This window comes from Centroberyx gerrardi, chromosome 7 (assembly GCF_048128805.1).
Source record: "Centroberyx gerrardi isolate f3 chromosome 7, fCenGer3.hap1.cur.20231027, whole genome shotgun sequence".
Taxonomy (NCBI): domain Eukaryota; kingdom Metazoa; phylum Chordata; class Actinopteri; order Beryciformes; family Berycidae; genus Centroberyx; species Centroberyx gerrardi.
In genome coordinates this window covers 14,441,072-14,585,250 of record NC_136003.1, presented here as the reverse complement: position 1 = coordinate 14,585,250, position 144,179 = coordinate 14,441,072, and the positions used below count along the sequence as shown (strand labels likewise).

The following is a 144,179-nucleotide window of genomic DNA, read 5'->3' as shown; positions in this document are numbered from 1 at the left end:
CCCTGATTGAAAACTGTAGAAGTTGGAGTGGGGAATTTGAGAGAGGCAAAGTGAAGGTTCATGTTGGGATGTTTGTCTGTCTCTCCTTTTGTCCTTTTATAGGACATTTTAGAATAGGACAAAATCTATAATTATAGAACAAATAAAGAGCATTGCAGAAAATACAACAAATAATACAAATGTGATAAATGTGCATTATTTGCTGTTCAGAAATATGTACCGGCTCATATACTAAGATATTATACACTTGGCTTTCCCCAAGAACATCTCAGTTCAGCTTTAATGTCAGGACAGAGGGGAAGGGGCCTCTGAGGTGAAGCTGTTGCTGTCAGATGAGACCAGGAAGCATGGATGTGGGAGGAGGAAGAGGTCCGGCCATGACAGGGCTAGCTTGGTGACCACTCTGAACATGACCTCAAGAATTTCTGTGCTGTAGACGCCCTGTTGAGAGATTCTCTAAATTGAGAATCACACCTCTTTATCGGTCTCATCTTATTTCCTCCTCAACACTTTGTGTTTCCTTCACATCTCCCTCATTCTCTGACATTAGCTGATCTTTGGTGCCAGGTGATGTCACCTTCTAGTGTACAAAAGGTGGTGACATCACCCGGCACCAAAGCCAATTGGCAATTTCAGTAGCATGCTTTTTTACCATTCGATGCCAGATTTGGTTTTAACTCTCTTTAACTCTTTATCTGAGTGTTGGGAAGTTTTACACATCTCTTATTAGAATGTGTCTACATATAGAATATAAAAGCTGAAATTTTATTTTGCACCTTCTTATGCTGGACCCCAGTAAGCCACACTGCGGGCACCCCACAATTACAGCACTTTGGCTGAACTCCATCTCTAAATTTCCCACATTCATAACTTCTGCTAATTGCAGAGCCATGTCTCCCTCTTGTGGACGATGTCAGTAATACAGGGGATCAGTAAGACTACAACTGATGCTAGAATGTGCCGCTCCAGAGTAAATAATGCTTCATATGAAGCACTTTAAAAATAATTGACTTGCAAGGTTGTGTAATCCGTAGTTTCATTTTAATCAATGAGGTGAAAGTATGACAGACTTTACTCTCAAAATCTGACATTTTATTTTTCCATCCAATGTTAGACTACCAACATAGTCTGAAGAGAAATGATTATAGTATAAACAAATAATATAGAATACAGTAAATGAAATATGCAAACATAATGAACATGAATTAACCAAACTAGTTATATGGCTTCAAACATAAAAATCCACATGCAGGTCATAAAATAGGATAGGATCCTGGGGTCTTCATCATTTAGTCTGAAAGGAAAAATAGGAAATCTGTCAGGTATCTGTCATCTGCTGCCACTTTTGTTTAAGTCATGTGCACAAGGTTAAGACAAATGCAACACTTTTAATGTACGCATATATAAAATAGAAAGATATACTAAAATATCAATGAGGGAGAGAGATATACTGTATATACTGTATGTGTGTGTGTCTGAGAGAGAGCGGGACATCATACAGGACATCACACAAACATTGTATTTGCTGCAAAACCAACTTAAACATTCCAAATTCCATATTCTCACCTTAATGAGGGTCATCAAGATGCTATAGAGGATGGAGACGAGGAAAAGCAGGAGGAAGGTGAAAGTCATGTACCAGTTCCCCTCGCCCAAGTCTTGATTGATAACATCATGATTGTTCTCATCAATGAAACAGCCTTCCTCCATGATCTCTATGAAACGGATTGAAATGAGATTTGTGAGTTGACTATTATCAACATTGAAATGATGACACTACAAGCCAAAAAGGATGTCCACATCTTTGTAAGACTGCTAAAAGGTAGAAAGTAACAAACTAATCCATGCAGTCTCTTCCATTATGAATTATTATTTATGCAACATTTCAGACTTATAGACTTATCACATTGAGTGACAAAGGTGTGATGCATAAAGCATAACATGCCAGTGAATGGAGCAGGTGTATAACAATACTCATCCAACAGTGCAAAACGATGATTAATCCAGGAGGCTGCCATCTTTATGGCCCTGGTCCATTAATTTGCACAGGAGCTTTCTGACTGTCTCAGTCTTTAATATGCAAGAAAACAAACTGAAAACAAAAGGTTATCGGGCATTAGAGCCCCTACACTGTGGAACAGTCTGCCCGAGGAAATTGGTGTAACAAAGTCAGTGTCTTCTTTAAAATCATTTCTCAAGACACACTTTTACACACCGGCCTTCATGCAATTGTTGTTACCCTTATTGTTTGTTCTATGTTTTGTTTCTCTCACTCTCTGTAAAGCACTTTGTAAACTCTGTTTTTTGAAAAGTGCTATGTAAATATAGTTTATTATTATTATCATCAAACTGGCACCTGGTTTGGATATATTCAGGGCCAAGGTGATGGTTGCGTGCATCACCCTGCAGGTGTAGACCGCCCCAGGTAGCCAGTCGACTGGGGACAGACGAAGTCGGCTTTGGATGCTGAATTTCCCCTTTGGGCCTCTGTGGGGTTCACTGGTGTTGTAGTCCAACAGGTGTGGGGCGTCATCATGAAGCCAGGTGATGTTGATGGATGCAGGGCTGAAGCCATACACCAGGCACACAAGCTCACCAGCACCCTGCAGCAAGGTGGCTGCAGGTTGGGAGGGGGTCACTGAGGCTGGGGAATATAGTCACACATGTTGTTATGAATTGGTACTGAGGTAGGTCATGGAGAAGGAATAATGGTGAAATATCAACTAGGCATATTGGAGATTATTTTTTTATCAACATGTCAGCAGGCTGATACAGTGGTGGCCGACTTTCAACAATAAGTGATTAATTATTAAAGAGTGATAGTGGGGGAGTTATTTGAGCAAAGTGATGATTGAAAAATACAAATGATGTAGGCTTTGTTCACAGTTATCGAACTCAGTAGAAACAATTGGTAACAAATAGAGCAAATAGTATATCACCCACGTCTGCTACAAGTCATCTTGATATATTACATATGTACAATTATTATGAATATGACCAGATGCTTAATGTACTGGCAAAACTGCATGAAGAGTTATCTGTATCATTTGCAGATATGGCGTTGTTGTGATTTAACAAAATACAGAAAAACAACTCAGATAATTCTGGCAGGAAACAAGCATTGTTTTGGAGGGAGGTCGCAGATAAGAGAGAGTACCTATCCATTCATTCACAGTCTTGATCTACATATACTTTTGTACAATTTTAGAAGGTAATATCACTCTAACATGTGATGGACAACACCAAGATGGACAAGATATTGATTCTCTGCTTACCAAACACATCCTCTATGGTGCGTTTGAGTGGCTTTTCAGATGACTCGTGTTCGACGACACAAGAATAGGTGGATTCCTGGTCCCGCTCAGTTTGGGACGTGTTCAATCTGCTGCTCATTGAATAAGTGTTGCTGCCTGTGTATTTCCAAGCAGGGCTGTTGGTATAGTGAGATAATGGCAGCCTGTGGCCATCCTTCTCCCAGTACACTATGATGTTAGACGGGGAGAACCCAGAGACTAGGCAAACAAGTGTGATGATGTTTGACCCTGACAGTTCAGAGTCGGTTGGCTGTATTATCTTCACAGTTGGTGGATTTAGGTCTTGAGAAACACAAAAAGAGGGGAACAGTTAACAAGGGTTTGTATTTTGGCTTTTTCAATTCAATCATTTTATCACAGTAGGCAAAAGCATTCCTTTTACCATGGAGAGCATTATTATTAATTTGTGATGCAATCTCGCCTTCTTATATTGAACTTGCCAGAAATTCTGAATCAGTATTAAGCAATCACAAAGGAGTCAAGTTTATGATTGTCATGTGTGATGCTACCTTTGCATTTGCTTATATGCTCCTTGTAGCCCTGGCTGGAACATCGGTGCTTTCCCTCACAAGACACTTGTGTATATGCATGCCAAGCCTTTGCTGATACATTCAGGAAGCTCTGCATAGTGTCTGTCCCATTGCTGTGACTCAGTGGTGCTTCTGTGAGCACATTCAGAGAAGATGTGGTGCCACCCACTTTCCAGGTGATGGAGAAATCCTCAAGATTTGGACCAACCAGAAGACAGGTGATAGTCACCAATCCATCTTTGTGCAGCTCCTGGGGAGGTGGGCCCTGAACATGAACACCAACTGTCTGAGATGATGCTGGAGTCACTGAAAAATACAGGAAATGGTGTTTAAGTTTTTTCCCTTTACAGTGTCTGAAAAAAAAACAGCTGAAGGTTCCAGGAATAAACATTTTGATGTACTCCACCTCAAACTAAAAGGACTATTCGTAAAATATGGTCTCATGTTATTAATGGATGTTTCATAAATTGTGTAAAATGTGAAATAATTTTCTTATTTTGCAGGTGGCTGAAATTGTTTCTTTCATTTTTGTTGAATTTTACCTGAACAGAGGCTGATGTTCTTTCTGACTGTTTTGTGTAAAGACTTGTCAGACACTTCACAAGTAAAGACCGCCCCAGTTTTCCACTCTGTTTGAGGGACGTTCAGATGACTGGTTACTGACACACGTCCATCTGCACCCATTCTGATGTCATTAGTTGATGCAGATCTATGCTGAGACCCAGAAAGCCATTTAATTTGAGGGTTAACGCCCAATCCAGAGCATATGAGTTTCTGTTGTCCTGATTCTTCACTGGGGTCTAGAAGGAGCTCCATTGATGGGTCGCCTAAATATCCCACCACAAAAAAACATATATGGTTAAATCATAACTAAAAGAGAGTGATAAAAAGGGAATTGACAACAACAGACTAAATATTATTGAGGGAGAGAAGAATAGTTGGCCACCCACCAAAAATATTCCCAGTTGGGTTTGACTGCCAACTGTTGGAGAAGCCTTGGGTCACTTTGCAGGTGAAAGTGTTGTCTTTACTCCAGTGACTTGAAGGGACAGAGAAGCGTCTAGTGATTGATTGGAAGCCTTGGGCTTCAGGAAGATCAACATACTGATTGTCAGAGATGTCAACATTTTTGGCCTGAAATGTGACGTAGAGGTCACTGGAGGAGAGTTGTGTGATGTCGCACTCCAGCACAGCACTCTCTCCCTTCAGCAAATCTGGGAGAGATCTCCTGATCTGCATTGATGGAGCTGCAGCTGCAGGCCCTGGACGACACACACAGGAAATGATGCAGCATTTCTTTTTGTTTTCAGGTCTTCAATTGTCACATGACACCTGATTTTCATTTTGTATATCTCTCTTACCTGTAACACTCACAGTCTCCTCAGTGGATGAGAAGCAGCGATGTTCAGCTCTACATGTTATGTGGTTGATTTTCCTCCAGTCACTTGGAGGAACTGTTAGGTTGCTGATGATATGAGTTGTGTTTCTGACCTCGTTCACTGTGTCACTGTTTGGTACTTGCTTATCCATCAGCCAGGTCACCTTGGCATCATAGACAGTGCGGACCAAACATGTTGCTGTGACCTTAGACTCTGCCATCATTACTGTCTTGAAGCTGGGGATCTCCAGAAGAATGGAAGGAGGTGAGCTTGAATGAGCTGACAACGGAAAGTACAAGGAAAAAGAATGTCTTAAATTATGACACCAGAGACAATCCTGAATAAATTACTTTACTCACATTGATTTAAGCTGTTTGTTACAATATATTAAGGCCATATTTGACATTAAACTTTCAGTTCAATCTGAATAACCTGTTTGACTGGGAAAAGTGGGGGCATTTTTTTCTTATTTCGCAGTTGGTTTAGGTTGTTACTCTTGTTATGTTTTCATTTTACCTGAACAGAGGCTGATGTTTTTTCTGAGTGTTTTGTGTAAAGACTTGTCAGACACTTCACAAGTAAAGACCGTCCCGGTTTTCCACTCTGTTTGAGGGACGTTCAGATGACTGGTTACTGCCACACGTCCATCTGCACCCATCCTGATGTCATTAGTTGATGTAGATCTATGCTGAGACCCAGAAAGCCATTTAATTTGAGGGTTTAAGCCCAATCCAGAGCATATGAGTTTCTGTGGTCCTGATTCTTCACTGGGAGCTAGAAGGAGCTCCATTGATGGGTCGCCTAAATATCCAACCAGAAAAAAATATATAGTTAAATCATAACTAAAAGAGAGTGATAAAAAGGGAATTGACAACAACAGACTAAATATTATTGAGGGAGAGAAGAATAGTTGGCCACCCACCAAAAATATTCCCAGTTGGGTTTGACTGCCAACTGTTGGAGAAGCCTTGGGTCACTTTGCAGGTGAAAGTGTTGTCTTTACTCCAGTGACTTGAAGGGACAGAGAAGCGTCTAGTGATTGATTGGAAGCCTTGGGCTTTAGGAAGATCAACATACTGTTTGTCAGAGATGTCAACATTGTTGGCCTGAAATGTGACGTAGAGGTCACTGGAGGAGAGTTGTGTGATGTCGCACTCCAGCACAGCACTCTCTCCCTTCAGCAAATCTGGGAGAGATCTCCTGATCTGCATTGATGGAGCTGCAGCTGCAGGCCCTGGACGACACACACAGGAAATGATGCAGCATTTCTTTTTGTTTTCAGGTCTTCAATTGTCACATGACACCTGATTTTCATTTTGTATATCTCTCTTACCTGTAACACTCACAGTCTCCTCAGTGGATGAGAAGCAGCGATGTTCAGCTTTACATGTTATGTGGTTGATTTTCCTCCAGTCACTTGGAGGAACTGTTAGGTTGCTTATGATAGGAGTTGTGTTTCTGACCTCGTTCACTGTGTCACTGTTTGGTACTTGCTTATCCATCAGCCAGGTCACCTTGGCAGCATAGACAGTGTGGACCAAACATGTTGCTGTGACCTTAGTCTGTGCCATCATTACTGTCTTGAAGCTGGGGATCTCCAGAAGAATGGAAGGAGGTGAGCTTGAATGAACTGCCAGAAAAAAGGTGTTTGGCCAAAACATGTTAATCTATAAAACCAAAGATTACTAAATAACAACTAACAAATGTTGGACAAACTCGTCAATGTACTAGTATTTCGCTGTTGACTTCCTTTCCTTTTCACTGTGTAAGTTTTGTTGGTAAATACAGAGCAACTTAATATGTTGAACACATTCTATCAGAAACCACAGGGATACGTCACTAATCATTTTGCTTTTCATTTTGCCTTTAGACAAAGAACAAAGAAAAATTGCAATATGAATATATGTGTGTAGGTGATGCAACAATTTCATAGTGTGCTGTTAGACAAAGGAAGCCAAACTTACTTGCACAAATACTGATTGATCTTGTGAATTCAACTTTGTTGTGGCTGGACTTGCATGTAAAATTTGAGCCGTTTGCCCACTTGTTCATATCCAGCTCAATCTGACTGCTCAGACTGAAGGTTTTCTCCACTCCATCCACACTTTGCAGCTTCTTTTGGATTGGCACGGTGTTTAGAGCCTGGTTGTCCATTTGCCACTCCACACTCAGCTGGTCTGGAAAAAAGCCACTTAGGGTGCAGATGAGTCTGACTGGTGAGGCCCCGAACTCGCCTTCCCAGACAGGGTAGAGTGTGATGTTTGGAGGTACGACCCTCTGCACTGAGACAGAGCACAGTTTATTTTTTTAACAGTCAGTTCAGTCTAAACGTTTGATGGATTGTGTACATTTTCAAAATCCTGAGCTGGTTTTGATCTCTAAGCAAGTTATACATACCTTTAGATTTTGGTCAACTAACCATCTCTACAGTCTCAATCCTAAGTGTAATATCCTTGTACTTTGGCTAGATGGCAGAGTTGTACTTTTACACTGGCTGGTGCTTAAAGTCAGGTGGAGATGGAGCTGGAGGTCTGTTGCACAGATGTTGCAGCAGGACAGGGCAGAGCGATCAGGGCAGGCAGCAAGCGGAAGCATTGAGTAACACCCAGGTCCCAAAAAAGCACCCGAAATACAGAAGTGAAACATGACACTGAGCAACGGTGCATCACAGACACCAGGTGTGAAGTCTGGTCACGCCAGTAAGGGAAATGTACTGACAATTTAAATATCTCACAACTGTTTACATACGAGTTATCTACCCGATTTTGTTACATGACTTCTCATGACTTCTCAAAGTTTTAGTTCTCTGGTCTATTATTACCACCACATTGTAATATCTTTGTATTTGCATATTGACTTGAACACGGTCTGTTGATTCCAGGTGCTGGAGAGCTGATGAACAAAACTGATGCAGGTAATACAGTCAAATATCCAAACAAAAGTAAAACATTTAAAAAAAAATAAACATTATGTACTGTTGAGTGATATTTATAGATCATTTAAAAGTAAAACTGGAAATAATTAAATAAATAAAAATAAAATACAAATAAAATAACTATCTCACTAGTGGAAGAGAGAAAAAAGTTTGCGGATCAAACACAATTGCTTAAATGGTTATTTTCAGTTAAATGTTTATTTTCAACAAGGACATAACTCTATATAATTAAAATGAGAAAAAATGCAATAGTGAATAGTTACAGGACACTATGAATACAGTAAGGATTAATATGTGAAAATATGAGAATATGTTTTTAAACAGACAGGTCATCACTTTTTTTTTTCATTTGACCTGAAAAGAAGAAAAACAGAAGAAAAAAAAAGTATCAGCACTATTATATCAAAAACAATCAAATCACTACTACTACTTATGACATTTCATTAATACATTTCTTAAATTGTTGGTTATAATGCAGTATTAGTCATATGTGCATCATAAGCACATTACAATTACATCACAGCTGCATTAGAAAATGTCATAATACACTATAATAAATCATGAATCTGGTACGAGGTGGGAATGAGGAACATAGTAAGTAATATATTTACTACTGGGACCTCTATATTTATTTTTTGCAACATATCATCACCTCATAAGTTCATTAAAATTACATCACAATGGCATCAGAAAATGTCACAATACACTATAATTCATTATTAATTTGGTAGGACCAGATTATGAGTTATGAGTAATGTATTTACCACTGAAACCGATATATTTATTTTGTTTGTAAGACATCAAATGTATTAGGAGGTGTGGAATTCTTGTAAGTGTTGTAATGGAAACATCACATCATCGAAAGTAAAGTGAAATCAACTACATCATTATTCATTTTTCAATGAGTTGTAAAATAATTGTTGCATGATATAATATACTGTACCAGACAAAGTTTTGGATCAGGTTTCAATTAATTCCAACATTTGCTGTGTTGATTTGAGAAATTCTATTAGCTCAATTGGCAAAGGAAAAAAAAAATCTTTTGAATGATACCAAAGAAATGCATATAACATTGATGGTAGGGCTTTTGGTGCAGTTGTGTCACAAATCTGTAAGCAACGATGGTTGGTGCCATCATGAAGGTCCAATGGAGAATTAGCTTTGTTCAAATTACAGTTGAATATAAAATGACTAGGCAAGAAAAAAGAGATGTGAAAAAGATTGAGGTGGTGTCAGTGTAGGTCCATTTAGTGGTAGGTGTCAGTGGTAAATACATTACTTATAACGGTCATATAACCAAGTCAAAACATATAATTTGAATGTATGGAATGGTCATTCCCATTCAAGTCTACACTCCTGAATGGCCATTTGGCCGGTACACTTACACACAGACATTATGCACTTAAAATGTCTGCCATAGCATGTTTGATAATGTCATGGAAGTCGCTGTTGATTTGGTGCATGAGACTCAGAAAGCCAATATTATTTGGATTAACATTCCAGTGGCAATAGTGATGAACATTCTAACCTTCTGAGTCTCATGTTCTGTCCACACATGGGACAATGTTCATTTACATGATAACATTATCAAAATTCCATGGAAGCCATGTTAGGTAACCAAAGAACATTATGATCATCATGATACCATGATGACCATGATGGAAGTGTCCTTTCTATCCATTCAAGTTCTGTGAGTCAAACTATATTCATAAGGCATAATGACATGTTCTGATGCAGTTATGATGGAATTATAACATTCTCATGATGAGCATAGGATGACTTCTAATGTTTTATAACCAATAATTCAAGTAAAGTTACTGATATTACTTCAATTGCAGCTACCCTTTAATGACCTTATGGTCATCATTGTCTAACATCATTGTTGTTTGAATAATAATTAAACAAAGCTTTTCTTTATCCAGTTATCCAGTCTAATTGTTTTGGAGTATACAGAGTTAAATGAAAATGAAACACATTATACCTATGCTGCATGGAACCCTAACTTTTAAAACCATTACTACCTTGATAGCAGTGGTTCCAATGCTGTACAGCAGAGTGATGAGGAAGAGGATGATGAAGGTAAGGGCTGTGTTGTCCATGCTATCTTGGTCTGTCTCCATGGCATGACCGCATTGGTTGTCAGTCAGAAACGGAACCTCACACTCACAAACTGCATATAGAGATGAAAGTGGTGTTACATTGGCAGTCACACCTATGGTTCTCTACTGGACTGGAAATTGAAATGTTTCATTGGGACTGTCCTATAAAGACTACACAATCTCTTATGACCCTATAGATCTGCTAACAAGACAGTTTTGGTATGAGAATGATGTTGTGATGCTATGGAAACAGCTTTGGTAGAAGCTTGATACTTGGTAGTTGCTTCTGACACACTGTGTACACCCACAAACTGTCTTACCTTTGAAATGAAATAATTAAATGATTAAACACAACATGTTTTGGTCTGAGACCTTGACATGGAGCTTAAAATGGTGTGTGGGTGTTTTTCTGCTGTGTTCTTCTATGCACCTGGCAGTCATTGAGAATAACACTCAGGCTTGCAAAAGACACAACACCCTTTATAAGTATCAATGATGATTCTCTATGAATCCTTCAATCAATATTTTATGGTAAGAAGTGGCTAGACAGCTTTACCTCTAGATATTCATTGGCACAGTTATCATCTATTGGGTATAGTATTGGATATTATTATTATTATCATTATTATTATTATTATTATCATTATTATTATTATTATTAATTAAATCCTTTTTGATATTAAGCTCATCTTTTGTAAAATGGTGGCAACACTAGCCGTTACAATGATCCTGAATTGCTTTTGAAAGACCCCATGTTATGCTGTGGCATGCATGTGGCTTGGCTTGTGAATTGGTATAGTAAATCCTTAATGTGCAATGATAATTTGAGAGATCACAGCAGCTGAGTTAGATCTGAAACAGACTCTTTTGTGGGAAGAGCAAGACCCAGTAGATTGAACACAAGCACACACAGACAAGGCACAGGAACAATGCTAATGCACCAACTACACATAAAAATGAACAAATATGATTTTGTTGATATTTTTAGGGGCATTTTGTATTCTTACAGTCAGTGATCGGTGTGGTGTGTTTTGAAGTGAATGACATTTTACTGTAGAAAAAGTGTTACATTGTTATCACTATACTTTCAGTCATAAATATAATGATATCTACAACCTTGTGTTACCACAGTCTGGAATGCCCAACTTTTTGTCCTATGGTACTGTGACCGTTAACCTTTTTTAAACTTGTATTTCAACTAAACATGTGGCACTCAATGCTCGTTAAATAGGGATATCAACTGCATCAACAGAGTTATGAAGTACATTTTTTATTTTGATTTTGAATCTGCATTTAAAAGACAAACAGCATGTCATATCACAAGCAACAAACATAACAAACAGGGCATAAGACACAGCGACACAACACAACATCTACTAGGCCTTGCAACTTGGGATGTTCATGTTGAGGTTGACCATGTTGGGTTTGTCACATGTTCTCTCCACCACGGACCGGACAATGACTCGAGTTGTGTCCATCATAGACTCATGGTAAACTACACAGCTATACACCGCTTCATTGCTTTTCCACTGGTCATGGCTGAACGTTAGCTGGCCATAAACAGAGTAGAATCCATTATTTTCTATATGGTTTGTGGTACTGAACGCATACATTTTGGAATCTACTGCCATATCATCAACAAGCCAAGACACCACAACCTCCTTCGGGTAGAAGTCTTTCACATAGCAAGTCAGGGTCACCGTATCGTTACTAGTTTGTTCTACTGGCGGCAGCAGAAAAACTGACGGACGCTTAGGCGCTCCTCCTGCAAGCATGAGAGAACAATTAGGCCCTCTTGCCACAGATAATAACACCTCTTATTCTGCATTTCTTCTATAAAATACATTCTACAAAATACATTCATAAAGACATCTCATAAACTTGAATGATCACATGAATGGAAATTTGTTAAAGGCACTCAAACTCAAGACTTTTAATGCATAATTGCTCAATAAAGAAAATGTGCTTACCATTCTTCCTTTCAAAGAGCTTCTTCTTTGGTACCAACAAATCTGGATGCTCAACAACACAGTAGTATTGTATCCCCTTCCTCCACTCCTCATACGTGACATCAGCCACAATGCTGAAGCGTCTCCTATCTGCAGAGATTTTAGTCTTGTTCTTGTTCTCAAGTATGTTGTTTCCCTGTTGGTCCTGCCACTTAACAGACTCAATGGATCCACTTATCGCAACAACTTGACATACAAGTTCTGCTTTTTTGTTGATAAACATCTCCTCTAGTGAGAGGGGTAAGATCTCTATCTTTTCTATTGGGTCTGGTAATATGGGACCTGTTGACAGAGGAATTAAAGCATTCACTAAACTGTCATGGCTGCAAAACCATTGGAACTGCAATTACAGTTACAAAAATAATAATATTTTACTCACATGTTGAGTCGATCACAGTTTCGTTCACATTTGTGTCACCTTGCTTAAACACACATGTATATATGTTAGTGTCCCCAGGAAAACCACTGTCCTCTACCTTGAGATAGCTTGCTGCACTGAACAAAGTTCCGTTGGCATTTTTTCCACTTTCAAAAGAAGGTGTGTTGATGATCTTAGATGTTTTGTCGTTGATTTCCTCTCCATTTCTCTCCCATTTGATCTCATGATTTTGTGGTGAAAAATCAATGGCAAAACAGGAGGCCTCATTAGAGGAGACCAACACATTAAGTTGAGTTGGCGGCTTAGAAGGCGGCTCATCTGAAAAACAAACATATACACAAATATATGTATGCAGAAGCAGGGAATGATATATATGCAGAAGCAGAGGTGAACAATGTGCCACAATTCAGATTAAAACTAGATTCATGTTACTTTTTATACAGCTTTATGGAACTTTAGCATGTGCACATATGGAGTACACGCCTCAGATTAGCACTTGTTAGTCAAGTGTACAGTGATTGTCAAAAGGAAAAACAGCTTGCCATTGTAAATGACAAACAATTTAATGAGTAGAGATTTAATGCTTGCTTCTGCATATACACTGACTGTACAGGCAAGTTAACATGCAGGTTCAAACCAGCCTTTGACTGAACATTTTTTGAACAGTGAATGTTCATTGAAATAGAGTGAAAGTGCAGGCAGACATGGAAAGGAAACAACATGGATTATGAAAGTATATGAAAGGAAGCAGAACATATTGCCATAATCTGTATAAGCAGAGTGCAGAGGACAGAGATGAGGAGGAAATAAAATTGACTGAGCCAACAACTCAGTTTGCATGGGCAAGCTTCAGCCTCTCCATTCTGCAAAATCCACCTTACTGTACACCTGCTCACTCAGCACATTATGATTTTTAACAGTACAATATTCATACATATGTAAGGATATTTGATTTTGTAGTAATCGCACTGACAATATATTAGAATTATTATGCTGTCCTTTGTGTCCAATTTGCTGCTATTTTAATGTCTTACAATGAACTAGTCAGGAAACGTTTTAGTTATTTCTAAAGCACTTCAGTTATTGCTTCCTTTTCTGTGCAATACATGCATGTATAACTAAACTAAGACATCACTTAAAATTACACTTGGTTCCTCAGGGGCATCAATTCACTAAACCCTGAGGTGTGGCAAATTCCCTGCATCTAACATCTGTAAGCAGAATTTACAAAACCAATTTAGCGATTACATTTCTGGGATTAAATTTCTTTGGTGAGGTACACTGCAGTGTTTCAAAATCTAAAACATTATATGAAAATGCTCTGTATTTGTCACTGTATTCTACTCTATAGCAATTGACCAAATTTGTCCGACATTAGCCCAGTTTTCAATATTGCTGTTAGTACAGTTTTGTATAATCAACCTTTTTTTTAGAAAAATAAAACTGTTATACACTTTACGAATAAAAATGAAAATATATATATTATTAGGACTGATTTAGCTTACTTGAAATCGCTGTGAATAAAAATACAGACATTTCTATGCTGCATAGATTTGCAAACCAATATACTAAACAAGTAAATTAGTTTGATTAAATAAATACATATAATATTTTATATGAATCTTACCTTGTTTTACGAAGATGACATGTTTGTCTCCTGCCACATGTGTCACATTACAAGTAAAATGTTTCTTTCCGTCCCAGTCTGCTCTCCTGACACGGGTCTGGCTGACTCCTGTATACAAGTTGTTTCTCTCAACTGCAGGGTACTGAACAAAGTCGGTCAGGGCAGCTCCATTGGCATCGGCCCAAGCGAAGGTCACTGAGGCAGGAGTGAAGCCGGTGGCGAGGCAGCCGAGAGTGAGCATGTCTCCAGTCCCAGAACCACATTGTGCCAGAGGAAACACTGAGGGGCGAGTTGATGTGGCTGAGAGAGGGAAACAAAGTGTATCATCAAGATATTGAAATAAAAATGTAATTCCACATAAAAGACAGTCCTCTTATACACTGGAGATAACAAAGAGAAGCCAATTGCAGCTTAATGTTAAACTATCCCATTTATTTGGAGGTTGGTAGTTGAGGAAAGGAACATATTAACCTCCCTCAATTATATTATTTGTGCTAGTTTTTGGTTATCAGTCAATATATTGTAGGTAAATTCAATTCAGAGATTCAACAGTATTCTTAAAATAACCACAGACAATATTTGAAATTGGTGGAAGGTTTGAATTAAATAAACACCCGTCAGCTTTGCTAATAGCGTCCATGACAGATACGGAACAGTACGGACATTAAATTATTATGAAAACCTATTACTTTTGTTTCACTGATTCACTGATTATTTAAGTTGAGTATTCTTACCTGATGAAACAGTTACTGCTGTTCCCTTGCCCCAGTAGTCAAAAGCACCGTAGCACAGTGCTAAATCTACTTACTGGTTAGTATAAAAAGGCTAAATCTACTCAATAGCTAGTATGTAAGCATAGGTACAGCAAGTCTATACCTTTGCATTTAATTAACAGCTTTATAATATAATATCCACTTCAACAAAATCGCCATAAATTACAATTTTCTACATAATATCTTGTCCTACTGAGAACATTTTTCTTTATCTTTTTTTTTTTGTTTTGCTTTTTACACTTTACATTTGAATAACGGATATTTTAACTCACACTTGACAAGCTGAGAAATTCTAACTTATCTTCTGTTACAAAAACATAACATTGTACAGTCTGAACCATAACCTAATGTAGATTTTAAATGGTACAAATGGTTTAAACTCTTACCTGATGACACAGTTACCATAGTGCCTTTTCCCCAGTAGTCAAAAGCCCAGTAGTCACAGTTATGAGAATCAATTCACACTGCTCACAAAAACTATCACCCCTATTATCTCACATCATACAGTTTGATCAGGCAAATTGAAAGTTAAAATCAAACTAACATATACTATATCTACCGATAGACCTATATTCCAACTGAATGAAGTCAACTCTACTTCTCACTTTGGACAGATTATTTGACAGATTACAAATTACTGTTAGTTGATTTATCACAAGCCAACAGTTGTGACTACCTGAAAGTAATAAAATATCTACTGATGCGATAAGAATTAGAAATGATAATGTTACATACCTGAGGAGACGGTGACCATGGTGCCTTTTCCCCAGTAGTCAAAACCGTAGTCACAGTCTAACAAATTAATATCTACTGCATACAAAAACCTATACCCACAGACCTACATTTTTGGTGGTGGGGATTTCATGGCATTCTACCATCTTACAAATACATTTTCTTTGGCTTTTACCAGTTTGGAAGATGAAATGACACACGACTTTTACCTCCAAACTTTAAACCGATTCCAGTGATTATAACAGATAAATCAGTTATGTTGGCTCTTGTCCTCCTGTTTAGACCTATTTCAACATGTTCTACATCTCATTGAAGTACCCGATGTCACAATTGAATCTTCTACAAAAACATGTTATTGATGTTTTTAAATTTAAATCTATACAATTGGAAAAAAATCTGATAACTTACCGGATGAAACTGTAACCATTGTGCCTTTCCCCCAGTAGTCAAAAGCATTGTAACACAGTGTAAAATTCTGACATATGCAACATACAAAAACGAGCACCTAAAAGATGCCGTTGATTGACACCACTTAGGTCCAAATACTCTACTATTAAATAATGAAATTATTACAGTTTAAATATTAAAACAAAATAAAGCTCCTTTTACCTGTTGTAACAGTCACCGTTGTCCCTTTACCCCAGTAGTCAAAGTAGCCATAGTAGTCACAGTGATTGGTTTGAATAGTACTTCAGTGCAAAAATATTTTTATATTTGAATCATCTAATCAAAGCTATACAATACACTATATTTCTAAGATTTGCTCTCATCTCCATCTCCGTCTACAGTTGTTTGCTGTAGATTGCAACCCAGTTGACGGAAAATGTGCAATATGTGGACATTAAATCAAATATAAATTGGAATAATATTGAGTTTTCTTGTCAAAATCTTTTCATTATTACTTACCAGAAGTTACGGTGACTGTTGTCCCTTTTCCCCAGTAGTCAAAGTAGTCACAGTGATATATTGTGACCTGCTTCTAATACAAATACCAAAATTAGTTTAAACAGAGAAAGGCATCTAAGTTCACTGACAAAGCATTTCCTAACATTCTGTTTATTACCCACATCCCTTGAGATATCCATTTCCTGTAACCTGGGTTACATAAAATTATGCTTGTTTGCCCAGAGTTGGTGAAAACTTCCTCTTTTGCTGCTGTATGCTCACACAACCAAAACCTCTGCATAAAAGATAAATTGGATTGATAAATGTTTATTAGTATTAATACATGTGACTGATCCCTGATCAAATATAACAATACATTTATTGCAGTTGCAATTTTGTTACATTTTCAATACAATTTCCAATGCCAACATGCTCAATTAATGTTTCATTGCCACTCTAGGCTAAACAATAAAGAAACATGTTAAATATGCTGCAAAAGACAGCAGTATCACAGAAATAAAATAGTGCTCTTCTGCCATAAACTGGAAATTTTGGCTCAGAGCGTTGCTTAGTATACATGATATCTTGACAGCTGAGAATGAGTACATAAAGAAATATATGAGTAAAAGACTAAAGTTAACTTTGAAATAGGCAGTTCCATGTCTCCCATCTTCTGTGTAAAAATGCATATTGCATCCTTCTCTAACTGCACTATGATTTAGTACAATACTCAGACAAAGCCTGGAAAGATGACCCCAAACTGATGATAACTTTTATCTGGTCTTTCTGACGTATTTCTGCAAACATCAATAAACCATACTGACATGTAAAAGTGTGAAAGAAATTGGGGAAAAACACAAGCTCAGGCCACCTTTTAGCTATAAACTACATGATATAGAGTTGAGACGTTTGGTTCTAGAAGCGCTTTTGATGCAGATTCTCCAGCCACCACACTGTTTTTCCCACGCCGCAGCCGAGAGCATCATGAGGCAAATTCTGGTCAGGCAGTCAGGCAGTCAGTCAGGTAACGCTTAGTGAGATGATGCGCTTCGTCAGATGGCCTCTAGAGGGCATCTTTGACTGTGAGATGCAGTGTTTCCCTAGCCTGGTAAGACCATCCTGATCACGTGACCTCACATTCTGTTTCGCTCCACGGATCAGTCTGGACTTCCCGCCACCCACGTCGATTTCTTTTACAATTACAATGTAACCGGGCCAATCAGGGACTGCGTCGTAGTTGATGACGTAACCGGGCCAATCAGGGACTGCATCGTAGTTGATGACGTGAAATACAGGCCGCCGCTGGCAAAACAGTAATGGCGTCTCCCGAAGCAACGAGCGTTAACGTTAACGTTAGTAGAGTAAACACAGCCATAAGTGCAGTTATTGCAGAAATAGACTCAATAACAACAATTAAACAAGAACAAGAGTATGCACTAGCGGAGTTTCTCGGCGGAAAAGATGTTTTCGCTGTTCTTCCGACTGATCCGGATTTGAATTTGGATTCGCTGATTGGCTGAAGGAGTTTGTCTGTCAAGGGTTAGGGTTACTCCCACCCACTGAAATCGATGTGGGCGGCTGGAAGTCCAGAGTGATCCGTGGAGCGAAACAGAATGTGAGGTCACGTGATCAGGATGGTCTTACCAGGCTAGTGTTTCCCATACAGAGGCACAAAATCAAAAGTTGGTCAGTGCAGAAATTAATCTAAATCAATCTCTAATGCCTGATGTGCGCATCACGTCATGTCTGTCATGTGGAGATGTACAGACAGCAGACCAGCAGCATTGAACTCAATCCACAGAGTCTCCATGTGTGAAAACAAAAGTGAAACTTAACATTCCACAGTTAGTAACGGGGATTTGTAGACAGTATCTCGTCTTCGCTGCCCTACAAACTAGGTGATGTCATCTTATGGCATTTAAGTAGCGTTAGTGGAATTAGGTCATTGAACCGCATCGCAGTGCTTCAGTGCATCGATTGGAAACACACACGCCGTGGGTCTGTACGAGATCTGTGCTTGTTTCTTTTGCTTCTGTGTTTCAAACGGCACCAAACACTACAATATCCATGACCCTTATAGGCCGTTACTCTGATGATAGCACAACAAACTTGCAACTCCAATTTAGTAAGCACACAGACATAGAATTGTAGAACGTATTCATGTTTTTTGCAGAATGTAAAGAAACGGTCAGTATAGCATCATGTTGCTGTAGAGATGACAGCTGCGCACCAGCGAGCTAGCCAGCAGTTCTCTGATACCTGCTTTGATAAGTCGTTGATTAAACGTACCTAATGAGTGCCTGCTCTCGTCGACTGAGACGATGGAAAGAAGTAGAATGAAGTGCAATTGTGCACTCCTTTTTTTTTTTTTTTTTGCTTTTGCCTTTATTGTGATAGTTTTACAGTAGAGATAGACAGGAAAGATTTGGAGAGAGAGAGAGAGAGGGGGATGACGTGACAAAGGTCCTGTGCCGGACCCGAACCCAGGATGTCGCAGCCACACGGTATGCGCCGCCTTAGACCACTAAGCCACCAGGACACCCCCACTATTGTGCACTCCTGACCGATAGTTGCAACCGGGTACAAAACAGTGGACCATGTTCTTCTTGTCTTAACGTTGTAACCCTTTACAGTCCATGGTTATAACATGGTCTATCTTGTATGACTAGCTCTAGATACAGCGCCGGCGGCACGGGGGGGCATTGGGGGGCAATGCCTGTCCAAATGGGCTTTTGTGCCCCCCCAAAATTGAAGCCTAGAAGGTACTAAAATAAAACACACAAGATTTCTGAGCATTTATACTTTATATTTACATTTATATTTATATTTATTACATTTACGCTATTCTACTCATTATTTCGGGTGCTGCCCTGATAATATAGATAGGAGGATGCGGTCAATCTCATATTATTCCATTGCGCATGCGTTTGAGATCAGAGCTGCTACACAATCAGAAACACATCCTCTGATTGGTCGACAAGTCAGGAACACAGCCTCTGATTGGTCAACAGACTCAACCCAAGGCATCGTGGAATTGCTAGACTAGTGGACGGCTAACAACAACAATAACTGTTTTCAACACGGAAAAATGGATAAATAATCACAGAAGACATTCAGTGTTGGATTTATCATTATGGATTTATTTTACAAAGTCTCCAAAAAGACACTGCAGTTCAAGGCTGGATTACAAAGCTTCTGGAAGGGATACGATCGCACCAGATCCCTCAATGGTTAGCTTCTGGGCAAAAAAAATTAAGTCTCTCTAATGCAGCGTTCCAGACATATTAATAAAGTATGTCGTATACGCAACAAGTCCGACATCGTTGACCTGAGGGGGTTAAAATACATAATATAGCCTACAATATAGTAGGCTACAAGTTATATATTAGTGTCGTTGTATTTTAGCATGGTAAAGCAAATTGGTCCATTTGGACGGGAGACGTGCAGCAGTAGTAAATAAATCAATGCGCATTATAAAAAATATAAACATTGCAAATTTGCAGAGAAACCCTTATTAACAAGAGGCGTTTTGCTTATGCAAAGAAATAAATCTATTTAAACGAGATATTTGCTTGCCACAAAACAATCTGTGAACTGACAAAGAATTAAATTAATAAACTTTGTTAGTGAAATATCGTTCAAAAAGTGTAAACTAATGGCGTTCTATTATGATTTTTCTTATGTTACGTTGAAAAATCATTGTGCCCCCCCGAGAAAATTTAATGCCCGTCCACGAATTTGTTTTTCTCCCACTGGGCCTGTCTAGATATACTTTATACTTTGTCCCACATGGCAAGACGACGTTGCGAGCTCTGTAATTGGGGGACTTCGATGGCACAGTTCTCTCTGGGATTAGTTCCTTACCTCCTAACACGCATATGTACACATCCTTGTACCCTAGCCTTTTTTCCATCGATGCCATTTTTTTAGATACAGATGCTATTCATTTGAGCTAATGGGTAATTCCGTAGCATTTCAGGTCATTCAACTTTTAAAACACTCCGAATGACGTGTCATATATGTGTATGCGAAAAAAATGAATGGGTTTTTTGCTTCCGGAACCTGGAAATAGCCACAGCGATGTCTTCACGTCTCAACTCTATAACCTATAGCTTAAATCAGCTATTAATGTTAGCCAAATCTAAGCAACAGCATGCTACTCATGTCCCATTGACAATAAAAACTTTGAATTACATACAGATACAATAAGCTATAGTTAGCTAACATTGTTGTACACCCAATTAGAATATAATAAAGTATATTCTCATGTAACTGGTTTTATATGTTTGTGGTGTTGTATGGTGATATTGATACTGGAGCACAGGGACAGACAGGAGTCGATCTGATGATAGACATTTAATGATGCATCATTGGAGAGGAACAACATGAACACATCCAGTGTTAGTCTGTTCCTCGAACTGAGGGAGACCTGTGATTTATGTAGTGGTCATTATGTACATGACAGATAAAATGACAAGACATGGCTCCTGCAAGTCTCCATATGCCTGATAGCTGACGCAACAATTGACGTTTGGAGACGAATGGCCTTGTAGCAGGAACATCAGGCACAACCTGAAACTAGGTCAACTTTGGTCAGCAAAGTTTGGTAACAAGACCACAGTGTAAGTACCTTATACAATTCCACAGTGGTACAGCAACACTGCATTAACAGTTGCAATTTTGTGTTCTGTTGTTACCTTTGGGGACTTAAGAAATGCATCCTAAGTGTGAGACGGAATGAATACTGCATTACCAAAAAACGTCTTGTCAAAGTTCAGTCTGTTTTTTCCCTTACTACCAGTCCAGGGTTTTCACTGGGCGGGGACAAAACAGGTAAGGCTTATGAACATGCTGTGAACACCAATACAAACCTAAACCACATTACACAGTAAATGAGAAATGTACAGAAATGAAACTGGTTGATTGGCAGTCTATAATTATCACAAGCAGTGACACATTCTAGTATTGGTATTTCTCCAAGTTTGTTCTCCCAGGTTACAATACTGATGGTGAGACATTATTCTTGACAGTGTGTACTTTGCTAAACAGTTCGCCATGCTGGTTAGTGCTTACCTTCACTTTGAAAATTGAAAACTTTTGAAAACTGAAAAAAGTAATTTTGCAAGTTAGATGTGTTAACTTGTCTTCAGTCATTATCTACTCACCCCTATGTCAGTTGAAACTCTTGGTTAGTTTGTTAGTACATTAAAAAAAATGTGGAGCTTCCGAGCACATCTTCATAGCAGTGTTCTCCAAAACAACTGACCTTGTTAGGGATCTATCTTTAGAGTTCCGAAAAGAACAGAAAAAGTACAGAAAATATCCATAAAATTACTCCATACACCACTTGAAGCATAATCCAAGTCTCCTCGAAGCCAACGATCACACAGTGAGTGGAAAAGACCGATATTGATGCCAGAATTTAGAGCAAATCTTCACTACAGCCGAAAAACATTCAAAAAACGTTGTGTTGCGTTGGCATGAATCTCCTATGTAACTCTTCCCTTACTCCCATCTCCAGCTCTTCCTGAACTATCTCTTTTTTAGGTGCTTGGGAGCACAAAGAGCTGTAGTTGTTGGTTTGTTTGCTTTTTGCAATGTGCAGTGCGTAGGAGAATTACATTATACGCTCTTTAGGCCGCGCAGAGCCCCAAGAGCTCTGCATTAGGGAAATGCAGTGTGCACTCGTACAACAGGCAATACGGTACATTCACATACCAGGAAGAAGCTCAGTTTTCTAACTGAGTCAGCGCATGAATTAAATATTTTGTTCAGTGATTCTCACTGTGCTACCACAGCACTTTGGTGTTAACAGGTGGGTTTTTTAAAGTCAACGTAGTTTTACTTACTCCAATCACACATACACCCCCACCCTTCCACCTGAGCACCTATAAGCTGCTGGGGCACTTCACCGTTCAGGAAAATGATATGGTCAGGTACGTACAAGCACTCCTGAAGGAGTCCCAGTGTGGTTGTCAATGAGGTTAGTGTATTTTTGTCAGAATACATCAGATCTTTTAACAATGCAGTAACCTTTGTTTTCTTGCCTGGGGAGGGATGGTCATCGTAAAGGACCAGATCTGATTTGGGAGTAGAAAGAGGAACCACCTCACTCCAATCTTTTAATTGAGTTGGGTTGGTCTATTCATAGTCTCGCTCTCAGACCCTTGATAATATAATATCAAGGGTCTGGTAGCAACTTATCCAAATTATGTGTGGAGGGGGTGTTGACCTGAAATCTGTTGACATTGAAATCCACGAATCATGGTTGAGAGGGTGGGGACTTTAAGCCACAGCATCATCTCAGCATGTAAATAGAAATGTAGAAAGCATGCGGAAGTCTACATTAATTGGCATGGCTCATTTGCATCAAAAAAAAAAAAAAGTTTACACCGACACCATCACAAAATAAAAAGTTGGTCAGTGTATAGAAATTGATCTAAATCGATCTCTAGTGCCTCTTGTGCACATCACATCATATCTGTCATTTGAAGATGCACCGCAAACCAGTAGCACAGAGTCTCCAATTGTAAAACAAAAGTGAAATTTAAAATTCCACAATTTGCTTCAAACTCGCCTGTGTTAATAACAGGATTTGTAAACAGTAACCTGATAACGTTGTCTGCTGCCCTACAAACTTTAATGGTAGGTATTATTACATTGTGGTATTTAAGTAACGTTAGTGGAATTAGGTGATTTAACCGGTAACCGTGTAGCAATACAGGATCTCTGCTTGTAAAATCCTTCTCACGTTTGTTGTCAGTGACTATTCACTGCAACAATAATATATAGCGGTGTTTAATCGCTAAGACTCACTTTGTGTCGCGAGAACTTCTGGGTTTCTCAGATTAGTCTATTCATGGTGCTTTACCCCTGTCAGGTTGTGTTACCTCATGGTCGACATCCCCACTTGCCCTGATAGCACAAATCAAAAGCTGTAATATTTAGAATTCATTCATATGGTAATTTAACAAACCTTATATATTTAAATAACCTGCCAAAACAGGCCAACACAAATTAAAAACAAATAAGCATAAAATACCAGCCCAGCTGTTGCTGCCAAGTATAAATAAATCATTTCTATCACAATTTAATCATGTTAAGGAAAACATACAAATTCAGTGAGACATAGTCTATCCAGCCTGCCTTTGCATAAGAAATACATTTTCAGTGTTGGTGTCAGAACCTTTGGCTGCTGCCTCTGTCAACTAGGTTTCAGTCCAAGGTTTCAGTTTGTTAACAGGATGCGGAAGCACCTGTTAACAAGATTGTTTCCTGTCTGTTACATAAATATTAACCAGTAAGGATGTTAAGGATGATAGCCATTTTATTTCTTTTTTTGATACTCCTATACTAATTTTCTAACAACTCATTTAAGGTAACAATATATTTATTATAATACATTGTATTAATATATGTACTGTATACGTATTAATACATTTAAAATAATGAATAAATATTTCACCATCCTACATCCTATGGTCCACTTAAGTTTTGCTGCTTCTCATGAGGTGGTTTATCAACTTTATCAGTTTGTTTCACTACCATGTGACTACCATTTTTGTTCTTCAGTATTTAAAATCTATTATCTCTGCTGACACAAAACAAGCCTCAACACATACAGTAATTGGGTACGACTTTATATTACTTTATATTTCAAAATGTCAAATAATTTTCTGTTATTTCACTGCAGCTATGTAACGTCACCAGGTGAGCACCGTATACTAAAGCAAACCTTCCCCAGTATTTTCACAGTAACGTCATGCCTACAACGATAACTTACCATGTCCTGTGGAAAAAGCCCCCGCGTAGGATCCATGTTGTGGTGATGGACTATTGCAAGCAGTTTACCAGACATTGTACAGTAATTTTGGCCTTTGAGCACCGTATACTGAAGTGAAGTTGACATTTTGAAAAAGAGCCACATGGATTCTTCTCATAAAACTCATTAATGTCATGTAAGGACTGGATAGGAAGGCTACTGTAAGGACTGGATAGGTACTGTCAGGACTGAGTAGTTACTATGAAACTACTGGGAATGGTTTGCTTTAGTATATGGTGCTCACCTGGTAAAGTTACATGGTAGTTATAAGTGAAATAGCTAAAAATGATTTGACGTTTTAAAAAGAGCCACACGGATTCTTCTCTTAAAACTCATTAATCTCCTGTAAGGACTGGATAGGTACTGATAACTACATGACACCTTCTGTTAGGCATAGCTGTAACTCTGATTACCTCTGAGGTTCTTCACTGGGAAATTATCCAAATGTCCTGTAAGGACCGGGTAGCAGTTGATAATTATAAGGTCGGTACTGATAATAATAAAAGAAACTGAATGGTACCTCCTGGGAGATGTAACTCTAACTCTGATTAAAGCGCAATAACCACCAGGTAACTTCTGCAAGTTCTATTGACGGTACTCGCATTCGTCTTGCAATATCCGGCAGCTACCCTGTTCTTTCAGCACCGTAATATAAAGTCGTACCAGTAATTGTTAGTCAATGTTCCTCTGATTTGTTCTAGTTTAAAATGTTTTAAGGGTGAAAATGGTACAATACAATACCATGTTGAAGCAATTTACTATGCCATTATGCCATTCGATATCAGTCCTCTGTATCTCTGTATCATTAAAGAAATGGCCTGATTTTGTGAATATGTTCCCGAATTATGAGGCACAGAGGCTTGTGGCGATTCAGCAGAGGTTTTTGTAATAGCACATATCACTGTGGGTAGCTCCCGTCATACACAGTGACATACACTCATACAAAAACCTTTGCCTGATGCATGGCAGTTCACTCTGTCTATGCACATAGGTTTTTTCTACTCAGCAGAGGTATTTATTTTACATTAATTGTTTTAGAGTAATAAATCTATGAAATCATGAAATGTTCCAAAATTCCATTTTTGTTCCACATTCTCTGGTAGTTTTATGATTAATTCACCTTTCACAATCACCTATTTATTGCTATTGTCGTGTGAAAAGCTCACAACTCCAATTTTAGTTATTGACCTTTAAGTTCATTAAGTCCTGTCACAGCCCCCTGGATAAGTTAAGTTAAACATACATGTTTGTCAATCTTAAAACAGGTCTACTTTTCTCAATTCCAGAAAAGTTGACACTTTTGGACACAAAAGGTTTCCAACCAATAGCAGGCTGGAGAAACTACACAGAAACTCCTTGAGGGAAGCATTCTAACTCACTCACTTGTTTTCAGTATCAGTACAGTTTAATTCCATCATTATAGTGGAAGTAAGTTTTTGTCATGGGCTGTATCATTGTGGCTGTTGCTATACTGCACTGTGATACAACCCTGTACAAAAACTCCACCCTGCGCATTGGCTAATCAACACAAACTCGCATAAACTCACCTTAACAAATGTTAGGGTGAATGCATGATAGTAATAATAATAATAATAATAATAATAAACTATAACTTTTACAAGGTGCAATAAAACAAATGTGGACAAATGACATCTGCCTAATTTAAATGGGAAAAATACAACAAAATAATCATAACATAAAAACAAAATTATAGTTGAAAGCAAGTCTATAGTCATATAAAATATCATCCAATCCCAAACAACAAGACTCAGAACTACTGTAAATCCAGACTTTATTCTACGGCAAAATGATTCATACAGCACATGGACTAATTCAGTTTAGTAGTCCAAATTGTATCAGAAGGAATATAATAGACAGACTGCATATTAATTAAGGCCCAAATTAGTAGGGTTGTAATGTGTGTTGACATGCACCCTCCCCCTGTAAAGACCTTTGTCTCTCTTGTGAGGTTTTTGTAATGGTGTGAATCACAGTGGCCATCCCATACACAGTGATACATGACATTACAAAAACCTAACCTGCTACAGTATGTAGCTGCACAGGTTCTCCTTCGCAAAACATGCTGAAACAATTGTTCCATTCATTTGACTTCATTCAAAATCAACATAGGATGACCATTGTAAGCATTTGTTTTGAAATGATGAATTCACATTGTTTCTTTGCAGCAACTTGCTAATTAGATGTTAAATACCCTCTGTAGAGATGCTGCAGTGCATCTGTATTTAGGACAATGTTGAAAGAAAAGTCTTTCAATGACTTTATGACTTTGGTGTATATTTGTGTGCTTCCCTGCACAGTGTCAGCATTCGGGTTGCAGGTTTTTGTTGTGGGCTAGACTACCATGAAGTATGGTCCACTATTAATATTTCATTAATAATATGAATCTAGGTACCCTTTCAATGTCTGCAGTGAATAGTATGATTATCAAGAAAATATTTAACAATTTATTTAATTTTCTTAATCTCAAATACATCATTTCATGCATTGTTGACTTCATTTGTGTGGTTTCCATGGTTTTGAAATCATACATTATCATACATCATACAATCTTACATTTCAAAATTTCCCAATTTGACTAAAATAATATTTCAATTAATTACTTCCAATGAGGGTTTTTTTTTCATTCTATGAATTATGGTTATTGTGCATTAATGACTGGTATTTTGCAACATTTATGAGCCCATTTCATTTTTATTTTTATTTTACATAAAGTTCCAGTACTGCAAATCATTCATGTGTAGCATTGTTTGCCTGATTGACAGCAGAGAAGTGATACTGTCCGGTCTTTGACACCACATGGTTTTTGTCATGGCATGTAACACTGTGCTGCCCCCGTATAATCCACAGTGACACATGCCCTTTCAAAAACCTCCCCACACTGGCAAGAGACTACATCACTTTCCAATTTGGTCAGTGAAACAAATTATTGTTTCTGTTGATTTTGCTTGGATAAAGGAGTGAAAAAAAGTTTTTACAAGACATTCAGTGGAGAAAATTCTGTATTTGTATGTGTGTGTGTGTGTGTGTGTGTGTGTGTGTGTGTCATGCCAAATACATCATCATGCCAAATACAAATTACAAAATACACAAAAGTAATAAAGTACATATTTCAGATACATTTAATCAAAATACTGGCCATCTCCACTGATATATTTGATTAGCAGAACATAGATCTGATATAAAATCTGAGGTTACATGGACAGGAATTGAGAGTTCGTAGACTGACTATAAACTCCACTGATATACCTTTATTAGATTTTCATCAGGTCTGGTGAAGATCCATGTCACATCGACATGTTGTATTGAAAATCTAATAAATGTGTATGAATGGAGTTTATAGTGTGCGGGTTTTACTACTTCTCTACGACTGCTGGATAGCCTGACACCTTCAAGTTTCAAGTTTATTTTCCATTTACATAGAAATGCATTAGTTTAATGTGAGTATATCTATACATCTACATGAACAGGAATACCATACTGTATAGTCAGATACATTTTTATTAGTGTATGCCTACAAACCCATCTTGTTTAAAACATTTTGTAATTATAATCAATAATTCCAATTACCATTAATATAGTAATAGTAAAGAATTTGGTTTAGATGGTTTGAAGGTGAGAAGGGCCCTGCCTAAGATTCTCTCTCTCTCTCTCTCTCTCTCTCTCTCTCTCTCTCTCTCTCTCTCACACACACACACACACACACACACACACACCAGTACTATGTACAAAAACGATCATAAACTCATAAACTAAGTCCAGTTTCAAAGCAAGTGATATCAATATGAAATGGTATAATCAGGGTGCGATTTGTAAAGAAAACAGAAGGGGGGATATTTTTGGAATGCATTTTTACTGTGCAATATCTTACATAAGGAGGTATGAAAAAGAAAATAGCCAAACCCATTTCATTCACATATTATTTTTCCCCCAAAGATTTCTATCCATATAAGTTGGAAAAAAAAAAAAATTTTTTATACAATCTTAAAGTTGTGTTTGAAGGCTATTTGTCTGTGAGGAGAGAGAGAGAGAGAGAGAGAGAGAGAGAGAGAGAGAGAGAGAGAGATATGGGAGAACACCATGAGAATTAGCGTACCTCTGCACAAGCTGCACAAATGTACAATTTCAGCATTATAGTTATAGTCTATCCAGACTGCTTTTGTATAAGAAATCAATTGTCAGTGTTGGTGTCAGAACCGTTGGCTGCTGCCTCTGTCAACTAGGTTTCAGTCGGAGGTTTCAGTTTGTTAACAGGATGCAGAAGCGCCTGCTGTGGTCAAGATTGATTCCTGTCTGTTACATAAATATTAACCAGTAAGGATGTTGATAGCCACAAGACCAAAATTCATACACATTATTTTATTTCTGTTTTGATAGTCCCTATTATAATTTTTAACTCATTTAAGGTAACAATAGATTCATGATGTATTAACACATTTAAAATAATGAATAATTATTGCACCTATATTGTGCACCAATATTGTACAAAGAGTAACTATGGTCCACTTAAGCTTTAATTGCTTCTCATGAGGTGGTTTATCAACTGTGATTCTTAACAGTGCTATGTGTGGTGTTTTGTTTTATCAGTCCTTGGACTTTTGTTCTTCAGTATTTCAAATATATTATCTCTGTTGATTCAAAAAAGCCTCAACACATAGCTGTTTTAAGTTTTTTAAGGTTGAAAATGGTACAATACAATACCATGTTAAAGCAATTTTCCATGATTTTAAATTAATGTAATGAATTGGAGTGTGTTTTTCATTCTATGTATACATTTTTTTAGTTACTGACATTTCAGATTTTCTCTGTCTGCAGTTACACTACATCGATTTTGTGAATAATGTTCCCTTATTATGAGGCACAGAGGCTTGTGGCAATTCAGCAGAGGTTTTTGTAATAGCACATATCACTGTGGTTCCCCCCATACACAGTGACATACACTCATACAAAAACCTTTTGTCTGATGCATGGTCAGTTCACTCTGTCTATATACACAGTTTTGTTCTACTCAGCAGAGGTATTTATTTTGCATTATTATTAATAGTAATAACTATACTATTAAATAATTCCACATTCCTCATAGTTTTATGATACATGTTTGTCAATCTTAAAACAGGTTTGCTTTTCTCAATTCCAGAAAAGTTGACATTTTTGGACACAAAAGGTTTCCAACCAATAGCAGTCTGGAGAAACTACACAGAAACTCCTTGAGGGAAGCATTCTAACTCATTCACTTGTTTTCAGTGTCAGTGCAATTTATTACCGTCATCATAGTGGAAGTAAGTTTTTGTCATGGGCTGTATCATTGTGGCTGTTATAGTACACTGTGATACAACCCTGTACAAAAACTCCACCCTGTGCACTGGCTATCAACACAATGCTTTTATCTTAAACAATATTGTTTCTGATTGTTAAGCCTCAAGCTATGTTAAGGTGAATGCAGGGTAATAATAAGAATAAGAATAAGAATAAGAATAAGAATAAGAATAAGAATAAACTTTATAACTTTTACAAGGTGCAGTAAAACAAATGTGGGCCATGACGTCTGCCTTATTTGAATGGGAAACAAAACAAGAAAATAATCATAACATAAAAACATGATTATTATCTGTTCAGTTGGCTCTTAAAAGAAGATACAGAGTTGGATGAAAGTATTTTTTCAGGCAAAGTTTTCCAAAGTTTAGGTGTCCTGACTGCAAAGCCTCAATCATCTTTAGTCTTTAATATAATAGTAGTAATTGTAGTAGTAGTGGTGGTATCAGTCATATAAAATATCATCCAATCCCAAACAGCAAGCCTCAGAACTACTATACATCCAGACTTTATTCTACGGCAAAATGATACATACAGCACATGGACTAATTCAGTTGAGTAGTCAAAATTGTAGTTTATCAGAAGGAATATAATAGTTTGACTGACTGCATATTAATTAAAGCCCAATTTAGGGTTATAATGGCATGCACCCTCCACCTGTAAATACCTTTGTCTCTCTTGTGAGGTTTTTGTAATGGTGTGAATCACAGTGGCCATCCCATACACAGTGATACATGACATTACAAAAACCTAACCTGCTACAGTATGTAGCTGCACAGGTTCTCCTTCGCAAAACATAATGAAACAATTGTTCCATTCATTTGACTTCATTCAAAATCAACATACTGTAGGATGACCATTGTAAGCATTTGTTTTGAAATGATGAATTCATATTGTTTCTTTGCAGCAACTTGCTAATTAATTGCTAATAAATATGTTCTATTTATGTTGGGTTATAGGTTTTTGTTATGGGCTCAAATAGGATTAACTAATATTTCATTAATAATATTAATCTAACCACCCTTTGAATGTCTGCTGAGAATTGTATGATTATCGAGAAAATATTTAACAACTCACTTTATTTTCTTATAATTTAATGGATTGGTGACTTTAATTGGTGTGGTTTGGATGGTTTTTAATACATTTTCACAATTTGACAGACTAAATTTATTTAATTAATTAATTAATTATTTTTATTTGCAATGAGTTTTAGTTTTCTTTCATTCTTTGAACTGAATTTGTTTCAGTTACTCATATGCCAGATTCTCTCTGTTCGCAGTTACACTACAGTGTGCAGTGATGATTGGTATTTTCAAATTGCCAGTGTTTCATTTTTATTGTTACTAGTGCAGTGCCCGTTCGCTTTGAGCCCCGCTGCTGCACAGAGTGCTGTTCGCTTGTTTATTCAAAGTTTATTAATTTTGAACGTGTCGCGTGTCCAATCAGACACTGCACGTCGTTGGGTCCCCAGCAATACACCCACCAAGTGTGAAGTAGATCGGACGAACGGTTCTCGAGATATGCGAAGGACACACATACAGACAGCTTTATAGTATGATGTAATATAATATTACAGTATTGCAAATCGCTCACCTTGTCTTATGATTGATAGCAGAGAAGTGATTTTTTTTTTCATGTTTTTGTTTTGTTTTATTAAATTTTGTTTTGTGATGTGATGTACATGGATGTGATGTCTTTTTTCCAAAAACAATTTTCCTGCCAAGGCAGGACAATACATTTGTATTGTATTGTATTGTATTGTATTGATGTCTTTGACAGAGCATGGTTTTTGTTATGGCATGTAACACTGTGCTGTACCAGCTACTCCCATAACCCACAATGACACATGCCCTTTCAAAAACCTCCTCACACTTGCAGGAGACTTTATCACTTTCCAATTCAATCAATGATAAAGGAATGATTGTTTTTTACAAGACATTCCGTGAAGAAAATTCTGTGCGTGTGTGCATGTGTCTAAATAATCTAAATATTAACATAGCTGAATATATCATGAACTATGATGGCCTAAATTTGTCCCACCTGTGCCAACAATTCACAGTTAACAAGCATATTGATTATTGTCTACAGTAAATCATGTCAAGGTGAAACAAATCAGGGCTTTTTACTGATACTGATGGCATCTAAAGTGAAGCACTGACCGCAAATTTGTCTCATATAAGATTGCTATTCAAAAAATGGGTTTTCTCAAAGTGAATACTTTATTAATTCATTTAAATTCTTCAGCAGAGTCTACATTATATATGGGCATTGAATTGATTAGCTGATGTAAATTGTAGCCTCAATGGCTCTAGTGATTACCATATTATTGCTGGCTATTTTGCTAATGAAATCATTGGGTACTTGTCTATGTGGAATGTGTTTGATTTTTGTTAGAATTTAAATACATTTTGGCTGAGTAAGCTATTAAGCTGATATAATATTGCCGCTCTAAAATGCTGCTCTTCCATGGTTTCTGAAGCCAACTTACATTGCTAGCTAGCCTGATGACGGCAGGTTGCACCAACCAGGAAGTTTGGTGTGTTCCCAATCCTCTCATACAACGCTCAGTTGGTTGTAGCCTGTGCAATATTGAAATTATACTTATAATATAAAAACATTTGTATAGTTTTCCACCTTTTTTTTTATTGACATCAAAATGTAGCTACCCATAAAACTCACTGTGTGAGTTTGCACAGATGAAAGGAGTAAGATGTTTACATGCAACAGTAACCAGTAACCCGACATCGTCATCAGAGTATCAATTTAAAGCCCCAATCCATAGTTTTAGGAATTCTGAATTCAACAGGACCTATTTTATTTGACAGAAATATGCTTAATAGATTTAGCTATAATTTTCAATTAATTTAATGAATTGATGTATTTTATTTGTTTTAAGTGTTTTTCATTCTATGTATTAAATTTGTTTCACTTACTAATATTTCAGATTTTCTCTGGTACTACATTATGCATCGATGACCGTTATTTTCAAACAATTCTGAGCCTGTTTTATTTTTATGTAATATATGTAATATATTACATACAAATAAAATATATGTATGTAATATAAAGTTCCAGTATGGCAAGTTGCTCATTCATATGTAGCTGCTTGCCTTATGACAGCAGAGAAGTGATATTGTCCGGTCTTTGACACCACATGGTTTTTGTTATGGCATGTAACACTGTGTGCCATAACCCGAGCTATAATAGTAACCACAATGACACATGCCCTTTCAAAAACCTCCCCACACTTGCAAGAGGCTCCATCATTTCCAAACTTGGTCAATGAAACACATTTTTGGTTAAAGAGAAAGCAACAGAATGCATTCCAAAATAAATAAAAAAATAAATTAATTTGATGAATTAACAACAAATCACTATACTCTCAATTAGTGAAGTCAGAAATCTAAATAATAAACATAGGTGAAAATATGATGGATCCATATGATGCTCAGTTGGTTGCAGCATAATGTGCAATATTTTAAATAATACTTGTAATATTTGAATGTTTTTCCACCTTATAGACAGGTGCACAGGGCTGTTTCAAGTGCGGGTGTCTGTGCTGCCACATCCATGGGATGGGTCATGCTGCATGGGACATATGAGCTTGTGGCTATGTTTCAATGCACAGCTATCGGCCACGAGGTCTTTATCGGGTTAATGTGAACATGAACCTGCAATACCTTGCGACTGAGTTTCCCTGTTGCCATGAATAAGCCAGTTGACAGAATATTCCTGTCCACCTGCAGTGTCCTGCTCACACAAAAAACAGTCTGGCAAAGTATAACCGGCTACCCTCTTTGACTGAGCGGTAGGTTATTTTGAAAACAGGGGAAATAAATGATGATCCAAATAGTAATAGCAGCCTAAGTTCTGCTCCCCGCTGTGTTTTTTAATTGACCCATAATATTCGTTGTGTGAGTCTGAGTTTGAGCAGATGTAAGGAGTAAGATGTTTACATGCCACAGTAACTTGTTTGATATGAGAGTAAACTATAGGCATCTTAACCAGATCTCTCATATTCAGAGTATCAACTTAAAGCCCTAATCCAAAACTGTAGGAAATCTGAATTTAACAGTACCCATTTTATTTGACAGAAATCTGCTCTATAAATGTATCTATAATTTTCAATTAATTTAATGAATTGATGTATTTTATTTGTATTCAGTGTTTTTCATTCTATGTATTAAGTTTGTTTCAGTTTTCTCTGTTTGCAGTTACAGTACATTATGCATCGATAACTGATATTTCCAAACAATTATGAGTCTGTTTTATTTTTATGTAATATTAAGTTTTAGTATTGCAAAGTGCGCATTCAGTTGTATCCTTGCTTGCCTTATAAGAAGTGATATTGGTCGGTCTCTGACACCACATGGTTTTTGTTATGGTGTGTAACACTGTGCCACCCCCCCAGTTATAGCCACAGTGACACATGCCCTTTCAAAAACCTTCCCACACTTGCAAGAGACTGCATAATTTCCCAGCTTAATAAGTGAAGCATTTTCTTTTTTTTTAATAATCATTTGAGAAATTAACTACCAATACCAAGAAAAATGAAATGACTGCAAAAGAATGAAGAGAAATCACTACTCTCAATTACTGAAGTCAGAAATCTAATTAACACAGCCTAATATATAATGAACTATGATGGCCTCAATTAGTCCCCCCTCAGCCAACAATTTAAAGTTAACAAACATATTGACATATTGATATTGTCTACAGTAAATCATGGTCAAGGCTAAACAAAGCAGTTATGAAAAAAACTAGGACTTTTTACTGACACTGATGGTGGCTAAAGTGCAGCACTGACTGTAATGTAACCCAAAACCGCGTTACTTGAGAAACTGGGTTAAGAACAGAATTCTCTGTGCATGTAAACGCAGTCAGTGACTTGTCTTGATAACATATTCATCACTGTGCTTTGGCCATAATTGTAGAAAATATGAAAATGTATCTTGATACAAATTATTTTTTAACTCATGCCAAATAAAAGTTACAAAATTTGGAAATTAATTAAATACATATTTCAAATACATTTAATTTAAATATTGCCCATCTCTGCTGATACATTTGAGTAGCAGAGTATGCATCTGATATTTACTAAAATGAAAGGTTACATAAACAGGAATACCAGTTTGATAATTTTTTATTGGTTAATGCCTACAAACCAATCTTGTTTTCTACATTTTCTGATCATAAACAATAAAACAATTTCTTCTTAACCAAACTGTAGTGATAATATAGAATTTAATATTTAACCTAGATGAAGGTTTGAAAGCCAGAAGTGTTGGAAGGCCCTGAGATTCTCAGGCTGCAGAATTTCTCCTTTGGAGAAATAAATAGTCTATCACACACACACACACACACACACACACACACACACACACACACAAAACAGAGATACACATTACAGTGGTCAAGGTGATGTAACATTCAAGATGATATAAAATTGCACATAATTCTGTCAGTACTGACAAAATGGATGTAATCTCAGGTATTAGTAGTAGCTGTAGTAGTAGTGGTGGTTAGCAAGGTCACCTCACAGCAAGAAGAGACCAGGTTTAAGTCCTGGTCCTCTCTGTGTGAAGTTGTCAAGTTCTCCCTGTGTTTATGTGGGGTTCCTCTGGGCGCTCCTGTTTCCTCACACATCCCAAAGACATGCAAGTCAGGTGGACTGGAGACTCACATTCACACCATAGGTGTGACCATGGTGACATTCACACTATAGGTGTGAATGTGAGTGGGAGTGTCTGTCTATGTGTGTTAGTCCTGTGATGGACTGGTTTCCCTGTCTTCTGCAGATACTGGGCTATAGGCTCCAGGCCCCTGCAACCCTGAAAAGGATTAGAGATTAGATTAAAGAAAATGAAGGAAGGAATACTTATTATCAGTAGTAGTGGTGTTCCAACACAGTTCTTTCTTTGTATTGACTTTGTAATGACAATCCGACTTTAACTAGAAAGCACCGTAAAACTATCAGCAAATGAAAGCAACATCTTCATGTCTTGTGTCCCCCATCACACGTCCTCCCCAGATACTTATAAGGTTAAAGTTGATCTTTTCATGCACTCCAACATGCTACTGCAGGTTACCCCACTAGATGCCAGTCTTCGCTAGCTTTTTGACTTCTATTTATCAGCTGGCACAAGCTGGCACAGCTGCCACAAGCTCTCCACCACATTAACAAGTTGATACAATAAAACATTTTGTGACAAATGACAGTCGATCTGATAGTGTGATATTACTCTCAAGAAGAAAATATTAGACCATTATTCTAGAAAATTATTCTAGACATCTTGAAGGACAATAATGTACATAAGGTGAATTTATGCATTTCAGGGTTGCAGGGGCTGGCGCCTATCCCAGCATGCATTGGGCAGAAGGCAGGTCGACACCCTGGACACCTTTCAGTCCATCGGAGGACAAGTTGGATTTATATCTTATTAATAAAAAAAAAATAAAAATAAAAAATACATACATAGAAGTAACTTTGCATGAGTCATAAAACAGAGAAAAATCTAATAGAGGTCATAGACATTTAAGGCTTTTTCATTAGTACACAATCAGAACAGCAATACATAGAAACAATAGAAAAGCATAGTTCTGTGCAACATCTGACCATACTCAGGCATCACCTTGGAGGCTACACCACCACTTTTGACAGGTGAATCCCATTGGCTAGCTAGGACTTCTTGGTTTTTGACTGGTAAATTTGAAACTTTGGAAAATAGAAATCCTCCTAGACATACTGGTGTGCCAAAAAATATTGCTCTGTCCCCGAATTGATTTTTGCTTTCTCATCATATATCTATATGTATGCAGTATAATGTTCCTGAGATGAAAATTACCTCTAAATTTTGCTCAACATGCTGGATGAAGTAATTTTTATGTTAAATTTCAGCAATTTGAAGTTTCCCTGATTGAAAACTGTAGAAGTTGGAGTGGGGAATTTGAGAGAGGCAAAGTGAAGGTTCATGTTGGGATGTTTGTCTGTCTCTCCTTTTGTCCTTTTATATGACATTTTAGAATAGGACAAAATCTATAATTATAGAACAAATAAAGAGCATTGCAGAAAATACAACAAATAATACAAATGTGATAAATGTGCATTATTTGCTGTTCAGAAATATGTACCGGCTCATATACTAAGATATTATACACTTGGCTTTCCCCAAGAACATCTCAGTTCAGCTTTAATGTCAGGACAGAGGGGAAGGGGCCTCTGAGGCGAAGCTGTTGCTGTCAGATGAGACCAGGAAGCATGGATGTGGGAGGAGGAAGAGGTCCGGCCATGACAGGGCTAGCTTGGTGACCACTCTGAACATGACCTCAAGAATTTCTGTGCTGTAGACGCCCTGTTGAGAGATTCTCTAAATTGAGAATCACACCTCTTTATCGGTCTCATCTTATTTCCTCCTCAACACTTTGTGTTTCCTTCACATCTCCCTCATTCTCTGACATTAGCTGATCTTTGGTGCCAGGTGATGTCACCTTCTAGAGTACAAAAGGTGGTGACATCACCCGGCACCAAAGCCAATTGGCAATTTCAGTAGCATGCTTTTTTACCATTAGATGTCAGATTTGGGTTTAACTGTCTTTAACTCTTTATCTGAGTGTTGGGAAGTTTTACACATCTCTTATTAGAATGTGTCTACATATAGAATATAAAAGCTGAAATTTTATTTTGCATTTTCTTATGCTGGACCCCAGTAAGCCACACTGCGGGCACCCCACAATTACAGCACTTTGGCTGAACTCCATCTCTAAATTTCCCACATTCATAACTACTGCTAATTGCAGAGCCATGTCTCCCTCTTGTGGACGATGTCAGTAATACAGGGGATCAGTAAGACTACAACTGATGCTAGAATGTGCCGCTCCAGAGTAAATAATGCTTCATATGAAGCACTTTAAAAATAATTGACTTGCAAGGTTGTGTAATCACTAGTTTCATTTTAATCAATGAGGTTAAAGTATGACAGACTTTACTCTCAAAATCTGACATTTTATTTTTCCATCCAATGTTAGACTACCAACATAGTCTGAAGATAAATGATTATAGTATAAACAAATAATATAGAATACAGTAAATGAAATATGCAAACATAATGAACATGAATTAACCAAACTAGTTATATGGCTTCAAACATAAAAATCCACATGCAGGTCATAAAATAGGATAGGATCCTGGGGTCATCATTTAGTCTGAAAGGAAAAATGGGAAATCTGTCAGGTATCTGTCATCTGCTGCCACTTTTGTTTAAGTCATGTGCACAAGGTTAAGACAAATGCAACACTTTTAATGTACGCATATATAAAATAGAAAGATATACTAAAATATCAATGAGGGAGAGAGATATACTGTATATACTGTATGTGTGTGTGTCTGAGAGAGAGAGGGACATCATACAGGACATCACACAAACATTGTATTTGCTGCAAAACCAACTTAAACATTCCAAATTCCATATTCTCACCTTAATGAGGGTCATCAAGATGCTATAGAGGATGGAGACGAGGAAAAGCAGGAGGAAGGTGAAAGTCATGTACCAGTTCCCCTCGCCCAAGTCTTGATTGATAGCATCATGATTGTTCTCATCAACGAAACAGCCTTCCTCCATGATCTCTATGAAATGGATTGAAATGAGATTTGTGAGTTGACTATTATCAACATTGAAATGATGACACTACAAGCCAAAAAGGATGTCCACATCTTTGTAAGACTGCTAAGAGGTAGAAAGTAACAAACTAATCCATGCAGTCTCTTCCATTATGAATCATTATTTATGCAACATTTCAGACTTATAGACTTATCACATTGAGTGACAAAGGTGTGATGCATAAAGCATAACATGCCAGTGAATGGAGCAGGTGTATAACAATACTCATCCAACAGTGCAAAACGATGATTAATCCAGGAGGCTGCCATCTTTATGGCCCTGGTCCATTAATTTGCACAGGAGCTTTTTGACTGTCTCAGTCTTTAATATGCAAGAAAACAAACTGAAAACAAAAGGTTATCGGGCATAGAACCGCTACACTGTGGAACAGACTGCCCGAGGAAATTGATGTAACAAAGTCAGTGTCTTCTTTAAAATCATTTCTCAAGACACACTTTTACACACCGGCCTTTATGCAATTGTTTTTCTTGTCTTTAATCTTGTGTTGTTACCCTTATTGTTTGCTCTATGTTTTGTTTCTCTCACTCTCTGTAAAGCACTTTGTAAACTCTGTTTTTTGAAAAGTGCTATGTAAATAAAGTTTATTATTATTATCATCAAACTGGCACCTGGTTTGGATATATTCAGGGCCAAGGTGATGGTTGCGTGCGTCACCCTGCAGGTGTAGACCGCCCCAGGTAGCCAGTCGACTGGGGACAGACGAAGTCGGCTTTGGATGCTGAATTTTCCCTTTGGGCCTCTGTGGGGTTCACTGGTGTTGTAGTCCAACAGGTGTGGGGTGTCATCATGAAGCCAGGTGATGTTGATGGATGCAGGGCTGAAGCCATACACCAGGCACACAAGCTCACCAGCACCCTGCAGCAAGGTGGCTGCAGGTTTGGAGGGGGTCACTGAGGCTGGGGAATATAGTCACACATGTTGTTATGAATTGGTACTGAGGTAGGTCATAGAGAAGGAATAATGGTGAAATATCAACTAGGCATATTGGAGATTATTTTTTTATCAACATGTCAACAGGCTGATACAGTGGTGGTCGACTTTCAACAATAAGTGATGAATTATTAAAGAGTGATAATGGGGGAGTTATTTGAGCAAAGTGATGATTGAAAAATACAAATGATGTAGGCTTTGTTCACAGTTATCGAACTCAGTAGAAACAATTGGTAACAAATAGAGCAAATAGTATATCACCCACGTCTGCTACAAGTCATCTTGATATATTACATATGTACAATTATTATGAATATGACCAGATGCTTAATGTACTGGCAAAACTGCATGAAGAGTTATCTGTATCATTTGCAGGAATGGCGGGAAACAAGCATTGTTTTGGAGGGAGGTCGCAGATAAGAGAGAGTACCTATCCATTCATTCACAGTCTTGATCTACATATACTTTTGTACAATTTTAGAAGGTAATATCACTCTAACATGTGATGGACAACACCAAGATGGACAAGATATTGATTCTCTGCTTACCAAACACATCCTCTATGGTGCGTTTGAGTGGCTTTTCAGATGACTCGTGTTCGACGACACAAGAATAGGTGGATTCCTGGTCCCGCTCAGTTTGGGACGTGTTCAATCTGCTGCTCATTGAATAAGTGTTGCTGCCTGTGTATTTCCAAGCAGGGCTGTTGGTGTAGTGAGATAATGGCAGCCTGTGGCCATCCTTCTCCCAGTACACTATGATGTTAGACGGGGAGAACTCAGAGACTAGGCAAACAAGTGTGATGATGTTTGACCCTGACAGTTCAGAGTCGGTTGGCTGTATTATCTTCACAGTTGGTGGATTTAGGTCTTGAGAAACACAAAAAGAGGGGAACAGTTAACAAGGGTTTGTATTTTGGCTTTTTCAATTCAATCATTTTATCACAGTAGGCAAAAGCATACCTTTTACCATGGAGAGCATTATTATTAATTTGTGATGCAATCTCGCCTTCTTATATTGAACTTGCCAGAAATTCTGAATCAGTATTAAGCAATCACAAAGGAGTCAAGTTTATGATTGTCATGTGTGATGCTACCTTTGCATTTGCTTATATGCTCCTTGTAGCCCTGGCTGGAACATCGGTGCTTTCCCTCACAAGACACTTGTGTATATGCATGCCAAGCCTTTGCTGATACATTCAGGAAGCTCTGCATAGTGTCTGTCCCATTGCTGTGACTCAGTGGTGCTTCTGTGAGCACATTCAGAGAAGATGTGGTGCCACCCACTTTCCAGGTGATGGAGAAATCCTCAAGATTTGGACCAACCAGAAGACAGGTGATAGTCACCAATCCATCTTTGTGCAGCTCCTGGGGAGGTGGGCCCTGAACATGAACACCAACTGTCTGAGATGATGCTGGAGTCACTGAAAAAAACATGAAATGGTGTTTAAGTTTTTTCCCTTTACAGTGTCTGAAAAAAAAACAGCTGAAGGTTCCAGTAAATAAACATTTTGATGTACTCCACCTTAAACTAAAAGGACTATTAGTAAAATATGGGCTCATTTTATTAATGGATGTTTCATAAATTGTGTAAAATGTGAAATAATTTTCTTATTTTGCGGGTGGCTGAAATTGTTTCTTTCCTTTTTGTTGAATTTTACCTGAACAGAGGCTGATGTTCTTTCTGACTGTTTTGTGTAAAGACTTGTCAGACACTTCACAAGTAAAGACCTCCCCGGTTTTCCACTCTGTTTGAGCGACGTTCAGATGACTGGTTACTGACACACGTCCATCTGCACCCATTCTGATGTCATTAGTTGATGCAGATCTATGCTGAGACCCAGAAAGCCATTTAATTTGAGGGTTAACGCCCAATCCAGAGCATATGAGTTTCTGTTGTCCTGATTCTTCACTGGGGTCTAGAAGGAGCTCCATTGATGGGTCGCCTAAATATCCCACCACAAAAAAACATATATGGTTAAATCATAACTAAAAGAGAGTGATAAAAAGGGAATTGACAACAACAGACTAAATATTATTGAGGAAGAGAAGAATAGTTGGCCACCCACCAAAAATATTCCCAGTTGGGTTTGACTGCCAACTGTTGGAGAAGCCTTGGGTCACTTTGCAGGTGAAAGTTTTGTCTTTACTCCACTGACTTGAAGGGACAGAGAAGCGTCTAGCGATTGATTGGAAGCCTTGGGCTTCAGGAAGATCAACATACTGTTTGTCAGAGATGTCAACATTGTTGGCCTGAAATGTGACGTAGAGGTCACTGGAGGAGAGTTGTGTGATGTCGCACTCCAGCACAGCACTCTCTCCCTTCAGCAAATCTGGGAGAGATCTCCTGATCTGCATTGATGGAGCTGCAGCTGCAGGCCCTGAACGACACACACAGGAAATGATGCAGCATTTCTTTTTGTTTTCAGGTCTTCAATTGTCACATGACACCTGATTTTCATTTTGTATATCTCTCTTACCTGTAACGCTCACAGTCTCCTCAGTGGATGAGAAGCAGCGATGTTCAGCTCTACATGTTATGTGGTTGATTTTCCTCCAGTCACTTGGAGGAACTGTTAGGTTGCTGATGATATGAGTTGTGTTTCTGACCTCGTTCACTGTGTCACTGTCTGGTACTTGCTTATCCATCAGCCAGGTCACCTTGGCAGCATAGACAGTGCGGACCAAACACGTTGCTGTGACCTCAGTCTCTGCCGTCATTACTGTCTTGAAGCTGGGGATCTCCAGAAGAATGGAAGGAGGTGAGCTTGAATGAGCTGGCAATGGAAAGTACAAGGAAAAAGAAATGTCTTAAATTATGACACCAGAGACAATCCTGAATAAATTACTTTACTCACATTGACTTAAGCTGTTTGTTACAATATATTAAGGCCATATTTGACATTAAACTTTCAGTTCAATCTGAATAACCTGTTTGACTGGGAAAAGTGGGGGCATTTTTTTCTTATTTTGCAGTTGGTTTAGGTTGTTACTCTTGTTATGTTTTCATTTTACCTGAACAGAGGCTGATGTTTTTTCTGACTGTTTTGTGTAAAGACTTGTCAGACACTTCACAAGTAAAGACCTCCCCGGTTTTCCACTCTGTTTGAGGGACGTTCAGATGACTGGTTACTGCCACACGTCCATCTGCACCCATCCTGATGTCATTAGTTGATGTAGATCTATGCTGAGACCCAGAAAGCCATTTAATTTGAGGGTTTAAGCCCAATCCAGAGCATAAGAGTTTCTGTTGTCCTGATTCTTCACTGGGAGCTAGAAGGAGCTCCATTGATGGGTCGCCTAAATATCCAACCAGAAAAAAAAATATAGTTAAATCATAACTAAAAGAGAGTGATAAAAAGGGAATTGACAACAACAGACTAAATATTATTGAGGGAGAGAAGAATAGTTGGCCACCCACCAAAAATATTCCCAGTTGGGTTTGACTGCCAACTGTTGGAGAAGCCTTGGGTCACTTTGCAGGTGAAAGTGTTGTCTTTACTCCACTGACTTGAAGGGACAGAGAAGCGTCTAGTGATTGATTGGAAGCCTTGGGCTTCAGGAAGATCAACATACTGTTTGTCAGAGATGTCAACATTGTTGGCCTGAAATGTGACGTAGAGGTCACTGGAGGAGAGTTGTGTGATGTCGCACTCCAGCACAGCACTCTCTCCCTTCAGCAAATCTGGGAGAGATCTCCTGATCTGCATTGATGGAGCTGCAGCTGCAGGCCCTGGACGACACACACAGGAAATGATGCAGAATTTCTTTTTGTTTTCAGGTCTTCAATTGTCACATGACACCTGATTTTCATTTTGTATATCTCTCTTACCTGTAACACTCACAGTCTCCTCAGTGGATGAGAAGCAGCGATGTTCAGCTCTACATGTTATGTGGTTGATTTTCCTCCAGTCACTTGAAGGAACTGTTAGGTTGCTGATGATAGGAGTTGTGTTTCTGACCTCGTTCACTGTGTCACTGTCTGGTACTTGCTTATCCATCAGCCAGGTCACCTTGGCAGCATAGACAGTGCGGACCAAACACGTTGCTGTGACCTCAGTCTCTGCCATCATTACTGTCTTGAAGCTGGGGATCTCCAGAAGAATGGAAGGAGGCGTTCTTGAATGAACTGCCAGAAAAAAGGTGTTTGGCCAAAACATGTTAATCTATAAAACCAAAGATTACTAAATAACAACTAACAAATGTTAGACAAACTCGTCAATGTACTAGTATTTCGCTGTTGACTTCCTTTCCTTTTCACTGTGTAAGTTTTGTTGGTAAATACAGAGCAACTTAATATGTTGAACACATTCTATCAGAAACCACAGGGATACGTCACTAATCAATTTGCTTTTCATTTTGCCTTTAGACAAAGAACAAAGAAAAATTGCAATATGAATATATGTGTGTAGGTGATGCAACAATTTCATAGTGTGCTGTTAGACAAAGGAAGCCACACTTACTTGCACAAATACTGATTGATCTTGTGAATTCAACTTTGTTGTGGCTGGACTTGCATGTAAAAATTGAGCCCTTTGCCCACTTGTTCATATCCAGCTCAATCTGACTGCTCAGACTGAAGGTTTTCTCCACTCCATCCACACTTTGCAGCTTCTTTTGGATTGGCACGGTGTTTAGAGCCTGGTTGTCCATTTGCCACTCCACACTCAGCTGGTCTGGAAAAAAGCCGCTTAGGGTGCAGATGAGTCTGACTGGTGAGGACCCGAACTCGCCTTCCCAGACAGGGTAGAGTGTGATGTTTGGAGGTACGACCCTCTGCACTGAGACAGAGCACAGTTTATTTTTTTAACAGTCAGTTCAGTCTAAACGTTTGATGGATTGTGTACATTTTCAAAATCCTGAGCTGATTTTGATCTCTAAGCAAGTTATACATACCTTTAGATTTTGGTCAACTAACCATCTCTACAGTCTCAATCCTAAGTGTAATATCCTTGTGCTTAGGCTAGATGGCAGAGTTGTACTTTTACACTGGCTGGTGCTTAAAGTCAGGTGGAGATGGAGCTGGAGGTCTGTTGCACAGATGTTGCAGCAGGACAGGGCAGAGCGATCAGGGCAGGCAGCAAGCGGAAGCATTGAGTAACACCCAGGTCCCAAAAAAGCACCCGAAATACAGAAGTGAAACATGACACTGAGCAACGGTGCATCACAGACACCAGGTGTGAAGTCTGGTCACGCCAGTAAGGGAAATATACTGACAATTTAAATATCTCACAACTGTTTACATACGAGTTATCTACCCGATTTTGTTACATGACTTCTCATGACTTCTCAAAGTTTTAGTTCTCTGGTCTATTATTACCACCACATTGTAATATCTTTGTATTTGCATATTGACTTGAACACGGTCTGTTGATTCCAGGTGCTGGAGAGCTGATGAACAAAACTGATGCAGGTAATACAGTCAAATATCCAAACAAAAGTAAAACATTTAAAAAAAAATAAACATTATATACTGTTGAGTGATATTTATAGATCATTTAAAAGTAAAACTGGAAATAATTAAATAAATAAAAATAAAATACAAATAAAATAACTATCTCACTAGTGGAAGAGAGAAAAAAGTTTGCGGATCAAACACAATTGCTTAAATGGTTATTTTCAGTTAAATGTTTATTTTCAACAAGGACATAACTCTATATAATTAAAATGAGAAAAAATGCAATAGTGAATAGTTACAGGACACTATGAATACAGTAAGGATTAATATGTGAAAATATGAGAATATGTTTTTAAACAGACAGTTCATCACTTTTTTTTTTTCATTTGACCTGAAAAGAAGAAAAACAGAAAAAAAAAATGTATCAGCACTATTATATCAAAAACAATCAAATCACTACTACTACTTATGACATTTCATTAATACATTTCTTAAATTGTTGGTTATAATGCAGTATTAGTCATATGTGCATCATAAGCACATTACAATTACATCACAGCTGCATTAGAAAATGTCATAATACACTATAATAAATGATGAATCTGGTAAGAGGTGGGAATGAGGAACATAGTAAGTAATATATTTACTACTGGGACCTCTATATTTATTTTTTGCAACATATTATCACCTCATAAGTTCATTAAAATTACATCACAATGGCATCAGAAAATGTCACAATACACTATAATTCATTATTAATTTGGTAGGACCAGATTATGAGTTATGAGTAATGTATTTGCCACTGAAACCGATATATTTATTTTGTTTGTAAGACATCAAATGTATTAGGAGGTGTGGAATTCTTGTAAGTGTGGTAATGGAAACATCACATCATCGAAAGTAAAGTGAAATCAACTACATCATTATTAATTTTTCAATGAGTTGTAAAATAATTGTTGCATGATATAATATACTGTACCAGACAAAGTTTTGGATCAGGTTTCAATTAATTCCAACATTTGCTGTGTTGATTTGAGAAATTATATTAGCTCAATTGGCAAAGGAAAAAAAAAATCTTTTGAATGATACCAAAGAAATGCATATAACATTGATGGTAGGGCTTTTGGTGCAGTTGTGTCACAAATCTGTAAGCAACGATGGTTGGTGCCATCATGAAGGTCCAATGGAGAATTAGCTGTGTTCAAATTACAGTTAAATATAAAATGACTAGGCAAGAAAAAAGAGATGTGAAAAAGATTGTGGTGGTGTCAGTGTAGGTCCATTTAGTGGTAGGTGTCAGTGGTAAATACATTACTTATAACGGTCACATAACCAAGTCAAACCATAGAATTTGAATGTATGGAATGATCATTCCCATTCAAGTCTTTGGCCGGTACACTTACACACAGACATTATGCACTTAAAATGTCTGCCATAGCATGTTTGATAATGTCATGGAAGTCGTTGTTGATTTGGTGCATGAGACTCAGAACGCCAATATTATTTGGATTAACATTCCAGTGGCAATAGTGATGAACATTCTAACCTTCTGAGTCTCATGTTCTGTACACACATGGGACAATGTTCATTTACATGATAACATTATCAAAATTCTATGGAAGCCATGTTAGGTAACCAAAGAACATTATGATCATCATGATACCATGATGACCATGATGGAAGTGTCCTTTCTATCCATTCAAGTTCTGTGAGTCAAACTATATTCATAAGGCATAATGACATGTTCTGATGCAGTTATGATGGAATTATAACATTCTCATGATGAGCATAGGATGACTTCTAATGTTTTATAACCAACAATTCAAGTAAAGTTACTGATATTACTTCTATTGCAGCTACCCTTTAATGACCTTATGGTCATCATTGTCTAACATCATTGTTGTTTGAATAATAATTAAACAAAGCTTTTCTTTATCCAGTTATTCAGTCTAATTGTTTTGGAGTATACAGTTAAATTAAAATTAAAACACATTATACCTATGCTGCATGGAACCCTAACTTTTAAAACCATTACTACCTTGATAGCAGTGGTTCCAATGCTGTACAGCAGAGTGATGAGGAAGAGGATGATGAAGGTAAGGGCTGTGTTGTCCATGCTATCTTGGTCTGTCTCCATGGCATGACCGCATTGGTTGTCAGTCAGAAACGGAACCTCACACTCACAAACTGCATATAGAGATGAAAGTGGTGTTACATTGGCAGTCACACCTATGGTTCTCTACTGGACTGGAAATTGAAATGTTTCATTGGGACTGTCCTATAAAGACTGCACAATCTCTTATGACCCTATAGATCTGCTAACAAGACAGTTTTGGTATGAGAATGATGTTGTGATGCTATGGAAACAGCTTTGGTAGAAGCTTGATACTTGGTAGTTGCTTCTGACACACTGTGTACGCCCACAAACTGTCTTACCTTTGAAATGAAATAATTAAATGATTAAACACAACATGTTTTGGTCTGAGACCTTGACATGCAGCTTAAAATGGTGTGTGGGTGTTTTTCTGCTGTGTTCTTCTATGCACCTGGCAGTCATTGAGAATAACACTCAGGCTTGCAAAAGACACAACACCCTTTATAAGTATCAATGACCATTCTCTATGAATCCTTCAATCAATATTTTATGGTAAGAAGTGGCTAGACAGCTTTACCTCTAGATTTTCATTGGCACAATTATCATCTATTGGGTATAGTATTGGATATTATTAGTATTATTATCATCATTATTATCATTATTATTATTATTATTAATTAAATCCTTTTTGATATTAAGCTCATCTTTTGTAAAATGGTGGCAACATTAGCCGTTACAATGATCCTGAATTGCTTTTGAAAGACCCCATGTTATGCTGTGGCATGCATGTGGCTTGGCTTGTGAATTGGTATAGTAAATCCTTAATGTGCAGTGATAATTTGAGAGATCACAGCAGCTGAGTTAGATCTGAAACAGACTCTTTTGTGGGAAGAGCAAGACCCAGTAGATTGAACACAAGCACACACAGACAAGGCACAGGAACAATGCTAATGCACCAATTACACATAAAAATGAACAAATATGATTTTGTTGATATTTTTAGGGGCATTTTGTATTCTTACAGTCAGTGATCGGTGTGGTGTGTTTTGAAGTGAATGACATTTTACTGTAGAAAAAATGTTACATTGTTATCACTATACTTTCAGTCATAAATATAATGATATCTACAACCTTGTGTTACCACAGTCTGGAATGCCCAACTTTTTGTCCTATGGTACTGTGACCGTTAACCTTTTTTAAACTTGTATTTCAATTAAACATGTGGCACTCAATGCTCGTTAAATAGGGATATCAACTGCATCAACAGAGTTATGAAGTACATTTTTTATTTTGATTTTGAATCTGCATTTAAAAGACAAACAGCATGTCATATCACAAGCAACAAACATAACAAACAGGGCATAAGACACAGCGACACAACACAACATCTACTAGGCCTTGCAACTTGGGATGTTCATGTTGAGGTTGACCATGTTGGGTTTGTCACATGTTCTCTCCACCACGGACCTGACAATGACTCGAGTTGTGTCCATCATAGACTCATGGTAAACTACACAGCTATACACCGCTTCATTGCTTTTCCACTGGTCATGGCTGAACGTTAGCTGGCCATAAACAGAGTAGAATCCATTATTTTCTATATGGTTTGTGGTACTGAACGCATACATTTTGGAATCTACTGCCATATCATCAACAAGCCAAGACACCACAACCTCCTTCGGGTAGAAGTCTTTCACATAGCAAGTCAGGGTCACCGTATCGTTACTAGTTTGTTCTACTGGCGGCAGCAGAAAAACTGACGGACGCTTAGGCGCTCCTCCTGCAAGCATGAGAGAACAATTAGGCCCTCTTGCCACAGATAATAACACCTCTTATTCTGCATTTCTTCTATAAAATACATTCTACAAAATACATTCATAAAGACATCTCATAAACTTGAATGATCACATGAATGGAAATCTGTCAAAGGCACTCAAACAGACTTTTAATGCATAATTGCTCAACAAAGAAAATTTGCTTACCATTCTTCCTTTCAAAGAGCTTCTTCTTTGGTTCCAACAAATCTGGATGCTCAACAACACAGTAGTATTGTATCCCCTTCCTCCACTCCTCATACGTGACATCAGCCACAATGCTGAAGCGTCTCCTATCTGCAGAGATTTTAGTCTTGTTCTTGTTCTCAAGTATGTTGTTTCCCTGTTGGTCCTGCCACTTAACAGACTCAATGGATCCACTTATCGCAACAACTTGACATACAAGTTCTGCTTTTTTGTTGATAAACATCTCCTCTAGTGAGAGGGGTAAGATCTCTATCTTTTCTATTGGGTCTGGTAATATGGGACCTGTTGACAGAGGAATTAAAGCATTCACTAAACTGTCATGGCTGCAAAACCATTGGAATTGCAATTACAGTTACAAAAATAATAATATTTTACTCACATATTGAGGTGATCACAGTTTCGGTCACATTTCTGTCACCTTGCTTAAACACACAGGTAAATATGTTAGTGTCCCCAGGCAAACCACTGTCCTCTACCTTGAGATAGCTTGCTGCACTGAACAAAGTTCCGTTGGCATTTTTTCCACTTTCAAAAGAAGGTGTGTTGATGATCTTAGATGTTTTGTCGTTGATTTCCTCTCCATTTCTCTCCCATTTGATCTCATGATTTTGTGGTGAAAAATCAATGGCAAAACAGGAGGCCGTCTTTCCTTTACCCACCTCATCATTAGAGGAGACCAACACATTAAGTTGAGTTGGCGGCTTGTGATGCACATCTGAAAAACAAACATATACACAAATATATGTATGCAGAAGCAGGGAATGATATATATGCAGAAGCAGAGGTGAACAATGTGCCACAATTCAGATTAAAACTAGATTCATGTTACTTTTTATACAGCTTTATGGAACTTTAGCATGTGCACATATGGAGTACACTCCTCAGATTAGCACTTGTTAGTCAAGTGTACAGTGATTGTCAAAAGGAAAAACAGCTTGCCATTGTAAATGACAAACAATTTAATGAGTAGAGATTTAATGCTTGCTTCTGCATATACACTGACTGTACAGGCAAGTTAATATAGACAGGTTCAAACCAGCCTTTGACTGAACATTTTTTGAACAGTGAATGTTCATTGAAATAGAGTGAAAGTGCAGGCAGACATGGAAAGGAAACAACATGGGTTATGAAAGTATATGAAAGGAAGCAGAACATATTGCCATAATCTGTATAAGCAGAGTGCAGAGGACAGAGATGAGGAGGAAATAAAATTGACTGAGCCAACAACTCAGTTTGCATGGGCAAGCTTCAGCCTCTCCATTCTGCAAACTCCACCTTACTGTACACCTGCTCACTCAGCACATTATGATTTTTAACAGTACAATATTCATACATATGTAAGGATATTTGATTTTGTAGTAATCGCACTGACAATATATTAGAATTATTATGCTGTCCTTTGTGTCCAATTTGCTGCTATTTTAATGTCTTACAATGAACTAGTCAGGAAACATTTTAGTTATTTATTTCTAAAACACTTCAGTTATTGCTTCCTTTTCTGTGCAAAACATGTATAACTAAACTAAGACATCACTTAAAATTACACTTGGTTCCTCACGGGCATCAATTCACTAAACCCTGAGGTGTGGCAAATTCCCTGCATCTAACATCTGTAAGCAGAATTTACAAAACCAATTTAGTGATTACATTTCTGGGATTAAATTTATTTGGTGAGGTGCACTGCAGTTTCAAAATCTAAAACATTATATGAAAATGCTCTGTATTTGTCACTGTATTCTACTCTATAGCAATTGACCAAATTTGTCCGACATTAGCCCAGTTTTCAATATTGCTGTTAGTACATTTTTGTATAATCAACCTTTTTTTTTAGAAAAATAAAACTGTTATACACTTTACGAATAAAAATGAAAATATATATATTATTAGGACTGATTTAGCTTACTTGAAATCGCAACTTACTATACTTGAAAAATACCTAAATTTCTATGCTGCATAGATTTGCAAACCAATATACTAAACAAGTAAATTAGTTTGATTAAATAAATACATATAATATTTTATATGAATCTTACTTGATTTGAAGATGACATGTTCGTCTCCTGCCACATGTGTCACATTACAAGTAAAATGTTTCTTTCCGTCCCAGTCTGCTCTCCTGACACGGGTCTGGCTGACTCCTGTATACAAGTTGTTTCTCTCAACTGCAGGGTACTGAACAAAGTCGGTCAGGGCAGCTCCATTGGCATCGGCCCAAGCGAAGGTCACTGAGGCAGGAGTGAAGCCGGTGGCGAGGCAGCCGAGAGTGAGCATGTCTCCAGTCCCAGAACCACATTGTGCCAGAGGAAACACTGAGGGGCGAGTTGATGTGGCTGAGAGAGGGAAACAAAGTGTATCATCAAGATATTGAAATAAAAATGAAATGCCATAGTACAGACATTCCTCTTAAATATTGGAGATGGCAAAGAGAAGCCAATTGCAGCTTAATGTTAAACTATCCCATTTATTTGGAGGTTGGTAGTTGAGGAAAGGAACATATTAACCTCCCTCAATTATATTATTTGTGCTAGTTTTTGGTTATCAGTCAATATATTGTAGGTAAATTCAATTCAGAGATTCAACAGTATTCTTAAAATAACCACCGACAATGTTTGAAATTGGTGGAAGGTTTGAATTAAATAAACACCCGTCAGCTTTGCTAATAGCGTCCATGACAGATACGGAACAGTACGGACATTAAATTATTATGAAAACCTATTACTTTTGTTTCACTGATTCACTGATTATTTAAGTTGAGTATTCTTACCTGATGAAACAGTTACTGCTGTTCCCTTGCCCCAGTAGTCAAAAGCACCGTAGCACAGTGCTAAATCTACTTACTGGTTAGTATAAAAAGGCTAAATCTACTCAATAGCTAGTATGTAAGCATAGGTACAGCAAGTCTATACCTTTGCATTTAATTAACAGTGTTATAATATAATATCCACTTCAACAAAATCGCCATAAATTACAATTTTCTACATAATATCTTGTCCTACTGAGAACATTTTTCTTTATCTTTTTTTTTTGTTTTGCTTTTTACACTTACATTTGAATAACGGATATTTTAACTCACACTTGACAAGCTGAGGAATTCTAACTTATTTTCTGTTACAAAAACATAACATTGTACAGTCTGAACCATAACCTAATGTATATTTTAAATGGTACAAATGGTTTAAACTCTTACCTGATGACACAGTTACCATAGTGCCTTTTCCCCAGTAGTCAAAAGCCCAGTAGTCACAGTTATGAGAATCAATTCACACTGCTCACAAAAACTATCACCCCTATTATCTCACATCATACAGTTTGATCAGGCAAGTTGAAAGTTAAAATCAAACTAACATATACTATATCTACCGATAGACCTATATTCCAACTGAATGAAGTCAACTCTACTTCTCACTTTGGACAGATTATTTGACAGATTACAAATTACTGTTAGTTGATTTATCACAAGCCAACAGCTGTGACTACCTGAAAGTAATAAAATATCTACTGATGCGATAAGAATTAGAAATGATAATGTTACATACCTGAGGAGACGGTGACCATGGTGCCTTTTCCCCAGTAGTCAAAAGCGTAGTCACAGTCTAACAAATTAATATCTACTGCATACAAAAACCTATACCCACAGACCTACATTTTTGGTGGTGGGGATTTCATGGCATTCTACCATCTTACAAATACATTTTCTTTGGCTTTTACCAGTTTGGAAGATGAAATGACACACGATTTTTACCTCCAAACTCCAAACCGATTCCAGTGATTATAACAGATAAATCAGTTATGTTGGCTCTTGTCCTCCTGTTTAGACCTATTTCAACATGTTCTACATCTCATTGAAGTACCCGATGTCACAATTGAATCTTCTACAAAAACATGTTATTGATGTTTTTAAATTTAAATCCATACAATTGGAAAAAAATCTGATGACTTACCGGATGAAACTGTAACCATTGTGCCTTTCCCCCAGTAGTCAAAAGCATCGTAACACAGTGTAATATTCTGACATATGCAACATACAAAAACGAGCACCTAAAAGATGCCGTTGATTGACACCACTTAGGTCCAAATACTCTACTATTAAATAATGAAATTATTACAGTTTAAATATGAAAACAAAATAAAACTCCTTTTACCTGTTGTAACAGTCACCGTTGTCCCTTTACCCCAGTAGTCAAAGTACGCGTCGTAGTCACAGTGATTGGTTTGAATAGTACTTCAGTGCAAAAATATTTTTATATTTGAATCATCTAATCAAAGCTATACAATACACTATATTTCTAAGATTTGCTCTCATCTCCATCTCCGTCTACAGTTGTTTGCTGTAGATTGCAACCCAGTTGAAGGAAAATGCGCAATATGTGGACATTAAATCAAATATAAATTGGAAAAATAATAATAGAGTTTTCTTGTCAAAATCTTTTCATTATTACTTACCAGAAGTTACGGTGACTGTTGTCCCTTTTCCCCAGTAGTCAAAGTAGTAGTCACAGTGATATATTGTGACCTGCTTCTAATACAAATACCAAAATTAGTTTAAACAGAGAAAGGCATCCAAGTTCACTGACAAAGCATTTCCTAACATTCTGTTTATTACCCACATCCCTTGAGATATCCATTTCCTGTAACCTGGGTTACATAAAATTATGTTTGTTTGCCCAGAGTTGGTGAAAACTTCCTCTTTTGCTGCTGTATGCTCACACAACCAAAACCTCTGCATAAAAGATAAATTGGATTGATAAATGTTTATTAGTATTAATACATGTGACTGATCCCTGATCAAATATAGCAATACAATTATTGCAGCTGCAATTTTGTTACATTTTCAATACAATTTCCAATGCCAACATGCTCAATTAATGTATCATTGCCACTCTAGGCTAAACAATAAAGAAACATGTTAAATATGCTGCAAAAGACAGCAGTATCACAGAAATAAAATAGTGCTCTTCTGCCATAAACTGGAAATTTTGGCTCAGAGCATTGCTTAGTATACATGATATCTTGACAGCTGAGAATGAGTAGATAAAGAAATATATGAGTAAAAGACTAAAGTTAACTTTGAAATAGGCAGTTCCATGTTTCCCATCTTCTGTGTAAAAATGCATATTGCATCCTTCTCTAACTGCACTATGATTTAGTACAATACTCAGACAAAGCCTGGAAAGATGACCCCAAACTGATGATAACTTTTATCTGGTCTTTCTGACGTATTTCTGCAAACATCAATAAACCATACTGACATGTAAAAGTGTGAAATAAATTGGGGAAAAACACAAACTCAGGCCACCTGTTAGCTATAAACTACATGATATAGAGTTGAGACGTTTGGTTCTGGAAGCGCTTTTGATGCAGATTCTCCAGCCACCACACTGTTTTTCCCACGCTGCAGCCGAGAGCATCATGAGGCAAATTCTGGTCAGGCAGTCAGGCAGTCAGTCAGGTAACGCTTAGTGAGATGATGCGCTTCGTCAGATGGCCTCTAGAGGGCATCTTTGACTGTGAGATGCAGTGTTTCCCTAGCCTGGTAAGACCATCCTGATCACGTGACCTCACATTCTGTTTCGCTCCACGGATCAGTCTGGACTTCCCGCCGCCCACGTCGATTTCTTGAAATTACAATGTAACCGGGCCAATCAGGGACTGCGTCGTAGTTGATGATGTAACTGGGCCAATCAGAGACTGCGTCATAGTTGATGACGTGAAATACAGGCCGCCGCTGGCAAAACAGTAATGGCGTCTCCCGAAGCAACGAGCGTTACCGTTAACGTTAGTAGAGTAAACACAGCCATAAGCGCAGTTATTGCAGAAATAGACTCAATAACAACAATTAAACAAGAACAAGAGTATGCACTAGCAGAGTTTCTCGGCGGAAAAGACGTTTTCGCCGTTCTTCCGACTGGAATTGAATTTGGATTCGCTGATTGGCTGAAGGAGTTTGTCTGTCAAGGCAAGTACTCCCACCCACTGAAATCGATGTGGGCGGCCGGAAGTCCAGACTGATCTGTGGAGCGAAACAGAATGTGAGGTCACGTGATCAGGATGGTCTTACCAGGCTAGTGTTTCCCATACAGAGGCACAAAATCAAAAGTTGGTTAGTGCAGAAATTAATCTAAATCAATCTCTAATGCCTGATGTGCGCATCACGTCATGTCTGTCATGTGGAGATGTACAGACAGCAGACCAGCAGCATTGAACTCAATCCACAGAGTCTCCAGGTGTGAAAACAAAAGTGAAACTTAACATTCCACAGTTAGTAACGGGGATTTGTAGACAGTATCTCGTCTTCGCTGCCCTACAAACTAGGTGATGTCATCTTATGGCATTTAAGTAACGTTAGTTGAATTAGGTCATTGAACCGCATCGCAGTGCTTCAGTGCATCGATTGGAAACACACACGCCGTGGGTCTGTACGAGATCTGTGCTTGTTTCTTTTGCTTCTGTGTTTCAAACGGCACCAAACACTACAATATCCATAACCCTTATAGGCCGTTACTATGATGATAGCACAACAAACTTGCAACTCCAATTTAGTAAGCACACAGACATAGAATTGTAGAACGTATTCATGTTTTTTGCAGAATGTAAAGAAACGGTCAGTATAGCATCATGTTGCTATAGAGATGACAGCTGCGCACCAGCGAGCTAGCCAGCAGTTCTCTGATACCTGCTTTGATAAGTCGTTGATTAAACGTACCTAATGAGTGCCTGCTCTCGTCGACTGAGATGATGGAAAGAAGTAGAATGAAGTGCAATTGTGCACTCCTTTTTTTTTTTTTTTTGCTTTTTGCCTTTATTGTGATAGTTTTACAGTAGAGATAGACAGGAAAGATTTGGAGAGAGAGAGAGAGAGAGAGAGAGGGATGACGTGACAAAGGTCCTGTGCCGGACCCGAACCCAGGATGTCGCAGCCACACGGTATGCGCCGCCTTAGACCACTAAGCCACCAGGACACCCCCACTATTGTGCACTCCTGACCGATAGCTGCAACCGGGTACAAAACAGTGGACCATGTTCTTCTTGTCTTAACGTTGTAACCCTTTACAGTCCATGGTTATAACATGGTCTATCTTGTATGACTAGCTCTAGATATACTTTATACTTTGTCCCACATGGCAAGACAACGTTGCGAGCTCTGTAATTGGGGGACTTCGATGGCACAGTTCTCTCTGGGATTAGTTCCTTACCTCCTAACATGCATATGTACACATCCTTGTACCCTAGCCTTTTTTCCATCGGTGCCATTTTTTTAGATACAGATGCTATTCATTTGAGCTAATGGATAATTCCGTAGCATTTCAGGTCATTCAACTTTTGACGTGTCACATATGTGTATGCGAAAAAAATGAATGGGTTTTTTGCTTCCGGAACCTGGAAATAGCCACAGCGATGTCTTCACGTCTCAACTCTATAACCTATAGCTTAAATCAGCTGTTAATGTTAGCCAAATCTAAGCAACAGCATGCTACTCATGTCCCATTGACAATAAAAACTTTGAATTACATACAGATACAATAAGCTATAGTTAGCTAACATTGTTGTACACCCAATTAGAATATAATAAAGTATATCCTCATGTAACTGGTTTTATATGTTTGTGGTGTTGTATGGTGATATTGATACTGGAGCACAGGGACAGACAGGAGTCGATCTGATGATAGACATTTAATGATGCATCATTGGAGAGGAACAACATGAACACAGCCAGTGTTAGTCTGTTCCTCGAACTGAGGGAGACCTGTGATTTATGTAGTGGTCATTATGTACATGACAGATAAAATGACAAGACATGGCTCCTGCAAGTCTCCATATGCCTGATAGCTGACGCAACAATTGACGTTTGGAGATGAATGGCCTTGTAGCAGGAACATCAGGCACATCCTGAAACTAGGTCAACTTTGGTCAACAAAGGTTGGTAACAAGACCACAGTGTAAGTATCTTATACAATTCCACAGTGGTACAGCAACACTGCATTAACAGTTGCAATTTTGTGTTCTGTTGTTACCTTTGGGGGCTTAAGAAATGCATCCTAAGTGTGAGACGGAATGAATACTGCATTACCAAAAAACGTCTTGTCAAAGTTCAGTCTGTTTTTTCCCTTACTACCAGTCCAGGGTTTTCACTGGGCGGGGACAAAGGCAGGTAAGGCTTATGAACATGTTGTGAACACCAATACAAACCTAAACCACATTACACAGTAAATGAGAAATGTACAGAAATGAAACTGGTTGATTGGCAGTCTATAATTATCACAAGCAGTGACACATTCTAGTATTGGTATTTCTCCAAGTTTGTTCTCCCAGGTTACAATACTGATGGTGAGACATTATTCTTGACAGAGTGTACTTTGCTAAACAGTTCGTCATGCTGGTTAGTGCTTACCTTCACTTTGAAAATTGAAAACTTTTGAAAACTGAAAAAAGTAATTTTGCAAGTTAGATGTGTTAACTTGTCTTCAGTCATTATCTACTCACCCCCATGTCAGTTGAAACTCTTGGTTAGTTTGTTAGTACATTAAAAAAAATGTGGAGCTTCCGAGCACATCTTCTTTTTTTTTTCTTTTTTTTAAATTATTTTTTATTGAGTAAGGGTCTGAATACCTATGAATACCGAGCACATCTTCATAGCAGTGTTCTCCAAAACAACTGACGTTAGGGATCTATCTTTAGAGTTCCGAAAAGAACAGAAAAAGTACAGAAAATACCCATAAAATTACTCCATACACCTCTTGAAGCATAATCCAAGTCTCCTCGAAGCCAACGATCACACAGTGAGTGGAAAAGACCGATATTGACGCCAGAATTTAGAGCAAATCTTCACTACAGCCGAAAAACATTCAAAAAACGTTGTGTTGCGTTGGCATGAATCTCCTATGTAACTCTTCCCTTACTCCCATCTCCAGCTCTTCCTGAACTACCTCTTTTTTAGGTGCTTGGGAGCACAAAGAGCTGTAGTTGTTGGTTTGTTTGCTTTTTGCAATGTGCAGTGCGTAGGAGAATTACAGTATACGCTCTTTAGGCTGCGCAGAGCCCCAAGAGCTCTGCATTAGGGAAATGCAGTGTGCACTCGTACAACAGGCAATACGGTACATTCACATACCAGGAAGAAGCTCAGTTTTCTAACTGTAGTGACTGAGTCAGCGCATGAATTAAATATTTTGTTCAGTGATTCTCACTGTACTACCACAGCACTTTGGTGTTAACAGGTGGATTTTTTTAAAGTCAATGTAGTTTTACTTACTCCAATCACGCATACACCCCCACCCCTCCACCTGAGCACCTATAAGCTGCTGGGGCACTTCACCGTTCAGGCAAATGATATGGTCAGGTACGTACAAGCACTCCTGAAGGAGTCCCAGTGTGGTTGTCAATGAGGTTAGTGTATTTTTGTCAGAATACATCAGATCTTTTAACAATGCAGTAACCTTTGTTTTCTTGCCTGGGGAGGGATGGTCATCGTAAAGGACCAGATCTGATTTGGGAGTAGAAAGAGGAACCACCTCACTCCAATCTTTTAATTGAGTTGGGTTGGTCTATTCATAGTCTCGCTCTCAGACCCTTGATAATATAATATCAAGGGTCTGGTAGCAACTTATCCAAATTATGTGTGGAGGGGGTGTTGACCTGAAATCTGTTGACATTGAAATCCACGAATCATGGTTGAGAGGGTGGGGACTTTAAGCCACAGCATCATCTCAGCATGTAAATAGAAATTAATTGGCATTAATTGGCATGGCTCATTTGCATAAAAAAAAAAAAAAAGTTTACACCGACACCATCACAAAATAAAAAGTTGGTCAGTGTATTGAAATTGATCTAAATCGATCTCTAGTGCCTCTTGTGCACATCACATCATATCTGTCATTTGAAGATGCACCGCAGACCAGTAGCACAGAGTCTCCAATTATAAAACAAAAGTGAAATTTAAAATTCCACAATTTGCTTCAAACTCGCCTGTGTTAATAACAGGATTTGTAAACAGTAACCTGATAACGTTGTCTGCTGCCCTACAAACTTTAATGGTGGGTAACATTGTTACATTGTGGTATTTAAGTAACGTTAGTGGAATTAGGTGATTTAACCGGTAACCGTGTAGCAATACAGGATCTCTGCTTGTAAAATCCTTCTCACGTTTGTTTTTTTTAGCTTCATTTATTCAGGGGAGTTTCACTGAGAGCAATGCTCTCTTTTTCAGGAACGCCCTCATCACATTCACGCACATTCACACCTGGAAACTGACCAGTACAGCCACAGTCTGATCTGCTGGCCACTGAAGCGGTTGGGGTTAAGGGCCTTGCTCAAGGGCACCTCAGTGGTGGTAATGAGGGAGGGGCAAGCACTGCTTTTTCACTTTCCCCACCCAGATTTATCCTGCCGGTCCGGGGGATTGAACCGACGGCCTTCCGGTCACAAGCTCGCTTCTCTAACCTTTAGGCCACCACTGCCCTCACGTTTGTTGTCAGTGACTATTCACTGCAACAATAATATATAGCGGTGTTTAATCGCTAAGACTCGCTTTGTGTCGCGAGAACTTCTGGGTTTCTCAGATTAGTCTATTCATGGTGCTTTACCCCTGTCAGGTTGTGTTACCTCATGGTCGACATCCCCACTTGCCCTGAGAGCACAAATCAAAAGCTGTAATATTTAGAATTCATTCATATGGTAATTTAACAAACCTTATATATTTAAATAACCTGCCAAAACAGGCCAACACAAATTAAAAACAAATAAGCATAAAATACCAGCCCAGCTGTTGCTGCCAAGTATAAATAAATCCTTTCTATCACAATTTAATCATGTTAAGGAAAACATACAAATTCACTGAGACATAGTCTATCCAGCCTGCCTTTGTATAAGAAATACATTTTCAGTGTTGGTGTCAGAACCTTTGGCTGCTGCCTCTGTCAACTAGGTTTCAGTCCGAGGTTTCAGTTTGTTAACAGGATGCGGAAGCACCTGTTAACAAGATTGTTTCCTGTCTGTTACATAAATATTAACCAGTAAGGATGTTAAGGATGATAGCCATTTTATTTCTTTTTTTGATACTCCTATACTAGTTTTCTAACAACTCATTTAAGGTAACAATATATTTATTATAATACATTGTATTAATATATGTACTGTATACGTATTAATACATTTAAAATAATGAATACATATTTCACCATCCTATATACTATGGTCCACTTAAGTTTTGCTGCTTCTCATGAGGTGGTTTATCAACTTTATCAGTTTGTTTCACTACCATGTGACTACCATTTTTGTTCTTCAGTATTTAAAATCTATTATCTCTGCTGACACAAAACAAGTCTCAACACATACAGTAATTGGGTACGACTTTATATTACTGTGCTGAAAGAACAGGGTAGCTGCTGGATATTGCAAGACGAATGCGAGTACCGTCAATAGAACTTGCAGAAGTTACCTGGTGGTTATTGAGCATTAGTCGGAGTTAGACAGTTACAGTTACATCTCCCAGGAGATATCACTCAGTTTCTTTTATTATTATCATCAGTACCGACCTTATAATTATCAACTGCTACCCGGTCCTTACAGGACATTTGGATAATTTCCCAGTGAAGAACCTCAGAGGTAATCAGAGTTACAGCTATGCCTAACAGAAGGTGTCATGTAGTTATCAGTACCTATCCAGTCCTTACAGGAGATTAATAAGTAAGAGAAGAATCCGTGTTGTCTAATCATTTTCAGTTATTTCACTGTAACTACCATGTAACTTCACCAGGTGAGCACCGTATACTAAAGCAAACCATTCCCAGTGGTTTCACAGTAACTACCCAGTCCTTATAGGAGATTAATGAGTTTTACAAGAAGAATCCATGTGTGACCAATCCCAGTATCATAGCATCTATCCAGTCCTTACAGTAGCCTACCTATCCAGTCCTTACATGACATTAATGAGTTTTATGAGAAAAATCCATGTGGCTCTTTTTCAAAATGTCAAATAATTTTCTGTTATTTCACTGCAGCTATGTAACGTCACCAGGTGAGCACCGTATACTAAAGCAAACCTTCCCCAGTATTTTCACAGTAACGTCATGCCTACAACGATAACTTACCATGTCCTGTGGAAAAAGCCCCCGCGTAGGATCCATGTTGTGGTGATGGACTATTGCAAGCAGTTTACCAGACATTGTACAGTAATTTTGGCCTTTGAGCACCGTATACTGAAGTGAAGTTGACATTTTGAAAAAGAGCCACATGGATTCTTCTCATAAAACTCATTAATGTCATGTAAGGACTGGATAGGAAGGCTACTGTAAGGACTGGATAGGTACTGTCAGGACTGAGTAGTTACTATGAAACTACTGGGAATGGTTTGCTTTAGTATATGGTGCTCACCTGGTAAAGTTACATGGTAGTTATAAGTGAAATAGCTAAAAATGATTTGACGTTTTAAAAAGAGCCACACGGATTCTTCTCTTAAAACTCATTAATCTCCTGTAAGGACTGGATAGGTACTGATAACTACATGACACCTTCTGTTAGGCATAGCTGTAACTCTGATTACCTCTGAGGTTCTTCACTGGGAAATTATCCAAATGTCCTGTAAGGACCGGGTAGCAGTTGATAATTATAAGGTCGGTACTGATAATAATAAAAGAAACTGAATGGTACCTCCTGGGAGATGTAACTCTAACTCTTATTAAAGCGCAATAACCACCAGGTAACTTCTGCAAGTTCTATTGACGGTACTCGCATTCGTCTTGCAATATCCGGCAGCTACCCTGTTCTTTCAGCACCGTAATATAAAGTCGTACCAGTAATTGTTAGTCAATGTTCCTCTGATTTGTTCTAGTTTAAAATGTTTTAAGGGTGAAAATGGTACAATACAATACCATGTTGAAGCAATTTACTATGCCATTATGCCATTCGATATCAGTCCTCTGTATCTCTGTATCATTAGAGAAATGGCCTGATTTTGTGAATATGTTCCCGAATTATGAGGCACAGAGGCTTGTGGCGATTCAGCAGAGGTTTTTGTAATAGCACATATCACTGTGGGTAGCTCCCGTCATACACAGTGACATACACTCATACAAAAACCTTTGCCTGATGCATGGTCAGTTCACTCTGTCTATGCACATAGGTTTTTTCTACTCAGCAGATGTATTTATTTTACATTAATTGTTTTAGAGTAATAAATCTATGAAATCATGAAATGTTCCAACATTCCATTTTTGTTCCACATTCTCTGGTAGTTTTATGATTAATTCACCTTTCACAATCACCTATTTATTGCTATTGTCGTGTGAAAAGCTCACAACTCTTTTTAGTTTTTAGTTATTGACCTTTAAGTTCATTAAGTCCTGTCACAGCCCCCTGGGTAAGTTAAGTTAAACATACATGTTTGTCAATCTTAAAACAGGTCTACTTTTCTCAATTCCAGAAAAGTTGACACTTTTGGACACAAAAGGTTTCCAACCAATAGCAGGCTGGAGAAACTACACAGAAACTCCTTGAGGGAAGCATTCTAACTCACTCACTTGTTTTCAGTATCAGTACAGTTTAATTCCATCATTATAGTGGAAGTAGGTTTTTGTCATGGGCTGTATCATTGTGGCTGTTGCTATACTGCACTGTGATACAACCCTGTACAAAAACTCCACCCTGCGCATTGGCTAATCAACACAAACTCGCATAAACTCACCTTAACAAATGTTAGGGTGAATGCATGATAGTAATAATAATAATAATAATAATAATAAACTATAACTTTTACAAGGTGCAATAAAACAAATGTGGACAAATGACATCTGCCTAATTTAAATGGGAAAAATACAACAAAATAATCATAACATAAAAACAAAATTATAGTTGAAAGCAAGTCTATAGTCATATAAAATATCATCCAATCCCAAACAACAAGACTCAGAACTACTGTAAATCCAGACTTTATTCTACGGCAAAATGATTCATACAGCACATGGACTAATTCAGTTTAGTAGTCCAAATTGTATCAGAAGGAATATAATAGACAGACTGCATATTAATTAAGGCCCAAATTAGTAGGGTTGTAATGTGTGTTGACATGCACCCTCCCCCTGTAAAGACCTTTGTCTCTCTTGTGAGGTTTTTGTAATGGTGTGAATCACAGTGGCCATCCCATACACAGTGATACATGACATTACAAAAACCTAACCTGCTACAGTATGTAGCTGCACAGGTTCTCCTTCGCAAAACATGCTGAAACAATTGTTCCATTCATTTGACTTCATTCAAAATCAACATAGGATGACCATTGTAAGCATTTGTTTTGAAATGATGAATTCACATTGTTTCTTTGCAGCAACTTGCTAATTAGATGTTAAATACCCTCTGTAGAGATGCTGCAGTGCATCTGTATTTAGGACAATGTTGAAAGAAAAGTCTTTCAATGACTTTATGACTTTGGTGTATATTTGTGTGCTTCCCTGCACAGTGTCAGCATTCGGGTTGCAGGTTTTTGTTGTGGGCTAGACTACCATGAAGTATGGTCCACTATTAATATTTCATTAATAATATGAATCTAGGTACCCTTTCAATGTCTGCAGTGAATAGTATGATTATCAAGAAAATATTTAACAATTTATTTAATTTTCTTAATCTCAAATACATCATTTCATGCATTGTTGACTTCATTTGTGTGGTTTCCATGGTTTTGAAATCATACATTATCATACATCATACAATCTTACATTTCAAAATTTCCCAATTTGACTAAAATAATATTTCAATTAATTACTTCCAATGAGGGTTTTTTTTTCATTCTATGAATTATGGTTATTGTGCATTAATGACTGGTATTTTGCAACATTTATGAGCCCATTTCATTTTTATTTTTATTTTACATAAAGTTCCAGTACTGCAAATCATTCATGTGTAGCATTGTTTGCCTGATTGACAGCAGAGAAGTGATACTGTCCGGTCTTTGACACCACATGGTTTTTGTCATGGCATGTAACACTGTGCTGCCCCCGTATAATCCACAGTGACACATGCCCTTTCAAAAACCTCCCCACACTGGCAAGAGACTACATCACTTTCCAATTTGGTCAGTGAAACAAATGATTGTTTCTGTTGATTTTGCTTGGATAAAGGAGTGAAAAAAAGTTTTTACAAGACATTCAGTGGAGAAAATTCTGTATTTGTATGTGTGTGTGTGTGTGTGTGTGTGTGTGTGTGTGTGTGTGTGTCATGCCAAATACATCATCATGCCAAATACAAATTACAAAATACACAAAAGTAATAAAGTACATATTTCAGATACATTTAATCAAAATACTGGCCATCTCCACTGATATATTTGATTAGCAGAACATAGATCTGATATAAAATCTGAGGTTACATGGACAGGAATTGAGAGTTCGTAGACTGACTATAAACTCCACTGATATACCTTTATTAGATTTTCATCAGGTCTGGTGAAGATCCATGTCACATCGACATGTTGTATTGAAAATCTAATAAATGTGTATGAATGGAGTTTATAGTGTGCGGGTTTTACTACTTCTCTACGACTGCTGGATAGCCTGACACCTTCAAGTTTCAAGTTTATTTTCCATTTACATAGAAATGCATTAGTTTAATGTGAGTATATCTATACATCTACATGAACAGGAATACCATACTGTATAGTCAGATACATTTTTATTAGTGTATGCCTACAAAACCAATCTCATTTAAAACATTTTGTAATCATAATCAATAATTTAAATTACCATTAATATAGTAATAGTAAAGAATTTGGTTTAGATGGTTTGAAGGTGAGAAGGGCCCTGCCTAAGATTCTCTCTCTCTCTCTCTCTCACACACACACACACACACACACACACACACACACACACACACACACACCAGTACTATGTACAAAAACGATCATAAACTCATAAACTAAGTCCAGTTTCAAAGCAAGTGATATCAATATGAAATGGTATAATCAGGGTGCGATTTGTAAAGAAAACAGAAGGGGGGATATTTTTGGAATGCATTTTTACTGTGCAATATCTTACATAAGGAGGTATGAAAAAGAAAATAGCCAAACCCATTTCATTCACATATTATTTTTCCCCCAAAGATTTCTATCCATATAAGTTGGAAAAAAAAAATTTTTTTTATACAATCTTAAAGTTGTGTTTGAAGGCTATTTGTCTGTGAGGAGAGAGAGAGAGACAGAGAGAGAGAGAGAGAGAGATATGGGAGAACACCATGAGAATTAGCGTACCTCTGCACAAGCTGCACAAATGTACAATTTCAGCATTATAGTTATAGTCTATCCAGACTGCTTTTGTATAAGAAATCAATTGTCAGTGTTGGTGTCAGAACCGTTGGCTGCTGCCTCTGTCAACTAGGTTTCAGTCGGAGGTTTCAGTTTGTTAACAGGATGCAGAAGCGCCTGCTGTGGTCAAGATTGATTCCTGTCTGTTACATAAATATTAACCAGTAAGGATGTTGATAGCCACAAGACCAAAATTCATACACATTATTTTATTTCTGTTTTGATAGTCCCTATTATAATTTTTAACTCATTTAAGGTAACAATAGATTCATGATGTATTAACACATTTAAAATAATGAATAATTATTGCACCTATATTGTGCACCAATATTGTACAAAGAGTAACTATGGTCCACTTAAGCTTTAATTGCTTCTCATGAGGTGGTTTATCAACTGTGATTCTTAACAGTGCTATGTGTGGTGTTTTGTTTTATCAGTCCTTGGACTTTTGTTCTTCAGTATTTCAAATATATTATCTCTGTTGATTCAAAAAAGCCTCAACACATAGCTGTTAGTCAATCTTCCTCTGATTTGTTGTAGTTTTTAAGTTTTTTAAGGTTGAAAATGGTACAATACAATACCATGTTAAAGCAATTTTCCATGATTTTAAATTAATGTAATGAATTGGAGTGTGTTTTTCATTCTATGTATACATTTTTTTAGTTACTGACATTTCAGATTTTCTCTGTCTGCAGTTACACTACATCGATTTTGTGAATAATGTTCCCTTATTATGAGGCACAGAGGCTTGTGGCAATTCAGCAGAGGTTTTTGTAATAGCACATATCACTGTGGTTCCCCCCATACACAGTGACATACACTCATACAAAAACCTTTTGTCTGATGCATGGTCAGTTCACTCTGTCTATATACACAGTTTTGTTCTACTCAGCAGAGGTATTTATTTTGCATTATTATTAATAGTAATAACTATACTATTAAATAATTCCACATTCCTCATAGTTTTATGATACATGTTTGTCAATCTTAAAACAGGTTTGCTTTTCTCAATTCCAGAAAAGTTGACATTTTTGGACACAAAAGGTTTCCAACCAATAGCAGTCTGGAGAAACTACACAGAAACTCCTTGGGGAAGCATTCTAACTCATTCACTTGTTTTCAGTGTCAGTGCAATTTATTACCGTCATCATAGTGGAAGTAAGTTTTTGTCATGGGCTGTATCATTGTGGCTGTTATAGTACACTGTGATACAACCCTGTACAAAAACTCCACCCTGTGCACTGGCTATCAACACAATGCTTTTATCTTAAACAATATTGTTTCTGATTTTTAAGCCTCAAGCTATGTTAAGGTGAATGCAGGGTAATAATAAAAATAAGAATAAGAATAAGAATAAGAATAAGAATAAGAATAAGAATAAACTTTATAACTTTTACAAGGTGCAGTAAAACAAATGTGGGCCATGACGTCTGCCTTATTTGAATGGGAAACAAAACAAGAAAATAATCATAACATAAAAACATGATTATTATCTTTTCAGTTGGCTCTTAAAAGAAGATACAGAGTTGGATGAAAGTATTTTTTCAGGCAAAGTTTTCCAAAGTTTAGGTGTCCTGACTGCAAAGCCTCAATCATCTTTAGTCTTTAATATAATAGTAGTAATAGTAGTAGTAGTGGTGGTATCAGTCATATAAAATATCATCCAATCCCAAACAGCAAGCCTCAGAACTACTATACATCCAGACTTTATTCTACGGCAAAATGATACATACAGCACATGGACTAATTCAGTTGAGTAGTCAAAATTGTAGTTTATCAGAAGGAATATAATAGTTTGACTGACTGCATATTAATTAAAGCCCAATTTAGGGTTATAATGGCATGCACCCTCCACCTGTAAATACCTTTGTCTCTCTTGTGAGGTTTTTGTAATGGTGTGAATCACAGTGGCCATCCCATACACAGTGATACATGACATTACAAAAACCTAAGCTGCTACAGTATGTAGCTGCCACAGGCTTTTCTTAGCAAAACATAATGAAACAATTGCGCCTTTCATTTGACTTCCATTCAAAATCAACATACTGTAGGATGACCATTCTAAGCATTTGTTTTGAAATGATGAATTCACATTGTTTCTTGGCAGCAACTTGCTATTTAATTGCTAATAAATATGTTCTGTAAAGTTGCTACAGCACATCTGCATTTAGTAGAATGTCTTTAATGGACTATATTTGTGTGTTTCCCTGTAATGTCAGCATTCACACATTATTTTAGTGGGGTTGTAGGTTTTTGTTATGAGCTCAAATAGGATCAACTAATATTTCATTAATAATATTAATCTAACCACTCTTTGAATGTCTGCTAAGAATTGTGTGATTATCAAGGAAATATTTAACAACTCACTTTATTTTCTCATAATTTCAGGGATTGGTGACTTTAATTGGTGTGGTTTGCATGGTTTTTAATACATTTTCACAATTTGACAGACTAAATTTCAATTCATTTAATTAATTGATGTGTTTTATTTGCAATGAGTTTTAGTTTTTTTTAATTCTTTAAACTGAATTTGTTTCAGTTACTGTTCGCAGTCACACTACAGTGTGCAGTGATGATTAGTATTTTCAAATTGTCAGTGTTTCATTTTTATTGTTATGTAATATAACGTTACAGTATTGCAAATTGCTCACCTTGCTTGTCTTATGATTGATAGCAGAGGAGTAATTTCTTTTTTTTTTTATGTTTTTGTTTTGCTTTATGAAATTTTGTTTTGTGATGTGATGTACATGGATGTGATGTCTTTTTTCCAAAAACAATTTTCCTGCCAAGGCAGGATAATACATTTGTATTGTATTGTATTGTATTGTATTGATGTCTTTGACAGAGCATGGTTTTTGTTATGGCATGTAACACTGTGCTGTACCAGCTACTCCCATAACCCACAATGACACATGCCCTTTCAAAAACCTCCTCACACTTGCAGGAGACTTCATCACTTTCCAATTCAATCAATGATAAAGGAATGATTGTTTTTTACAAGACATTCCGTGAAGAAAATTCTGTGCATGTGTGCATGTGTCTAAATAATCTAAATATTAACATAGCTGAATATATGATGAACTATGATGGCCTAAATTTGTCCCACCTGTGCCAACAATTCACAGTTTACAAGCATATTGATTATTGTCTACAGTAAATCATGTCAAGGTGAAACAAATCAGGGCTTTTTACTGATACTGATGGCATCTAAAGTGAAGCACTGACCGCAAATTTGTCTCATATAAGATTGCTATTCAAAAAATGGGTTTTCTCAAAGTGAATACTTTATTAATTCATTTAAATTCTTCAGCAGAGTCTACATTATATATGGGCATTGAATTGATTAGCTGATGTAAATTGTAGCCTCAATGGCTCTAGTGATTACCATATTATTGCTGGCTATTTTGCGAATGAAATCATTGGGTACTTGTCTATGTGGAATGTGTTTGATTTTTGTTAGAATTTAAATACATTTTGGCTGAGTAAGCTATTAAGCTGATATAATATTGCCGCTCTAAAATGCTGCTCTTCCATGGTTTCTGAAGCCAACTTACATTGCTAGCTAGCCTGATGACGGCAGGTTGCACCAACCAGGAAGTTTGGTGTGTTCCCAATCCTCTCATACAATGCTCAGTTGGTTGTAAGCTGTGCAATATTGAAATTATACTTATAATATAAAAACATTTGTATAGTTTTCCACCTTTTTTTTTATTGACATCAAAATGTAGCTACCCATAAAACTCACTGTGTGAGTTTGCACAGATGAAAGGAGTAAGATGTTTACATGCAACAGTAACCAGTAACCCGACATCGTCATCAGAGTATCAATTTAAAGCCCCAATCCATAGTTTTAGGAAATCTGAATTCAACAGGACCTATTTTATTTGACAGAAATATGCTTAATAGATTTAGCTATAATTTTCAATTAATTTAATGAATTGATGTATTTTATTTGTTTTAAATGTTTTTCATTCTATGTATTAAATTTGTTTCACATACTAATATTTCAGATTTTCTCTGTTACTACATTATGCATCGATGACCGTTATTTTCAAACAATTCTGAGCCTGTTTTATTTTTGTGTAATACATGTAATATATTACATACAAATAAAATATATGTATGTAATATAAAGTTCCAGTATGGCAAGTTGCTCATTCATATGTAGCTGCTTGCCTTATGACAGCAGAGAAGTGATATTGTCCGGTCTTTGACACCACATGGTTTTTGTTATGGCATGTAACACTGTGTGCCATAACTCGAGCTATAATAGTAACCACAATGACACATGCCCTTTCAAAAACCTCCCCACACTTGCAAGAGGCTCCATCATTTCCAAACTTGGTCAATGAAACACATTTTTGGTTAAAGAGAAAGCAACAGAATGCATTCCAAAATAAATGAAAAATTAAATTAATTTGACGAATTAACAACAAATCATTATACTCTCAATTAGTGAAGTCAGAAATCTAAATAATAAACATAGGTGAAAATATGATGGATCCATATGATGCTCAGTTGGTTGCAGCATAATGTCCAATATTTTAAATAATACTTGTAATATTTGAATGATTTTCCACCTTATAGACAGGTGCACAGGGCTGTTTCAAGTGCGGGTGTCTGTGCTGCCACATCCATGGGATGGGTCATGCTGCATGGGACATATGAGCTTGTGGCTATGTTTCAATGCACAGCTATCGGCCACGAGGTCTTTATCGGGTTAATGTGAACATGAACCTGCGATACCTTGCGACTGAGTTTCCCTGTTGCCATGAATAAGCCAGTTGACAGAATATTCCTGTCCACCTGCAGTGTCCTGCTCACACAAAAAACAGTCTGGCAAAGTATAACCGGCTACCCTCTTTGACTGAGCGGTAGGTTATTTCGAATACAGGGGAAATAAATGATGACCCAAATAGTAATAGCAGCCTAAGTTCCGCTCCCCGCCGCGTTTTCTCCCACGGCGCAGCCGAGGGCATCACAAGCCAAATTCAGGTCAGTCAGTCAGTCAGTCAGTCATTTAACGCTTAGTGAGATGTCGCTCCGTGAGATGGCCTCTAGCAGGCGTCTTTGACTAAGAGATGGCCTCTCGCCTATGTATGGGCTAACAACACGGTCTCACGAAACGTATGTATACACCCATCCGCCACCCCGGCCACCATTTTATTTCAATGTCACACTACTTCCAGAGTCCCGACTGACAGAAAAAAAAATGTGCTGCAGGCACGAAAGATACTTCCAATTGAAATACATTAGTTTGAAAGTCGTTCTGAGTGTCACGAAAAAAAAAGGAAAAATCGTGTCCATGTACACAAATCAATAGATTACATTTCGTGACTATTTCACGAACTGCCGTGAGACCAGGCTGGGGCTAAATGCCCGAGCTGACAGGTTGTGTTGTGAAAATGTCGAGAAAGAAGAAACTAGACATTCTTTCCTATTTTCAACCCAATGTGAGTGATAAAACAATGTGTTCAAGTTCATTTAACTTGTTTCTATGAAGTAGCACCGTTATGAGTGAAGCTAGGCTGCTGTATTTCTGACCCAATGGACAGAAATCTATCCGTCAATAACTCTGTCCATTTTCTAATGGATCGTGGCAGCTAGTGGAATTCAACACACGCACTGTGGGCCTGTACAGGATCTGTACTTGTTTAATTGACCCATAACGCTCGCTATGTGAGTTTGTACAGATGTAAGGAGTAAGATGTTTACATGCCACAGTAACCTGTTTGATATGAGAGTAAACTATAGGCATCTTAACCAGATCTCTCATATTCAGAGTATCAACGTTAAGCCCAAATCCAAAGCTGTAGGAAATCTGAATTTAACAGTACCCATTTTATTTGACAGAAATCTGCTCTATAAATGTATCTATCATTTTCAATTAATTTAATGAATTGATGTATTTTATTTGTATTGAGTGTTTTTCATTCTATGTATAACATTTTTCTCTGTTTGCAGTTACACTCTGTTATGCATTGATGACTGATATTTTCAAACACATGCCATTCATTTCAGTTTTTCTTGGTATTGTTAGTTAATTTTTTTTAAACAATTTTTTTTTCACTTATTAAGTTGGGAAATTATGGAGTCTCTTGCAAATGTGAGGAGGTTTTTGACTGATATTTTCAAACAATTATGAGTCTGTTTTATTTGATTATTTTTGTATTTTATTTTTATGTAATATATGTAATATATTACATAAAAATAAAACAGACTCACTGATATTTTCAAACATAATTGTTTGAAAATATCAGTCATCGATGCATAAAAATAAAATATATGTATGTAATATAAAGTTTCCTTGTATCCTTGCTTGCCTTATAAGAAGTGATATTGGTCGGTCTCTGACATCACACGGTTTTTGTTATGGTGTGTAACACTGTGCCACCCCCCCAGCCACAGTGACACATGCCCTTTCAAAAACCTCCTCACACTTGCAAGAGACTCCATCATTTCCCAACTTAATAAGTGAATTTTTTTTTCTTTTTTTAAATTAACAATACCGAGAAAAACTGAAACGAATGGAAAAGAATGAAAGAAAATCACTATTCTCAATTACTGAAGTCAGAAATCTAATTAACACAGCCTAATATATAATGAACTATGATGGCCTCAATTAGTCCCCCCTCAGCCAACAATTTAAAGTTAACAAACATATTGATTATTGTCTACAATAAATTATGTCAAGGCTAAACAAAGCAGTTATGAAAAAAACTAGGACTTTTTACTGATGGTGGCTAAAGTTCTCTGTGCATGTAAACGCAGTCAGTGACTTATCTAGTATCTGATTTAGTATCTTATTTAGTATCTGATAACATATTCATCACTGTGCTTTGGCCATAATTGTAGAAAATCTGAATTTAACAACTACTATTCCAAATGTATCTTGATACAAATTAAATTAAATTTAAATTTTAACTCATGCAAAATAAAAGTAAAGAAAAACGCAAATTAATAAAAAATACATATTTCAAATATATTTAATTTAAATATTGCCCATCTCTGCTGATACATTTGATTAGTATTTTGATTAGCAGAATATATATGATATATATGATATTTACTAAAATGAAAGGTTACATGAACAGGAACACCAGTTTGATAGACTTTATTGATGTATGCCTACAAACCAATCTTGTTTCCTACATTTTCCAATCACAAACAAAAAAAAAAATTCTTAACCAAAATGGTTTCAATTTGTCATAAATATTCTAGTGATCATAAAAAATTTAGTCTTTAACCTAGATGAAGGTTTGAAAGTCAGAAGGGTTAGAAGGGCCCTGCTTGAGATTCTAAGGCTGCAGAATTTCACCTTTGGGGAAATAAGTATCACAAACACAAACAATCATGAGCTACACATTACTGTGGCAATCGCACAAAATTCTGTCAGTTGTAATCTCAGGTATTAGTAGTAGTTGTAGTAGTAGTGGTGGTTAGCACGGTCACCTCACAGCAAGAAGAGACCAGGTTTAAGTCCTGGTCCTCTCTGTGTGAAGTTGTCAAGTTCTCCCTGTGTTTATGTGGGGTTCCTCTGGGCACTCCTGTTTGCTCACACATCCCAAAGACATGCAAGTCAGCTGGACTGGAGACTCTAAATTGCCCATAGGTGTGAATGTGAGTGGGAGTGTCTGTCTATGTGTGTTAGTCCTGTGATGGACTGGTTTCCCTGTCTTCTGCAGATACTGGGCTATAGGCTCCAGGCCCCTGCAACCCTGAAAAGGATTAGAGATTAGATTAAAGAAAATGAAGGAAGGAATACTTATTATCAGTAGTAGTGGTGTTCCAACACAGTTCTTTCTTTGTATTGACTTTGTAATGACAATCCGACTTTAACTAGAAAGCACCGTAAAACTATCAGCAAATGAAAGCAACATCTTCATGTCTTGTGTCCCCCATCACACGTCCTCCCCAGATACTTATAAGGTTAAAGTTGATCTTTTCATGCACTCCAACATGCTACTGCAGGTTACCCCACTAGATGCCAGTCTTCGCTAGCTTTTTGACTTCTATTTATCAGCTGGCACAAGCTGGCACAGCTGGCACAAGCTCTCCACCACATTAACAAGTTGATACAATAATAATAATAATACCTTTATTTATAGCGCTTTTCAAAACAAGTTACAAAGCACTTTACATACAATTAGAAAAAAGGCAATGGGCAAACAATAAATACAAATATTATGATAAAATACAACAAAAGATAATAAAACAAACAGTAGAATAAAAAAAACAAAAAACAAAAACAAACAAACAAACAAACAGTAAAATCAATAAAAAGCAAGTCTAAAATAGTGAGTTTTTAGAAGTGACTTAAAAGAAGACAATGTGTTAGCTTCCCTGATCTCCTCCGGCAGGTCATTCCATAACTGAGGGGCCCGAACAGAAAAGGCCCGATCACCTTTAGTTTTAAGGTTAGACCGAGGAATGGCCAGGAATGACCTATCAGAGGATCTCAGGTTGCAGTTGGGCTTGTAGGAGTTCAGGAGGTCAGCTATATATTCTGGAGCTAACCCTCTACGAGCCTTAAAAGTGATCATTAGAATTTTAAAATCTATTCTAAAACGGACTGGGAGCCAGTGAAGTGATTTTAAAACCGGTGAGATGTGTTCTCTCTTGTTGGACCTGGTTATGAGTCTGGCTGCGGCATTTTAAATCAGCTGAAGTTTATTGAGGTTTTGTTGTGTGTAAAACATTTTGTGACAAATTAAATAGTCGATCTGATAGTGTGATATTGCTCTCAAGGAGAAAATATTTGACCATTATTCTAGAAAATTATTCTAGAAATCTTGAAGGACAATCTGTACATAAGGTGAATTCATTCATTTCAGGGTTGCAGAGGCCGGTGCCTATCCCAGCATGCATTGGGTGATAACCTGGACAGCTTTCAGTCCATTGCAGGACAAGTTGGCATGTATATATGTTATGTTGTTATGTATATATATATGTTGGCATAAGACATATCTTATTAATTAAAAAACAAACAAACAGAAATAACTTTGCATGAGTCATAAAACGGGGGGATATCTAACAGAGGTCATAGAAATTAAAGGCTTTTTCATTAGTACACAATCAGAACAGCAATAAATAGAAACAATAGAAAAGCATAGTTCTGTGCAACATCTGACCATACTCAGGCATCACCTTGGAGGCTACACCACCACTTTTGACAGGTGAATCCCATTGGCTAGCTAGGACTTCCTGGTTTTTGGCTGGTAAATTTGAAACTTTGGAAAATAGAAATCCTCCTAAACATACTAGTGTGCAAAAAAAAAAAAAACACCCCCAAAGTCTTGTCATTGGCTGATAATCAACTTAGCTAATTGCTTAGGGGACAGAGCAATATTATAACATTGCTCTGTCCCCTATTTTTTGCTTTCTCATCGTATATTTATATGTATGCAGTATAATATGTTCCTGAGATGAAAATTATCTCTCAATTTTCAATGTGCTGGATGAAGTAATTTTAATGTTAAATTTCAGCGATTTGAAGTTTCCCTGATTGAAGACTGTAGAAGAAGTGGGGAATTTGAGAGAGGCAAAGCGAAGGTTCATGTTGGGATGTTTGTCTGTGTGTCTGTCTCTCCATTTGTCCTTTTATCCAAGGACAAAAGATATTGTAAACCAAAAAATCTATATTCCAGCGCACACCAGGATATTAGGATTGACACTATTTTATTAACAAATTACATTAAAAACAAAAAGGAGCGAACTACGCCACGCTACGACAAAAGATATTGTATTAGAGATGAAGATTTCATGATGCTGTTGGGAAATGTGATCATTGCAGCAGCAAAGACAAGGGAAAAATCTATAATAATACAACAAATAAAGAGCATTGAAGAAAATACAACAAATAATAAAATAATAATTTTTAAAAAAGAGATAAATGTGCATTATTTGTTTTGCTGTTCTTGTTATGAGATCATATTAAAAGATGTATCAGAAATATGTACCAGCTCATATACTAAGACATTATTAAAATACAGGCATACACGATGCCCGTATTTATTATGTGGGGTGGCAAGACTTTTGGGTAGCTGCCACCCTTTGCCCCTGCAGAGCATACATTTAATCTTTAGGGTGCTTTTGTTTTCATATAATCTTGCTAATACATCTAATAATTGAAGATCATTTTGTTTTACAGGGCAATGATTTAATGCATGCTCTCATTAGAAATTAATATGGCTAATTGTCCAACTGGGATGTCCTCTCTCCCATCCTCTCCTCCATCTACACCAATGACATAATGAAGGTATTAGAAATTCAACACGTTTTGTACTCAACTGTGTTCCTCACAAAGCCTTAGTCATGAATAGGCCACACAATATTTTCAGCACAGTACACATACTGCACTGATTCGTCATAAATTATGTTATCCAGAGAACACCAACACCTTATTACTCTCTCATGTCAGCAGATGATTCAACCACCCGTTCCTATCCATATCTGTATCCTGATTTAGCGAACAACAGACTTTAAAAAACTTTCAGACTCTACCTTTGTCATAATACATTACTCAGTAGTCAGCATTGGTCAGAACCACTAAATTCCTGTTGGCTGAGGCCTCGTGGGTCCAATCAAGATCCATACTTTAGTGCCTGTGTTCTGCCTTTAGAATAGCATGTAATGGCAACAACCTATCACTCATAAACTATGCAGATAATATGGTCTTGGGGGACCGACCTGAGGGAGGAGGGCTCTCTCTCGCCTCTTGGATCAAGGGGAGCTCTCTGGAACTTTACCTCTCAGAAACAAAGGAGCTGTGCTATGGGAGGAGGAGAGCATCGGAGACCCCCATCCTCTCCTCGGACCCCTCAGGCTGAGGGGTTCAGCTGGTGGAGCAGGTCCTTCACCCTATTGTACCAACTACAATAGGGCTGCATCTGCTGGGAATGCGGATGACTTTTAATATCAGGAATAATATTTTAACTGCTATCTACAAATCCCTCATTGGCTGTGTACTTGCATCCTGGTTCAACCTAGCTATCTCACAGTCAAAAGCAAAACAAACCTCTCAAGCATCATTAATCAAGCAAGTAAAACAACAAACACTCCCCAGACACAACTGCAAGAACTCTATACACACTCAGTCAGAAGCAAGGCCGCAATGATCACACAAGATCCCACACACACCCTCTTTAAATGCTTCCTCCTGTCTGGATGCTGCTATTATGTTCCACTGGCCAAGAAGAACACTTATAAGAAACCATCCATTCCCTCAGCAATAAAAAACATGAACAAGCAATGATGTTTTTACCGCATCCGGTGTTGCTGCTGCTTTTTCTCTGTCCCCAGTATGTACTATATTCATGCAATGTTTTTTTTTTTTTTTATTGTATATAACTGGTTAATGAGCCCATGTTGAGAAAAAAAATCTGTGATGAAGAATAAAGTTTACTGAGTCTTTCCATTATTGAGACATGTGATAGGCATTTGTGCTGCTTCATCACCACCATATTACTATATCTGAAGACGCACTTTAAACACCTTAAAAACAAAAAACTCAACACATTTTAGGAAAATGTTATGCCCATGATGTCACTTTTTTTCAGGCCGGCACTGTTTTATGGCAACACATTAGCTTTTTAGTTCATTGTGTTTTTTGTTTTGTTTGGATGTTTTCTGATGTGTGAACAGTGCAATTTCAGATGCACTTGAATGTTTTGTGGCAGTGGTTCATCGGCAACAAACAACCACCAAACATATCAGTAAGAAAGGAATATGCTGAATAGTGATTTGAGTTAACACCTGTTAATGTAAGAATGGTGTAAAACCCACATATATAACATTGCAATGTTGTACTCAAAATTCTCAACTAAGTAATGATAAGAAACAAATGTCAGTTGTTTTGATTATTTACACAAAAGAATATATGAAGATTTGACTATATTTTATACAAAATTCCAAAAATATAAAATTTGAAAAAAATATAAAATGTTTATTATTGCCAAAACTTCAAGCTCTGGTTTGTAAAGATTACAGTAAGAAAATTAATATTAATATTAAAGATTTGTGCAAATTGCAAAAAATGTGCAAACATTTACTCTCTGTGTGTTTGTGTGTCTGTGTGTGTATCTGTGTGCATGCATGCATGTGAGCGTGTACACGCCTGCCAGCACCTGGACACATGCTGATATGCATGATATGTATTGGAGGGTGTCTCTCTTGCTTCAAGGAAGTTTATTTATAAATCTAACGGTTTCTAGAAAGTTTCACTATTACAGGTGTGGTCCCAGAAGTACAGAGAAAGAAGGGGAAGTGACTCTCTAAGACGATATATTTGGAAACCCCAGGAAACTGAAAAAGCCTCTTAGCTCTACTGATAACAGAGGTGATACTGACTTGCTGTAGATGTTCATTGGCCTGTGTCGTGTCTCAAATGAACAGAACAAAACTATCATATCAACTATCATATCATATAATTTATGGTCATACCCCATTTAATTTAGCTCATTAACAGCTATTTGCTAGTTTTGTCCAAGTGTATCATATCTATTTGATTATCTCTAACCCTAAAAGATAAGTAACAAACAATCCTGGCAATAACAAATTAAACAAATTACAAGCATAACAGTAAATTTACTGTAATAAAAGCAATGTTTTATACTCAAAACTACAAAAACACACAACTACATACCGAAAATACATTACATGTTGTCATTTACATACCATTGAAATGTTGATCCCAACACTAGAAGTGACAATATTGTAACACTGCAGTAATGTATATTTTTACAGTTGGGTCTAAGTCAATAACTGTATAACAATCAAAGTATTCAATAACTTTTGTAATTGTTATTCAATAGCATAGTATCCAAGACGGGCAAATTTATATGAGATAAAAATCACTACTAACCGAAAACACAAAAATAATGACATGTAGTCAGTTGTGAGAGTGCACTCTTCAGTGATATGTTTGTGTGCTGTACATCCGTCTCACTCCTCCTGTCACTCTTTCTTCATCTGAAAAAGATATCAAACAGTAAATGTGAACACTAAATTCAGTTGGCTACATAAGGATGCATATGTTTCTGTTAAAAAATTGAATGTATACACAGGCTACTTGGGGAAAGTGATGTGTAAAGTTGTTGATGCACAATGGTAGGCACTTGCATTCTGGTACACATGTTTTGCTGTGGCAATAAAAGAAAAAAAAAACATTCCTTGAGTGTGCTGCTCATTTAAGACTGTCCTGTTCATTTGCCCCTGTTAACTCTAAACTTTTTGCATTTTAATTTTCGAGCAAATTTTAAGATTTCACTGATTACTTTTAAAGGACTACACCAACATTTTTGAAATTTGGCCCATTAGCCACCGTACCTATTAAGTGGTGAGAGGATTGGCACCAAAATCATCTCTGTGTCTCCAGTAGAGAGTTCTGTCTGATGGTTTAGCATTCTCTATGTTAAGTCATCGTAGTCAATTAACATTATTCAAAAAGTGAGAAAATTAGAACTTCGCCCGCTTGTCAGATATTGGGTAAAGTGATTAACTCCCAAAAAGTTGGTGTAAGACTTTATTTTACATTCATTCATTTTCTTTACCAGCTTATTCCTTTTCAGGGTCAGCCTTACCCAGCATGCATTGGGCGTAAGGCAGGAAAACAGCCTGGAAAGGTTGCCAATCCATCCAGGCTAACACAGATAGATAGACAATCACTCACATTGACATTCATATATATGGGCAATTTAGAGTCTTCAATCCTCCTGCATGTCTTGTTTGAAACCTGGGAGGATTTCGGAGCACCTGGAGGAAACCCATGCAAACTCCCCTGATGCTCATGTCTGGCATTTTCTATTGTTTATGCTACTAGGCGTTATTATTTCATTGCTTGTAAAACACTTTGTAATACTGTTTATTTATGTTCACGTGGTGATGTCATATCCCAGAGTCTACTTTAAAGATAGTGTGACTAAAAGACAGAAAAGCCTCTTCCTTTACCTTGATCAGGTTGAATATCACGCTATAGGAGAGAGAGAATAGGAAGAGGAATATGAAGCAGGAGGCTGTGGACCACAGGCTGCTGAACTCATCCTCTTCCATGCCTTTCTCTGTGCAGCTCACAGCAAAATTCTGTTCTGTCTCTGGAGGCAAGTGGAGGAAGGCGGGTAGTTAGATGAGACATACGGGCTTGTGTTTGTATGTGTGTGGGCATTTGCATGGACAGCTATGCCATTATAAAGTTAGCACACTCAGACCATTGTCTTTCGATAATTGTACTAATCTTTTGGAATGCAAATTAGACTTGTTTCTATACATACTTGAATCATTGAGTAAAATAACATGCAATATGTTCAACAAAAATATGTTTATATGTGTGTTTATAGTCCATATCTCCTCAATATTTGCTAGCTGTTTGGATGTTCATCCAGTTGAACATTGGAACAGTATACTACTGTGTTTTAAGTCTTGAAAGAGACTTAAATGATTTGTCCTCCACTGGAAATTATTGATATAAAGGTTTTGGATAGCAAGTATTTGTCCTAGCTTTTCTGGCACTTTACATTTTTCTCATGTTGAAGTCATTCATGAACATAACAAATGTGATTATATGCAATAACATTTATTGAAACAGCCTAAGCACACTTTTCAAGCTTTTAGACAATGTGACAAAGACAAGGCATTGACTTGCACAAGATCAAAATATGTAGCACACAACATGATGACAAACAAAACTAAATTGACATGCTGACTGTCATGTTAACAAAGACAAAGATTGCTTGCATCACAGAGTGTACAGTTTCCACACCACAGAGTACACACAGAGACACAGAGGGACACATTAGGACAAAATATCACACTTAAAGCTGAAATCACTCCATTTAACATTCACATGTGTTACCCTGCTTATTAGACACTCCTCTTGATGCCATAGAACTGTTGGCGCCAGCAGGCCAGACGTTGCAGGTGAAAATGACATTCTGTTCCCACATTGCCTTGGTGGTGGTGTACACACTTGTAACTAAGTAGCCATTTTGAGTCTTCTGTCGGGGGGAGGTGATGCCATCCTGGAAAATCCCAGGTTGACTTCCACTCTGTTCCGTCCAGGTGATATAGTAGTCACACTGCGAGCGGCTGGAGACCAGACACACCAGAGTGACCTCATTCTTTGAGTCTCCTTGGCGAATGTCCTCCTCTGGGAGAATGTGGACTGTCACTGTTGGTTTCTTTCCATCTGAAAGAGACATTTGGTTTATAAGAAAAGCTATGAGCTGGCTCTATGAAATAGATTTTAAAGGTGCCAGTCACAGTATTTGTACGTCTAGACATATGTGACACATCTGTGTATATATATTAATGGACTGGTTCTCGAGAATCAGAGATTTCTGTTGTACCACCATTCGATTAAATTAATGTTGGGCTTAAACTTTGGTGCTCAAGGCTGAAATTGTCTTGAGTACCAACCAGGGACCGGTTTCCAAACTCCTAATCCGTCAGAACTATTGGTGAGGAAATAACAGAACGGAGCTCTGTTCATTTAAAAGCAATTTCATCATATTCTAACAGCTCCCTTGACTCAACAGTCTAAAAATTAAATTACTAACATACCTCCTTTTTGGACAGTGAGGTCTTGAATGACTGGTGTCATGTCTTTTTTGTTGTGGGCAGAACAGCTGACTTTTTTTATAGTTTCCCAGTCCTGCAGACTTTTGGTCAGATTGCTGGTTTTGCTGTACCGATTGCCTACACGTGTAATGCTTCCATCACTGGTACTGCTGGTCTGACGTCCATCAATCTCCCAGGTGATGGTAGTTCCAGATACAATGTCGCTGTCCTGTCCAGTGATGGTGCACTCCCACTCTACCTGATTGTTCAAGAAAAGTTTTTTTGCACTTGGAGGGCTCAACGTCACTGTGATAGGAGCTACATGAGGGAGAGTAACAGAGAAAAAGGGGTAAATACCATTCGCCAACAACTGGAAGATCAGAGCAAACAGAAGCTCTCAACATTTATGTTATGTCGGAGCATAGTAATCTTATGTCATTGCCAGCTCACTACCAGCTCAAATAGTACTGTGTGACAACCGCATTACTGTACCATTCCCCGCACCAGGACACACCGGAGAAGATGAGACCTCTGAACAGGGAGAAGAAAGAGCAGACACATGGACATCAATCCTATATTGCAGCTTTCATGTTAAACAATAGACAGACAAGGGAAAAAGTGATAAACAGTAAATATTGTTGAAGATTTGTAGAGATAAAACAAGATAGGTTGACTCATTGTATAGACATTAGATAGATATGTCAGTAAGTTAAAAATCAAACCATCGGTAAGTTAAAAATCAAACCATACTTTGCACTTGCACATTTTTGGAGACTCCTACATGATTCACGGAACAATGGAAAGACGACCTCAAATCCCAGTCGGCTCTCTTTACATGGACCAAACTGACCCCTGTATATGTGTTGCTTTTCAGAACTGAAGGATATTGAACAGCTTTCAGGGCATTCCCACTGTCATCGGTCCATGCAAAAGTTAGGCTTTCTGGGTAGAAGCCAGAAGCAAGACAACCAAGAGTGATGTTATCTCCAGTCCCAGAATTGCATTGTGCCAAAGGGAACAGAGTTGGTTCAGCTGAGTCTGTGAAAGATGACAATTTATCAGTTTCCAATCATACAGAAATGTATCATGAACAGTTGAACAGGATCAGTAGGAATTAGAGCTTTGTAAGACTCTTTCCATGTAAATGAAAATACTTATAAATTAAGAAACAGAGGTGTTCAACCGCTCCCCCACCAGTAGACTACAGATAATGACATTAAAGAATAACCACATTGGTTAAGTCTCTTAACCACACATTGCAAACTGCTTTTTGCTATCTTTCTAACCATGTAATCAAAACAATATCACCAATATCGATATACTTTTTGATATATAAGTATCAAAATCAAAATGCAACCTATAACTGCTTTTTTTTTTCACAAATTAAAAGTGGAATTTTTCTTTGCCATTTGTATGGACAAAGGCAGGTCTCTTTTAATTACTACGCAGCAAATATTTTGAATAGGTGTTGATACAATGAATAAGTGTTGATACAACGGCTTACACCAACACTGAAAACCTGTTGTAAATATAAAATATAGTGCCAAAATAAAAATTGAGACAATGTCTGTAGTCATCCATAGCTGCTAACTGCATTGTTTTGTGGAACCTTATAACATCTGGTATGTATCTCCTGCATGGCATCGTCCATCAAATGATTGTTGGGTAGGATTACAAATCTGGTTAAGTGAAATAATACTACTAAAATTAAACAGATTGAACACATTACTGCCATGTTAAAAGTCACAGTTATCGCCGTCTAGTTTCCCTAGCAATTGTATATTGGCAATATTAACTAATTGGTCTCTTTATTCAATGTTCTGTTGTTCAAGTGAAATGCCTAGCACTCCCTGTATTTAGATGTAATACCTAATACAGATTTTAAAAAAGAACAGACATGCCTAGTAATGATGTGTCATACCTACTTCATGGCAGAAATACACACGCTAAATTATGTTAAAATGGGGATGCCATATAAAAGGATTTACTATTCAGATATAACTTTTTAGACAAGTTATGTGGTATATTTATCTAATAAATAAACTAAATGAATAATAATGGAAAAACAACAAAAGATGTAGACTTTCATCAGCTGCAATTAATTAATTCCAGCAGCATGAAAAAATAAGATCAAATCAAACCACCCTTGACATTAAGTGCTAAACCCAGAAGAAGAAGGTTTTTTTTTTCAATTGCTTTTTAAGAAATAGCTGAGGTAAACCATATCTTGTTAGTAACTCAAGGTTTTCCAGTCTCTCCAGCCACAATATAAACCTAAATATACCACAAGTAAGCTTTTTTCCCACCAGTAATTACACTTGAAAATAAAAAAATAAACTACTCGAAATTGTATGTTAAAATAAGGCTTACCTGATGAAACAGAGACTGTGGTCCCATCACCCCAGTAGTCGAAATAAACACAGTGTTACGTCTCCATTCGCTGCTTGAACAAAAACCCTAGCACCAAAATACCACTTCAAAACCTTGGTAAATGCATAAAATACATAGAAATCCAGTTTATTTTCCAGGTAATTTTGATCACCCAGTATCATCCTGTGCATTTCTTTGGTGTTGATTCATAGTCAGTTCTTTAAGTTAGGATTTATTAGAAGATGACCCTTAGATTTGTGTAACAACAATAAATCCTGACAACTAATCAACTTATCAAAAACGACAAACATGACATTTACAATATATTCCACTGAAAATTTTATTTTTCCTGTTTGTTTTTCATCACAAAAGTGGATGCAATGTGAGTTTTTGTTCTCTAGGGTTTTTGTATGGATGCATTTCTCAGTGCCCCCAGCCCATCACAATGATAAACCCTAGTACAAAAACCGAACACTAATTTCTCCACTGGAAGGCAAAAAGACTACATGTATGTTCTCTTAAAAAACAACACATTTATAATTCTTATCAACAAAACCATCTTTGAGTTTTTGTGCCTTTGTGGTGCAATTTGAATTACAAACCATGCGCAGGGTGTATACGATACTGATAAAGAACAGTATAATGATAAAAACTAAAAATTTCTTACCTGATATGTCTATAGTAAGAGTGTATTGGGTTAGCTGATTAGGTCGAGGGCTTTATAAACAAGGTGTTCAGTTGTGATGTACCTCTGGGTGAGTGTTGTTTTTATACACTCATATCACTGTGGCCATGTGTGCCATAAAGTCACAGTGGTGCAGGTTGTGACATAATTCTACTACTGATACGATGTACCAACTGTAGAAAAGGAGAGTATGTGCCGTATGAGCCATCTGCTGAGATATTTGTCTTATTTTGATATATACAGTGTATATATATATATATATATATATATATATATATACGTATATATATTGTATATATAATCTGTAATTTCATTAGACATACATTCTAAGTCAATGGTCCCCATTGCAAACTCTTGATCACAGTTGTTTCAACTTTTATTAGACTAAGAAAATACCAAAATACAAAATGTAGAATGTTTTACTATCCTTTATTCATACCATAATACAAAACAAATACAAATGAATTAAACCCAACTTAATTCATTTAATTAAGTTGGATTAATTTTTCAAGCCTCTTGAAATGCCTCTTAAGTTCATATGTCCCTGTGCACAGAATAAAACTCAAATCCAAAATATATACAGAATATATATTTATATATATAGAACACTTCAATAACTTAATTTAAAAAAAAACATTATCATTTCAATAGCAACATTACAAAAAAATCAAAATATCAAAACGAATGAAACAAATATCAAAAAGTTAACATACTAATAAATCATGAAAGGCCTTCTGTCTTCCCTGCTTATAGAATGGTAGTTTGGTAAGCTTTTGTAGTCGTTCTTCACAGATAAAGTGTTGCTATCACTGTGGCTCATAGTGAGAGATGACCAACCTATCTTCTAGTTGTGGTAAGAGGTTTACAAAACTCATAGTTTGGTATGGTTTTAGGCAAGTTGTTGCAGAAGCTTAGTGTGGGGAAATACATAAAGTATGCAGAGGGACATAAAAAAAAAAAGACATTTGTATAAAGTAGATGCACAGTGTCCCTTTCTGTTCATGATTCTCACAGTGACACATGCAGTAGTTTGTGTACAGCTCTATGGCTTCCTGTATCACCGTTCAGACTCGGTCAGAGTCTGACTGCAAACACCTGCGGAGAAAAACAGTTTGATAGATCAGAGCCGAACAAAAACCTTTATATAAAAGATATAAGGGTGTAGAGTTTGTGCTATTCACCAGCAAAAGTTGATATCATCAGAAATGTTATACATGTATCTAATGCCATGGTTAAATTTTGGGGTATGTCTGGTCAGTGGCTTGGTTTCTCTCCTTCAATTTGTTGTGCGATAAATACAGATGGAAGAGATTAGAGTTTTGCATTGACTCCTCCTCACAGAGAGGAAAACTCAAATGAAGGGGGGTGAACTGGATCAAATGTTTATCTGCTGAAGGAATTTGATCCACTTAATCAGAAAGTTATATTGTTGGCCATATTGAAATTTTGTTTACAGAAGTAATTTATCTAATTTTTGCTTATTATGTGTTTTGTCAGTGACAGAGGGAGCAATATCCACCAGGATTATTTTTTTTTCATTGAGACACCGGGAGTGAAGAGAGGGAAATGGAAAAAAATGACACACAAGATTGAAGGTGCTAATAGGATGCAACAAGTTTTGTCTAATTCAAGTAAGCATAAAGGCTTCCATCACACACATAACATGTACAGTCAACTTGTGGGATTCTCCATGCTTGTTGATCACTGGTTCAGACACAGTCAAATATGGTATTCCATTATATAAAAAAGGACACACACTTCCAACTTTGTGAAGAAATTAACCAGAATAAAACTTAAAAGGGGGTTATCATTGGTATGAAAAGCTGAAAAACATCTTTTGGGTATGTATTTTGGCATATGTAAGTATTTTGGTATATATGTTTTTATTAATTTGATTGGTTGGTTAGTTTTGATTCTAAAATATAACCCAAACATCAAACTGCAAAGGAATAGAAAATCATTAAAAATGTTCTGCAGTTGCGTCTCACTGCCTCTAGATGTCACTGAAGGATAGCTGAGTCGGAGTTCCCCAGGACACTTTTCACCACCTGACACCCACAGGCAATAAGTCACAGCTAGGCATGCAGTATTTCTACAGCATAGAGAGTGCAGTTTTACAGCTGATATGGATGTTATTTCAGTGTTAATTCAGTGTTTCCTCTTTACTGGCTTCAGTATATCCTTTGTCCATACAGTTTAAAAGTGGTTCCAACACAAAATAATGTAATGTAAAACTTGACTTTGAACCGTTGAAATGCATCATGTAACAGTAAAGTTGCATAAATAACATGAGCAACTCACCAACCCAACCCAGTTGCGTGACTAGTTTCACTGTGTAATGCCGGCCTGCATGAGACCGGCTTCTCGGCTCTAACTGCAACCGAGAACAAATACAGGAATAGACTGGCAGCTGAGAACACACTGTGTGTGTTCCTCTCCTCCTTTCCTGCCCAGTTTGATCAACTGGTTGGAAAAAAGCAGGCCCATCCATGTCATTAATAAGTGATTTTATTCATATGACTCAGATTACAATGTATTTTATTATTGCAATATTATTAATATGATGTGGTCATATTATATTGCTTAATGTACTATTTAAATTCATGCATCTCGCTTTCTCTCTATACCAGGAAATGAGACTGACAGTGACAGGCTGAGTTCTCTCTCTCACTTTTTTTTTCTTTTTTATCAAAGCGGTCCCCAGAGGAAAGACTCTTTGGCTTACTGGTCCTTGGCACAAAAAAAGTTTGAGAAAGGCTGCAGTAGAGGGCAATGTAGCCCAAGAAATGCCTCAATATTCCATTGTAGCAGTATTGTAGCATGTAAATTCCACCACATTTGTTACTTGTTTGAACAGATGTTGTTTATACACTACCAGTCAAAAGTTTGAGCACACCTGATTGAATGCACTATGCTTTTCATTATCTTAAATCCATTTTGATCAAAAGGTTTATGCTTAAATGTTTGAAATTTGTTTTTTAGAAAAATATAAATTAAGTTGATGCCTATGTGTGAATTTCTTTCCAAAGCCTTTGCCTTTCCATCAAGGCAAAGGGCGGCTGCTTTAAAGAATGTAAATAAGACAGTTTTGATTTGTTTAACACTTTTTTTGGTCACTGCATAATTCCATGTGTGTTATTTCATAGTTTCGATGTCTTTACTATTATTCTAAAATGTTGAAAATAGTAAAAATAAACAAACCTTTGACTGGTAGTTTATGTTCATATTTTGTAGAAATCATTCTGCTGTCTGCTAGAGCTGCTGAGCTGCTGAGCCAGGTATTCCAATAATGGTAACTGAACCCAGAATATGAAGGTCAATTAGTTGGAGGATTTTTAACCACTGGTCCAGAGTCAGTCAGTGGCTGACGTTCATTGAAATATAATATAATTTTCCATTGATGTTTTGGAGCAAGCTCACTAGTGAGTGACATATTTCTCAGAGTTTTACAAAATGTGAGAGAATTTATGACCTATCACTACTGTCTGTGTGTGTGTGTGTGTGTGTGTGTGTGTGTGTGTGTGTGTGTGTGTGTGTGTGTGTGTGTGCGTGCGTGTGTGTGTGTGTGTGTGTGTGTGTGGTCTTTTCTCCATGTTGACATATCATTTCCATGTACTTGAAGCTAAGAGATGAATCATGTGAGACAGAGGGGGGTCTAACAGCCCAGTAAGGATGAGTACTGTAGGATTTTGTACAGCTGCTCAACCAACTCCAGTCACTGTGGATCTCCAGCACAATAATAAACAGCAGAGTCTTCAGTCTTCAGACTGTTCATCTGGAGATACACCTGCTGTCTGCTGTCGTCTCTGGAGATGGTGAACCGGCCTTGGACTGACTGAGAGTAGTAGATGCTGCTACTACTATAGATAGCAGCAACCCACTCCAGTCCTTTTCCAGGAGCCTGTCTGATCCAGTTCATCCAGTAGCTGCTGATTGTGAGTCCAGAGGCTGTACAGGTCAATCTGTGGGATTCTGCAGGCTTTTTAACCACTGGTTCAGATTCTGTCAGAGTCTGACCATCAACACCTGTCAAGACAAAAAAGAAAACCATCACATGCATTAAGTTAGTAACTTTAATGAAGACAACATCAAATCATGATTAGTCAAAAGCTTCACCTGCCCAGCAGATAGTTAAAAGCAGCAGTCCTGTCCTATAGCCCATCATGTTAAACTGTGTGGCCACTGTTCTCTGTCATCCTCTCTGCAGTCAGATAAGTAGAGATGGAAGACATCTAAGTTTTGCATTGACTCCTCCTCACAGGCAGGGAGGATAGTACTGGATTGGACTTGAATGTCAATTATTATTTGATGAAATTAGAGAATGAATGTTTATTGTACAAAGGGACTATGAGGGCTAGAGCTAGAGTTTCCAAAGCATAAAGAAACATCTAAATCTGCCTTCTACCCCACATGTGATGAGGTGTGATCGTTATTAATGCCTCAAATAATACTGTCATCACAACTCATATAAACTTTAATGAAGAAAGCAACAAACTGCAGAGGACTGGAGCATAGAAATCTAAGGAATGTGTTTTAGATATTGCATGGATGAACTATCAAACATCTGTTTCTTTATGAAGGAGATCGATTTGAGACCGGACTGGACCAGGTGCTGAAGCCTTGAATGGGAATAGAAAGAATATCTCAGTTCAGCTTTAATCTCAGGACAGAGGGGAAGGGGCCTCTGAGGCGAAGCTGTTGCTGTCATAGATGAGACCAGGAAGCATGGATGTGGGAGGAGGAGGAGGGTCCGGCCATGACAGGTCTAGCTTGGTGACCTCAAGAAATTCTTTGTAGTAGACGCCTTGTTGAGAGACTCTCTATGTTGAGACTCTGACCTCTCTATCAGCCTCATCTTTTCCCTCCTCAACACTATGTGTTTCTTTCTCTTCCCCTTTGTCCCAATGACATATCAATGATTTTTGACTGTTGAAAGGACTTTGCCTCGCTTTCACTGATGTAATATCATGAAGGCATGGAGGGTTTACTTTCAAAGTTTAAATATACAATAAGAAATATAATATGTAAACAAAGGCAGGCCTTATACTTTGAGAATATGGTGAGTGTGAGAAAAAGCCTGCAGGTGTCATTGAGATCTCATTGATGCATGTTGTCTGTGGAGGTTTTTATACAGCTGCTCCACTGTCTTCAGTCACTGTGCTTCTTCGAGCGCAGAAGTAAACAGCAGAATCTTCTGCTCTCAGGCTCTTGGCCTCGAGGTGCTGAGTGCTGCTGGACACATCTTCAGTCAGGGTGAAACGGCTTTGAAAAGAGCCGGCATAGACAGCAGAGTTTGAACCTGCATCCATTCTCCCAATCCACTCCAGAGCTTCCCCTGGCCTCTGTCGTACCCAGTGCATATAGTAGCTTGTCATGTCAAACCCAGATGTGGTACATGACATCTTCACTGTCTCTCCTGGTCTTTTCACCTGAGAGGGAGACTGGTCCAGTTTGATCTCACTCCACACTCCTGTAAACAAAGAAAAGGTGATCATCAGTCATCAGACATCTAAATCTCAGATTAGACATTTACCAAGGAAAAGTGTGTAACACCCCAATTGCTATTCTTACCATGTATAGTGACTACTAAAAATAAACTCCAGGCAATCGTATGTTCCATTATGTAATACACACTGCAATTCAGTGCTTTCTGATCAATGTGTTTCTGAGGTTTATTAAACCGTCCCAATTATTCTGCCACAAATAATTTGAACGGTGCTGATGGTGTGTTTATAAGGACGGAAGAGTTTGCATAGACCGCCCTCTACAGGTTTAAATAGGGAACACAGACAGTTTGACTGCTGTTTAATGACAGTTGTACTTCAGTGGTTGAGGAAAGATTTACATAAGTAACTTATCTCAACAACAAGAGCAAAAAACACTGAAGAATACCTAATGCTCGACAAAAAAAGCCATTGTTTTGTAAAACATTTGGATGCAACTTGGACAGATATTTTCCAAATCCTAATCCTAAATTCAACTCAAAAACTGTTGCAAATATGACATTCTCTGAATTTCATCTTTGTTTGTGGGTATGGTTGTGTAGGGAAAAAAGATACTTATTTTCAGAGATGTTAATATCATGCAGAATCAGTTTACAGGTAGTTTTTTATTGTGGCCAAATTAGCAAAATGTAAATGCACGCTATATGTGATGTCTCTTCTGCCTGTAACATTACTTTTTAGTTAGATTCGTATTCGGAAAACTTTAATTTATCTCATTGTATGACACAGAAAATAGTCTTTCCACATGTTCTCTAGCCATGGCTCCCCATTGAAAACAGAAGCACAAACACAACAATTATATATTATACACCTCCTTCTTAGAAGAGAAAAACAAGTTTCTCAGAATGTACTTATGTATTCATGTAGGCTACAAGTGAATTCATCATGCTGTCAAATGAGATTAACAACAAACTTAAATACTCTCACATCACTCATCCCTCTATATATCAGGGACTAACTGGCCACACTGAGGACAAGACCAATGAAGACAATCTGTTTCTCCTATTGGAGGAAATCACACCAGCACTCATTCCTACACAAATCAACAAACAGTACTTTTTTTTATTGATATTCAGATTTCAGGACAGTATAACATATGTGTATGTGTGTAGTTGAGTCATATGGGGTACTACTGGATATTTATGCATTATTTTGATTAAAGCTGCCTCCACCGCATTTCTCGAAAATCCATTCCATTGGTTTTCCTTTACAGTGTCTGATCCAACCTGTTGCATAGCTGTTATCAGTCAAGGCATAGCCAGAGACCTGACAGGTGATGGTCAAAGACTGACCAGGCTGCACAACCACTGAGTCTGGCTGGATGAGATCAATACTGTGCACACCTGTGGAAACACAAATCAAGATGATCTAGATCATTCATCTCACTCTTCAGTGTTTATAATGTGTTTATTAGTATTAATCCACTGAAAGCTACTCACAGGATCCAGCTGCCAGCAGCAGTATCAGAGCTACAGAGAACATGGTTTATGTTGAAGCTGGACTGATGTGAGCTCTTCTGTCCTCTGAGTGATAGAGAGACAGACACTTCTCTTCCTTATGTGTCAATACATACAGATTAATTTGCATATTGTGGAGAATCATTTAATTAATTGAATTCATTTGAATGAACTGAACAGACTTAAAGGTAAAAAGTTAATCATTCCCTCACAATGACATAAATCTATCATACATTGGCATTTTTTCATTACATTTTCACAATATATGTAGTTGTTATTCAACCACAATGTTAACATTGCTATTCAGTGAATGATACAAAGTCACTGGCACCACTGCTTATTGGTTAAGTGACTGTATCGCTAGTTTTGACTATATTATCACATTCAGAAGACTCATGAGAAAAAAAACACAATTTCAAGACAAACATGCAAATTCAGCATTTCTTTTGTTATGTTGTTGATTAGTTAAAATCACCTAGTAGAAACTTTTTGTAACAAATTATCCAGTCACATTGCATTAGAACAGCTGCTGGTTTTGTACATTTGATGTAAAATCCAGAGAGACTCACAGGATCCAGCTGCCAGCAGCAGCAGCAGAGCTACAGAGAACATGGTTTGTGTTGAAGCTGAACTGCTGGGAGCTGCTGTTCCTCTTTTGCCTCAGCTGACAGCGTGATATGAACTCTTTATAGCAGAGGAACCAGGAACTTTGCGGAGAATCAAACATATGACATACTGAGGTGGGTCTACTTAATAGTGGAGCTAAACCGAGGAAGTAGTATTGGTACGAGGCTGACGACCCCCTACTGTGTCTCACTGTGACAAATCACTTTAATACACCTGCTGACTGTTATTATCTCTGGAGAGAGTGAAAACACTCCTCATTGCCTGGAAACCAGCTCTGCTTCATGTCCGGGTCTTGAATCAACCAGTTGGGGCTTATTTTGCAATAATGACTGGTGTGTAATTCATTTTATTCCAACTTGTTCCCTGTTCAATTTCCCCTTCTTGTTCCAATACATATTGTGCATATATTGTTACAGTGAGGGATGTGAAGGACATGATTCCATAAGGCTAAATATTCATTAATACCAACACAACAGGTTACCTGAAATGCATTACTCAATATTTCATTATTGAGGGTGGTTTCATCTGTCAAAAGTGTTAATATTTTGGAAACGTGTTACTAAGAATTTGCTGAAAAGGTGTCAGTTAAGGAATGAATTTCCTCTTTTGTTATGAAAATTCTCATTTGTATATAGACATATACATAGGTTTTACAGTGAGTTTGTATTATTTTCAAGACTAGGATTTCAAAAGGTGCAGTGGAGGATTTGGATGGTTATTACTCTACAAAAAATTAGTGTACTGAAAATGGATCGTTTATGTGGAATGTCAGTTATCGATACTGAATAATATATTCACTAAAATCAGTTCCAAATTCAAATACAAATCCTGAGTGAATTGAATGCTCCCAGTGTCACCATGAAGAACTGAGTCTACTGATGGTGGTAAAAAGAGGAAGTCGTTTTTGTATGTCTTTCCTATTACTGTCTCTCACTGTGTCTCTTCTGGCGCAGTAATACACTGCTGTGTCCTCCGTCTTCAGACTGTTCATCTGTAGATACACCTTACTGCTGGAGTCATCTCTGGAGATGGTGAATCTGCCCTGGACTGACTGGGAGTAGTAGATATGACTACTGCCTGTGTGTATGAAGGCGATCCACTCCAGTCCTTTTCCAGGAGCCTGTCTGATCCAGTTCATCGGGTAGCTGCTGAATGTGAATCCAGAGGCTGTACAGGTCAATCTGTGGGATTCTGCAGGCTTTTTAACCACTGGTTCCGATCCTGTCAGAGTCTGACCATCAACACCTGTCAAGACAACAAAGAAAACCATCACATGCGTTAAGTTAATAACTTTAATGAAGACAATGTCAAATCAAGATTAATCAAAAGCTTCACCTGCCCAGCAGATAGTTAAAAGCAGCAGTCCTGTCCTATAGCCCATCATGTTAAACTGTGTGGCCACTGTTCTCTGTCATCCTCTCTGCAGTCAGATAAGTAGAGATGGAAGACATCTAAGTTTTGCATTGACTCCTCCTCACAGGCAGGGAGGATAGTACTGGATTGGTCTCTCAGTCATTGCTTGGTGAAACTGGAGAATGAATGTTCACTGTACAAAGGGACTATGTGGGTTAAATTTGACCCACAGGTAAAAAATGATTGAGATTTCAGCAGAATATAGAGATAGAGTTTCCAGAGCCTCAACACATCTCTAAATCAGTAAATATCATCATGAAAGGAACACATTTTATCAAAGTTGGTTCCAATTTTTTGTCTTGGCTCTTGCCAAAAGATGTGCTGATTAGTAATTCTGGACCGTCACAAGGGACAGTTCTGTCTCCATTCCTCTTCACGTTGTATACCTCTGACTTCTGCTTCAACACTGGGAGCTGCCACCTCCAGAAATACTCAGACGATACAGCTATTGTTGGACGCATCGGCAGGGGGGAGGAAGGGGAATACCAGGAACTCATTGAGGACTTTGTTCATTGCAACCATTTGCAACTTGTTAATAAAAAAAAATATGTTAATAAAAACCAAAGAACTTGTTCTGGACTTTAGAAGGAAAAACAGCTCTGTGACACCTGTCTCCATTCAGGATGCTGAGGTGGAGGTTGTGAAGTCTGATAAGTTCTTGGGTGTGCACATTGACAACAAGCTGGACTGGACTGTTAATACAGAGGCAGCGTACAAAAAAGGTCAGAGAAGGCTGTACTTTATTAGGAAACTTAGGTCTTTTAATGTATGCAACAAATTGCTTTTTATGTTTTATCAAAGTGTTATGGCTAGTGTCATTTTTTATGCCTGTGTGTGTTGGGGAAGGAACATCACTAAGAGGGATGCTAGCTGTTTGGATAAGCTGGTTATTACAGTGTTGGGCAGTAACGTCACTACAAGTAGCGGTGCTACTAGTTTAACTACATTTCTCAGTAGCGTGGTGGTAGCGTCACTGTTTTTATCAAATAGCGTTTTAAGTAGTGACACTGTTTTATTGATCAAGTAATGCGGTAGCGTCCAAAAAGCTACATTCTCCAAAGCATTTCTAAAGCTCAAGCGCAGCAGAGCTTTCTGCTGTGGTCTGGAATAACACTGCTAAGGATAGGTACGTGACGCCAGCGCCATGCACAGAGGAACTGTCTGTGTAGCCGACAGAAGCACTTCCGTATGACGGTGACATCACAGACCAATCCTTGGCCTGATGCCTGCGACGTCTCTGGTGCATGGAATACAGTTAACACGCGTCAGGTCTTTATTCTTTTGTTACTGTGGGTTGAGTTGAGTTAAAAGAGTTTGTTAAAGTAAGTCTCCACAGCTTTATCCTACAAATGTGCCCAAGTCTCCACTATAGATTGAGCATACACATGCAAACAGGTAGCCTATATATACACACACACACACACATGCACACACACACACACACACACACACACACACACACACACACACACACACACACGCACTCACACACACACACACACACACACACACACACACAAACAAACATAGATTAACATACAATACTTTGCTTTATGTTATTATGTGGAGCACGTTTTTTTGTTTGTTTTTGTTGCCAAATTGGTATTGTTATAAGAGCAGTTGCTCGCAACTCAGCTTTTTTTTATAATAAACAATATAACTGAACATTTTTTTGCTGCCTATTTGTTTGACTGTTTCCTGATCACTGAGATAACACTGATTTGGCATGAAGTTGGTCCAATGTAATAAAAGTAGTGCAGATGAGGAGGAGGGCAAAAGTCCACCTGATACTGGACAATGCCTCCCATCCTTTGCACTGCCTCCTTGCCCAGTACTGAAGCTCCTTCAGCCAGAGGCTTGTTTTGCCAAGGTGTGCTACAGAAAGGTTTAGGCGCTCCTTTATTCCTGCTGCTATTAGATGTTTTAACGAATGTCTATAGGGAATACAGAGACTGAGAGCGGAGGATATGGTAGTGGCCTGGTCGCATATGGATGATAATGAGATAGTGACTATTATGTTTGGTTTTTATATACTTATTAATTTATTTTTCCTGCTGTGTGGGATTGTCTGTATTCTCATTGTTTTTGTTGTTTGTATTGTCTGTTATTGTTTTGTTAATTAATGCTCTATGCTTTCTATGTAATGCTGCCTGTGACACCCAAATTTCCCGCCTGGGGATTCATAAAGTACATCTATCTATCTATCTATCTATCTATCTATCTATCTATTTATCTATTTATCTGTCTATCTATCTATCTATCTATATATCTATCTATCTATCTATCTATCTATCTAAAACCTACTTAAGACCCCTCTAACTCCAAGCACCTCATTCATTCATTCGTATTTTTCTGTACTATGATGATTTATGAATTTGGACAAGGTCAGTAATGATTATTTTGATGTCTATTATTTATTTAAGATAAAAATGTATTCAGGATTAATTTTTATGTCTTTCAATTTTGTCAGTACTGTACAGTATTTTTTCTCTTTCTCTGTGAACTGGCCTTGAATGTATTAGTGGGCTGGTGGCACCTCCTCTGGTGGCTTCATGTTACAAGTGTTCAGGGACTGAGGGGTTTTTGTACAGGTCTACTGATGGTTTGTGTTATTGTGGATCTCTGGCACAATAATACACAGCAGAGTCTTCAGGCTGCAGATTCTGTCCGTTTAGAGTCACTGTGTTGCTGGAAGAGTCTAAGGAGATACTAAACTTGTGTTTTAGTGAATCTTTGTAGTATTCAGCTCCAGTATTTTTAATTCCAATCCACTCCAGTCCTTTCCCTGCAGGCTGTCTGATCCAAGCTGTGTAATAGCCACTAACAGAATAAGAGACCTGACAGGTGATGGTCAGTGGTTGACCTGGCTGGACAGTCAGAGAGGCTGGCTGTGTCAACGTTTCACATTTCACACCTGTGGAGGAAAACATATTGAATATTTCAATGTTTTACAGTGTAGTAAGAATGAACAACTGGTGTACTGAGATCAAACTGTTAGTGTTTCTCCCTCAAAGAGACTTACAGGATCCAGCGGCCAGCAGCAGCAGCAGAGCTACAGAGAACATGGTTGGTGTTGAAGCTTCTCTTCATCTGCCTCAACTGACAGCGTGACATGAACTGTTTATAGCAGACTGTAAGGAAGTCAACTTTGCATAGAATAGGACACTGACATGCTATAAAAGGAGGAGGGATTGTCCTATTACAAGCATTCAAGGGTTGAAGGGTATGGATTTTATTCATAATTCCTAATATTCATTAAGATGCATATTAAAGAAAATGTGTTTATTAATTCAATGTCTTAAAGGTTAAGTCTTGTTTTTTGCATTAATTCACTGAAGACTTTAGATCACTGTATTCTCACAACCAGGCGACACTGGAACTGGAAAACAACAAAACACCCAGAAATAATTAAAATAATGGTGACAAATAATGGTATATGTAAACATTGTAATACATTCCTAATTATACTTTTTGCAGTCTGGTATCTGTGTTACTTCAACTTCCTAAAAATATGTATGTAGCAGCACTCCTTCAGTATTTCAAAATGTGCAACTACTGGGTAAAGTCCATGCAAAAAGCAATGAGTCTGACGCGAATAAATCTCGAGACCATAACTCCATTTAGAACGTTTAGTGGAAAAACAAAACAGTTACAGACTAACAAGATTCATCAATTGGCAATCATTTTCTCTCGGTCAAAAAACTGTGTTGCTCCGTGGACTTTCTCACTCCAACTGAGTCTAATGACGGTGACGTCAATGTAAAGGAGCATTTCAACTACTTAGAATCTATTAGGCTATAGGCCTACATAAGAAACTATAGGAAATCTAATGTTCTATAATAATCAACAAATATGACTATAGTACAAATTAACTATTCAATATCACTAGTATTTCAATTAACATTATTAGCTATCAACATTATTACAAATATACAAATTACAAATATATCAAAATATATTTTCCCTTAGAATGGCTCTTACAATGTATATACAGTATGTTGGCAGAAAGGTAATAACTGTTTTGTCTGTTGAATCAAGAAAAGCCCTCTCAAGAAAGTTCGGAGAACTGATGAAGAAATAAGTTTTATTTATATTATTAATATGATGTGTTCTACTCCTGTAATGTAATTCTTTGTTCTTGGTTCTTGCTCTATCAAAAAATTTTCTTTTAAACAGTCATACTTCATTGCTACTCAGACAGAGTGTTGATTAACTTTTGTGCATTTTTGTTGCAAGTAGGTATGTGTGTGCGTGCGTGCGTGTGTCTGGTCTTTACTGTAATCCATACATACAAATATATTAACCATGTAGTTGAAGCTAAGAGATGAATGTGAGACAGAGGGGGGTCTAACAGCCCAGTAAGGATGAGTACTTTTTGTACAGCTGCTCAACCAACTCCAGTCACTGTGGATCTCGAGCACAATAATAAACAGCAGAGTCTTCAGTCTTCAGACTGTTCATCTGGAGATACAGCTGCTGTCTGCTGTCGTCTCTGGAGATGGTGAACCGGCCTTGGACTGACTGAGAGTAGAAGGTGCTGCTGCCACCACCGCTGCTGATAGCAGCAATCCACTCCAGTCCTTTTCCAGGAGCCTGTCTGATCCAGGCCATCCAGGAGCTGCTGAATGTGAATCCAGAGGCTGTACAGGTCAATCTGTGGGATTCTGCAGGCTTTTTAACCACTGGTTCAGATTCTGTCAGAGTCTGACCATCAACACCTGTCAAGACAACAAAGAAAACCATCACATACATTAAGTTAGTAACTTTAATGAAGACAATGTCAAATCAAGATCAAAAGCTTCACCTGCCCAGCAGATCATTAAAAGCAGCAGTCCTGTCCTATAGCCCATCATGTTAAACTGTGTGGCCACTGTTCTCTGTCATCCTCTCTGCAGTCAGATAAGTAGAGATGGAAGACATCTAAGTTTTGCATTGACTCCTCCTCACAGGCAGGGAGGATAGTACTGGATTGGACTATCAATTATTTCTCAATTAAACACTTGAAAATATGACACTGAATTTTATCTGTTTGTGGGTTTGGTGGTGTATGGAATTGCAGTGCTTATTTTCTTGATTGTTAACTTGAATAACACGCAGAATCAATTTACAGGTCGTTTTTTTTATACTTGGCCAGTGACCAAAATGTAGATTGTTGCAAGAAATGCAAAAAGTAGCAGCATCTCTTCAAAGGCAGAATTAAATCCATATATAGATATGGATTTACTTCTGCCTATGAAGAGATGCAGCTACTTTTTGGTCAGATTCTAATTGAGACAACTTTATTGCCTATCTCATTACATGAAACACAAAATAGTCTTTTCACATGTTTTCTATACAACACAACAATTCTACATTAAACACATCCTTCTTATTAGAAGAGAAAAAAAAAGTTTCTCAAAATGTACTTCTGTATTTGTCATGCCCTCTGCCTCCTAGTCTCTCTCTCTCTCTTTGTGTGTGGTCTGATTACAGAGCTGGAGTCAGGTGTCCGGAGTCAGGAGCCGGTCTGCTCAGCTGCAACTCATCACCCAATCATCCTTACTACTTAAGCCCGGCTCAAATCTCCAGACTCCGCCAGATTGTTGACTCAGTTTACCCTGTTAGTCACTTTCAAGCCGTTTAGTCTGTTTTCAGTCTGTCCTGCATTTTTGCCTCGACGCACTCTTGCCTGTTTGTCCAGATCCCGTCCTGACTCCTGCAGCCTGCTCCAGCTGTGGAACCCTGTCAGTCCTTCGTCCAGTCTGCCGCCTCGTCAGTCAGCTGTCAAGCCCGGACTCCTCCACCCTCCAGGCCAGCCTCGTCCTCTCACCCTACCCTCAAATAAATCTTTATTTGAACTGTCCTGCTGCCTCCTCGTGTTGTGTCTCTGCCTTAGAGTCCACCAACCTTAACCCGTGACAGTATTCATGTAGCTACAAGTGAATTCACCATGCTGTCAAATGAGAGAATAATGAACTTAAACACTCTCACATCATTCATCCCTCTATATATCAGGGAGTATCTTGCAGCACATACAGAGGACAAGACCAATGAAGAATATCTGATTCTCCTATTGGAGGAAATTAATCATATTCAGGTTTAGGCCAAGTATAACATATGTGTGTGTATGTGTGTGTGTGTGTGTGTGTGGTTGAGTCATATGGGGTGCTGGGTGTTTGTGCAGGTCTGCTGGTGGTTTGTATCACTGTGGGGCGACGTACACAGTAATACACAGCTGTGTCCTCAGGCTGCAGATTCTGCCCTTTTATAGTCACCGTTCCACTAGAAGTGTCTCTGCTGTAACTGAACTTGTTTTTCAGAGCATTATTTTGATAAAAGCTGCCTCCACCCCATTGATAAAAAATCCATTCCATTGGTTTTCCTTTACAGTGTCTGATCCAAGCTGTTGCATAGCTGCTATCAGTCAAGGCATAGCCAGAGACCTGACAGGTGACGGTCAAAGACTGACCAGGCTGCACAACCACTGAGTCTGGCTGGATGAGATCAATACTGTGCACACCTGTGGAAACACAAATCAAGATGATCTAGATCATTCATCTCACTCTTCAGTGTTTATAATGTGTTTATTAGTATTAATCCACTGAAAGCTACTCACAGGATCCAGCTGCCAGCAGCAGTATCAGAGCTACAGAGAACATGGTTTATGTTGAAGCTGGACTGATGTGAGCTCTTCTGTCCTCTGAGTGATAGAGAGACAGACACTTCTCTTCCTTATGTGTCAATACACACAGAGATTAATTTACATATTGGTGAGAATTACTGATGAAGTTACTGTGGAGTACTGTAGAAAAACCTATAGAGTTTTTACAGATTCATGTTTGTCAGATACAGAGCTTTTCATGGCCAAGTTGTTAGCTGAAGTCCTGCTGTAATTCATTTACGTGTTTTTTAAAGATAGACATTACTGAATGAATCAGTTCAATGAAGGGAAAACAGTGGGGAAAAAAACTTTCTGGTAAATGTGTCTAGTATATTATTAAAATGATTGTATCATATATTTTGTTAACAAACCAATGCAACTTCTACTAGTTCTGTCCTTTTATCTTTCATATCAAGTACAGTAGCTGCCACTGGACAGAGAATATCCAGAGACCAGAAGACAGAGGGAAAGTACAGGCTCATGGAGCCCAACTGGGTCAGTATTAAATGAATGAGTTGCATAATCAAACATATGGGCATATAATTATATTCCATATTGTGCCACATTAAATGAGTTAATTACTACTTAATAATTTGGGTTACTAACAAGACATGCTCTTGTTCTAACTTAAATGCAATCATAGTATTTGTGATCATTGTATAATTGTTGCATTACATATTTGGTAAACTGACTTTCCTCTTACAGGAATTAATATGATGATTTATGAACTTGGAAATGGACTGTAATAATTATTTAGATGTATATTATTTATTTAAGATAACAATTTATTTAGGATTTATTTTATATCCTTTTCACTTTGTCAGTGCTATATCTATTCAAAGATTATTTTTCCTTTTTCTCAGGGAACTGGTCCTGAATGTATTAGTGGGCTGATGGCGCCTCCTCTGGTGGCTTCATGTTACAAGTGTTCAGGGACTGAGGGGTTTTTGTACAGGTCTACTGATGGTTTGTGTTACTGTGGATCTCTGGCACAATAATACACAGCAGAGTCTTCAGGCTGCAGATTCTGTCCGTTTAGAGTCGCTGTTTTGCTGGAAGAGTCTAAGGACAAACTGAACTTGTTTTTTAGTGAATCTTTGTTGCTTACAGTAGTATCCCTTCCAATCCACTCCAGTCCTTTCCCTGCAGGCTGTCTGATCCAAGCTGTGTAATAGCCACTAAGAGAATAAGAGACCTGACAGGTGATGGTCAGAGGTTGACCTGGCTGGACAGTCAGAGAGGCTGGCTGTGTCAACGTTTCACATTTCACACCTGTGGAGGAAAACATATTGAATATTTCAATGTTTTACAGTGTAGTAAGAATGAACAACTGGTGTACTGAGATCAAACTGTTAGTGTTTCTCCCTCAAAGAGACTTACAGGATCCAGCGGCCAGCAGCAGCAGCAGAGCTACAGAGAACATGGTTGGTGTTGAAGCTTCTCTTCATCTGCCTCAACTGACAGCGTGACATGAACTGTTTATAGCAGACTGTAAGGAAGTCAACTTTGCATAGAATAGGACACTGACATGCTATAAAAGGAGGAGGGATTGTCCTATTACAAGCATTCAAGGGTTGAAGAGAATTTAATTCCTAATTCCTAATATTCATTAAGATGCATATTAAAGAAAATGTGTTTATTAATTCAAACTATTTCTTAATGGTTAAGTCTTTTTTTTTGCATTCATATGTTTCACTGAAGACTTTAGAGCACCAGGTAACACTGGAATGCTTAGTTTGGTTCTCTGGTAATAATCATACAAGCATCAGCAGATCTTGCCACAGATTATTTATATGTCTGTCTGGTGAAAGACTCTCCAGGATTTACAACCAGACAACTAGGCTCAGTTTGAAGTTTAAAGTTTAAACCATGAATTGATAGAATGAGTCAGCTAAAATACCATGGTAAGCTTTGGAAAGACATTTCTATTGAATTCAAGTTTAGAGGAGTAGAGGGCCTGGGTTGGGAGATTGAGGAAGAAAGGAGGTTAGCAAATGATTTCATGTACCGGTATATGTGCATATACAGTATATGTGTATGTAGGTTTTTATAGTGTTTGTGTATAGGTGTGTATATACACATCCTGGTTTTTTCCTAACCGCTAATCTGCCATGTAAAGGGAAAATGAATGAAAAAGGTTTTGTAAAATATTTTATTTTACTTCATTTTTAATAATATTTAATATTTAAATTCATCACTGCTATTTATCCATTTTGGGTTTTTTTTATATTTAGTTTGTTTTCATTTAATCAGGGAACTGGTCTATTTGTAGACTGCTGTACATAATATGTCAGTTGTGAGGATGACTTTATTTTTCATATTTCCTTCATTGGTTTTCAGTGTGAAGATTAGTTTGTCCATATATGATTGAATATGTGTTTATGAGCTGAATAGAATGATACTGTATATTGGTTTGTGTACTAATGGATAGTTTAGAAGATACTCCTAAATGTCTCTATTTGTGGTTTTATACTGTAGCAGGTAAATGAGCACCTTTTCATTACAGGTAGCAATGCAATTAATTCCATCACTTCACTTAAATATGCCAAGATGTTATCAGTCATAACTTTTGAAATATACATGATAGAAACATGGGGTTGGATCATTGTTTTTCAGATTAACTCCTCTACCATTTGAATATGTTTTATTGACCGTTGAATGAAACAAGAGATATTTAGGTGTTGTATATTGTTAGCTTGATTTATTTTTTATTAAGAACCTTTGTTGTTTTATTCAAGATAAATTTGGCCAACCTTTAGTCACTCCCCCAATCTGCATATAGATATAACATATGCCATTTGACAGACAGTTTTATCCAAAGTGCTTTACAGTACCAGAAGTGCATGCATTCTTAGCATGGGCTGCCCCAGTGGGAATCAAATGCCTAAGTGTGGTGAGGTTAGGTCCATGCTCTACTCACTGAGCTGTACAGTACCACAGGACTACAGATATATGAACCACAGAGATGGAAGAGATCACAGTTTTGCCTCAACGCCTCCTCACAGAGAGGGAAACCCCACAAAGATATTTTGTTTATTAAATATACTTTAAGTATGCATATAAAACTTTATTCAAGGCTATTCACAAAAACATGTCAGAGACAGTAAAGTAGTGTTTTTATTGAGACTGTGTCTCTCTAAGTGTGCTGATATTGTCGTATAACGGAGTTGATTCTGTGAAAATGAAGTGCAGAAAGCAACTCTCTGACTTGGTTTGACTTGTTAAGTTTTTGTACAGCGTTGCCCCCTCCTGTGTCACTGTGGCTGTCGAGCACAATAATAAACAGCAGAGTCTTCAGTCTTCAGACTGTTCATCTGGAGATACACCTGCTGTCTGCTGTTGTCTCTGGAGATGGTGAACCGGCCTTGGACTGACTGAGAGTAGAAGGTGCCGCTGCCATCGCTGTAGATAAAGGCAATCCACTCCAGTCCTTTTCCAGGAGCCTGTCAGATCCAGTTCATGCTGTAGCTGCTGAATGTGAATCCAGAGGCTGTATAGATCAATCTGTGGGATTCTGCAGGCTTTTTAACCACTGGTTCAGATTCTGTCAGAGTCTGACCATCAACACCTGTCAAGACAACAAAGAAAACCATCACATGCATTAATTTGTAACTTTAATGAAGACAAAGTCAAATCAAGATTAGCCAAAAGCTTCACCTGCCCAGCAGATAGTTAAAAGCAGCAGTCCTGTCCTATAGCCCATCATGTTAAACTGTGTGGCCACTGTTCTCTGTCATCCTCTCTGCAGTCAGATAAGTAGAGATGGAAGACATCTAAGTTTTGCATTGACTCCTCCTCACAGGCAGGGAGGATAGTACTGGATTGGACTTGAATGTCAATTATTATTTTTTTAAACTAGAGAATGAATGTTCACTGTACAAAGGGACTATTTGGGTTAAATTTGACCCACAGGTAAAGAATGATTGAGATTTCAGCAGAATATAGAGGTAGAGTTTCCAGAGCATCAGCACACCTCTAAATCTGACTTCTAACCCACATGTGCTGAGGTGGAGATACCATCACCTCACCTCCTAAAATATTGTCATCTGTAATTATCATCATATATGAAAAGAACAAATTTAATCAAAGTTCGTTCCACTTTTTCCTCTTAGCTCTTGCTAAAACCTATTTTCACCCTGTGGCTCCAAGCACCTCATTCATTCATTTGTATTTTTCTGTGCTTTCCATTGTACGATGTTGACGCCTTTTTCAATAACACAGTCAAAGATGACTACGGAGCCCGGGAGTTGCCATTGGCAGAGAAAAAAAGTTATATCAAGTCCACGATTTACTGTAACCTGCGCACATTTTAGTCAATTTGTGCACACGAGATACAATTCGTTCCCTTGATTTCGTTAAACTGTGTAGTTTAGGAAAAAATGCAACTTAAAAGGTACCTTTTAGGTATTGCAGATAGGCCTAGTAAGGATTTGGTATGTTACTGTAATATCCATTGTCTGTTTACACTGAATAGGCATATCCCCGAAATATTGCAACATATTTAGCCACTTAACCTTCAGGCCATGCAAACACAATCAGGTGGCTGCAACACACCCAGCACAGCGCCACATTTAAACATAATCACCATGTGTATGTTATATGTATGTATATATATTTGCATCAATGGTTGAACTTGCCTGGTAGGGGAATGGCCACACATCAGCTAGTGCCTGGTCCACATATAGAAGGTTTCACTAGATAGAATGGTTGCTTTATTTTCATTAATATCAGTCTTATTGGTTTTGTTAAAAGTCAAATCATTAAGGGGAGAGGGACAGGAGGCTCAGACCCACTGGAGTAACGGGGCTCTGCTACCACCAGTATAAGGGAGTGGCCGGTGAACAGAACTCAGTGCACTGCAAAACAATCTACACGCATTAGTGATCATAAGTCAATCAAGTGAATTTATAGTGATTCAATAGGTGATAATTAATACTTACCAGCAGTGAACAACCAAACCTGAACCCAAGTGTGAATTAAACTAAACACAGATGCTATCTCCCGCTCACACCGGTGGACCAGTAGAGAATGATTCCCCTCCGGTAATGGGCCTGAAACCAACCAAAAGCGTTAGAGGGGATGTAGGACAATAAAAAAATAATACTACAAAAAGCTATGTTATTGCATCAACCCGATTACAATATTACATGTAGCTACAAACAGTGGCTGGCAGCCTCAGCCACGACAAGGCTTTCCTGCAACACAACAAACAATACAAATGAAAATCAACATTTACCTCCAGACTAAACATTAATTTCCTGTATTACAATACCTCAGGTAGACCACTCCCCTACAAATACCCCTAACAATGTTACATTTACTTCTTATGCACCGCACTTGAACACTCACACACCTCACAAGGCAGGCACCATAGTTAGCATGTCTGGGAAGTCCTAAAGATGACATAAGGTTGAATTACTTGCCTCCAATCAAACAATATGTTACAGCAATATCCAATAAGGGCATCCTACCTCAAATGTGGTTCTCACTCTTCCCAATGCTACTGCTGAAATTGGAACACTGATCACCTAAAAATTATGGATATATTACAATCATAGAACATAATAAAAATTAAACGCAAATGTGTAGCTGCAAACATACCTTAAGTGTATGGCAACTCCTTAACTTGGGTTGCTGCTCCAGCCACCAGTTAAATCAACAACAGGCTGTTTGCTTCACATGCATTATACATACCCAGCATTCACCAAACAAATGCAACTTCCAAAAGCCAGCCAGAAACAGGCAGCTGTATACTCTCATTAGCTCACAGGTGACAGTGATTAGCTAGTGGAAAGGTCCTAACTGTCAATCATTACCTATTGGGCAGGTCCTACCTGTCACATACATATTAAAGAAAATGTGTTTATTAATTCAAACAATCTCTTAAAAGTTTCTTGTTTTTTCATTCATTCACTTAACAGTTTAGATCACTGTAGTCTCACAACCAGGTGACACTGGAACTGCAAAACCACAAAACACCCCCGAAAATAATGAAAGTAATGGTGAAAAATAATGGAATATGTAAAACAAATTCCTCATTACACTTTGGGCAATCTGGCTGTTGAATCTTTCAACAGACAAGTGAGGAAGCCCTCTCAAGAAATGTCAGAAAACTGATGACGCCAGAGCTGTAAGTTGCACGTTTCCTGGAATATCACCAAATGAAATGGTAGAAACAAGTTTTATTTATTTTACTAATATGATGTGTTCTTTTTTTCTGATGAGTATTTTATTGACCATTTTGTAAAAAGACAAAAATATAAGACATACAGTAAATTGACTGAGATCTAAACAGAAACTCACATAACTGAGTACAGAAAGACAGAGAACAGAAAACAAAAATTATACGATGTGTTCTAGTCTTCTAATGTAATTCTTTGTTCTTAGCCTTTGGTCTTTCAGCCCAGCCATACTTCAGTGCTACTCAGACAGATATGTGAGTGTTGATTACCTTTTGTTCATTTGTTGCTTTGTGTCTGTGTGTGTGTGTGTGTGTGTGTGTGGTCTTTTCTTTTCTCCATACTGACAATACCATACATTTCCATGTACTTGAAGTTAAGAGATGAATCATGTGAGACAGAGGGGGGTCTAACAGCCCAGTAAGGATGAGTACTGTAGGATTTTGTACAGCTGCTCAACCAACTCCAGTCACTGTGGATCTCGAGCACAATAATAAACAGCAGAGTCTTCAGTCTTCAGACTGTTCATCTGGAGATACAGCTGCTGTCTGCTGTTGTCTCTGGAGATGATGAACCGGCCTTGGACTGACTGAGAGTAGGAGGTGCTGCTGCCACTTCCACTGCTGATTCTCGCAATCCACTCCAGTCCTTTTCCAGGAGCCTGTCTGATCCAGTGCATATAGTAGCTGCTGAATGTGAATCCAGAGGCTGTGCAGGTCAATCTGTGGGATTCTGCAGGCTTTTTAACCACTGGTTCAGATTCTGTCAGAGTCTGACCATCAACACCTGTCAAGACAACAGAGAAAACCATCACATGCATTAAGTTAGTAACTTTAATGAAGACAACATCAAATCAAGATTAGTCAAAAGCTTCACCTGCCCAGCAGATAGTTAAAAGCAGCAGTCCTGTCCTATAGTCCATCATGTTAAACTGTGTGGCCACTGTTCTCTGTCATCCTCTCTGCAGTCAGATAAGTAGAGATGGAAGACATCTAAGTTTTGCATTGACTCCTCCTCACAGGCAGGGAGGATAGTACTGGATTTGTCTCTCAATTATTGTTTGGTGAAACTGGAGAATGAATGTGCACTGTACAAAGGGACTATTTGGGTTAAATTTGACCCACAGGGAAAGAATGATTGAGATTTCAGCAGAATATAGAGATAGAGTTTCCAGAGCCTCAACACACCTCTAAATCTGACTTCTAGCCCACATGTCCTGAGGTGGAGATACCATCACCTCACCTCCTAAAATGTTCTCATCAGTAATTATCATCATATATGAAGAGAACAAATTTAATCAAAGTTTGTTCCACTTTTTCCTCTTCGCTCTTGCCAAAACCTACTTTCACCCCTCTGGCTCCAAGCACCTCATTCATTCCTTTGTATTTTTCTGTGATTTCCATTGTACAATGTTGACGCCTTTTTCAATAACACAGTCAAAGATGACTGATCAAATCCAACAATTCCAAGTGGATCCTGGTGTTGCAAACTATTTCAAAAATAACAGCAAAAAACAGTTCAACTGAAAAACACTTGCAACTATGACACTGTCTGAATTTCATCTCTGTTTGTGGGTTTGGTGGTGTAGGGAATTTATTTTTCATTTATTTTGTAGGTTGTTAATAGTTTACAGGTACACAAGCACACAAACACAACAACTTGAAAGAATATCACATTATTGATTGCTGTTAATGTTAGGATTCACCTAAAGAATTTTGCGTGCAAAAACATTTTGTTTCTAACCCTAAACACATCCTTCTTCTTAGAAGATAAAAAAAAGTTTCTCAAAATGTACTTCTGTATTCATGTAGCTACAAGTGAATTCACCATGCTTTCAAATGAGAGAATAATGAACTTAAACACTCTCACATCATTCATCCCTCTATATATCAGGGAGTATCTTGCCGCACATACAGAGGACAAGACCAATGAAGAAAATCTGATTCTTCCATTGTAGGAAATTTATGATATTCAGATTTAGGCCCAGTATAACATATGTGTGTGTGTGTGTGTGTGTGTGTGGTTGAGTCATATGGGGTTCTGGGTATTTGTGCAGGTCTGCTGGTGGTTTGTATCACTGTGGGGCGACGTACACAGTAATACACAGCTGTGTCCTCAAGCTGCAGATTCTGCCCTTTTATAGTCACCGTTCCACTAGAAGTGTCTCTGCTGTAGCTGAACTTGTTTTTCAGAGCATCATTTTGATAAAAGCCACCTCCACCCCATTGATGGAAAATCCATTCCATTGGTTTTCCTTTACAGTGTCTGATCCAACCTGTTGCATAGCCGTTATCAGTCAAGGCATAGCCAGAGACCTGACAGGTGACGGTCAAAGACTGACCAGGCTGCACAACCACTGAGTCTGGCTGGATGAGATCAATACTGTGCACACCTGTGGAAACACAAATCAAGATGATCTAGATCATTCATCTCACTCTTCAGTGTTTATAATGTGTTTATTAGTATTAATCCACTGAAAGCTACTCACAGGATCCAGCTGCCAGCAGCAGTATCAGAGCTACAGAGAACATGGTTTATGTTGAAGCTGGACTGATGTGAGCTCTTCTGTCCTCTGAGTGATAGAGAGACAGACACTTCTCTTCCTTATGTGTCAATACACACAGAGATTCATTTGCATATTGGTGAGAATTACTGATGAAGTTACTGTGGAGTACTGTAGAAAAACCCATACAGTTTTTGCAGATTCATGTTTGTCAGATACAGAGCTTTTCATGACCAAGTTGTTAGCTGAATTCCTGCTGTAATTAATTTATGTGTTTTTTAAAGATAGACATTACTGAAGTAATCAGTTCAATGAAGGGAAAACAGTGGGGAAAAAAACTTTCTGGTAAATGTGTCTAGTATTATTAAGATGATTTTATTATATATTTTGTTAACAAACCAATGCAACTTCTTCTAGTTCTGTCCTTTTATCTTTCATATCAAGTACAGTAGCTGCCACTGGACAGAGAATATCCAGAGACCAGAAGACAGAGGGAAAGTACAGGCTCATGGAGCCCAACTGGGTCAGTATTAAATGAATGAGTTGCATAATCAAACATATGGGCATATAATTATATTCGTATTGTGCCACATTAAATGAGTTAATTACTACTTAATAATTTGGGCTACTAACAATACCGTGTTAAAAGACATGCTCTTGTTCTAACTTAAATGCAATCATAGTATTTGTGATCATTGTATAATTGTTGCATTACATATTTGGTAAACTGACTTTCCTCTTACAGGAATTAATATGATGATTTATGAACTTGGAAATTATTATTAATGATTATTGATAATGATTATTTAGATATATATAATTTATTTAAGAAAACAATTTATTTAGGATTTATTTTATATCCTTTCCACTTTGTCAGTGCTATATCTATTCAAAGATTATTTTTCCTCTTTCTCTGTGAACTGGCCTTGAATGTATTAGTGGGCTGATGGCGCCTCCTCTGGTGGCTTCATGTTACAAGTGTTCAGGGACTGAGGGGTTTTTGTACAGGTCTACTGATGGTTTGTGTTATTGTGGATCTCTGGCACAATAATACACAGCAGAGTCTTCAGGCTGCAGATTCTGTCCGTTTAGAGTCACTGTTTTGCTGGAAGAGTCTAAGGAGATACTAAACTTGTTTTTTAGTGAATCTTTGAAGTATTCAGCTCCAGTATATTTCATTCCAATCCACTCCAGTCCTTTCCCTGCAGGCTGTCTGATCCAAGCTGTGTTATAGCTACTAAGAGAATAAGAGACCTGACAGGTGATGGTCAGAGGTTGACCTGGCTGGACAGTCAGAGAGGCTGGCTGTGTCAACGTTTCACATTTCACACCTGTGGAGGAAAACATATTGAATATTTCAATGTTTTACAGTGTAGTAAGAATGAACAACTGGTGCACTGAGATCAAACTGTTAGTGTTTCTCCCTCAAAGAGACTTACAGGATCCAGCGGCCAGCAGCAGCAGCAGAGCTACAGAGAACATGGTTGGTGTTGAAGCTTCTCTTCATCTGCCTCAACTGACAGCGTGACATGAACTGTTTATAGCAGACTGTAAGGAAGTCAACTTTGCATAGAATAGGACACTGACATGCTATAAAAGTAGGAGGGATTGTCCTATTACAAGCATTCAAGGGTTGAAGGCAATTGTATTCACAATTCCTAATATTCATTAAGATGCATATTAAAGAAAATGTGTTTATTAATTCAAACAATCTCTTAAAGATTAAGGTTAAGGTTTGTTGCATTCATTCACTGAAGAGTTTAGATTACTGTAGTCTCACAACCAGGAGACAAACCGCAAAACTACAAAACACACCGAAAATAATGGAATATGTAAAACAAATTCCTAATTACATTTTTCAGTCTGGTAACTTCAACTTCCTAAATATACGTATACAGGGCTTGAAATTAACTTTTTTGATCACCAGCCAATATGGCTACTAGATTTTAAAGTTACCAGCCAAATGGAATTTCCACTAGCCAAAATGTTTTTCTTGAAATAAATCAGATTATGAGTGCCACTGGGTTAATTTAAGCATAAGTATTAATAAAAATAAAAGATATAGCATAATAAATCTATAAATTATAGTATTTCACTGATATTCATAAATTGCGTTGATTTCAAATTGTGTGGATTTCATCGATACAAGGCTCTTAAAGGCGACACTGTCTTGGCCTGCTTGATTGTCAAGCTCTGGAGGTCGCTCTGTGCAGTTTTTGTAGTCTTTGACACTCACGACCCAATCGCCATTTGACATTAAATGTCCTCATTTTCGCCTTCTCCCCTCCTTTGTTTTCATTTTTATCCTCAGTGTTGCCAACTCTTTTCCAAGGAAAGTAGCTATTGGCTGCTCAGAAAGTTGCTAGAAGTCGCCAGATGACGTCATACGATAATTTGCATATCAATTTATAATGCTGCACTTGTTATGCACGCCGCGGCGTAGCCCGTTTTAATATAAGTGCTGACTCTGCCCACCCGGGCCAGTTTCGGTGTACGCCGGTAGAAATTACAAGTGGACCCTATCCTACAGTCCCTGCTCTCAGCGGAGGGAGGGAGCTACGCTGCGTGTGGGAAGCGCTGTGATCATCAGACCTCTCTGGAATAGACAAGCAAGTAGAGAAAACCGGCATCAGCTGTACCAATTTATTGCCAAATGCTTTGGGATTCAACACATTAACATTGCTTCCCATGGTCAGAAAAAGTCGCCAGATTTGTCGCTAGTCGCTTTTGAGAAATAAAGTCACCAAGTTGGCAACACTGCTTTGTATACTCGCGGTCTCGCGCAATCGATTCTACCGCAGCCTGCTTCAAATATTTAGAGCTTGGTTCATCACCAGCCAAATTGGCTAGTAACTTTACAATGTTACCCGCCACAGTAAATTTTTACCCGCATTTGGCGGGCTGGCGGGTGTTAATTTCAAGACCTGTACGTATATACAGTATGTTGGCAGAAAGGTAATAACTGTTGTAGTTTTGTCCTTAAACAGACTTGTCAAGTGAGGAAGCCCTCCAGCGACGCTGGAAGTAGGGGTGCTGAGGGGGCTGCAGCACCCCCTACTGGCGGGGGGCTGCAATTGCAAGGCTAAAAAGTTTACTAAACAAATCAATAAAAAACTTATATTTTTTGAGAGTAGCATTTTAGCGTAAGCAGTCTATAAAACATGGTTGTTCGTTAAATGGTTGAAATCCACCCTTTGTTATTTTTTTATGATATTTTCTGTGTATCTGATGCACAAACGCAGAGCACGTAGCTAGGCGCGAAGGATCACGGATATTCGTGACCGGTAATGGTGGGTTAGGTATCACTACCGCACTTCACCATGTCTCAAAAAAGAATCTCTGATTTCTTTAATAATGGCCCCAAAGCCAAACAGCAAAAACCCTTACAGAACACACTCGACTCCCTGCCGGCGGACCCCTGTCACTCCAGCAGCCCTGAGGAGGAGAGATCAGAGCAGCAGCAGCTAGCTAACATCAGTGCTAACGTCAATGCTAACGTTACCCCCCCTCCGGATGGTCCTATGGCAGCTAACGGGCAAATCCCCGCTGGCGTTAACTCCGTTGGTGAAGAGCCTTTCCAGCCAAAGGAGTTTACATTCCCAGCCAGGCGCTTTGGAAACGAAAACTTTACCTGATCCTTCAAGTCAGGTTGGTTTTCACGATGGACATGGCTTTGTGTGTGTGTGTGTGTGTGTGTGTGTGTGTGTGTGTGTGAGAAAGAAAGGGAGAGAGAGCGAGAGGTTTTGGAGTGCGATCTTCAATGAAAGCCTATTTGTAAAGAACTGCCTATGGCCTGTTCAGAGTTACTTGTTAATGTTTTCGGTTGCTGTGTGTGTGTGTGTGTATGTGTGTGTGTTATAAAGTTCAAGTGCCTTGTTCTATTGCTACCCGTATAGCATGGCTGTGGCTCACTCAACAATAAATCGTCTTCTGATTAGGAATAAACCTGCATTCCGTGTGTGAACTGTCCATAGCTGAATATGGTACTATGCTGCTTTGACATACAGCATGTTGGTGTTCAAGTTTGCTGTCTGTTGTAGTGTAAAATGTTCTAAAACTGGTGTAAAATGTTGGCCATTCAAATTAATACAAAAATCATGAATGTTGCGCAGCATTTAATATGACGTCATTATATAGACTTTCTCTCAGCACCCCCAACTCTGACTTACTTCGAGCGTCCCTGAAGCCCTCTCAAGAAATGTCAGAAAACTGATGACGCCAGAGCTGTAAATTCGTGGAATATCACCCAATAAAATGGAAGAAACAAGTTTTATTTATTTTATTAATATTATGTGTTCTACTCTTGTAATGTAATTATTTGTTCTTGGTTCTTGCTCTTTCAAAAAATGATCTTTTTAAACCCAGGCAGTGCTACTCAGACATATATGTGAGTGTTGATTAACTTTTGTTCATTTTTGTTGCAAATAGGTGTGTGTGTGTGTGTGTGTGTGTGTGTGTGTGTGTGTGTGTGTGTGTGTGTTTGTGTGAGTGTGTGTGTCTGGTCTTTACTCAAATCCATACATACAAATATATTGACCATGTACTTGAAGCTAAGAGATGAATCATGTGAGAAAGAGGGGGGTCTAACAGCCCAGTAAGGATCACTGTGACAAATCACTTTAATACACCTGCTGACTGCTATTATCTCTGGAGAGAGTGAAAACACTCCTCATTGTCTGGAAATCAGCTCTGCTTCATGTCCGGGTCTTGAATCAACCAGTTAGGGCTTATTTTGCAATAATGACTGGTGTGTAATTCACTTTATTCCAAATAATTAAACCTGGTTCCACTTTTTTGTCTTGGCTCTTGCCAAAACCTACTTTCACTCCTCTGGCTCCAAGCGCCTCATTCATTCATTTGTGTTTTTCTGTGCTTTTCATTGTACAATGTTGACGCCTTTTTCACTAACAAGGTCAAAGATGACTGATCAAAGCCAACAATTCCAAGTGGATCCTGGTGTTGCAAACTATTTCAACAATAACAGCAAAAGAACAGTTAAATACATAATGCTTGTCAACAAAGGAATTGTATTCATTGTAACTTTTAACTCAACTGAAAAACACTTGCAACTATGACACTGTGTGAATTTCATCCCTGTGGGTTTGGTGGTGTAGGGAATTTATTTTTCATTTATTTTTTAGGTTAACAGTTTACAGGTGGTTTTTTTTTTTTTTTTTTTATAGTGGCCAATAACCAAATGTAGATTGTTACAATAAATGCATTCTACATGTGTTTTTTCTCCTGCCTAGGATATGCAGCTACTCTTTCATCAGATTCAGAAAACTTTATTGCCAATCTCATTGCATGAAACACAAAATAGTCTTTATACATCTTTTCTATAGATGGCTCCCCAGTAAAAATGACAAAAAACAAAAAACAAAAAAAACACAACAACAAATATCACATTATTGATTGCTGTTAAAATTATTCACCTTAACCGTTTTGTTTCTGCAAATTGAATCATCTGTGGTTTTGAAATAATGAAGAAGCAAAATGTTTCCACAGACTGAGTGACTTAATCAAGATTATCTGGATGTCTTTTATTATCAGTCAGGAAAAGATTTATTTAGAGAATCTAGGATTTATTTTATATCCTTTCCACTTTGTCAGTGCTATATCTATTCAAAGATTGTTTTTCCTCTTTCTCTGTGAACTGGCCTTGAATGTATTAGTGGGCTGATGGCGCCTCCTCTGGTGGCTTCATGTTACAAGTGTTCAGGGACTGAGGGGTTTTTGTACAGGTCTACTGATGGTTTGTGTTATTGTGGATCTCTGGCACAATAATACACAGCAGAGTCTTCAGGCTGCAGATTCTATCCGTTTAGAGTCACTGTGTTGCTGGAAGAGTCTAAGGAGATACTAAACTTGTTTTTTAGAGAATCTTTGTAGTATTCAGCTCCAGTATATTTCATTCCAATCCACTCCAGTCCTTTCCCTGCAGGCTGTCTGATCCAAGCTGTGTAATAGCTACTAACAGAATAAGAGACCTGACAGGTGATGGTCAGAGGTTGACCTGGCTGGACAGTCAGAGAGGCTGGCTGTGTCAACGTTTCACATTTCACACCTGTGGAGGAAAACATATTGAATATTTCAATGTTTTACAGTGTAGTAAGAATGAACAACTGGTGTACTGAGATCAAACTGTTAGTGTTTCTCCCTCAAAGAGACTTACAGGATCCAGCGGCCAGCAGCAGCAGAGCTACAGAGAACATGGTTGGTGTTGAAGCTTCTCTTCATCTGCCTCAACTGACAGCGTGACATGAACTGTTTATAGCAGACTGTAAGGAAGTCAACTTTGCATAGAATGGGACACTGACATGCTATAAAAGGAGGAGGGATTGTCCTATTACAAGCATTCAAGGCTTGAAGAGAATTTGATTCCTAATTCCTAATATTTATTAAGATACATATTAATTAAAATGTGTTTATTAATTCAAACAATTTTCATGCATTCGGTGACGAGGTTAGAGCACTGCAGTCACAACCAGTTGACACTGGAAAATCACAAAACACTCGAAAATAATGAAATTAATGGTGAAAAATAATATAATGTGTAAAACAAATTCCAAGTTACACTTTGTGCAATTTAGCAACCGTGTTACTTCAACTTCCTAAAAACATATATATACCCATATACATAAATCACCCAATAAAATGGTAGAAACAAGTTTTATTTATTTTACTAATATGATGTGTTCTACTCTTGGAATGTAATTCTTTGTTCTTGGTTCTTGCTCTTTCAGCCCAGTCATACTTCTGTGCTACACAGAGATATATGTGAGTGGTGATTCACTTGTTGTACATTTGTGTGATTGTGTGTGTGTGTGTGTGTGTGTGTGTGTGTGTGTGTGTGTGTGTGTGTGTGTGTGTGTGTACGTGTGTGTGTGTGTGTGTGTGTCTGGTCTTTTCTTTTCTTTTCTCCATACTGACAAATCATTTCCATGTACTTGAAGCTAAGAGATGAATCATGTGAGACAGAGGGGGGTCTAACAGCCCAGTAAGGATGAGTACTGTAGGATTTTGTACAGCTGCTCAACCAACTCCAGTCACTGTGGATCTCGAGCACAATAATAAACAGCAGAGTCTTCAGTCTTCAGACTGTTCATCTGGAGATACAGCTGCTGTCTGCTGTCGTCTCTGGAGATGGTGAACCGGCCTTGGACTGACTGAGAGTACCAGGTGCTGCTGCCACCACCATCACTGATAGTGGCAATCCACTCCAGTCCTTTTCCAGGAGCCTGTCTGATCCAGGCCATCCAGTAGTCACTGAATGTGAATCCAGAGGCTGTACAGGTCAATCTGTGGGATTCTGCAGGCTTTTTAACCACTGGTTCAGATTCTGTCAGAGTCTGACCATCAACACCTGTCAAGACAACAAAGAAAACCATCACATGCATTAAGTTAGTAACTTTAATGAAGACAACATTAAATCAAGATTAGTCAAAAGCTTCACCTGCCCAGCAGATAGTTAAAAGCAGCAGTCCTGTCCTATAGCCCATCATGTTAAACTGTGTGGCCACTGTTCTCTGTCATCCTCTCTGCAGTCAGATAAGTAGAGATGGAAGACATCTAAGTTTTGCATTGACTCCTCCTCACAGGCAGGGAGGATAGTACTGGATTGGACTTGTCCCTCAGTGATTGTTTGATGTAATTGGATAGTGAATGTTCACTGTACAAAGGAATTATTTGGGTTACATTTGAAAGAATGATTGAGATTTCAGCAGAATATAGAGATAGAGTTTCCAGAGCCTCAAGACACCTCTAAATCTGCCTTCTACCCCATGTGTGCTAAGGTGGTGATACCATCGGCTCACGTCCTAAAATATTCTCACAATTAATTATCATCATATATGAAAATAAACAATTTATCCTCTGGAACATTCCTGAATCTTGCAATTCGGACGTGGAGCCAGAAGAGTGTAAATGAAGATGCTGACATCCTGCTGGCTGCCACCTCAGTGAAAAGCATGCCTTAGGGCTAGGTACATTAAGTGACATAAAATATTTTCCCTTAATTCTAGCTACTGCAAGCACATATCTTGCTGTATGTTAATTTGAGAGCGCTCTGCTCTGCAGCTGTTAAACTTACACGCCTCAAACGAGAAGGGTAGCATAAACATTTAAGGGGGAGGCTCACATAGATAGATAGTCCACTAGGTAGGTAAGCCATTCAACCAAGCTGGCCCAGGAACACATTGAGGGGCGAATTCACAAAGAATGGACTGCGGCCGCTAATAGCACCATGAATTGCGTATCATTTGCAACCGCTATTTGCTCCGTCTCAAGGACCGATTCACAAAAGATATTGCGCTAATGATATGCCAACGCAAACACGCCCATAACCTGTTGCAACTGAGTGCAATTTGCCCCTGTTTTGCGTCTGATTGCAATTACCAATGTGGCAAAGTATAAATGTTGCCTTTGAGCGAAGAACACAGTAGGCAGGACAATGGCAGAGAGAAAGAGAAAAATGACATTTTTAGACCGCGAGCTGCAAGTCCTGACGGACGAGGTGCAGAGGCATTCCTCAAAACTTCAGGCAAGAAATCTAACCGGGACTGTGAGAAACCATATTTGGGATTTAATATCCCAGTCTGTCAGTGCTGTTGGTGTTTCCAAACGCACACCTTCAGACTGCAAAAGAAGATGGCATGATTTGAAGTGGAGAACAAAGGAGAATGTAGGGGAGCTTTATTCATTTATTTTTCATGACACAATTGCATCCTGTCACTGCATCCTTTGTTTGTCATTGCATCTCACTGCATCCCAAAAGAAACTAGAAGGGCACTCGGAGAGCGCAGACCTCCGCCAAGGCCAATCCAGTCTTCTATGATATGCAAATGTGCAAGCGTAACCAATATACGGATCCGCTCCAAAATTTAATGGGTTCTTCCTTGGCCCATGCTACATCCTTCCACGAAGTTTCATGAAAATCGGGCCAGTAGTTTTTCCGTAATCCTGCTGACAGACAGACAAACAAACACACAAACAAAGGCACCGAAAACATAACCTCCTTGGCGGAGGTAATAAATGAGTTTGAGCGGAGCTGTCCATGGTGCTGAATCTTTAGGCCAAAATAAGGCCCACTGTGCTGACTAGTGAGATAAGTGAAAATATTTTCAGAGTGAGAAATTGAGTTGTATTGATTGTTTGGTTATACTGATTTATTTGCTTTTGTTTGTGAAGCAATCTGTGTTAAAGTTCTATAGTAATAATAATAATAATGTCAAAATATTATTTACAGACTGTATTTACAGACAATTTTATTTTTTACGTCACACAAAGGTGGAATTGTTGCAGAGACATTTGCAAGGTCAATTCAATTCATTTCTCAGTTAAATCAAAAAGTGATATTCTCCTTTGAAATATCCGCTCATGAGCATGCCTGGCATTACAATGTCTTCGCCTGGCTACAATCACTGCTGCCATAATCACTGGAAAGTCTGGGCGTGACACCCCTTATAAATGCGCTTCAATTACCACCAACTCTCTGAAGACGCTAATAATTTCTTTCTAACTGCGTGTGGCAATTAGCGCAGATCTTTGTGAATTGGACTGTTTTTGCAATGAGGCTCATTTGCATAGAAAGGGGCCAATTTTGCGCCAAATGTATGCATATTACCTAATTTAACTACGTGCAAATAGCACAGGAGCACCGAGACGCATTTGGGTGGCAGCGCAGTTAGCGGTGCATTTCACCCTTTGCGAGTGCTTTGTGAATTACACTGTTTCTTTTTGTCTTATTTGCACAGGTTCAGCCTCAGCAAAAGCCACGCAATCCTTTTGTGAATTCGCCCCTGAGAGTTTGATCACTAGATGAATAAGCCATTTGGCAAAGCTGGCTCAGGAACCCATAACTTACAAGTTCCACTATTCCATATTAATCATGGCTTCATTACTTCCCATGCCGAGGAAACGGCACATAACTGCAGCACACACGTTTTGGTGGCTTAGGTCTGCTGCTTTGGGTGGGCACTTCAGATAAAAGTTTAATTTCAAAATAAAAAAAGCACATTATTGATTCATGTTGAAGTCAGGATTCATCTTTAAACTTTTGCTTACAAAAATGCCCTGTTTTTGCAGATAGAATCATCTGTGGTTCTGAAATAATGGACCAAGCAAAATGTTTCGAGAGACTGAGTGACTTATAAATTTGGATGAGATCAGTAATCATGGCCACCTGAATGTTTATTATTATCAGTCAGGAAACGATTTATTCAGAGAATCTATGATTTATTGTATATAGTTTTCCACTTTGTCAGTTCTATATCTATTGTATGCTTTTAACTCTTTCTCTGTGAACAGGCCTTGAATGTATTAGTGGGCTGATGGCGCCTCCTCTGGTGGCTTCATGTTACAAGTGTTCAGGGACTGAGGGGTTTTTGTACATGTCTACTGATGGTTTGTGTTACTGTGGATCTCTGGCACAATAATACACAGCAGAGTCTTCAGGCTGCAGATTCTGTCCGTTTAGAGTCACTGTTTTGCTGGAAGAGTCTAAGGAGATACTAAACTTGTTTTTAAGTTCATCTTTGAAGTATTCAGCTCCAGTAACTTTGCTTCCAATCCACTCCAGTCCTTTCCCTGCAGGCTGTCTGATCCAAGCTGTGTAATAGCTACCAACAGAATAAGAGACCTGACAGGTGATGGTCAGAGGTTGACCTGGCTGGACAGTCAGAGAGGCTGGCTGTGTCAACGTTTCACATTTCACACCTGTGGAGGAAAACATATTGAATATTTCAATGTTTTACAGTGTAGTAAGAATGAACAACTGGTGTACTGAGATCAAACTGTTAGTGTTTCTCCCTCAAAGAGACTTACAGGATCCAGCGGCCAGCAGCAGCAGCAGAGCTACAGAGAACATGGTTGGTGTTGAAGCTTCTCTTCATCTGCCTCAACTGACAGCGTGACATGAACTGTTTATAGCAGACTGTAAGGAAGTCAACTTTGCATAGAATAGGACACTGACATGCTATAAAAGGAGGAGGGATTGTCCTATTACAAGCATTCAAGGTTTGAAGGCAATTTTATTCATAATTCCTAATTCATTAAGATGCATATTAAAGAAAATGTGTTTATTAATTCAAACAGTCTCTTAAAGGTTAAGCTTAAGGTTTGTTGCATTCATTCACTGAAGAGTTTAGATTACTGTAGTCTCAGAACCAGAAGACAAACCGCAAAACTACAAAACACACACCGAAAATAATGAAAGTAATGGTGAAAAATAATGGAATATGTAAAACAAATTCCTAATTACACTTTGTGCAATCTGTCTGTTGAATCCTTAAACAGACTTGTCAAGTGAGGAAGCCCTCTCAAGAAATGTCAGAAAACTGATGAAGCCAGAGCTGTAAGTCCCTGGAATATCACCCAATAAAATGGAAGAAACAAATTTTACTTGTTTTACTATTATGATCAGTGGCGGCGCCAGAGATTTTCTTTTGCAGGTGCTATGGGGTTGCTCGACTTTTCAGCGAGGGTGCTCTTAAATTTAGTGTTTCCCATTAATGTGCCGGTCGCCACAGTTTAATTTCTACTGCAACACCCCCGACAGCCGTACACACACACGCGCAGTGCGCACATACGCAGTACCCGCTCCGCGACAGTTACAATGGCATTCTGTGTTAAACACAAGGCGAGATATTCAGTTTATGGGATATAGATGTAAGGTTCACAAGCCTGCCTACATAAACACACCTCTCTGAATATAAAATTTCACACAATTATGCCACGGACAGGGCTTGCACCCAAGCAGCAAGCAACAGACACAGGTTTGTGCACATTTCAGCCTCAGATTCTGAGATCACAAACTCATGCTGCCAGTTGATGGATTGCTGGCTAACTTCTTGTCCACTGTTGCATCAAACATTCCAATGACATGCAGAAGCTCGCGAAAATGACCTCTATTAGATGAGTCCTCACCCTCACTGTGACCTCGCTGTGCGATCCCCTGGCAAGCTGTATAGCGTAGGCATTCCACCACAGCCTTCATGTACTTTCGGTTCTCCATAACCAACGCCGAATGTCCCTTGTCAAGTGTGTTTGCTATTTTTGAGCCGCTTGTCTGTTTTTGTTTAAACTCACTCCATGTCTCCATAGCAAATTTGTGTCCCACACTTTCATGATGACTCTTCAGAGATGCTGATGCTTTTTGCCAGTTGTTGAACCCGTTGCTGGTAAAAGCTGGCTCCAAATGAAATCTGTGCCCTCGTTTTAAAAAATGGCGACAAGCAAAGCAAAACGCGACGTCTTTGGACACGCTGTATTCTAGCCATGCATATTGATCCAACCAGCTTTTGTTAAAACTTCTCTGCTGATTCCCAGTTGGCTGTGCAGGGTATTTTTGAAGAACTGGCCGTCTTGGGCCCTCTTGGGGATGATTGCTAATGTCATCAGCAATGCTAGCATCCTCAGCAGCAATCGCGGGCAGGTGCAGGTCCCCTTCCTCATCTCCATCCTCCGGCTTTTCTTGGTCCTGGTCAGTGACTACTAGCGTTGTGTCTACACCTTCATGAGACCTATTAACATCACCTGTATTAGGTTCACAATCACTCTCATTTCCAGGTTTTGATTGAGTCTCCACACGTGGACGTTTATGGAGTAAAAAATGATCCATGGTAACTTAGCTAATGCTACAAAAAATTGCGCTCTGGCCTCTGGCTAACAGGAAGTGGAAGGTCAAAAGTTCAATGCGTGCTGCGCCCATTGGCCGAATCAGATCACCTGTGTTGGCTTTATGTTTTTTTTTTTTCGGTTTGTTTTATTAATGAATTTATTCATTTTTCAAATTATAAATTATAGTATTCACACATTAAAAATTAAAATTTCTGTAACACTTTCTATGACGCCCAGGTCTATAATGCATTATAAACATACTTATAATGCATTATAATCTGCTTATAGCACTGTATACTTATAGTTATAAGCACTCATAAATATTCATAATGCTTTATAACAATAATCATAACACATTATAAAGCATTTTATAATGACTTAAAAGGTCAAGTATCATAATACTTCATAATTGCTGGTCACTCACTGACATTTTTTTCACAGAGGATCATAGTGCATTATAAGTATATTTATAATGCATTATAGACATGGGCGTCATAGAAATGCACGCCCAGATGAACTGTGAAGCCAGTAGTTCGCCTGAGCTATGATGAGCCCGGAAATCCTTCGAACCGGCCGTTCACTATCCAACACCATGGGATGGTCATACAGTTCAGTCTGAACTCAAAACCTGGAGATGACCCTGAAACAGCCTCACACCCCCAGTCTTCAACCTTTTGCTGTAACTGTAAAGTTAGAAAGTACTCTCCAAGGAGAGAAAGAGAGGAGTCAGATGAGGACATCTAGACAATTAGAAGGGGGAGGGTGTAGCCCAGGGTGAATTTTAGTTAGTTTATATAAAAAAATAAGTTATATATATAGTTATAAAATAATTCTAAATTGGATTGAAATTAAATTGGTTTTGCATGTGTGTAGTACAGCCTAACCCACTGATTGCCAAACGGGTAGATGTTTGATATCCATTGGCGGTTAAATTGCTATCTTCCAATCGGAATTTAAGAGAGGCGGGACTTAGGCGCTGACCGCAAAAACTAGAGCGCAGGGGAGAACATGTGAAGCAGCAGAGAAAGGACTATCCCTCCTGAAAACACCATCATAATATTGCTAACTGGGTTGACGACATGTTAGACCTGTGTGAATGCTGTTAAGGTAAAGCATGACTTATTTATTGACTTATATGATTATTTTAAGTGTGGTACTGTAGCTAAATGTTATGGTTTAAACGAAAAAGAAATGCTAATCGCGGCTAGCGTTATTAGCATAGCAATCGCTTTGGCCATTTGTGTATGTGAACGAGCTATCAGATAGCCTGTAAGCTAATAATAGATTATGATACATCCTTGTGTTATGTACTTGATTTTTAGTTGGATTTTATGCATATAGGAGCTGGACTGTTGTACCGCATAGGGAGAGAAAGGAGCAGGAAATCCTCCATGGGCCAGGAGTACAACAGACCTGTTCAAGCCCTGTTTCCACATGCTCCGGGAGTACAACGTTTGCCTGTTTTTGATTCCGCCTGCAGTCGGCCTCACTCGCCATTTTCCTGCATTGCTCTCATCAGGTCTACCCATAGAACCTCCTTGGTCTACCCATCACAAACTCTGTCATCAAGTCATGAGTACTGTCTATGCACTTGCACTGCTTTATTTTTGTTTTTGCCTTGCTCGGAGCAAGTGAAGTGGACGCAACGCAATATCATCTTCATCTTAAAGGTCTCTACGAACCCCAGCAACGACTCAGGCCTGCAACGATTAGCTTATTAAATTTGGACATTTTTATTTATTTTAGTAGATCTACTATTATTCCAAAGACTGTGTTGTTGAGTGTGTGTATATCCACAATTGCTGTATTTCATTTTGAGAATAAGCTAAAGAAAGTAAGATTGGTCAGTTCATTTTAAGGTACACACTTTGCCTCTGTGGAATGTAAAAGATTGATATTGGAATATCTGGGTATTTGCTTTGATAATTGGAAGTTGTTGTTTTTTATTTTCTGTTTTTATATTTCACATCTTGCTAGTTGCATAACTAAAGGCAATTGGTTTGCATTTAAAGTATCTGGTGTTGAGTTGTGGTAATTTTATACAGTCACATATTTCAAAGGGGGACACTGAGTTCAGGTTAATTGTAGTAATTGAAATTCTTAGTAGATATTGTTTAAATTCTTTAAACACTACTAAGTGGAGGCACCGCTATTTATTAATTCAGAGAGATTTACTTATTTAATTTATTGTCAAATTGCAGTACTCAATTTCTGTTATGACCCGTTAAACAAATAAATTAATTTTACAACGTTTTGTGTGTTCTTGCATAGATTTAATGATATTTTTTTCACTTTACTTAAAGTAAACAATGACCACTTATAGCGACTTATAACCAGCTTGTAATGTATTATCTGCCTATACCTCAGGAATTTAATTACTTTACTTAAAGCACCCAATGACCACTTAGAGTAATTTATAATCACATTATAATGCATTATAACAGTGATTATAATGCATTATAAAACGATTATAATAAATTACAACTATGAGAATTATAATACACTATGATCCTTGCAAAAAAAGTCAGTGAGTGACCAGCAATTATGAAGTATTATGATACTTGACCTTATAAGTCATTATAAAATGCTTTATAATGTGTTATGATTATTGTTATAAAGCATTATGAATATGTATGAGTGCTTACAACTATAATTATAAGGTGCTATAAGCAGATTATAATGCATTATAAGTATGTTTATAATGCATTATAGACATGGGCGTCATAGAAAGTGTTACCAAAATTTCTAAATAAACCACAGAAATTTCTTGGGGGTGCTAGGGGGGTGCTATGGCTATCCTAGGGGTAGCTACAGCACCCCCAAGCCCCTCCCTGGCGCCGCCGCTGATTATGATGTGTAATTTTTTTGTGATGAGTATTTTATTGGTCATTAGTAAAAAGAAAAAAATATAAGATATACAGTAGCATGTCCGAGATATAAACAGAAACTCACATAACAAATAAGCACAGAAAGACAGAAAACAGAAATTATATAATGTGTTCTACTCTGTAATTCTTTGTTCTTGGTTTTTGCTCTTTCAGCACAGTCATGCTTCAGTGCTACTCAGATGAGTGTTGATTCACCTTTGTTCATTTGTTGCTGTGTGTGTGTGTGTGTGTGTGTGTGTGTGTGTGTGTGCGCATGTGTGTGTGTTCTTTTCTTTTCTCCATATTGACATATCATTTCCATGTACTTGAAGCTAATAGATGAATCATGTGAGACAGAGGGGGGTCTAACAGCCCAGTAAGGATGAGTACTGTAGGATTTTGTACAGCTGCTCAACCAACTCCAGTCACTGTGGCTGTCGAGCACAATAATAAACAGCAGAGTCTTCAGTCTTCAGACTGTTCATCTGGAGATACAGCTGCTGTCTGCTGTCGTCTCTGGAGATGGTGAACCGGCCTTGGACTGACTGAGAGTAGAAGGTGCCGCTACCATCTGTGTAGATAAAGGCAATCCACTCCAGTCCTTTTCCAGGAGCCTGTCTGATCCAGGCCATATAGTAGCTGCTGAATGTGAATCCAGAGGCTGTACAGGTCAATCTGTGGGATTCTGCAGGCTTTTTAACCACTGGTTCAGATTCTGTCAGAGTCTGACCATCAACACCTGTCAAGACAACAAAGAAAACCATCACATGCATTAAGTTAGTAACTTCAATGGAGACAAGATTAAATCAAGATTAGTCAAAAGCTTCACCTGCCCAGCAGATAGTTAAAAGCAGCAGTCCTGTCCTATAGTCCATCATGTTAAACTGTGTGGCCACTGTTCTCTGTCATCCTCTCTGCAGTCAGATAAGTAGAGATGGAAGACATCTAAGTTTTGCATTGACTCCTCCTCACAGGCAGGGAGGATAGTATTGGATTGGACTTGAATGTCAATTATTATTTGATGAAATTAGAGAATGAATGTTCACTGTACAAAGGGACTATGAGAGCTAGAGCTAGAGTTTCCAAAGCATAAAGAAACATCTAAATCCGCCTTCTAATCCACATGTGATGAGGTGTGATCGTTGTTAATGCCTCAAATAATACTGTCATCACAACTCATAAACTTTAATGAATAAAGCAACAAACTGCAGACGACTGGAGCATAGAAATCTAAGGAATGTGTTTTAGATATTGCATGGATGAACTATCAAACATCTGTTTCTTTATGAAGGAGATCGATTTGAGACCGGACTGGACCAGGTGCTGAAGCCTTGAATGGGAATAGAAAGAATATCTCAGCTCAGCTTTAATGTCAGGACAGAGGGGAAGGGGCCTCTGAGGCGAAGCTGTTGCTGTCATAGATGAGACCAGGAAGCATGGATGTGGGAGGAGGAGGAGGGTCCGGCCATGACAGGTCTAGCTTGGTGTCCTCAAGAAATTCTTTGTAGAAGATGCCTTGTTGAGAGACTCTCTATGTTGAGACTCTGACCTCTCTATCAGCCTCATCTTTTCCCTCCTCAACACGATGCATTTCTTTCACTTCCCCTTTGTCCCAATGAGATATCAATTATTTTTGACTGTTGAAAGGACTTTGCCTCGCTTCACTGATGTAATATCATAAAGGGATGGAGGGTTTACTTTCAAAGTTTAAATAAATAACAAATGTAATCTGTACACAAATGTAGACCTTACTCTCTATAAATGTGGTGAGTATGAGAAGAAGCCTGCAGATATCATTGAGATCTCATTGATGCATGTTGTCTGTGGAGGTTTTTATACAGCTGCTCCACCGTCTTCAGTCACTGTGCTTCTTCGAGCGCAGAAGTAAACAGCAGAATCTTCTGCTCTCAGGCTCTTGGCCTCGAGGTGTTGAGTGCTGCTGGACACATCTTCAGTCAGGGTGAAACGGCTTTGAAAGGAGCTTGCATAGATAGCAGAGTTTGAACCTGCATCCATTCTCCCAATCCACTCCAGAGCTTCCCCTGGCCTCTGCCGTACCCAGTGAATATAGTAGCTTGTCATGGTAAACCCAGATATGGTACATGACATCTTCACTGTCTCTCCTGGTCTTTTCACCTGAGAGGGAGACTGGTCCAGTTTGATCTCACTCCACACTCCTGCAAACAAAGAAAAGGTGATCATCAGTCATCAGACATCTAAATCTCAGATTAGACATTTACCAAGGAAAAGTGTGTAACAGCTCAATTGCTATTCTTACCATGTATAGTGACTACTAAAAATAAACTCCAGGCAATCGTATGTTCCATTATGTAATACACACTGCAATTCAGTGCTTTCTGATCAATGTCTTTCTGAGGTTTATTAAACTGTCCCTATTATTCTGCCACAAATAATTTGAACGGTGCTGATGGTGTGTTTATAAGGAAGGAAGACTTTGCATAGACCGCCCTCTACAGGTTTAAATAGGGAACACAGACAGTTTGACTGCTGTTTAATGACAGTTGTACTTCAGTGGTTGAGGAAAGATTTACATAAGTAACTTATCTCAACAACAAGAGCAAAAAACACTGAAGAATACCTAATGCTCGACAACAAAGCCATTGTTTTGTAAAACATTTGGATGCAACTTGGACAGATATTTTCCAAATCCTAATCCTAAATTCAACTCAAAAACTGTTGCAAATATGACATTGTCTGAATTTCATCTTTGTTTGTGGGTATGGTTGTGTAGGGAAAAAAGATACTTATTTTCAGAGATGTTAATATCATGCAGAATCAGTTTACAGGTAGTTTTTTATTGTGGCCAAATTAGCAAAATGTAAATGCACGCTACATTTGATGTCTCTTCTGCCTGTAACATTACTTTTTAGTTAGATTCGTATTCGGAAAACTTTAATTTATCTCATTGTATGACACAGAAAATAGTCTTTCCACATGTTCTCTAGCCATGGCTCCCCAGTGAAAACAGAGGCACAAACACAACAATTATATATTATACACCTCCTTCTTAGAAGAGAAAAACAAGTTTCTCAGAATGTACTTATGTATTCATGTAGGCTACAAGTGAATTAATCATGCTGTCAAATGAGATTAACAACAAACTTAAATACTCTCACATCACTCATCCCTCTATATATCAGGGACTAACTGGCCACACTGAGGACAAGACCAATGAAGACAATCTGTTTCTCCTATTGGAGGAAATCACACCAGCAGTCATTCTTACATAAATCAGGAAACAGTACTTTTTTTTATTGATATTCAGATTTCAGGACAGTATAACATATGTGTATGTGTGTAGTTGAGTCATATGGGGTACTACTGGATATTTATGCATTATTTTGATAAAAGCTGCCTCCACCGCATTTCTCGAAAATCCATTCCATTGGTTTTCCTTTACAGTGTCTGATCCAAGCTGTTGCATAGCTGTTATCAGTCAAGGCATAGCCAGAGACCTGACAGGTGACGGTCAAAGACTGACCAGGCTGCACAACCACTGAGTCTGGCTGGATGAGATCAATACTGTGCACACCTGTGGAAACACAAATCAAGATGATCTAGATCATTCATCTCACTCTTCAGTGTTCATAATGTGTTTATTAGTATTAATCCACTGAAAGCTACTCACAGGATCCAGCTGCCAGCAGCAGTATCAGAGCTACAGAGAACATGGTTTATGTTGAAGCTGTTTTTGCATATTGTGGAGAATCATTTAATTAATTGAATTCTATTTGAATGAACTGAACAGCTTAAAAGGTAAAATGTTAATCCTTTCCTCACAAAGACATAAAACTGTCATACATGTGAATTTTTTCATTACATATTTGCAGTATATATATAACGTTGTTTTTTAATCACAGTATTAACACTGCTATTCAGTGAATGATGCAAAGTCCATGGCACCACTGCTAATTGATTAAGTTTGACTGTGTTTTCGAAGGTATCATCAGATTCAGAAGAATCATGAGACAAAAGAATAAATTATCATGATAAAAATGGAATTTCAGCATTGCTTTCATTATGTGGTGGTTTGTATTAAAATACAGGACTCATGTTGAAAATAGGTTTCAAAAAACAACACTTTGTAGAGGATGGAAAAGTTGGAATGGAGCTGTCTTTAACTTACTAATGACATATGATATCAACACATGAGATATCAGTATGAGCGGTTTTTGATAATAATGTGATTCATTGTTCAGTGGTCATCCTTTCTTGGAAAATTTGTTTTCTTAAAGCTTCTGCCAGTAGAATTTGAAATTTGTTAACGTTGGCGCCCACTTGAGCCCTGAGTGATAGTATTTAACGACAGCGGTTGCAACAAGACTCAAAATGATATTGAGAATGATATATTGAGGTTAATATTCTACACATATGGACTTTAAAGCCCTGACATGCTCCAGTGCTTCTCAAACAGAGATCAGTGTGGATCAGTTTTTGTACAGCTTTGCAGGCTCCTGTGTCACTGTGGCTCTCGAGCACAATAATAAACTGCTGAGTCTTCAGGTTTCAGACTCGTCACCTTTAAGTACACTGCATTTTGGGAACTGTCTTTGGTGATGGTAAACTGGCCTTGGAGAGTTTGGGCAAATATTGTGCCAGTTCCACTATCAATGCGCCCAATCCATTCCAATCCTCTCCCTGGTTTCTGACGAATCCAATACAGCCAAGCAAGAGAAAGTCCATCCAATTTACAGGACAGTGTGACTGATTCTCCAGCTCTCTTGACCACCGGCTCTGAGGAGGTGAGGGACTGGCTCTGAGCAGCTGAAAAAGACACACAGAGTTTAGATGATGGGAAGCCAGCAGACAATCAAAGCTCCTCTCCTCTTTCCTCCACTGGATACAGACAAGTGCACTTCACTCACCTGAAATGAGAGGAAAAAAAAGAGGAAGACACTTTCTACAATTGTCATGGTGGGAAATGTGTGAGTCTGCAACTGAGAGAGGCTAATGTGGAGACTGAGAGAGCAACAGTTATATGTTATACAGGCAGAATGGGTGGGGATTGTGGTTCAGTGTCCATATTTTCAAGCTAAGAGATGAATCATGTGAGACAGAGGGGGGTCTAACAGCCCAGTAAGGATGAGAACTGTAGGATTTTGTACAGCTGCTCAACCAACTCCAGTCACTGTGGATCTCGAGCACAATAATAAACAGCAGAGTCTTCAGTCTTCAGACTGTTCATCTGGAGATACACCTGCTGTCTGCTGTTGTCTCTGGAGATGGTGAACCGGCCTTGGACTGACTGAGAGTAGTAGGTGCTGCTACCACCACCGCTGCTGATAGCAGCAATCCACTCCAGTCCTTTTCCAGGAGCCTGTCTGATCCAGGCCATATAGGAGCTGCTGAATGTGAATCCAGAGGCTGTACAGGTCAATCTGTGGGATTCTGCAGGCTTTTTAACCACTGGTTCAGATTCTGTCAGAGTCTGACCATCAACACCTGACAAGACAAAAAAGAAAACCATCACATGCATTAAGTTAGTAACTTTAATGAAGACAACGTCAAATCAAAATTAGTCAAAAGCTTCACCTGCCCAGCAGATAGTTAAAAGCAGCAGTCCTGTCCTATAGCCCATCATGTTAAACTGTGTGGCCACTGTTCTCTGTCATCCTCTCTGCAGTCAGATAAGTAGAGATGGAAGACATCTAAGTTTTGCATTGACTCCTCCTCACAGGCAGGGAGGATAGTACTGGATTGGACTATCAATTATTTCTCAATTAAACACTTGAAAATATGACACTGAGTTTTATCTGTTTGTGGGTTTGGTGGTGTATGGAATTGCAGTGCTTATTTTCTTGATTGTTAACTTGAATATCATGCAGAATCAATTTGCAGGTAGTTTTTTTTATACTTGGCCAGTGACCAAAATGTAGATTGTTGCAAGAAATGCACTCTATATATGGATTTACTTCTGCCTTTCAAGAGATGCAGCTACTTTTTGGTCAGATTCTAATTGAGACAACTTTATTGCCTATCTCATTACATGAAACACAAAATAGTCTTTTCACATGTTTTCTATACAACACAACAATTCTACATTAAACACATCCTTCTTATTAGAAGAGAAAAAAAAAGTTTCTCAAAATGTACTTCTGTATTTGTCATGCCCTCTGCCTCCTAGTCTCTCTCTCTCTCTTTGTGTGTGGTCTGATTACAGAGCTGGAGTCAGGTGTCCGGAGTCAGGAGCCGGTCTGCTCAGCTGCAACTCATCACCCAATCATCCTTACTACTTAAGCCCGGCTCAAATCTCCAGACTCCGCCAGATTGTTGACTCAGTTTACCCTGTTAGTCACTTTCAAGCCGTTTAGTCTGTTTTCAGTCTGTCCTGCATTTTTGCCTCGACGCACTCTTGCCTGTTTGTCCAGATCCCGTCCTGACTCCTGCAGCCTGCTCCAGCTGTGGAACCCTGTCAGTCCTTCGTCCAGTCTGCCGCCTCGTCAGTCAGCTGTCAAGCCCGGACTCCTCCACCCTCCAGGCCAGCCTCGTCCTCTCACCCTACCCTCAAATAAATCTTTATTTGAACTGTCCTGCTGCCTCCTCGTGTTGTGTCTCTGCCTTAGAGTCCACCAACCTTAACCCGTGACAGTATTCATGTAGCTACAAGTGAATTCACCATGCTGTCAAATGAGAGAATAATGAACTTAAACACTCTCACATCATTCATCCCTCTATATATCAGGGAGTATCTTGCCGCACATACAGAGGACAAGACCAATTAAGAATATCTGATTCTCCTATTGGAGGAAATTAATCATATTCAGGTTTAGGCCCAGTATAACATATCTGTATGTGTGTGGTTGAGTCATATGGGGTACTGGGTGTTTGTGCAGGTCTGCTGGTGGTTTGTATCACTGTGGGGCGACGTACACAGTAATACACAGCTGTGTCCTCAGGCTGCAGATTCTGCCCTTTTATAGTCACCGTTCCACTAGAAGTGTCTCTGCTGTAGCTGAATTTGTTTTTCAGAGCATTATTTTGATTAAATCTGCCTCCACCCCATTGATGGAAAATCCATTCCATTGGTTTTCCTTTACAGTGTCTGATCCAAGCTGTTGCATAGCTGTTATCAGTCAAGGCTTAGCCAGAGACCTGACAGGTGACGGTCAAAGACTGACCAGGCTGCACAACCACTGAGTCTGGCTGGATGAGATCAATACTGTGCACACCTGTGGAAACACAAATCAAGATGATCTAGATCATTCATCTCACTCTTCAGTGTTTATAATGTGTTTATTAGTATTAATCCACTGAAAGCTATTCACAGGATCCAGCTGCCAGCAGCAGTATCAGAGCTACAGAGAACATGGTTTATGTTGAAGCTGGACTGATGTGAGCTCTTCTGTCCTCTGAGTGATAGAGAGACAGACACTTGTCTTCCTTATGTGTCAATACACACAGAGATTCATTTGCATATTGGTGAGAATTACTGATGAAGTTACTGTGGAGTACTGTAGAAAAACCTATAGAGTTTTTACAGATTCATGTTTGTCAGATACAGAGCTTTTCATGGCCAAGTTGTTAGCTGAATTCCTGCTGTAATTCATTACGTGTTTTTTGAAGATAGACATTACTGAATGAATCAGTTCAATGAAGGGAAAACAGTGGGAAAAAAAACGTTCTGGTAAATGTGTCTAGTATATTATTAAAATTATTGTATCATATATTTTGTTAACAAACCAATGCAACTTCTTCTAGTTCTGTCCTTTTATCTTTCATATCAAGTACAGTAGCTGCCACTGGACAGAGAATATCCAGAGACCAGAAGACAGAGGGAAAGTACAGGCTCATGGAGCCCAACTGGGTCAGTATTAAATTAATGAGTTGCATAATCAAACATATGGGCATATAATTATATTCGTATTGTGCAACATTAAATTAGTTAATTACTACTTAATAATTTCGGCTACTAACAATACCGTGTTAAAAGACATGCTCTTGTTCTAACTTAAATGCAATCATAGTATTTGTGATCATTGTATAATTGTTGCATTACATATTTGGTAAACTGACTTTCCTCTTACAGGAATTAATATGATGATTTATGAACTTGGAAATGGACTGTAATGATTATTTAGATGTATATTATTTATTTAAGATAACAATTTATTTAGGATTTATTTTATATCCTTTTCACTTTGTCAGTGCTATATCTATTCAAAGATTATTTTTCCTTTTCATCAGGGAAATGGTCCTGAATGTATTAGTGGGCTGATGGCGCCTCCTCTGGTTGCTTCATGTTACAAGTGTTCAGGGACTGAGGGGTTTTTGTACAGGTCTACTGATGGTTTGTGTTATTGTGGATATCTGGCACAATAATACACAGCAGAGTCTCCAGGCTGCAGATTCTGTCCTGTTAGAGTCGCTGTTTTGCTGGAAGAGTCTAAGGACAAACTGAACTTGTTTTTTAGTGAATCTTTGTTGCTTACAGCAGTATCCCTTCCAATCCACTCCAGTCCTTTCCCTGCAGGCTGTCTGATCCAAGCTGTGAAATAGCTACTAACAGAATAAGAGACCTGACAGGTGATGGTCAGAGGTTGACCTGGCTGGACAGTCAGAGAGGCTGGCTGTGTCAACGTTTGACATTTCACACCTGTGGAGGAAAACATATTGAATATTTCAATGTTTTACAGTGTAGTAAGAATGAACAACTGGTGTACTGAGATCAAACTGTTAGTGTTTCTCCCTCAAAGAGACTTACAGGATCCAGCGGCCAGCAGCAGCAGCAGAGCTACAGAGAACATGGTTGGTGTTGAAGCTTCTCTTCATCTGCCTCAACTGACAGCGTGACATGAACTGTTTATAGCAGACTGTAAGGAAGTCAACTTTGCATAGAATAGGACACTGACATGCTATAAAAGGAGGAGGGATTGTCCTATTACAAGCATTCAACGGTTGAAGAGAATTTGATTCCTAATTCCTAATATTCATTAAGATACATATTAAAGAAAATGTGTTTATTAATTCAAACAATTTTCATGCATTCGGTGACAAGGTTAGAGCACTGCAGTCACAACCAGTTGACACTGGAAAATCACAAAACACTTGAAAATAATGAAATTAATGGTGAAAAATAATATAATGTGTAAAACAAATTCCAAGTTACACTTTGTGCAATTTAGCAACCGTGTTACTTCAACTTCCTAAAAACATATATATACCCATATAGATAAATCACCCAATAAAATGGTAGAAACAAGTTTTATTTATTTTACTAATATGATGTGTTCTACTCTTGGAATGTAATTCTTTGTTCTTGGTTCTTGCTCTTTCAGCCCAGTCATACTGTGTGTGTGTGTGTGTGTGTGTGTGTGTGTGTGTGTTCTTTTCTTTTCTCCATACTGACATATCATTTCCATGTACTTGAAGCTAAGAGATGGATCATGTGAGACAGAGGGGGGTCTAACAGTCCAGTAAGGATGAGTACTGTAGGATTTTGTACAGCTGCTCAACCAACTCCAGTCACTGTGGATCTCGAGCACAATAATAAACAGCAGAGTCTTCAGTCTTCAGACTGTTCATCTGGAGATACAGCTGCTGTCTGCTGTTGTCTCTGGAGATGGTGAAGCGGCCTTGGACTGACTGAGAGTACCAGGTGCTGCTACCACCGGTGCTGATAGTAGCAATCCACTCCAGTCCTTTTCCAGGAGCCTGTCTGATCCAGGCCATCGCATAGCTGCTGAATGTGAATCCAGAGGCTGTACAGGTCAATCTGTGGGATTCTGCAGGCTTTTTAACCACTGGTTCAGATTCTGTCAGAGTCTGACCATCAACACCTGTCAAGACAACAGAGAAAACCATCACATGCATTAAGTTAGTAACTTTAATGAAGACAACGTCAAATCAAGATTAGTCAAAAGCTTCACCTGCCCAGCAGATAGTTAAAAGCAGCAGTCCTGTCCTATAGCCCATCATGTTAAACTGTGTGGCTACTGTTCTCTGTCATCCTCTCTGCAGTCAGATAAGTAGAGATGGAAGACATCTAAGTTTTGCATTGACTCCTCCTCACAGGGAGGATAGTACTGGACTTGTCTCTCAGTTATTGTTTGGTGAACCTGGAGAATTAATGTTTGCTGTACAAAGGGACTATTTGGGTTAAATTTGACCCACAGGTAAAAAGAATGATTGAGATTTCAGCAGAATACAGAGATAGAGTTTCCAGAGTCTCAACACACCTCTAAATCTGCCTTCTATCCCACATGTGCTGAGGTGGTGATACCATGTCGTCACCTCCTAAAACATTCTCATCAGTATTGATCAGTATATAATTATAGTATATATACAAATTTGATCAAACTTGGTACCACTTTTTTGTCTTTGTTCTTGCCAAAACCTACTTTCACCCCTCTGGCTCCAAGCACCTCATTCATATATTTGTATTTGTCCGTGCTATGAATATTTATGAATTTGGACAAGGTCAGTAATGATTATTTTTATGTCTATTATTTAAGATAAAGATTTATTTAGGATTGACTTTATCTCCTTTCAATTTTGTCAGTGCTATATTTTTCCTCTTTCTCTGTGAACTGGCCTTGAATGTATTAGTGGGCTGATGGCGCCTCCTCTGGTGGCTTCATGTTACAAGTGTTCAGGGACTGAGGGGTTTTTGTACAGGTCTACTGATGGTTTGTGTTATTGTGGATCTCTGGCACAATAATACACAGCAGAGTCTTCAGGCTGCAGATTCTGTCCGATTAGAGTCACTGTTTTGCTGGAAGAGTCTAAGGAGATACTAAACTTGTTTTTTAGTGAATCTTTGTAGTAAGGTGTGCTTCCAGAAGCTTCCATTCCAATCCACTCCAGTCCTTTCCCTGCAGGCTGTCTGATCCAAGCTGTGAAATAGCCACTAAGAGAATAAGAGACCTGAGACCTGAGACCTGGTCAGAGGTTGACCTGGCTGGACAGTCAGAGAGGCTGGCTGTGTCAACGTTTCACATTTCACACCTGTGGAGGAAAACATATTGAATATTTCAATGTGTTACAGTCTAGCAACAAAATGCAGAGGCTCGGAGCATAGAAATCTAAGAGCATGTGAGCAGAGCGGAGCAGTGAGAATTTCCGCTCCTCGCTCACGAAGCTGTCAGTTCTCTCTGCCACTCCGCTCCATATCGCTCCGCGCTCAACACAGATTTCAGCCCGGTCTGCTCCAATCACTCACCGCTCCGCTCCAAAAAAGAAAAAAGCTGCGTTATATTTTAATTATAGCTTAAACACTAGCCTGTCATCGCCAGTCTAATTCTGCGTGGATGCATTTCTGGGTCGGAATCGGGCATGCTTCGAAATGGTGTGAGCGGTACCGGAGCGAAATTGGAGCGGGATGGAGCGGGAGATAAGGCCCCGCTCCAGCTTTTTAAAAAAAATCGGCTCACCGCTCCACCTAAAATCCTCCCGCTCCCCACTCCGCTCCGCTCACATGCTCTGGTTGGAGGTGCCAGGGGAATGGCCACACGTCGGCCTGGCCCACAGGTTCCACATAATGTTAGAATCCTGCTGATGTGGCTTTGTTGGGGAAGTTCTGGTAACCCTTCATTTTACAGGTCCCTAAAACTATTCCTAATTAGACGTTAACAAAAAAAAAAAAAAAAAACGTACACAATAACGTGGCTGCATTATTTGATCTTAAATGTTAGGAAATTAGTCCAGTTATTGTCTAACTGGACTACTTTAACATTTAGTTATTGCACTATTAATTACTAACAATGTATGAACTGTTCATTACCAAAAAACATTATATTTGCGTTCATATGTATTGTCACGTCCCTGAGAATGGTCTAGGGGTGCAGGAACAGTAACACAACAACTAACAATGGAGAAACAGATATGACAAGACAAATCTTGTAGATTTCAAATGAATCAAGAGTGAAGTTTATTCACAATGGTGGCAGAACAATTGCAAGTAGTGCACAGTGATTATTTACAGCATTTACACAATTATGACAAAAAGAGACAGAGAGGGGAAAAGGACTGAAGGTGGTGCCAAAGGAACAAAATTAATAAAACAAAACAATCTGGCTAGTAAGTCTATCTGATAAAAGATAAGCAAAAATAAATCCTATTCTACCTATTCAAAAATGGCTTAATCCAAAATTTACAGAGGGTGGCACCCACCTCTAACCTAGTGTGTTTAACAGCAGTATGTCTACATGAGAATGTACAGGGTACCCTGTCTTACCTTGCCCTTTTCCCACCTGAATACAAAAGTTCAGAAGAGTGCCAACAAGTTAACACACAGCCCATTTACAAATAAAGGGAAAAGGAGAGTTCTGCTCCTGAATGAGAAGGGTGGCCTTTTATACACGCAGCAGAGTGTTTTTATTGGACCACCAATTAGCCCATCATGGGTGTGGAGCATCAGGATTGGACCAGACAGCATTCAAATGGGCCAATCAGGACAGCCAGAATTGGGGAACTGCACCTGAGGGGGAGGGACTGAGAGAAAGAGAAAAACAGAGACAGACACAATCCCCAACACAAGTGCCACTTTGGACTGGCACGTAACACCTCCAAATTGAAGCGGGTCTACTTTCTAGAATTCAATAGTAGGCTAATTCATATCTATAGTACCGGACCTGTAAATTGAAGTGGGTCTATTTTCTAGAATTCAATAGTAATTCATTTACATGGTACCGGACCTGTAAAATGAAGTGGGTCTATTTTCTAGAATTCAATATAATTAATATGTATTTACATGGTACCAGACCTGTAATGTGAAGCGGATGTAAGTGGACAATAATTCATACAATGTGACCAAGTTTATTTTCTTTATTGGCATTTAAATGGTTCACTGAAATGGGACAGCAGCTTACATTCCATACAGACCAGACCGTAAAGTGCCGGGGGATCAATTTTACAGATATTGAGACGTTCTCTAGCTGTAGCCTATCCCAGGGTGAGTGAAAGGTCAGCAGCACAGCAAAAAACATATTTGGATGTTTAAAGTAAATTAATTAATTAATTTATTTTAAATATTGTCGATTTGAAATGAAGTTAGATGCTGAGAGTCCTTCTACTTCTTTCACGTTCATAGAGTTTAAAAAATCAACGTCACTTCCACCTCTTGCAGCAGGCGAAGTAGGTCCCCCGGACCACGTGACAGGGTCCTGCTGCTGGAGCAGCCAGAGAGGGGCCTGATGCTGGAGGTCTGCAGCCAGACCCTCAGCTATATGCCCACGCTCATCTCGGCCTGTGTTATTCCTAGCCCCAACCACACATGGAGCTAAAATTATATAGACAATGTTTTAAGTGTTTGTTGGACTCCCTATATCCAATAATTGCAGTCCGGCAAATTAACGCAGCCATGTTATTGTGTAAAAGGTTTTTTTTGTTAACGTCTAATTAGGAATAGTTCATACGTTGTTAGGGACCTGTAAAATGAAGGGTTACCCATTATTTTGATAAAAGCTGTGTCTGATCCATGCTGTTGCATAGCTGTTATCAGTCAAGGCATAGCCAGAGACCTGACAGGTGACGGTCAAAGACTTCACTAGGCTGCACAACCACTGAGTCTGGCTGGATGAGATCAATACTGTGCACACCTGTGGAAACACAAATCAAGATGATCTAACTCTTCAGTGTTTATAATGTGTTTATTAGTATTAATCCACTGAAAGCTACTGTAAGGTTGCCCGAGCGGTCAAGGAGGCAAATGAGGGGAGCATCAAACCAGGTTGGCGTTCCAACAAGAAACATTTATTTTTCGTGCACCGTGAATAACACACTTGCCCAACACCTGCCAGCATACACCTTCCAGCCCACCAGACACATACAGACTACCTGCCTTATAAAGGGTGTTGGCTCTACTAATGAGCTGGCACATACCATTCACAGGGATATGTAAACCCACATAAATATCTACACACATGAATGACAATAAATATTTACATACAACTATTACCACAAATATTTACATTTATAATAAATATTTACATACCCCAAAATAGATACGAAAAATACCAATAAATAACCTACATCAATAAATACATTCAAACAGTACAACAAACTCCCCTCTACCCTTTTCCCGCTTGCTGTAACCCTCCCGGAACTAATAATAGGTGCGCGGGTCCCCGGGGAATTCTTTTGCCCAAACACCCTGGGAGAAGGAGAACAGGCAGAGGTAAGTTTGTGCATGACAATACATTTCATTGTACTGTTATTTAGCATCGCATGAGTCACATTATACTCCTCAAATATCTCGCTACAATTGAATTGCAAATCAATGCGCCTTATTTTATGTTCACAGGCGAACGACGAGGCGGAACAGCCCAGCGTCCCTGCTGTGAAACAGGCGACTCATGCGAGCTGCAATATACAAACAATCAATAAATAAGTACATTTATTACCATACCACGTGTGTGCTTATTTAACCTGTGTACCAATATCTGCAAATCTGTGCATCAATTAACCTATTTAATCTAGCAATAGTATCTACTATTCACTAGGGAACCAGTAACGGCGACCCGTCGTTACATTTCCTCCCCCCCTCTCCCAAGAGTACAGTACCTCAATTTTCATGTACCCGGGAGAGACAGTCTGCCACCAGGTTGGCTTTCCCTGCATGGTACTGGACAGTGAAGTCATAGGGTTGCAGGGACAGGTACCATCCTGATGATCTGTCTCAAGGAAGAAGTGACGTCCCAACAAGTAGTACTTCAATGACTCAATGGCCCACTTCATGGCCAGGCACTCCTTCTCCACTGTGGAGTACCTTGTCTCCCGGTCCAGGAGCTTGCGGCTCAGGAACAGCAGTGGACGTCTCTCCCCCTCCGCCTCCTGTAGAAGCACTGCTCCAATGCCGACACCAGAGGCATCCGTCTGCAGTGTAAATGGTCGGGAGAAGTCAGGACTGTGGAGAACAGACTCACTTGTGATGGCACTCTTGAGATCCTTAAAGGCTCTGTCACACTCTTCATTCCACTTCACTTTGTTTGGAGCTGAGGCCTTGGTGAGATCAGTGAGGACGGCTGCCCTGTCGGAGCAGTGGGAGATGAACTTGCTGTACCATCCCACCAGCCCCAGAAAGGCACGCACTTTCCTCTTGGTCGTGGGCACAGGATACGAGTGGATGGCATCCACCTTCCCCACTCGAGGCTTGACCACCCCCTGTCCGACGACATGGCCCAGATACACCACCTGTCTCTGTGCAAAAGCACACTTGCGTGGGTTGATGGTAAGCCCAGCTGTCTTGATCAGGTGGAGGACCCGCCGAAGATGAGCAACATGTTCCTCCCAGGTCTGGCTGAAAATGACGATATCATCCAAGTAGGCGGCTGCAAACTGCGGCACCTCCCTCAACACATGGTCCATGAGCCGTTGGAAAGTTGCTGGCGCCCCCTGGAGACCAAATGGCATCACCTTGAACTGATACAAGCCATAGGGTGTTCTGAATACTGTCAGCTCCTTGGCCTCAGGTGCCAGGGCCAGCTGCCAGTACCCCTTGCTCAGGTCAAGCGTGGTGATGAATGTGGACCTCCCCACTCTCTCCAGCAACTCATCGATGCGGGCATTGGGTAGCAGTCAAACTTCGAGACTGCATTAAGGTACCTGAAATCAATGCAGAACCTCAGCGAACCATCCTTTTTGGGGACCAACACGATGGGACTGCACCACTCACTGGTTGAAGTTTCAATTATCCCCAGCTGCAACATCAACTCAATCTCCTTCTTGAGCTTTGGCACCAGACGTTCAGGGATCCTGTAGCACTTCCGGCGGGGAGTGGCATCTTCCTTTAGATGGACCTTGTGCTGGACCAGAGTTGTGAAGCCAGGTTTTTCTTGGAAAAGCTCTGGATCCAGCAATGCTCTTATCTCCCCCTGCTGGACAGGCTGGAGATGGGACACATCCAGTGAACTGGGCTCGGAGATGTTGGTGGGGAACGACTGCTCTCTCTCTTCTTCCCCGTCAAGGGCACGGATGAGGAGCTGCTGCTGGACAGGCTGCTGGATTGGCCGTGAAGGCACCTGAAACTCCTTCAACAGGTTAACATGAAAACACTGATGTTTTTTCAATTTGTCTGGCATGTACAGTTCATAGGTTACCTTACCCAGGCGCTTGATGATTTGGTAAGGCCCTTGCCACTGGGCCAACAGCTTACTGTCACTGGTTGGGAGTAGCAGCAGCACCTGCTGGCCTGGATGAAAAGTCCTGTCCCTGGCCTTTCTGTCATACCAGGTCTTCTGGTTGGCTTGCGCAGTCTTCATGTGCTCCTGAGCAAGAGCCGTCATCTGTTCAAGTCTCTCTCTCATTTTAACCACATAGGCAACCACATTCTCCTGCTCTGCAACTGGATTCTCCCAGTGCTCTTTCAGGAGGTCCAGTGGCCCCCTCACCTGGCGACCATAGAGAAGCTCGAAGGGAGAGAATCCTGTTGAGGCCTGTGGCACCTCACGGTATGCAAACAGCAGGTATGGCAGCCATTTGTCCCAATCAAAACCTGTGTGGGAAACAAACGTCTGCAGCATGTTCTTGAGAGTCTGAATGAACCTTTCCACCAGCCCGTCCGTCTGGGGTGGTATGGGGTTGTCTTAATGCCCCTGACTCCTAACAGCTGATACACTTGCTGCAGCAGTTTGGACAGGAAGTTTGTCCCACAGTCTGTGAGTACCTCTCTAGGTATGCCTACCCTTGAAAACAGTTGCAAAAGACAATTGGCAACCTGTCTGGCCTTAACAGATCTGAGGGGGAAGGCTTCTGGGTAACGGGTGGCATAATCACAAATTACCAAGATGTACCGATTGCCTGAGGAACTTCTCTCAAGGGGCCCCACTACATCCATGCCTATCCTGTCAAATGGTGTGTCAATGACTGGCAACGGCTGAAGCTGGGCACGGGCTACTCCCCTAGGTGAAGTTAGCTGACATGTTACACAGGAAGCACAAAAATCCTTAACATGGGTATACATGCCTGGCCAAACAAACCTACTGGCAATTCTGTTGAGGGATTTTTGGAATGCTAGGTGGCCTGCCCAGGGGATAGAGTGACCTAGCTCCATGACCTTCTGTGTAAGGCTCTGTGGCAAAGCTAAGGCTTCAACCTTTCCCTGACGCTGGTAGAGAATACCACTCTTAAGCACATAGCTAGCATCAGCTACACAGTCTACTTTGCCCTGCTTCTCACCCTCAACCTCTGAGACCTTGTCAAACCAGGGTTTTAGCGTTGGATCGGCTTGCTGCAGTGCTGCTATGTCGTAGGGGATGTGAAAGTCTAAAGGCTGGCTGGGCTTTGCTGCTGCCTCACACTGTTTCCTGGCCGTAGCCAAAACCTTTTCCCTCCTCCTGAGCTCTGGACTTTGGCTGCTTGACTGAACCTTCCTCCACCTCAGCACGATAAAAAGGTAACTCCTCAAGAGTATTTCTTGCCTTCTGAGCCCTAGTTGTGACCATGTTACATGTTGTAACTGCAGGTTGGGGATCTTGCTGCTGTTGCTGCTCAACCTCAACTGGTGCCTCAACAGTGCCCTCTACATTTCCCTCACTGGTAACCTGGTTATTACCTTTTGCCTGCTGTATCTAGTCTAGCAGTGTAGGGACATCATTGCCAAGGATGACTGGATATGGCAGTCTGGGCACTAAAGCTACTGACAGGAGATAAGTCTGACCACCTACAGTAAGATAAACCTCAGCTGTGGGGTACACTTTCTCATCACCATGAACACAACCAATGTTGGCCGTGGTGGTCTCACTCCACAGTTCTCTCGGAACTATGCTGGACAGAACCACAGACTGAAAACTGTCAGTGTCTAGGAGGGCCTCCTCACGCTGACCATTGACTAACACTGGTACAGTGTGCCCCTCTTCCTGAACAGGAACTGTGTGAGTGGGTCTGGGGACTGAACACAACAAGGAAGGCTTACTCTGTCTGGTTGCAGGGCATGTGTACTGAGTGTGACCTATCTCATTACACTGATAGCAGTGTGTGTCTTGCCTAGAGCTGGAGAAGGACTTTTTACCGGTGTTGGGTTTACTGGGAGAGAACTGCCTGGCACTGGAATGAGGTCTAACCTGAGCTTGACCACCCCTTTCACCCCCAATGGACTTACTGCGTCCGGTGAAGTAGCTGTCATGGCCGAAGGTGGTTCTTCTGCTTCCGATTCTGGCGGACAAGAAAACCTCTGTAAGCCGGGCGGCGTCTTCTGCAGACTTCGGGTCACGTTCATGGATCCAGACCTCCAGCTCCGGGTCCACCATCCTCAAAACCTGCTCCAGAATCAGCAGCTCAGAAATGTCTTTCACCGTGGCATTCTCTGGTTTGACCCATTTATTAAATGTGTCCTTCAACCGTACATACAGTTCACGTGGGGTTTCACCCTGATTAATGACCAGTGAACGAAACCTTCTCCTGTAGGTGTCTGCTGTGATCTCATATTTAGCTAGAATAGCCTCTTTGACCTTTTCATAGTCTTCAGCATCAGAAATGTCCATGAGAACATAGGCACTGCGTGCCTTACCTGTGAGCAGGGGAACAAGGTGAATAGCCCACTCCTCTTTTGGCCAACGGCAGACAATGGCTATTCTATCAAACGTTGTCAAATAGTGTTCGATGTCATCATCAGGGGAGAGTGGAAACAACTTGGGGCCTCTGTGGATGTGTGGCGCCCTCGGTGGTGGTGGTGGTGGTGGTGGCTCACTCTGCTGGCTGGCTTGGCTGGCCATCACCCCCAGGTCTTCCCTGTCGTCATCATCATCCCCGTCATGGCGCTCGGTTCTATACTCATGTTCTTCTCTCAGTTCTTTCACCTGCGCTTGAATCTGGAGGAACTGGTGCTGCATGCTTCTCCATCTCTGCTCTTGGCGCGTGGACTCTTTCTCCATCTGTTGATCTCTGCATGCTTGGGAGCGGGCCAACGACTTCACCAGGCTTGCCACTTCCTCCAGCTTATCAGGATTGCTGGCTGCTGCGGCCCCCTGCTGGTCAGTTGAAGTACCTGGTTCCTCGTCATCTCGCTCCTCATGGTGATCTGTCTTCTTACCTCTGGTCATTGTGCTCTCCGCAATGTGCTGTCAAGCCTTTACTTCTGACACCACTTGTAAGGTTGCCCGAGCGGTCAAGGAGGCAAATGAGGGGAGCATCAAACCAGGTTGGCATTCCAACAAGAAACATTTATTTTTCTTGCACCGTGAATAACACACTTGCCCAACACCTGCCAGCATACACCTTCCAGCCCACCAGACACATACAGACTACCTGCCTTATAAAGGGTGTTGGCTCTACTAATGAGCTGGCACATACCATTCACAGGGATATGTAAACCCACATAAATATCTACACACATGAATGACAATAAATATTTACATAAAACTATTACCACAAATATTTACATTTATAATAAATATTTACATACCCAAATATAGATACGAAAAATACCAATAAATAACCTACATCAATAAATGCATTCAAACAGTACAACAAACTCCCCTCTACCCTTTTCCGCTTGCTGTAACCCTCCCGGAACTAATAATAGGTGCGCGGGTCCCCGGGGAATTCTTTTGCCCAAACACCCTGGGAGAAGGAGAACAGGCAGAGGTAAGTTTGTGCATGACAATACATTTCATTGTACTGTTATTTAGCATCGCATGAGTCACATTATACTCCTCAAATATCTCGCTATAATTGAATTGCAAATCAATGCGCCTTATTTTATGTCGAGGCGGAACAGCCCAGCGTCCCCACATCTTCCTTATGTGTCAATACATACAGATTCATTTGCATATTGGTGAGGATAAGTTAATTACTTGAATTCTATTTGAATGAACTGAACAGATTAAAAGGTAAAATGTTAATCATGTTAATCATGTGATTTTTTTCATTACATATTCACAATATCAGTGCTTAATTTGTAAATGATGAGGTTCCGGAACACCAAGGGGTCGGTGTTCCCGTGAGTCGGTGTGGAGGGAAAAGGTTCCGGAACATATCAAGACAAGTGCATTGGAGGCACGGTGGTGCTCAGTACAGCCATATAGCTTACTGTAGACCTAACAGCCTAAACATTATTAAATGACCGACTATATGACCTTAGAGCTCCGACTACTGGGGACCTATAACAATATTTGATTATTGCATAGGCTACATAATGCTCATTTTTACAAACCTGCCCTTCAAGTATAGTAGACTAAAGATATAACTGCACTGTGCACAACATAAAAATGCCCACATAGGCTACTATGAGACATCCTAATCTTACATAAAGGAAACTGCAATGGCTTCAACCATTTACCAGAGAAATTCTGGTTCGAGTAGTTACGCATCAATATTCAACACAATCCAATACTTTATAGGATATCTATTTTGAATGTAGGAAACAATGTCAGCAAATAATGCAATAAAACGTGTTGTGGTGCAGCTAGAAGTAGACCTAAATGCGACACTCAGCTGGACCGCGCTGGTTTTGAAATGCCCACAGTGATGTGGCTTACAGCCCTTCACGTCAACCAATTCTCATGTTATTACCAATTATTTCTGGACACTCAACATAACATACACAATTGCCCGCATATTTAACTGTGGGACTTACAGGTCCGCACTCCAAAAAA

At 38.7% G+C, this 144,179-nt stretch overlaps 4 protein-coding genes across 4 annotated transcripts; all 4 read right to left on the bottom strand.

Annotated features, from left to right (window-relative positions):
- Positions 1 to 1,108: 1,108 nt before the first annotated feature.
- On the bottom strand, positions 1,109 to 15,824 carry LOC139916479 (uncharacterized). Its single transcript, XM_071905371.2, has 14 exons — positions 15,781 to 15,824; positions 14,273 to 14,572; positions 7,188 to 7,505; positions 6,557 to 6,853; positions 6,146 to 6,457; positions 5,740 to 6,024; positions 5,206 to 5,502; positions 4,795 to 5,106; positions 4,387 to 4,671; positions 3,824 to 4,150; positions 3,276 to 3,596; positions 2,357 to 2,644; positions 1,567 to 1,715; positions 1,109 to 1,294 (listed from the first exon to the last, which is right to left on the bottom strand). Exons 1-14 carry the CDS (start codon positions 15,797 to 15,799, stop codon positions 1,286 to 1,288), a joined length of 3,519 nt encoding a protein of 1,172 aa, XP_071761472.2. The 5' UTR covers positions 15,800 to 15,824; the 3' UTR covers positions 1,109 to 1,285.
- Positions 15,825 to 37,830: 22,006 nt separating this feature from the next.
- On the bottom strand, positions 37,831 to 106,570 carry LOC144539543 (uncharacterized). The gene is made up of 17 exons (XM_078284972.1): positions 106,522 to 106,570; positions 106,119 to 106,431; positions 58,199 to 58,208; positions 53,380 to 53,449; positions 50,988 to 51,266; positions 43,886 to 44,218; positions 43,255 to 43,551; positions 42,844 to 43,155; positions 42,438 to 42,722; positions 41,903 to 42,199; positions 41,492 to 41,803; positions 41,084 to 41,368; positions 40,520 to 40,846; positions 39,972 to 40,292; positions 39,102 to 39,389; positions 38,290 to 38,438; positions 37,831 to 38,017 (listed from the first exon to the last, which is right to left on the bottom strand). The coding sequence occupies exons 1-17, from the start codon at positions 106,568 to 106,570 to the stop codon at positions 38,009 to 38,011; spliced, it is 3,936 nt and encodes a 1,311-aa protein (XP_078141098.1). The 3' UTR covers positions 37,831 to 38,008.
- Positions 77,899 to 92,797, bottom strand: LOC139914363 (immunoglobulin gamma-1 heavy chain-like). The gene is made up of 9 exons (XM_078284971.1): positions 92,749 to 92,797; positions 92,347 to 92,658; positions 83,141 to 83,191; positions 81,521 to 81,802; positions 81,263 to 81,301; positions 80,774 to 81,088; positions 80,067 to 80,399; positions 79,166 to 79,308; positions 77,899 to 78,187 (listed from the first exon to the last, which is right to left on the bottom strand). Exons 1-9 carry the CDS (start codon positions 92,795 to 92,797, stop codon positions 78,173 to 78,175), a joined length of 1,539 nt encoding a protein of 512 aa, XP_078141097.1. The 3' UTR covers positions 77,899 to 78,172.
- An 11,986-nt stretch (positions 106,571 to 118,556) lies between the features above and the next one.
- Positions 118,557 to 127,322, bottom strand: LOC139908105 (uncharacterized). The gene is made up of 5 exons (XM_078284934.1): positions 127,280 to 127,322; positions 127,013 to 127,183; positions 125,470 to 125,807; positions 118,970 to 119,012; positions 118,557 to 118,861 (listed from the first exon to the last, which is right to left on the bottom strand). Exons 1-5 carry the CDS (start codon positions 127,320 to 127,322, stop codon positions 118,557 to 118,559), a joined length of 900 nt encoding a protein of 299 aa, XP_078141060.1.
- Positions 127,323 to 144,179: the final 16,857 nt, after the last annotated feature.

Excerpts from the sequence above, each read along its gene's own strand:
- LOC139916479 (XM_071905371.2), bottom strand. Across the intron at positions 6,854-7,187 it reads ATCAATCAGTATTTGTGCAA|TTCATTCAAGCTCACCTCCT; the intron begins GTAAGTTTGGCT and ends TTTTTCTGGCAG. Across the intron at positions 5,107-5,205 it reads GGAGACTGTGAGTGTTACAG|GGCCTGCAGCTGCAGCTCCA; the intron begins GTAAGAGAGATA and ends TGTGTCGTCCAG.
- LOC144539543 (XM_078284972.1), bottom strand. The coding sequence starts at position 106,570 with ATGATGGACTATAGGACAGGACTGCTGCTTTTAACTATCTGCTGGGCA. Across the intron at positions 51,267-53,379 it reads AACAGTCACCGTAACTTCTG|CCACATCAACTCGCCCCTCA; the intron begins GTAAGTAATAAT and ends TCCCTCTCTCAG. Across the intron at positions 42,723-42,843 it reads CCCAACTGGGAATATTTTTG|GCGACCCATCAATGGAGCTC; the intron begins GTGGGTGGCCAA and ends TTGGATATTTAG.
- LOC139914363 (XM_078284971.1), bottom strand. The coding sequence starts at position 92,797 with ATGATGGGCTATAGGACAGGACTGCTGCTTTTAACTATCTGCTGGGCA. Across the intron at positions 81,803-83,140 it reads CACAGTCTCTGTTTCATCAG|CTGAACCAACTCTGTTCCCT; the intron begins GTAAGCCTTATT and ends TCACAGACTCAG. Across the intron at positions 81,302-81,520 it reads CAAAAATGTGCAAGTGCAAA|AGGTCTCATCTTCTCCGGTG; the intron begins GTATGGTTTGAT and ends CTCCCTGTTCAG.
- LOC139908105 (XM_078284934.1), bottom strand. The coding sequence starts at position 127,322 with ATGTTCTCTGTAGCTCTGATACTGCTGCTGGCAGCTGGATCCT. Across the intron at positions 127,184-127,279 it reads GCTGCTGGCAGCTGGATCCT|GTGTGCACAGTATTGATCTC; the intron begins GTGAGTAGCTTT and ends GTGTTTCCACAG. Across the intron at positions 119,013-125,469 it reads CTGAAGACGGTGGAGCAGCT|ATGTTCTCTGTAGCTCTGCT; the intron begins GTATAAAAACCT and ends TCAACACCAACC.